General features: G+C 41.3%; 2 protein-coding genes across 6 annotated transcripts; one reads left to right on the forward strand and one right to left on the reverse strand.

Moving 5' to 3' along the window:
* Window positions 1-422: 422 nt before the first annotated feature.
* On the reverse strand, window positions 423-53,549 carry SMIM14 (small integral membrane protein 14). Of its 4 annotated transcripts, none has more exons than XM_066995764.1 (6): window positions 52,783-52,835; window positions 52,586-52,666; window positions 24,859-24,969; window positions 10,846-10,894; window positions 4,033-4,181; window positions 423-3,581 (listed from the first exon to the last, which is right to left on the reverse strand). In XM_066995764.1, exons 3-6 carry the CDS (start codon window positions 24,931-24,933, stop codon window positions 3,549-3,551), a joined length of 306 nt encoding a protein of 101 aa, XP_066851865.1. In that variant the 5' UTR covers window positions 24,934-24,969; window positions 52,586-52,666; window positions 52,783-52,835; the 3' UTR covers window positions 423-3,548. The 4 variants fall into 4 exon arrangements, with proteins under 4 accessions (XP_066851865.1, XP_047928810.2, XP_047928809.2 ...); XM_048072853.2 differs by lacking the exons at window positions 52,586-52,666; window positions 52,783-52,835 and adding exons at window positions 38,437-38,667; window positions 38,952-39,115; XM_048072852.2 differs by lacking the exons at window positions 52,586-52,666; window positions 52,783-52,835 and adding an exon at window positions 38,952-39,083.
* UBE2K (ubiquitin conjugating enzyme E2 K) lies at window positions 53,453-91,448 on the forward strand. 2 transcript variants are annotated; one of them, XM_048072850.2, is made up of 8 exons: window positions 53,456-53,601; window positions 66,561-66,708; window positions 68,990-69,083; window positions 74,247-74,305; window positions 76,873-76,955; window positions 86,078-86,177; window positions 89,788-89,916; window positions 90,101-91,448. In XM_048072850.2, the coding sequence occupies exons 2-8, from the start codon at window positions 66,688-66,690 to the stop codon at window positions 90,173-90,175; spliced, it is 561 nt and encodes a 186-aa protein (XP_047928807.1). In that variant the 5' UTR covers window positions 53,456-53,601; window positions 66,561-66,687; the 3' UTR covers window positions 90,176-91,448. The 2 variants fall into 2 exon arrangements, with proteins under 2 accessions (XP_047928806.1, XP_047928807.1); XM_048072849.2 differs by lacking the exon at window positions 66,561-66,708 and having other exon boundaries at window positions 53,453-53,601.
* The last annotated feature ends 14,658 nt before the right edge of the window (window positions 91,449-106,106 follow it).

Consider the following 106,106-nt stretch of genomic DNA (forward strand, 5'->3'; position numbering starts at 1 on the left):
AAGTGTACCTAAAAATAAAATTGGAAATAGAAAGATTAGTTTCAGTTTTAGGGGTTATTCATATTTGTAAACTCACGTTCAATTAAAAGGGCAGACTTGGTGAGCAGACATTAACAATCCCTGACTGAGATCATACATGCCTAAAGCATGTTATCAAATTATTATTACTAAAGAAAAATCCAAATTTTGCTTCTGATTCTCTGGTATTTATAGTCACTATCTCTGGATAGTTGTATATTATTTTAAACCCTAATACTCCTCTGACCTGAGCTGCTGCTGGGGCAGTGCTCAGCAATTTGTGCTCTGGAGGGAGGAAGCAGCAGCATTTCTATTTTTACTGGTACTTGTTTCAAATCACCTTAGAAATTCATAGGTTGGTGCAGTCCTACATCTTATACAAAGTAACAGACCAAGACAAAAGGTTACTAATGATTGCTATTTATTTTGTTTAGTCAATAAAAAGTGCATAGTACAAGCCCTTTATCCCAATCCAAGTACTCAGTAAAAGATTACTAGGAAACCGCAAATGGCACAGATGATTTTTTGTTTGGCATAATTCAGACATTTTAAACCACTGATTTACATTAGATACATCACATCGTCACTCTTCCTTTTTCAATAATGAACATTACAAGGCTAAGTGATCGGCAGACAATACATGAATACATATGATTTCTCATTTCAGAGTATAGTAATTGTGTTAAGCAGACTCTAAAAATACTATTGTTTTAACAAAGTTCTAAGCTAAGGTATAATTGTAAACTTTCCTCCATATCTCCCAAGTCGCTACAACTCGTGTCTCTTACTATGTGAGCTTAACACCGTTATTAGAGAAATAATTATATCCCGAAGCTTCACATCCCACTAATCTCTTCCACGCTTCTTTTCAAAATTTACCATAAGCACCTGTAACCATGATACAGTTATGTCAGCAAACCACATCACTGAAGGCCAGATTTCTGCCACCCTTACCAAAGCTGCTACTAGTACATTATCTCAGAGTAGTCCCACCACAAGCTTCAGTGCAACTACTGGATGAGTAAGGCACTACTTAACATGAATAAGAGTGGCAAAATACAGTCCTATCATTAGTTACTTTTCATTAAGAGTGGTGACCTGGAGGTTGTGTCTTGGAAAGCGTATCTGAATTTAAAAGGCATACACTTTGATTTGGGATAGTGGCCTGGCTCTTTAGTAAAACATTTCACAATAAAATATTCCAATGATTTTCTTTTACATAGAAAATTTAAAATAGCAATTTACATGAGGAAAGCATACAGGTATAAAATCACTGGGACAATTACTTAGAGGAATTTCAAGCAAAGACAATTCATTTAAATGTAAAACACAACATTACTCTGAACAGAAAGTTTGTTTGCCAAGACCGCTAGAGCTGGGAGCACACAGTGAGTTTTACAAATACATCCAGAGACATTTACATAAAGCAAGAACAATCCTCATGAGTGAGGAGCATCTGCTGTAAATCTCACTAACTTCCAGCAGGATGAGGAGTGGCTCGCTCTGGCTGAAATGAAGCCTGTTTCATTTTTATTTATTTATTTATTTTTTAAATCAATTGGAAGCCTGTTTTATGCATCCAGTAGTAAAGGATTCTGGCCAAAAATCTTGGAGAAAAGGTCAGTGTAGTAGATTATGCATATTTCCTTGTTGGTTCAACAAAATGAAGCCCTATTACTTGCTTTGTTCCAAAAAGTATTCCAAACAGAAACATACAAGGCAAAAAGCAAGCACAGTCAGACCGCTTGTCCCAGTGATACCTTTACACAGTGTTTGTGGCCTGGACACCATTAGACACAATGGGACAAACTCAGCTTCTCTGCTGCAACTCCATTGCTTTACAGGGCAGCGCACGGATGTCACTGAGAGCACCTGGCCCAATCTTCTTCATTTGTTTGATTTTTAACTCATGCTCCTGTGCTTGGGAGCACGCTATTCCACAGAAATTCAAAGGGTGATTACATCAAACTAGAGAAGCCTTTCTTCAGGCCTACACTGTACCTTTGCAAGGAGGCTTAGCTGGCCCACTGTTTACCCTGAGGAGGAAAACCCTGTGCCTGTCAACCACGCGATTGATGTGAGATTTTTGTTAGAGCCCATTAATACAAACCTTTATGCACCTGAACAGTTAGCCCCTTCAGCTCCGTAACTAAAGTCCTCATGAAATAAAGGTTTCTAGAGTAAGGCCTTGAATTCCCATCCGCCTGTTCTACTGACCTTTATGGAAAGAAGCTTCGTGCTGGTAACATAAAAATGTTCTTTACATTATTCTCATCAGTTTTTCATATTGATCAAGAAAAATATACAGTGTTGCTTTTCTGTACATCTTTAAAATGTTCTTAAATTAATGTACATAAAAAAGTCATTCCCATTTGCTACAATGGGAGATGTGCACCAGTACGTGCACAGCCACACATACACACACGTAAACACACCACACATACACACAAGTATTAGAGGGAAGAGACATGCCATATGTAATCACCTGCAATTTTGTTATTCTACTACTACAACCAGTAGATAAGGATGAAATGTTAGGAATTGCTGATAACATACAAGTGAAAAAAACTGAACATCCAGGATGCGTTGCATACCAGAAGTTGGTAACCTCTTGGTACGATTTCATCCTGCCCAATATACATTACTTCATGGCTAAAAACTTAAAATAATGATTATTAAAAGACTATACCAGGACAGAAAATTCTGCCAAGTTCTTCTCACTAGATTTCTCTTCTCATAAAGTCTATAAGTAAATAAATCTGATTTTGGAATATATATTTTTGAAAATATATTGAATAAGATGCATCATTTATTAAAGAAGATTAAATTAATTTCATTTTTGGTGGTAACATCTTTTGTGTACAGTTCCCAATATATATGTCAAGACTTTGACAGTAGCAGTTATATCACATTCACTTCTTTGCACACACACACAAACATACAGTTTAATTCTAGTGGAAAATCCGTGCTTTTGCCAACAATCCTGAAAACTATATTAGTGGTCCGAAGACCAGGCTAAAAGCTGCTCTGAACCCAGGGCAAATAGAAAATAATTTCATTTTTTCACAGCACAACTAAACTAATAGTTGCAACCATAATATAACTCTCAAAAGTATACTGGAGAAAAAAATTGGATTAATCTGAAGAAAGATCAGTAATTTTTTTCCATTATTATAGATGCACAGGGATTTTCATTTTCTTTCAACGCATATCAGAAACCACTGCAAAGAAATTAAGATCACTGTAACAAGACCGAGTGGAATGTCCACACTTACGGTAACAACCAAAAGAACCCTGCAACGCCTTATCATTATTCAAATTATAACCTACCAGGAATTGTAGTAACATACAAAGCAAAAATTAACTTAAAATTGAAGTAGCTAAAAGCAGTTCATGTAGATAACTGCTGAATTCTGCTCTATATAAATGAGAAGAGAACAGTATTGAATGGGGTTTTGGAGTAATCTGGTCACTTCGTCCATTTGGTCGTGCAAGGTTTTAGCTGCTGAACTTTTCTGATCCTGAACGCTCTAGTCCACTGGTGGGGCTGGTGGTTCTTGTCCCTAGGGGAAGGAAGGAGAAAAAGAAAAAAAGCATACACAGGATTAAGAACATGGCCTCACAGAAGAGGATTTACCAATGAAAAAAAGAACTCAGGAGACTTTTTTCATATTTTCATGCTACAGTTTTGTTTACTTACCTAAAATCTATGATACATAAAAAGCAGGAGGCAGTTCCAGCCAGAGACAGTGTCCACAGAACGTCCTTACCCACCCTCAGTCACCTATGCATACGCACCTATGCACCTTAGCTCCATCTGATGGCAGACCTCAGAGCTGGCTTTTGTGATTCTGCATTCACTTTGGTTTGACTTATTTACATTATTAATAGAGTTCCAAGAAAACGTAGAAGAAAGTACAGGAAAAACAATTTAAGGAAAAAAAAATGACTTCAACGTGATCTGTATTAAAACCAAATACATTTAAACTATTATAGTCCCTCTAAGACACTTACATGACGTGGGGTGGTGGGCTTTCCGGCTGTATTGGAATCTCTCAGATTACTAGGTCTCAGTAAGAACAAGACAAATGCAATCACAACCCAGGCCATCACTATCATGGCGAAGCTGATGGCATTGTCACCGGAGAAATTTGGTCCTGGCACTACAGACAAGGAAAACTCAAGTTATAAAACAGAGTGACAGCAGAGTTCTTTCCTCAAAATGAAAACAAAAATGCAACATAAATATCAGAAAAAAGGTAAACATTTTTCAATCCAATTTTCTAGTTAGTCCTTCCTTTTGTGCTTAAGGCAAGTAATTCTTGGTTAGTGTCACTTTTTTAAAAAAATCACATTCATCTGGTAGACCCTGAAGTTTGACCACCACGCATGAAGTCTGTGGCACAGTACGGAATTCAGCTTGATTCTCAACATTAGCATCTTCATCTCTAAACTAGCTTCCCTTTCACGCTGCCAATAAAACAAGCCATGTTCTAGTCCATAAAATTACCAGAATCAGAGATTTGTTTAGTACTATATAAGGCTGTTTTTTTCTCACTTCCTGAAAATGCACTATCTGAAACAAGAAAATCTGTCATTGATTTTAAGTGTTAACTGTTTGTTTTCAAAGGCATTTAATACAAAGCTATAATGAATAACCTTCAAAACAAGAAGAACCATTCTATTTACTACTTCAGATGAAAACTTCAACACATGGGAAAATTCCATAGGAACACTTGTATCCATCAGATTTTTCAGTTGTCTCATTGACTCATTTCGATCATCTCATTATGGAGTCAAATCTGGATGCAATATGGGCTGGAAGCTGCTATGATTTAATGTTTTTTAGATAACTTATACCCAGTAAACTGCTGAAGTCAGTCATTTCTTTGAAGGCTGATGTTGATAGCAAAGAACCATCCTCATCACTGTCATACTGGGTAGCATTGCTATCAGAGACTCTTCCGTGAAAGTGGTGTCTTGGTAACACAGATAAGACACAGCAGCGGGCCACTGTGGGGAAGCTTACAGCTAGCTATTCCACGCACAACACTGCTGTTCTGTGAATAAGACTTACAAACCAGGGCTTTTGGACTGATGCCCCTTACCAACATCATATATACTCAAAAATGTCAAATAAGAAAAAAAAATGTATTATGGAAGTTCATACTTCTCACAGTTATCTACAGAATCATTAACGTGTTTGAGCAAATGACACTGCCATATAGTTCCTGCCTTTTGAATGTCCAAAATATAGACAATTCACATCTTAAGAAGTTGCCAATGTACAGGAACTTTATTAGAAATATATACAATGAAAAGTGAGAATTCGCTTGGAGATCTGAGTCCACAAAGGGTGCTATATATGAGGAGCAGTGCAAATTGAATAAATGAGAATCTTACAGCCTTTAACTCATTAAATTCTAAACACAAAACTGACTCAGAAAACATACGTAATATGATGTATCAGTATGTCAAATCTTGGATGACCTTTGTTATATATGCAGCCCAGCAAAGCAGCATGCAATTTGGCTTGAAAAGAACAACTGCTTCACCTGGGGGCTTCCAGGCAACGTTTACAGCCACCCTGAGATCACCTTCAGCAGCACATAGGACAGCCTTAGGTACCTGCTTTGGCACGTATGCTCAGGGAGCACTGAAAATTCAGATCACTTGTTAGCTGGATTCTACACACAATGCAGGGAAACTAGGACTAGTCAGGCTGCCTTCCTAGAAGTTCTTGGATTTGTTGGTGAACCATAGTGCACTTAGGGCTTGCGGTTAAACAGGATTTAGGGTAAGCAAATGGTGGTAGGTCGGCTCATGCTACAGGTCAAGGAAGGGAGTTAAAGGAACCACAGTGGGAAACCACAGGCATTCCTACAAGGCATAAATTCTACCCAGCATGCGTCGTAATACCATTTGGATGGAGCTAAATGTGCCAAAACGTGTTCTAGACTAAGTGAGACAACAGCTGATCTAACACGGCTTGGCCCTGCGCTACCTACTCAAAGCATGCCAGATACTAAAACAGCCACAACACTGTTTATACTATTCAAGTACCACTAAAGCCACTTCTTTTACAAATGGCCATGTGTTTTAATAAGGATGAGAGAGATTTCAGAATCTGCTACTTTAATCTCTTAACACAAGGAGATGAGAATAAGCAAAGTCTCACACAGCTGGGGTAAATAACACATTTCCAAGCTTGGCATCTCAAATCAAGAGAACAAACAAGAAGCTGTTACAGCTACTGGGAGAAATAGCATGTAGAAGTCGTGAATCTTACACTACAAAGAGCTCCAGCACAGAGATCGGAAGGTAATCAGATGAGGCCAGCCTATGGATAAAGAACAGCTGAGTGAAGCTGAAACCAAGTACGATGCAATTTATGCTGGTGGCCACAAGAAAACACTCTGAGAGTTCACAAAGCAGTTTCACCTATAATTGATATTCTGAGGTAATTTTGGGATGTTTTTTGATTTCTTGAAGATTAAAGGTTATCCTTTTAATCTATTAAAGGTTACCTGGGTGATATTTTCTAATTTCTCCAGATAACTAGGAGATTGTCCTGTCCTGACCTCACAAACAAATGCTCCTGCCACCATCCATTTTGATTACAGCAAGATCTAGTAATTAATCTTCAGTGCTTGGGAGACACCAACTACTACAGAACATTGCAGTGCGTTTCCCCTTTACAACCTGTCCCACTCAGTGAAATGAAGCTTATAGTCTCTAACCTGGCTTTCCACAGAACACCAAATCCAGCACAAGGTCTTTATTTTCAGAGCATCTGGTCCCTTGGGTGCAGCATACCTACATACCCACGCAACTCTGAACGAAGCCTGGGAGCAGCTCTGCCCACGGATGTTTTTACGCCATGGCTGAATTATCTCTGTGCAGGAGAAAGTTTTATGAGGGGCTGGTTTGAGACTGTGGGATGAACTCCCATGGAAGCTAATGACTATACTGAGTCACAGCTGTTGCTCCACATAAAAGATATATATTATTTGGCTTGCTTTCTCCTACAGAAACAGAGACTAGAACAGGTAACAACAACACTAGGCCACATCAACCAGTCTTCTCTCAGAGAGAGACTGGAAGGCAAAAAAAATCTTATTTGGCAGATGTTTGCCACTTCATTTAATGTTCTACTAGAAGGCAGTCAAAGATACTAAAATGATGAGTTTGATAAAAATAATTTCTAAAGATTGCAGCTCAACCACCAGATCATGCAACTGAAATCTCAAGAATTAAAATAAGTACCCTTGTTAAATACTCCTTACATGAGATTAGTTCTCCTCTTAAAGTGCTATTTTTCATTCAAAGTGAGGTTGTACTCTAGAGAAAAGGAGGAAAGACTGCATTTATTTTACAGTAAAAAGTATAATCCATGTGGTGCTTTTTGTCTGCCCTCTCATGGTAGAAATGTCTCCTTTTGGATCTTCAGCTTTTTACTGTATAACATCAGCACGTAGAAAGGCAAAAGTATGTTCTCTGACTTGTGCCATCTTCTTTCCACAGTGCTTTTAGCCTTTCCTGTTCTGTGAAAGAAACGCAGGAAACCATATGAAGAGAGGTATCTTACAGATGAATTATCAGGAAAGAAGAAGAGCCTGTGGGACCTTCAACAGACAAGCCCTGGAAGCTGACAGACTCAAAGGCAGGGACAAGGAAACTGAAGAGAGCCAAAATGGACTCCAGCGGAGGAAAGGAGAAACGAATTACCAGAACAGGGAGGGAAGAGCTGGCAGATGTTTCATGTCATTAGGCTAGGATGCTGTGACTCCCCCAGAGGAGTACAACTCAACATGAATCACTGATACACATTAATTTTCAAATACATAAAAATTTGGAAGTAGGGTAGACAACATTTCAGACAGTCGTCTCTTGACTGTTAACATTACAAACCAGTAGAGCACTGAAAAGAGTAGTGTTGAAAATATGAATGCGGAGAATCCAGGTTGCTACATCTGGGAATTGCTAGAACACAGAGAAGAAACTCAGGCGGTGGCCCCTGATTTTCTTCCATGGGGTAGGATGACTTTGAAGGGCCATGAGCCATCAGTGCAGCCCTGTGCCAGCTGGGGATCCTCCCTGGGCTGGACGAACCACTGATGTTACAACTGGAACACACTTCAGAGAAACACTCTCCACTCTGCTACCCTACATTTGCATTAAGCAGAATTCAGAAAAGAATTATCACTTCTATTCCTCATTTTATTGGAAACTGTAAGATCCTGTAAGGTCTTCTGATGTGCTGAGCATAAAGAATCCCATAGAACATTAATGTGTCGCAAAAAACTTGCATCCTTCTTTCTCCAAGGCACCCACTGAAACAGAGGGAACAGTCATCAGCCTGATGCATGCTTTCCCACCACAGCAGATATCCTGATGGCGAACAGCCATCGAGCAGAATGCCCAAATGCTCTCTGAAGTGGTGCTCATATCCTCCTGTGGCAGGCGCACAAATCCAAAAGCACTGGCCCCAGACCTGGCAGAAAACTTTCCACAAGGCAGTCACTGCAATATAATGGTGCGAACAACCGTAAAAAAGAATATAAAGCTAGTAACACAAAAATGTCACTGAGGGAGTCTTGTACTTCAGCTGGTGCTACTGTTTTGATCTGTGTCCAAAAATCTAAAAAAGATCTGAAATCAAGGGTTGAAGAAACGAAGTGTTTACTTGGGAAGAATCAATGTAGGGCGTTTCTGAAAACTTCCAGCTGGTATCAACAGCAAAACGCATGATGCTGCTGTGACACTGGCTGAGCCACAGCCCCGACGTTTCCCCAGACAAAACCACATACGTTTCATCAGTTATTCCACAACCCTGCAACTGAAGAATCTGTGTATGACAACACTCCCAGCTGTGCTTCCAAAAGGAAGATCAAATCCAGGGAATGAGCAAATGGGTGGGAGTAAAATGAGTTTCTTCACATTGAGGTCCTGAAATGAGGAATCAAAGGCAGCAAGTAGCACAAAATGGAGCTCTGGGACTTAGGGAAGAGGAGGTCCACCTCAAACATGAGCTCATTGTGATATAGCTCAAAAGAATGGGAATGAGGCAATGGGCAGAAGATTGGTCCAGAACTGTTTTAATCTGTCTCCGAAAATGTCTCTAGAAGCTTTTGCAGGCTCAATCTGTTTATTTTTGCCTTTGACTCCTGTGAGTCTCACATGTTGGTCCAAGTGCAGAACCACAGAAGCATCACAGAATAATCTGACAAATAGGCAGTCGCTGTCGTTGCATCAGCAGAAAAATACCTTCGCTAAATTTAAAGCAATATAATAACATAGGAGAGGATTTACTCTATCATTTTTGCTTTGGTTTTTGAAATAAACCACTGGTTTGGAACAATTGCTGCCAAACTGCTTGCATCTGCACAGACAGTTACTGCATGGATCCCTTTCAGGATGGAAAGCAATTTGCCACAAACCGCTCACATCTCCACTGTACTATGACTTGGTAGCACAAAAGCAATCCCACAAGCTTTGTGCTCATACATAACAGAACTTACTCATTTATACAGCCTTTAGCCTAAGGGACGTATAAATACTGATGATTTCCTCTCCTATATTCAAGAAAAAATAGACATAGAAGCCTAAGGTCTAGAAGACTAAAAAGGACAGGTGTGCTTAGGAGAGGAGGTTTGCTGGAGGTCTCAGATATATGGCTGGAAAGTCCATAAGGAAAAAGTAAAGCCAGCAGTGCCATTATGGCAGATGTGCTTCCCACTCTTTTAGAGCTCATAGGTTTTCCTCTTCAGCCCATCATGACAATGAATCTGGGAGCGTTTCACACCAGGAGGACACAGTGCAAATACAAGCTAGATGCCCGTCTCTAACCAGGATTTACTGGGGAGTGAAGAAGGAGGAACATGAGTGAATGAAGGCATGCACTCTCCCCAGCATCTGAGAAACCTTGACTGTGCTGCTCCCAGACCTGTAGAAGACACAAGCACCTTCTGCAGAAAGAGCATCGGCTGCTCCTACTTCCAGGAGCACTGCTCAGGTGCTCCCTGGGAGCCTTACAGTAGTCCTGATGCAGGCTAATTGAGCAAGTTTATACGCTCAATTGGTAAAGCAATATAGGAAAAACAGATCCACTTCATTTTTATTTATAAGCATTTGGCAACGTTCCCTTCAGACTATGAGCAGTGTAAACAGAGCACCTCTGGGCAAGCTCACATTACTGCATAACTTCTACACAGTCATACTTCCCTGCAGAAGCTGGTAATGTTTGATTATTCCAGTAATGCTCATTGTTTGGGAGGTTTTTTTTTGATGTGTTTCACAGCAAATTTCAAGGAAGTGTACACATCAGTACTCTGCTTCATTAACTATACAGCCACCGAGTCAAACAGAAAGACAGTCACGGTGTATGTTGGCTTACCAGCCAGAGCTGCCAGAGCTGAATAGCCAGGCTTTACTGGTAAGGCTGCCATGACAGTAAGGGGGAAAAATAACACCCCTCTCCAGATTCTCTCTTTAAGGTGAAAATTAAACTTGAAGCTTACTCGGAGGTCAGTGGTAAGATTCAATAGTGCTTGGTGCCTGTTCAATGCTTGTGCTGATGTACTGGTACCTCCAGCTCGCTCACCACCACCCCTCCCATACAATGCTTCAAATGTATAAACCTTAATCTGAATCACAGATTCTCAGAAATTACCTCCCCCACATGATTTCAGTACTGTAGTATTTGATTTCCTTTAATATGTTCCTATAACAGGAGACCAACTGCTGTATTTCAAGGACCAGTCAGACTGCATTTCAATTACGACTGTTTATTTCACTTCCATGCACTTGATCTCAATAGTTACTCACATTCCTGAAGGCATTCTGTGTCTGTGCAGTACGACTGTGATTGTCTCAGCTGGAACAGAAGAAAAGAAAGGCAATGAGTTAGCAATGACTTAGCAATGAGACTCAGGCAGCTTGTACTGAAATCATGATGCGGTATATTATCAGAGCACAAGTTCAAGGGAAGGGAAATTGTAACCCATCTTTTACTGCATCACGTGGCGTACAGTACATGAAGAATCCCAGGCATTGAGGTAGTTTCTGAACACTATTTACATAATAATTTAAAATCACCTGACTAAAGTGTTATTGCTTCCACATGGATTGCAGCCACTGAATGCCTTTTAAAATTCAAGTTAAAAATCTATAGCAATATAGATTCTGATATGCTCTCCACCCACACACACATTTGGGGTTTGAAATAGATACGTGTTACTACTATTATCTGAATCAAGCACCATTGAAATACTCTGTGATCACCTAACAATAAATGATCAGGCATGCATAGAGATGCAAAATTAAAGTTTCACATTTAAACATATCAATTACTAATTTTTCCACCTAAGATCTTTCAAAACAAGATTTTGATTTGTATTTTACTGTTTTTCCTGCTTACCGATGGGTAAAAATTAAAACACTTTTACCATGCACAGCTGTAATGATCATTTGCATTTACAGACTACGTAAGCTTGGTAACTGCAAGAAAAGTCAACACCGGACAACCTGTCTATGAGTATAACTATTTTACACATGACAGAGTCAATACAGACAAATATCCCATTCTTCATCAGGAGAGGATTTAATATGCTGTATTATGGAAATAGGTTCTACTCCCTCCTTAGGTAAACTACACTGATGAATAATAAAAGTTGTAAAATTATAGAATTGCTGTGATGCCTTGGTTAGAACTGAGATTTGCTTTATGACAGGTTTTATGTCACAGTAATGCCACAAAATCCCAATACTCTTTGTCACAACAGGCTAATCCATTTATTATCAGTGTAAATACACAAATGCAAAATAGAAAAGATGTTATTTATGAAAGAAACATGAGAATAATTTCTACAAACAAAAATTTCCCTGTTAATGACATGAATGATATGCTTATTTGTCATATGTAGTCATAATATTATACAAAGCACACCAAGGAAACAGCTGGGCAACTGCATGAGGAAGACACTTGGAAAACTTTAAACTCCTTTAATCATAATTAACTTCAATGACAGGCATATTTGAGAAAGAAAAAAATGAGATTAGAGATTAATCACATTCATTTTTTGATTAATATATTAAGATCTGCTAGTAAACTTACTGAGACTACCAAGAAGTTCCTTAGGAAGTACTGGGAAGGCTGGGTTTCATCTTTCGGTTATTTCTATAGTTAAAAACAACAGCAGGGAAAATTCAAGCAGAAGTCTTCAACTTACCTTATAAAAAAATGTTATCCAAGTACGCATACGTTTTAGCCTTCTTACATAAAAGTAAAATCTCATTTTATTTTCAACCTTTGGAAGTCTTTCTCAAAGGGGAGATTTTACAAAGCAGATAGTACCAATTTCTACTGTCTGACACTGAGGGATTCCTGAACTGAGAAGACTGGATGTTGCCATGCCCATGTTTTATGGAGATCAGCAACATAATCTTCTTCTGCTCTTATACGGGTTTAATCTTGAAAGGGGCTTAATTTATAATCCCTAATCTGTAAAATGCAGTTTGCAGGTATTCTTCAACACAGAATAATGCTCAGAATTAAAACAGGTAATAGCTATAGGATCAGAAACATAATACAAATCAACAATCGTACAACATCTACCTGTCCCTCCCCGGTCCCCAGGATGGCTAATACTCGGGTAGCCTTGTCTCACTTGCCCAGATAGGCAACACTGCCTTGGGGCTCTCCAGCCACAATGTTATTTACTCCCTTTCTAAGCGTTACACCCTGTCCAAACACAACCTCTTGAAACCATGCCATTAATGTTTCAAAAAAAGCCACCTCAAAAACGGTGCGTGTGCTTTTTAACGCTGTTAACAACCCCATTCCTTCAGCTGCCTACCCGACAGGCCCCCACTGCTACCACAGAAAAAGGACGGAGGGCCAGCTTTGACTGGCACGAGTACGTTAACCACCAGAGAAGCTTACTCCACGAGAGCGGGAAGACATTCTGCCTACAGCTACGCCTTTCTTCAGGAGTGGTCTCAGGGGCACTCGAAGCACGGTGTGGTCATGGCCACGTGGGCGTCTTGGCCACTTCTGCCTGAAAAGGCATAGGCTGCCTGGAAATGCCTGCTGATGTAGGAATAACATGATTAAGACACCAGAAGTATTAAAGCCCTGAGATTTTGTGTGCCCAGAGGGTGCTCATAGGCTCCTTGTCCATAAGGCACAGAGTTTTACCCCCTGGGCACCCTTGGTGACTTCTCAACAGATGGGACCCTAGGCTCCAAGACCCTAGAACAACGAGCGCTACTGGCAACACCAATGACATAAATATTTCAGTAACTGAACAGTCTTAAGAGAAATACCATTAGGAATTGCTCTACAGATCTCTGCTGAAAAAAAAGAATTGCTCTTATACTAAATAATATCCTGCCAATATGAAAAAAGTCTGCTTATGTATGGAGGAACAATGTACAGAGGAACCTTTACAAAGCAGTCATCTGCACTTTCCTAATGGGACTGGGCTTTCCAAAGGACTGGAGCAATATTCCATTTTTTCTATGGCAATTGAGAAACTAACTGCACAAGGTAGGTTTAGAAACCCCAATTTATTATGTGAAATAGTTACATGAGGAGATATGAAAAAAGTGCATTTTTTATAATTCATATAAAACTCCTCTAAATTGAAAACAATACATAGTCATATATCATGCAGATTTAAAAGTCCCAGCTAAAAAAATTACACTGCATTGCCTCTGCTCCTTCATATCCAGCAGTAAAATATTTCTTAGAAAGCTAACTCTTCCAGTTAATTCCAAAATTTCTTACAAAACCCACTTGTGCTGGAGAAGATAGCACAGGAACACTACCCATAGAGTAGGTAGTCAGGCTTTCAGAAGCCATAGATGACAAGGTAAAAACACACTCAAGCATCTCCTCATGCTCTCTTCCCCTCCTGAGTACAAGCACGTGTAAAACCTCACTGTCCTACTAGCACAAGCTGTAGGAGGGCTCCTTATACCAGCAAACACATTTGTCTTTTACATCTCAATGACTGGCCGTGTGTTGCTCTCCTGGGACGAAACACGACAGATGCCTGCAAAGGAGCAGCAGTAAAAAACAGGCTTTTCTCAATTCACTCAGGTGAAGTAGGTCATAACTCTGTAACCCAGTACAAATCTGATCCTTTACGGTCACTAAATTAGTCAAAAGATGAGAACAGATTCTGGCACGTGCATGAAAAGCTTACGTAAGGTGAATGGTTGGGAAAGGTAATACCTTTTGCTGAAACACGACTGCTCCTTTGCCTACCAATTAGCTCTCCTTCCTGTTAACTGCACCCTTAAGGGACAGAAAAAAACTCAAATGCAAGACAATTCAATTGTCAGATAATTGAAAAAAGAGCAATTATCAGGGACTAGAAATAAGCCATCTTTTGTACTCAGGTTTGCAATTCTGATGTGGAGGGGGAGTTTGGATGAAAGTTTGTGCAATAACAGTAAAAAGCAGAAGGAGACTTTCCTTCTTCCCAAGAAAACCCACAAAAAGACTTTTCAAATACGCCTCACTTTTACAGGTAAGCAGTTGCTCAGACAATTTTAATGGTGATACTTGATTGTAAGATGCTCACAGGACCGCTAGAGCTGGGAACACTTTGGAGTCAATAAGAACAACCTGAGCAGAGAAGTGGTTCTTAGGATATGTTAACTCTTATGTACTCAAAGGCATCAAGCATTACTGATGGTGGGTTTGGTCTTATTCACATTTCAGAGACCCTAGTGCTTTCAAAAATGTGAATTTAGTGAATGACAGATAGCTGATTGCCTGGCCTGATAGCCACTGAAGTCAGTAACAGCCTTTTCGTATTTTTCAGTATATTTGGGATCAGGCCCTTAATAAGAACACAGAAATCAGGTGAGTGAAACATCAGGGCTTACTCAACAAAAGAAGAAAGAGTGACAAATGTTACAAAACTAAACACTTATAGAAAATATTATTTTTTTCCATTTAAATGAATAGTTTTATATCTGAATTTTAAACATTCTCTGTGCAGTTTGTCATCCAAATACAGTAAATGTCTTGGTGCATGTGAGCCAAAAATGAACTAATTTATTGCTTATTATCCAAAATGAAGTAAGCACAAAGTGTAAACAGAATAAAAACTGAAAAGGCTCCATATTTTTTAGTTTCAGCGCAGTGCAGGCTTGCAGGCAATATAAGTAAAAATACTAATTACAAACGTATGCACATTATCTAAAATACAGCTGTGAACTTCAATTCCTTCAAAGTACATTTAAAGGGTTGAACAGTTTACAATAATTTAAATTAATAATCCACACACCACAAGAACTCTTGGTCAATATGAGTATCTGGTTTATACAAAGCCCCTCATAAGATAGGTCTTGGAACTAGGAGGCACCAGTGGCTGAATAACAGCAAATCAGTGTCCACTTACTGATAGATCTTGAATGTAAACCTGACAAAATGTCATGAAAAAAAAAAAGAAACTGAGATGCTTTCGTTGGTAAGAAAGAAAAGGGCCTTTCCTCATTCTTTCCCCTTGACACTCATATTTTGCATTGCAAAAATAAAACCAACCAAAAAAAACACATTCAAAATGGCTCCCCATTCAAATTTGAAATAGCTTTTCCCTTTTTTTTCTCCCAAAGACAGCTTGTAGCCTCAGATTACACTAACACAGCCATGTTTAGATACTGATCCTTTGACAATGTATATAAAGTATGGCTTCAACCTATTGTGGGTCAACAGCACCTACCCACCAAGCACACCCGAAACCCGACTGGCTCTTGCTGCTCCTCCTGCCATGCTCTGACAAGAGTCTACAATGGTTTTTTCAATGAGAGCCACCTCTTTTTGCAGTCCCCAGCTGCGACCAAATCATGCACAGTCACAGAAAAGGGGGCCAACTAACAGCTTCTGGAAATGTACGTGAAGTCAGTGTATGAAGCAGTCTCTGTTTTCCCATGCAGACCCAATACGTGAGCAGACAAACATGCCGCTGTGTGGTGCAATCAGGGCGTGAACTTCTCCTGCATGCTAGCTGCTCCACAAAATCCAAGTGAAATAGTGAGCCCAGTGAACCTCCTTCCTCGAGCCAAACAGAGAACTTGTTTTTCCCACACAGTGACCTCAGCTCCTGCGATCATTTCAGTCTTCCCATGAAAAATTTCAGCTACTTTGCATTTCCCACTCATCACAGACAGCTACTGTGGAGGACTCAAGACATCTGCCTACCTTCACAGTGACTTCTTGTGCCACACAACTCCCTTACTTCCTCTTCAGATGAGCTTTCAGAATTTGCTACCCCAGAGCCTCTGGGGACTGGTCTTGCAATCTCTGCTCAGACAAACTGTTTTTCATTAAAGTTGACAGCAAAAGATTATGAGTTCCTATCCAGCATGAATTGGAAGGGGAAAACTTTTTAAGGGTTAAGTATATAACTAGGGTTAAAAAAGGAGAAAAAAAAATACAGTGCTTGCCTAATATCAGGAAGATACCGAGGATCACACAGCTCACGAATGTGTCATTTTCCAGAAGAAACAATGACATAATCCCTGTCCAAAAGCACTTTCAAACTCTTGAAACAGTGTTATAAAGAGGAATGAGGCTAGTGGCAGGAACTCAAAGCCATAATCAATGAAGTCTAGTCATCTGTCAATGGCAGATGAGCTGAAAATGAATTGTTTATGTAGGGATCATTAAAAGAATCGCCTTTTAGAGTAACTTTTGAGACAGTTCAAATCAGAAAGAAGTCCCCAGAAAAGACATGACTGAAAAATTAGCAAGTTCACGAGCCAGGTCAGGAAAAGACTTCCATACGAAAGATTGTTGTGGAATAAAGCTCAGAGAAATGTGTGAAAGAAACAGGCAAATTAGGTACCAAGATAAGAGAGCAGAGACAGATAAGGGTGGCAAGGAAAAGAAAAGGATAGATAAGTATGGAAGCAAGGACAAATAACTAACTTCATATGGTCATTTATCCCCTGAATAAAAGTAAATTTAAAATGGAACCATAAGGACTGTTGATAGCAGATTTTGTGCGATAACAAGGGCAAAATATCCCTTGTGACAATACTTTTTTGCAATTCAGACTGGTTGTAAGCTCTGCCTTTTCTCCCCAGCTATGGCAGAAGATGACAGCCCTACGGCGTACTTCTGATTGCATTCGGATGCTTCTGGGTAATGAAATCACTGTTTAAACTTTGTTGGCAGCCACATCTGTTCTGTCCAAAGTATATAAATGATTTAGTAAACAACATGATAGATAAATTGCTGTGGTATGATAGGACAGTCCTGAATACAAGGCAGGTTGCAAATTGAATTGTAGCATTATCTGCAGAGTTCAGACTTAAAGATGCAAAAAAATGACACCTACACGCATTATTCTGCTACAAGCTAGCCAAGAGAAATAAGAGGGAAAAAAAAAGGAGAAAAGAAGGGCATACTGATAGTATTAAATTGTCTCCTAAACCACATTAGCTTCTCTTAGAGGAACAAGCAAGGAAAAAGTGAACACTGCCCTCCCCACTCCCACTCCCCATTTTCTATGAGCAAGTGCAGAATTAAGATAAAATAAATGCTTGCTCGTACCAGGGCAGAACATCAGTCTGCTACAGAAACATGGAGTTTGGTCCTGTGAGGTGACAAATAATTTTCTCTCCCACAGCAAAAGGGTGAGAAGGATGTCTGGTACCTTTCAGAACAGTATTCCCAGGTTACAAGCCAAGTCTCGAGACCCAGAACCACCAACCACTTATGACAGAGGGAGAACATTACACCAACTTTCATAGTGAAAAAATAAAATTTCACGGCGGAAGATGCAGCAGGTAAGTATGAGTGACCGCTGTACGACCAGGAGCACTGATTTGCCAAGAACTCATTCCTCTCTTCATTTTCTCTTTCTCCTTGGTGTCACACAGACCTGCCTTTTCAATTCTTCCCTTATTTTCCCTCAATTGTGTAACTTTTATTGGTACTGGCCTTGAGGACCTGGGATATGTTTGACATCCTACTCTAGGTGAATGTGAAGCAGAATGAATTAGCAGAGGGTCAGGCAAAAGAGGATGAAGCAATGTGAATGTCTGGATCAGCATAAGGAGGTCACAGTGCCTCTGACTACATGAAATACTAGACAACAAATGGATAAGGTAGAAATAACCGAACAATATCACTACAGAAACCTTTGAAAACATTCATGAACAACATAAACAGATCTCCCAAGAGGTTACTAACAAACTTGCATCTGAAATACAAACACAGAATACATGTTTGTTTTTTGACCAGCTGAGTATCTTCTGCTAAATGATGCATGCTAGCAGAAGAAAAGTGTGCTCCCATGTAGACAGCCTTGAGGACAAAGGCTTAGAACTAGGAGTTCTACCAGTGTGCGGTGTTGATTACATCCACATGTGGTCTGAGAGACAAAGCACCATTTTCTCCTTGTTCCTCAAACGAGATGGCTGTAACACAGCTCTGATCATCACAGCCATCCATAACGCAGGTTCTGTCTAGGAACTACCGCTGGATTATCAAGCGGCCAGAATTCTCAATGCCTATTCTTCCGCACTGCTCGCAATACTGTTAGACTACACAAGCTTCATTTTGAGACAGTCATGAGGGGTGACTAAGACATTATATTTTTATAAATACATATATATAAGTGTGATATACGTATATATAGATATATTTATATTTAAATATAACTTTTTAAATACAATGGTTATATATATATTTACTACTATATTGTTTTTATTTATTCCTTTTTTTATATGTATGCATGTATTTGTGTGTATACACACACACAAGTTAAAAAACTGCAGCTTCCATCATGCTACAAAACTCAGTAATGGGAAATGCAAAGAATGCCAGGCACCTTCAGCAGTTCTGAAACCTAACCCCTTATAGGCAAAAATGGTCTCCATGGGACTTAGACCTAGAGTGGACAACATTTTTCATGTTTGTTTTTTTTTTAAACACTCACCTGTCTAGAAAAATAGCCTTCATTTGTACTGCTTGATCTAGAATTAGTTTTTAGTTTACAGGCCATTAGCAGTGCATAATTTTTGTGATATAGTTTTGGGACCTTAAGTTGTGCAGAGCCAGCATCATGAGCACCCAGTGAAATCAGTGGAGCAAAGGGTGCTCAGGACCAGCTAGTATCCTGCCACTCTCCTCCTGTGTTTTATTCTTTTGGCACAGTGCCTTAGGAGGTACATCAGGTCTCTCCTGCATCTCAGAAGGATGGTAACTTCTTCTTCATCCTAATGAACAACCTAACGTTCAGCTCTTGGGAAGGGTCCTTTCTGAATCAGCCTGGACTCCAAGAAACTGGGAACAGAAGGCATGGGTCTGGAAGAAAAGGGGTCAGTGAGAACAAAATGTGACTTCCTTAGCCAAGCAGCCAGGGAGCAGAAGGGCTACAGACTAGCAGCAGTAGCAACTGCTATTAAAAAATAACTTAGAAGGCAAATGCCATGGAACATGGGTAACAAGTCTCCAGGGCAACCTCCATATTTAGGTCACCTTAAATCACCACATATTCATTCAGTGTAGTTCTGCTCTGCTTTCAGTAGAAAGCCACATCAGTAGGGTAACTCATTTTTGCTGGATGCCTGAAGGACTATTTAAGTCGGGCTTAGCTGTGCTGACATCCTGAGAACTTTTCAACCATTTGCAGCAAACAACGCAGATCTATTTTAGTCATGTGTTTATTCTGTGCTGTTTGCACTAGGTCTCGCTCAGCCAAGACTCATGGCTATGCTGGATACTATTTCAGACTATGCCCGTTTATAACAACAAGACTCTACAGTGACCTGGCCAAGAGAATTATGTGGAAATCTGGTTCACAGAAGAGTTTTGAACCATTTTTTTCTTTGGAAATAGCTTGAAAATTTGCATCTTTTTGCTATAAAAATCAAATGGCACCTCAAAATACAAGACAAATTAAAAAATGATTTGCTTTATATTCCCCAGAGTTTTTGAAACATTCAAGCCTTCTGGTATAGTAACATAACTAGACATGGGCCATTACTTTGCAATTAGCTACAGAAGAGCATAGCACAAGGTTGTAATTCCCAAAGAGGTCTGTAAGGCCATCAAATCTCCGCAGCAGAACTGTTGGCTGTTCATCAGAACGGGTCCTTTTATATTACAGAATTAGAAATGCTTTGGGGAAAGAACATATTGCTCGTTTTTGTAGAACCCAGTATGAAGGAAATCTAAAGTCACAGTTTCAGTAAAGCAAATAATGCTGTATCAGAGAAAAACTAAAGGACCTTTACACCATACAAAATTAGGTGCCGCTGGCTCACTTCGACATTTCTGGCCACTTTAAGTAGTCATATACAGGTGTCAGGCTTCATGAAAGATGTTCTCTGCATGATTATTCCTGCCACCTCGGGCTTTCACAGTCTAGTTTTCACACTTGGATCATGGATCACATGTTTACTCAAATAGCATGGAAGTCTAGAGGAACTATATAGTGTGATCAGATTTTTATTTTGCAAGAGAAACGAAGAAAAGGGAAATACAAAGATTTAAATATAACATCATTCTCATCCAGAGATTTGCTATCCTCTGCCACAACTAAGACAGGAATAATTTTCTCTGGATACCACAGAATATCCTTCACTGAAAATCTTTTAAACAACTGGTCCATTGTCTGTCAAGTGTCCTCCCCATTAAAGTCCTTGATTTTGTTTGTTGTTCTTCATTCTTGAACTTTGGCTCTTCTTGTCAAAATAGGTTTTGTAGGTGGAAGAGACTGAACAGGAGATAAAGTCATACGAACTAACAGGTCTGTCATTGTCTCCTAACAACGCTTGTGTATTTGCAGAGGATGGAAAATCTGATGATATTTTTCTTCTATGCTTACTTCCTTTTATGGAAGTTCCCAATTATCTGTTATATCCATAGTGTAAATAGTGAGCCCAATATACAATAGTCAAATTGTTATACAACAACTCCAAATCATAACAGATGGCGTCATGGGTATTACATACTGGAAATAATATTTATGAAGTCACAGCCAAGGATTTTTGATTTCTGCTGTTTGCTAGGAATACTTGGAAATCATAATATTTGCTTATTATTTATGGTGGCCATGCTACAGAAGTTTACTATGTGCAAAACACCAATGAGAAACCTGAAAAATCCACTTCAGGAAAAACGATAGAACATTTAACAAAAGGTAAATCAATGCCACTTATGCACATGTACGTAAGTTATAAGAACTGCGGGCATGAACAGCATCTTCCAGGCAGCCTAATAAGTAGCAAAAAAATCTTTTAAAATGTCACGTGCATTAGAGATATAAAATCCATTGTCTATAAAACCATCACGGTATTATGAATTAAGAAGAAAAGGAAACAAAACAGAACCTGGCTTAGTCAAGTAAAATGAGAGACAGAAAAATAATCAAGTCACGTAGCTTAGTAAAAGTTAGTCTTAAAAAAAGACAGCTTACTTGTTCATAATTTTCTGTGGTGTTGCTAATAGCAGAGAAGAAGAGTTTAAATGACAACAACAAAACCTTTTAATTTTATAAGCATTAATTGTAATGACAAGATGAACCGAACATTTCAAGTAGAGATTTAAACTATGTGCTATCTATACAAAAAAAATCCACAAGTTACTGTACTTGGAATACCAAATGCATTTTATAAGAATTTCAAGGTAAATACACCAATTAGCTTAGAAATTTAAAGTCACACTTTGGAAATTAAAATGAGAACTTCAGGTTGTAAACAGAGCTTTTGACCTCCTGCTGTCCTTGGCATAACATCATCACTGAAATTTTCCATACAGTTAACTGTAATGGAAATCCTGTGTATTTGAATACGTAGCTTTTAACTCTACATGTAACAGCCATACTTAATACATCACAACTTCTTCATCAGCAGAAACCTTAATTCTTATCAGTGTTGTTCTATACAGGTATAAACAGATCAGTATGTAAGAATGACTTTAACCTAAATGCAAGCTATTGAAGTCTTTACATCAATCATGTTAATATTTGCACAATGTCATTACTGAAGGATTCTAAAACTGTATTTCCACATTTGAGCACCTCTCATAACTACACTGCTATTCTGATAAATTTGATCTTAAAATTGAACTTCTAGGTTTACAGGGCTTGGTCTAGAGAAAATTACAACCCACTTGTTGAGTCCAGACAAGTACTCCTAACTATAATACTGTTCCAATGTGCTCTTGTTTGTTTTATATCTATCAAGAAGAATCAACAATTTATTATGTAGTTGTAGGGAATCATACTGCATATACAACATGTCTGGATTTCCTCTCCTCCGTTATGAAAAACTGCAGATTGCCTACCTTTCCTGTATCCCAATGATTTTGGAATACAGGTTTTGAGGAACCAACTTTCAGAAGTAATTGGCATCCAGTCTCCAGTGAGACTTGTGGAGTTCAGCAACCTTGGAAAATGTCCAAGGGTTCCTTTTAAAACAAATAGTAAAATTCCTGTTTGCTCATGCTGTGTACAATTGAATGACAAAACAGAAGTTAGAAAGCAAACTCTTCCCAAACAATAAAAGCTACCTACATAATAATGGAGAGTTAGCAAGTCTGCTAAATCATGCAACAGGTCACTTGAGGATGATTTTCTGGCCACTGACAGAGTTTTGAGACTTTGCCTTTCTAGATTCCACTGAACTATCCCAGCTCGTGATTTGCTCTTATAAATATTTAGCAACAGCTGGTTTCCCTTTTACAAGGGATGAAATCTGGCATTTCCCATTACTCCTCACAGTTTCAAATGTTGATTCATACCATCTTTTTGGAAGCTGAACATTGAGCAATAAACTCTATTCCTGCAGCTACACAGAACGCTATAAAATTGGCCTTGGTGACCACCCCACTGAGGATGACAGCTGTGATTTGCTCCATTCACATTCACAGCACAGGAACCAGTGTGCCTCCACATCATCCATTTGCACCCGTCTTATGGTGCTGCCCAGGAACAATGTCTCACACACCTTTGTGGCACGTGTAACTCTGGACACAACACACCTCTACCTAGACCCCTCCAGCCACAGCAAAAGAGCACTAGCAGACTTGTGCCATTGTTTATCGGTATCTTCCAGCAAAAAATGAAAAGGTGAGAAACGCAGAACCGGCATCAAAAGTCTGGACCATACTGCTTCAGGCTTGCATCTGACGAGCCTCAGAGGAAAAAGCAGCAAACATGCATCCTCCTTCCTCCCTCCCAACTTCATGAAGCTTGGTCCTGGGGCTTCCTCTGCCACCTTAGCATGTATCATGGCACGTATCCATAAGACAAAAATCCTTCTTGGGACAAACTGTTGCCTTTCAGTAATGAAATATGAAAGCAAGCCAGCCTCTAATGACTTGTGAGACTCAGGCAAGAACTGGCTGCACCGTACTTGGAAGCTACCAAAGGGAAATGATATCAGGCCCATACAGAACATGGAATTGGCTATACAGACGTGCTCTATTTGTCTGGTGCCATTTCGGGCTTTAGTGCAACTGGCCACTAGATTTGGATGGTTGGCAACCTCAGCTTTGATGCATAGCACAAGGGTTTCCACGAGCCAAATGCTTGTTGTTTCCTCTTGCCCTTGTGGGGGGATCGTTTTGCCTTCTGCTGCAGCTAGTGATGTAGCCCTCCCACTGACAGAGCCTGTTTTTTTGGTTGTTTTTGTTTGTTTGTTTTCAGCACTGCTTTGGCTCCCAATGTGGCCTATATTTGTTTTTAAGCCATTCTTGGTGTGTGGGCCAAGGGGCACAAGGTGAGAAGATGATGGCATGGATTCCACAGTGCTGCATTATGGAGATCCATGGTGAACACTGCTTGCTCTGAGCACAGTAATTCTGAAAAATGGGGTCACCTGGGCTCCTGAGAACACAGGTACAGCTTCTGCCTGGCTTTAGGTTCTTCCCCTGGCAGCCCAAATGAAACAGTACAGTGATGCACTCCAAGGTCAAGAGAACACGGACACTCAGGACTCTTGTCTTCAGGGTGAAGTGGAGCCGTATCAATGAAACCCATACATTTACAAGAACAAGCTATAAATACTTCTTGCAAAATACTGTTTAAAGCAAATTTGTCCTTCCTGGGATGTATGCAGGTGGAACTGGTTTTATTATCAGGTCAAGCACAGGAATTGATTCCCAGACATATATGGCTTGGGATTTGAACATTATCCCTCCTCTTATCATAGACTAGTTGGAGACCATGTTTTCCCGAGAACCTTCCTAAAACACTGATAAGAAACCCTTTGAAGAAGGGTCTGATCCTAGAGAGGCTGCTCTTCACACGTACTGCCTTAAGCAGTTGGTGTACTCAGTAACTTAAAAGGAAATTATTTTAAACCCTAAGAAAGAAAAATGGGATAAAAACAAATATATGAAAATCAACAAGGGGAAGCACATCAAACAGAACTCAGAAGTTAAAATCACTGGATTCTCAAATTCAGTATGTTTTTAAAGCTTAGTTAAAAAAATAAAATCTGTTAAAAAAAACATTAAAAAAATCAGCTTGCCACATGGGTAGGCAGAATTTCATGTGTGTGGTATCAAACCGAACTCAAAGAGCACACAGGGTAGTTTCTTTGGTTTTATGCAGATTAAAAAGAAGGTTACAGAGAAACATTTCAATAGAAACAATGCCAATGCTGTAAAAATGCAGCCCTGGAAAATGAGAGAAAGTTATCATCTTTATTAAGTATTCAAATGTTCATCAGAAGGTCAGATACAGAGATTCTGGCTGTACATGCAACTGAATAAGCAAAATCAATAGCATCAGTAACTGCAAGTGTGCAAGTGCTGAAGTAATGTCTGAATAACCACCCTTCCAAATACTCTCATATCATCCTTACCAGATTAATCAGTCTTCTCATTGCATGTTCATGTGAGCAAATGCATTCACAAGGATCAAATCCACCTTCTGCCATGGTTCTCTGGATAAACCTGAACTTGTCTGTGAACACCTAGGAAGAATAAGAATAAAGGTACAATGAACTCTTTTTTCAACTGACCTTATTTTACAGACTCCCACATCAAATTTCAGCTCATTTAATGCCAGAGTGAAAAGGCAAAACAAAGCAGAGTAATCCTATTATTCCTTTGGCAGCATGAATGAAGAAGTCTGGTATGTGCAGTTACCTTTTGATGTTGCTGAAAGCAGTGTCTCACACAGGCTTCCTTACAGAGCCAAATAATTTTTTGCAAGTATTTGTGAATCCCCCCTGAGTTTTCCTACATACCACTATGAAATGTATCCTGACAAACAAGAACTACACAAATTAAACTCCGGTTTCTCATCTGCATAGTGGGACTTTTAAGTGTATGAACACAATTTGAAAAGTCAGGGGAACTTGTGTTCTGAAACCCCTTACAAACTGTTGGCATTCTCCCCCTGGATCAATGTACAGGAAAATAATTTAAAATTCTGTAACTTCTTTGCTAGAGGGAGAAACAATCATCTTTATTGTATAATGAAAGCAAGCAGCAGGGGTGCAAAAGTGGATGTACTTGGAAACGCTTTAAAAATGGAGCTACTCATACTAATTTTAGATCAAAGAAGTAGGTCATTCAGTTAGCTACAAAGAAAACAAAAGTTCAGAGATGCTGTAATGGACACGGTAGGGAAGCCATTCTAGGTTATTCACCTGCTAAAACCACTTCCACACCAGACGCTCAGCAATAGCACGAGCACACCTTTACTGTTTACCAATAGTTTTCTCAGTGACTTAATTGATGGTCAAAAGGGGTAGCAAATTGAAAGGCGTTTCTACCCCTGTGGTCAAGTCAGGGATTGTCTCCTCTCTAACGAGGACTGTTACGATGCACTAGATCAGTTCTCCAGAATGATACTTTCAAAATAATACTGTCAAACTTGGTATTAATAAGGTGAGATTCAGATGGTGTTTGTGCTGCACACACTGGGGTCCTAATGTGAGATAACTAGAAGGCTTAATAAAGGCAGGAGCATAGAGCAGATACAACCTGTCCATTGCCTAAAGTAAGTAGCTTATGAAAGTGCCAGCCTTTTGATGAGGGTGTGCTCAATGAGCAGATGTGCTCTGCAACCTTCACCTTTAAAAACTTACAACCTTGATTACACAAACATCCTGATATTCTAATCTCATTAGGAGAAAGAGTAACAACCCTATATAGCTGTAAGAGATCTTCATACAACAGAACGTATCACCACGATAGTTCTTCCTTCCTGGGGTAAGAGGTGGAAAAAAGAAAATGCACTTCGGAAGTCCTTCCTCCATTCGCTCTGAATGCTTGCCACTTTTCCATATTACCCTCAGCCATGGTGCAGAAGGCCAGATAGTGAAAGAAGCTACGAGGTATCTGCATCTGCATTACAGAATATCAACTTCAGTGCAGTTATCTGCTTGGGTCTTCACTTTTTAAAAAAGAACACTAAATACTGAAGAAGAGCAAAAAATTATTGAAGAGATGGACAAAAGACTGTTGAGATAATAAGAAAGATTAATCAGACAATTTATTGAGAAGACTGAGATGACTTGATTATGAGACCTTTGCAAAGCAAAATAAACCTAAGTATTGATGAAAGTTCTTCGATTTTAGCATGAATTCTTCTATTTTAGCATGAGGAACAGGTAAAAGCACTGATTGCCAAATAGTGCAAAATGGTTTCTCTGGACATAAGCTGACACCCAGAACAAGGCACTTGAACCACTGAAGTTGCAAAACAGTATTTAATACTAACTTGAAGGAATTTAGGAATCAGTAACACATAATAATGGCAAAACAATTAAGAGAGCAGGGTTGTTAATCTGTATAAGACCAGGAGAAATCAAATCATCAAATAATCATCACCGATGAAACCATCCTTTGTTGAGCATGCAACTGAAAAAGACTAGACAATAACAAGGAAAAGAAATCTGTCATATAACATCATAAATATAAAGAGAGGTGTGCTAGAAGGGATTTACTCCAAGGCATCTGAATTGTACATGACAAATTACCTTAACAAGCTAAAATATAGCAGAACAAATGTTACCAGGTAAAATGCCTTCCAAGCTTTTCAATACAATCTTCCTTACCAGCTTTCTCACCTTCAAATGACACTTAAAGGAATCATCCCCCATCTTTTCCCCCTTCAAGCCTATAGCAAACTCTTAATGGCAAAGGAACGAAGATGGGCCATCTATTGTGAGAAGAACACTATTTTTTCTCCTGATAAAAAACTGGATGAAATAGATTTTATATGCATCTGTGCAGTTATAAGGAATAAAGAACCACTCCGTACTATATGATGATTTTCACTTGTAAAATGACACACTTTTGTGTCTGTATTCCTCATTATTGGCTTAATAACTGTATTATTTGTAACACACTGTGAATGTACAAAGTACTAAATATCAACTAAGCTCTGTAATTAGATCCCTACGTTTATTAACGTTTCACTCCCCTGTGAGATTTGGTAATAAGAGACCAGTATTTTTATCTACCACGGAGCAGGATTCCTTGGCTCCGCTGTGTGCTCTTAGGCAGCCCGTTCACAAAATCCTGTTCCAGAACTGCAGCGTGCTTCCTGCCTGCCTCCTGGTACTTGCAATCGCCTGACCTCACGTCAGCTGCTAGTTTGTTCTGCCCAGCTCTGACCTCTTCGCTGAGCCACACCAACTCCCCACCTTTTGCAAATACAGCTCTTCCACATACAAGCTATTGCAGAAAGAAAAAAAAAAAAAAAAAGGATATGCTCCCTTCTTTTCTTCATGACCCGGAGAAAGAAAAAACAAGCTGGTAGTTTTGTTTTACTCTGTTTTCTGTACATTCTGTTTATTGTAGCTTTGGTTTTCTTGGGATTTAGAGAGTAACTGGTGAGACCACAGCAATTGGTAAGGCCACGACACCAAATAAATGCAAGCACTCAGAGAGAGTTACTTTTAACCTAGTTAAAATGATTGCATTTTGCTTTGGCTACACTATTGGCAAGGCAGTATTTAATGCAGGGTTTACAAACAGCTGGAAGACTTGTTTGGCAAACATGCCAACGCTCTCAGTGCTAACAGCTGCGAGGGTATGTGTTATGGCCCCTAGACTGAGCAAACTGATAGAAAGCATAACGAAGGAGAGAGCCTGTAAACGTGGACGAATACGACATGCCATCAAAGAGTCAATATGACTTCTTCAGTGTAAAGAGGCCCGTGGAGGCAATCATGAACAGTACTTCTGAAATTAAAGTGCTGTAGTCAGAGCCAGGACTACTATAATTCAGGAGCAAAATGGAAGACGGTCTCTGATGATTTAAGGCAGAAATAAAAGCCCACCATTACCTCCCGACTTGAGCATCTATTTGCAGTTGTAGGCAATGAAGCCATATTGAAAAGCATTTCTATGCAATTTTTAAAATCATGAGTCTTCTCAGCTATGGTAATTATTGTAAATTGTTTTTTTCTTTTATTGTCTTTCCCAACCTGAGCCCTACAGCTGCATGGTGCATTTTATACATCCTACTATCAGAAAAACAATCTGAATGTTGTCTTTTTTTTTGGACCTGGAGACTCTTCTATACTTTAAAATTCTTGTAATGACTATACATTATTTCCCAATTCAGCGGCATCTCTCCTGAGTGAATAGCATGCAGCTGGTGAGCTCTGGGAGACAGAAATTATACTCTGCTTTTCTCCACCCTAATCATTACAAAACTGAATTCCTTTCTAGCATGAAGGCAAACGAGAAGTTTTGTCCATTTTCCACGGGCTGGATGCTCTCCAACGTGACTCCAATACAATGCTGTTTAACAAGATTGTCAAGGTACATGTGTTGGTGAACCCTACTCCTTAGTAAAAAGAAGTGTATAAAATTATTATTCTAGTTTTTGAAGAAACTCACTACACACAGCACATCGCCAGAGTTGCTGCAGATTTACCACAGCCCGAACGTGGCATCTTCAGCACTAAAACTTTACACCCATTAAGTCTCATCTTTCCTGGGTCCAAGCAGTCTTGAAAATCACACATAGTATACACGCAATAAAAGAGTCTTTTCTGCCAAGTACTATTTTTGCTGTGTTGCTATTTCCTTTAAGATTGAAGGTTAGAAGTGCTTGGGAGTAAAATACCTCACAACACAGCAAACAAGTAGCAGAACCTTTCCACCTTACTTTAAAGAGAAACAAAATCTCCCCTATTTAGCTCCCTGTTACTGTTTTTTAGACAACTGCAACATCTCAAAGCACAATTGTCAAATATCTCTAACAAGCCATAGAGTTAATTTTGCTTCTGAGTTCAATTTTAGAGAAGTATGGCAGAACAAATGAAAATTTGTACAAGAATTGAAATAAAAACGTAGAAAGAAAGCACATGACTTGTTGAAGGCTCTGCAGGCATTCTGAAAAACGATAAAGGGCTGAAATACCAAAAGCCCCACACGAAGCATGAACGATTCACTGCCTCAAAGATAAAATGCCCATTTTTATCTTACTGCCACAGGCAGAAACCCTCCCTCCTGTAATTTTCTGTGATCTCCTAAAGGATCTGTGTTTCCATCAAAAGGATTTGCTCTCTTGCCTTCTTGGGTGCACCTCGGCCATCCTGGTACCCGTGTTTCCTTAGAGCACCTTACACTTTGCTTTCTGCAATTATCTTCTTCGCAGCATGCTCCTGATCGCTGCTTTTCTAGCGCTCTCCATCGCTGCTTTTCTAGGGCTCCCCCTCCTCCGGGCCACTGCGTCCTACTGGGCACCATTAGCGCTCGGGGCGAGCAGCACCCCAGCTGGCTCATTACCAGGCACTTCAAAATATAAAGGTACAAGCGGTTACTCCAAAATCTGTTCCTAATCCTGCCTCTTCTAGAGACCGGGCACACTCAGCCCTGCCCGGTTACACAAAGTCCAGTTCAACATCACGTAGGTATACGGTGAAATTACGTGTAAAGGTATCTCCACTGGGGCAATGCTGAAATATTGCTTATTAGAAAGCAATCAATAAAGAGTCTAAACATTCTAATCCAGTGAATCCAAGCTGAATTCGTTATCTAGTGCATTTTCCTGCTGATTGCCATCTTCTCTAATACTTGTACTTCATGCACAGCCACAGAACCCTGAGTGGTTTTTTAGCCTTTTGATGAACCACCTACCTCCAGCTCACCAGCCCGTTATTTGGCTGCCCACTATTTCAGTTGTACAACCAAACTCTGTGAGTAAGAAAGGCCAGGGAATTTTACCCGCTGACTTCTGCATCGCGTTCCTCTTCACACTGGGTTAGAGCATAGAGTGGAAAAACAATAGACATGGATTTGGGGTTTCTCTCTTAAACAAACAAACCGGAGACATGTGCAGATGGGACTGGCTGATTTCACCTGCAAAGAACTTGGTGAAATTTCTCATTTCTCAATTACTGTCACCAGAAATGCAGCACGTTTCCCATCACCAGAGCAATATAAAGGAGGAACAAGGCAGAAATGATAACTGAGCCATTGAAAAAGCAAAGGAAGCAAATAACTAAACACAGGATAAAGCTACAGGACAGCGTAAGAAAACAAAAGCGTTCGTAGTTGACTAGGGAAGAAACATTACAAAAGCAGCTACAGAAATAGGCAGAAAATAAGGAGAAAATTTGCAGTGCTTTAAAATAAATGCATGCTACTCTGCCTGAAGTTAGTGGATGCATATTCCTCACAGGGACGAACCAAAATGAATCCAGAAGCCAAGGACCTGGCATAGGCATCCCGTGGAGGTGGCCATTTAGCCAAGAGCTTTCAGTTGCTGGGGTTATGGGACTGGCAGTAAGGAGCTTGGAGATTCCTACTTCCTTCACAAAGCAACTTCCGCAGTTCAAACAAAGCTAAAAATAGGTTCTGTAAAAAAGAATTTGTATACAAATTGATACTAATTAAAATATCCCAGCGACCTGTTCTCTATTACTGTAATTTAAATAGCTCAAGTAAATATTCCCTCTCAGAAGTTAGGTCTGAAACACCGCAACACTCCATTTGGCTATTTTTACAATGGTAATTTTTTAATCCCTTTCATTAACGATGCAAGGGAAGCTCTGTCCCATCATTTCTTCCACGCTTACAGCTCCATCCGACTGGTACTGAAGCAAATACTCCCACTGATGTTGGCAGACCAGGATCCAGTGGTCCTGGAAGGTCACAGATCCTCAGAGGACTACTAATGATCTTTCTCCACCAGGCCTACTCCTGGGCATTACATTGAGTTTTCGGGACAAAAGAAAACCAACTGGCTGACTGGGCACGAAAGCAGAACAGCAGGATGCAAATGTGGGCCCTGCCAGGAGCTGCGCCGCCACAGCGAAGTGTGGCTCCAATTACAGCTTCCTCCAGCTAATTGTCCCGGTTCAGATCATCCAGTTAGCTCTCCTCGTGAAAAGGGCTGCAGTGATTTTGATGGCTGATACAATACCCAAAGAGAGCTCCTAGGCACAGCAACACTTTCAAAGCATAAACCAATTCCCCTCGGTCCCTGCCCTTAAAACTCCAGGGGGGAGGAGGAAAGCAGCTGATTTTGTACTCGAAAGCATCAGCGGGTCTCCCTGGACTTCCAGCCGTAGCCTAATGAGTTGGCAAGTGTATTTTGCACCGCAACTTTTCTCAGGATAATTAACAAGATCCAAGATGAACTTTTCAATGCAGATTAAGCTCAGCCAGTTCCTTTCCCCACGGAAAGCAGTGCTTAGCCGCGCACACAGACGTACCGCACCGGCGCTGTTCTTGTTGGTTTCAACAGAGGCATCACGAGCAGTTGGAGCTCCAAACAGAACTGTTCACCCGGCACATCCTGCTCAGCGCACGCTGATGGGAAGCTTTCCTGCTGCCTCACAAATCATTTGGTATGTAAGTAAATTAGGAATTAATTTTCCAGTGTCATCCATCTGGTGCTTATTACAAATGCTAATTTACTATAAAACAGCTCCTTAAAAGTAGGAGCAGAACCAAAGAAACCAAGAAGCGCTGATCCAGGCACAAAAGGACGCTTCAGTGACATGTCCAAACCAGGGAAGGAGCTTCTGAGCAGGGACTGGCTCAGAACCGAGGAGAAAATGCCAAGGATCTTCCTCACCTTCTTCCCAGTGGTCTCCCAGGACCACAGCAGCATTGGCGCATCCCTTGTCCCCGCCACCCTGTGACTGTTGCAACACCACCAGCATCGCTCAGCCACCAGTGTTTTCACCCCGACGTGGCCACCTGGACGTGTCCCAAGGAGGTCAGCAGAAGACTTCTTCCTGGCAGCAACGAAGCAGAAGCCACACAAGAGAACTTGGAAGGGTTATGGGACAGACAAAGCCCTCTCACAGCCAAGCATCACGATTCTTCTCTCGCCGAGGTCTGTGCGAAGCTCACGCTGCTTCCAAGGGTGGCAGGAGCTGGTACAAAGCTGCCAGCAAACGCACTGCTTGTGGACACCACACGAGGCAAACGAGGTTAAGAGCATGCCGAGGTAAATCAGTTCAGGGCCAAATGGTTCATCAGGGAGCCACAAATGGCACAGATGCTTCTTTTAGTTTAATTAAAGCCAGGCAGTGTCAAGCACAAGCCTTAGAGGACAAGAGTCCACGCATTCAAACCCCACTGTTCCGGTACTGATCCCCACTTTCCTTTTCATGGCCAGTCCCCAGTATCTGAGGGGGGAAGAGATTTCAGACGTGAAGGCTACCAGCCTGCCGCCAGTGGTTTAGCTTCTTGGGGAATTCAGCATTAATAGGACCCACCAAGATTAAAAAAAGCTATTTACTTGTTCCCATGCAGGTGGCCTAACATTTCTTCTGGGCGAAACACTTGAAAAGGAGCTAATTATGCACATCCAGCCAGGGACCAAAAAAGCAGTCCAGCTATTTTAGAATTCATTTACTAATATTTGATGCAGAATGCTATTGCCAAACTCCAGCTGTCAGCATTTGGTCATCCTTTTGTTAAAATGATGACATTTTCCTGAAAGAAATCTCACCCCTTGCAACATGAAAGCTAATTAAGAGAAGATGTCAGCGGCACAGAACATTGTCCAAGAATAATACTCTCTTTTCTGCTAAGTAAATGCTTCAGCTTCACTTCAACATTTATATCTAAAGTAGAAACTGCGACAACGGTCTAGGACAACGGAATTATTTCTATTACACTGAATGCCTAATGGAAATTTAATCATTTTGCTTGACATACGTTAACGCAAAAGGCTGGGCTACCCTCTGTAAAATTACTAAGCTGCTGCATCTAACCAGTTTACAGAGCAAACCGGGAGCCCCCCCCCGTGGTCCTTAGTAAGGCAAGAACCCCCTTTGACTTTAATGGGATTTTACCCTTGAGCCGGAACTAGAAGAGCCAGCTCCAAGGCAAATTTGCTTACTTTCCTGCTTTTGGATAGCACCAGAGACTACCCACGGCTTCTGCTGACATTCCTCTTCCCATTCCCCAGTAACAATTTCCAGTCCCCTCAACTCAGCACCCCTGGAGCTGCACCAGCACCGTGCTGCTGCTGGAAGCCACGTGCGCTGAGCCCAAGAGCCCTGCGGAGAGCAATCCTGCATCGGTGCTGGGAGGACACCCGTGCTGTGCCACGGCCACCGGGGCTAAAGGTTTGTGTGGCCAAGGGCCTGTAGGACTGATCCAAAACGAGCAGTGACACAGGCAAGAGGAGCTGGAGCTCCCTCCTCACGGAAGGGAGCGGGGCTTTTATGGGGCAGCAAGGACAACAGGAAACTGCCTTCGGTCACCCAGCCGGAGAGGTGCTTTGCACTTAACTTTCCTTATTCAGACAAATTATTTCCTTTAAAAGATGAAGTGTTGACAAAGAATACGCTCCTATAACAAACTACGCAACCTATTCGCAAAGCATCTCTGCTCTCGTGTCAAGATTTCCAAGTTAAGATTACCAGTAACGAGTTCAAACGTACCAAAGCAACTTAGGAGCTCGAAGTGAACCTCAGGACTGCAGCTCATAAGCAAATTACCGCGGCGTAACAAAGCTACTGCACAGCTGCTGAGCTGGGACAACTGTCCCCCAGGCACGCTCTTAACCCATGGGACTTGTGAGCCGAGGGGACTTTTAGTCCACAAAAGAAAAAAGTTAAGGCAAGACACTTCACTCCGAACTGCTGGGGCACCCGGGCAAATACTGCAGCTCCGATCACCTGCAGTAACTCACTGGTTTGAAGCGACTTTATCTGGATGCTCAAGAACTAAGAATTTAGACATTTCATCTCTTTGCAAAAATAAATATTAAAACATTCTCTTACTCCTTTACAAAAGAAAGTACAGTTTGAAAACAAACAAAATGATAGTTTTTCCACTGCATTGAGACAGAATGCCTTGTAGCCCTGAGCAATGAAGTTTTCTGAGACTTGTTTATTAAGAGTACAATTATTTAGATTATAAAATACCTTACTAAATCCTTAAAACTGTAAAAATAGGCTATTCCTTAATGTTACTCCAACCCCACACAAACATAAAAATTATACTGAAATTCTTTGGAATATTTTCCTTATTTTTTTTTCTCCAGGGATGACATATGTTTCTAATAACTTGCCACTGAGAAAACAGATTTAGCAGGGTAGCAGCATGCTGAGAAAGATAGCAGGATTTTCAATTTTCAGATGAAAGCAGCTCTATTCCCTGGCAGCCCTACTCCTAACCCCTTTAGGCCAGATCAAATTTTATCTGAAGCCAGCGGATGCCTGCCTTTGCCTTCAGTAGAAGTTGAATCAGGTTTTCTACATACCTGCAGTAAACAACTTGAGCTTATCAATTAGGGTATTTTTAATCAGCACTTATACCAGAGGGAATCTGTTGCAATTAACAGGATTTCTGGGCTTGGTTATTTACATATGTTCAGCTAAAAGAAGACCCAGTTTTCACCACAGAATAACATCCACTCAGCAGACTCGCTGACTAGTTTAGATCATCAAAGGGAAAGTGTTATGCAAATCGTGCGAGTCTCCCCTGCACCTACGAGCAACAGATTTTTCAATCTACTCATTTGCATAAGGAAAATCCGTGGTACTGTTTCATGAGGTCAGGATTAGTTGCTTTGAAACACGTACCGCATCTTTGTCTCCAAAGTCCTCCTGCAGGAAAGAAGGTAGATTTCATCTTTAGACACTTTTCTTCTACATACGGACTTGAAACTGAAGCATCCAACAATCTCAGTGCCTCAGAAAAGTCTCTATTGCCATAAATCCAGGAATATTATACTGTAATATAATATACTGATATTATAATACAGGAATATTTCTGTATTTCGTGGAGCTCTCTGATAAAATCCTCATCCCCTGTATTTTCAAACAGGGGCACTGATGATAGGCGCCACCTAACCAGCCCCAGCCCGACACGAAAGCGGTGAGCCCCTAACGGTGCAGTAACCGCTTGCAGAGGCACTCTTGTTAAAGCAATGCTGCTCACACCAGGAAGCTTTGTTTCACACTTGATTTAGTCCGACTGTCTGAAGAGCTAACACCCGACTTTTCTTCACATCTGCATGTAATTTTATTTAGATGGTTTGTTTCCCGAAAATAAATTTTTTATATATGAAAATTGGCATATAATGTTTTATCAGATTCTCTAAAAATATTGCCTTGCTAAAAATAAAGCTTTTACGATTAACCAGCAAGACATACATGAACATGTATATATGACTACGTGAACAAAAGACAACCAAAACTCTGTTACTCCAGGTCTGCATTTGGCAAAGATTTGACGAATAAAGCATTGCAAATGCTTATATTGTATTAATGGCTGGAGCTGCATTTTTGTACAGCTTTTCTGTTCCTTTTGATAGAATCTTTTCTTCCCTAGCTCAGTGCTTTGGATCTGGCATTTGTCTATCAGTTTTATAAAGTAAAATGAAACTATATTTAGCCCCAGAAAGCCACGGGTCTTAATGCATGCAAAGCTGCTGAAGAATCAGAACTAATCTTAATGAGGAAAACTTTTATCAAGTGTAACTCTGTCTGTTCCCACCCAAATGGGACTAATTTGTTCTGTTATCTCTAAAAATACCAGCTAGACTCTTTGACTTAAGCCTCTGAAGCATATTTGCTCAATTAACAACCATGCAAATGTACAACCACTCAATCATGCCAGGGGCTGCTCCCTGCCCCCCTTCAGACCTTTCACGAAAAGCCCCATCGGTCACTGTCAGAGAGCTTCCTCCTGCCCCCACCAATACCACAGGAGAGGTACCACGATGGAAAGGGGAGGATAGGACCGTTGTCCTCCGTCGTACCGCTACTGAAGTCCAGCAGAAATAACGCTAACACAGACTGATCCTTCTCATACGCCTGGGTGCATTCCTACCTAATGAGGAGTTGAGGCTTTCTTCAAATCAGGGTTCCTTGGGAACCTGGGAAGCTCACTGTTGGTGAGTCAAGGCCTGCAAGCTGAAGGAGCTATTCTGGGAAAATCATATATATTTTTTTTCTTCCTTCTTTTCTTTCTTAACGTGATGAAGCGCTGCAAGATTTGGCTCTGTGGTATAACTTCACAAGATTTTCTCAGCTTCCACTGCACTGAGAGGGACTTGGGAGCACCTGGATCTCCCAAGTACTCAGCATCTTGCAGCACCAGGTGCCTCATTAGCAACTGGATAGCTCTTTATGTATTAATAAATTGAATCTAGGAAGTTAGAACTGAAAGCATGCTTAACATCAAGTGTGATAGTATATATGAGTATGCTCACGGGCTCTCTAATTTGCTTCCCAAGCAGAATATGGGCAGATGACATCAATTTTTCTATCTACAACTGCATCTGCCAAAATATTTCTACATCTGTTGTGAAAAGAAACCTGAATGTTCAAAGCACACAGCGTACGAAAGTGATACTTGGTATTGTCAGGGCACCATACACTTCCACTCATATGCACTTCTAAAGAATAGAAAGAAGATCTTGCTACTTCCATTGCGCTGGCTTGAATTTCTGCGTAGACTCTTGATATTAGGTCCCTTTCTGCTATAACGAACTTAGCAGAGACAAAATGTGGCCTTTAAGGGTATATGTCAAATACCTAAAATATCTAGGAGGGAAAATTCTGAAACACGAACACAGGGTTTGTTTTATTACACATCTGTTATGCAAATAATGTTCACGCATCACTAATTCTGAAGTATAAATATATAAAAGCAGAAAATGAGAAGTTCATAATGAAACAAGAAGTCAGTTAGAAACTATCTTTCCCTAAAACCAAATATCAAGCTTTTGAAAGCAGACAGGACAGTAACAAAACAATTAAAACTACAAAGCATTTTTAAATTGTTTGTATGTAGACTACTTCTTTAACAACAGGTGTATTTTTCTCATTTTTCCTTTAGGACAAAGGAAGAACACAGACTGCAGGATGCAGCCCAGGTAAGCAGGCTGTGCAGTTTGCACTTAATGGACCAGACTTGTGGTTTTGGTAAGGTACTGCAAAACCACCACCAGAAGCACGGCGTACGAAACCCCCCACAGAACCATGCTCATAATATTTATTTCTATAGCCAGCTAGGCTAAAATATAATCCGACCAGGACAACAGAGTGGCTCCCACTACAATCTCCGTTCGGAAGCGGACCCTCATGGCCCTGAGCGGGTCAGGGACTTCCCCGCTTGCCAGAGAGGCACGTGCCCCAGTGTCTTGTGCAATGACCAACAACATACACCCAGTAAGCCCTCCACCCTTCTTCAGCACCTTATACAAGATGATCTTAAACCACTTAAAACACAGAATTCCATGCTACTCTGGAGTTGGGCGAGAAAAGTACATCTCATTTTACAAAAAAAGTGGCAACAGAACCAAAAAGAGCTCGCACTCACCTACCTCAGCAGCAGGGGAAGGAACGGTGCTCAGGACTGAGCCAGCGACCGTGCTGCTAACCGTTACAATCACTTTTCTCTACCAATTGCTTCTACCGTTTCGAGCCACGCTGTCAGTGACAGGGTCACTTTTTAAAAGCAAAAATTAATAATCAACAACAACAGCTTGATTTCTTTTATCTGGACAAGTCATACGAATATGAAGAATGAGATGGAATTATCAGGGACCTTACTCTCTGTTGCTGCATGCAGAAAGAAATCAGAAGGAAGATTTTTTTTCTTGTTTTGTTGTAATTTTTTTTCAGCTGATGCCTGCTTTTGAAAGTAACATAAATGAGTAAAGGTCAACAGCACTCGAAGAGCTAAACATGAAAGACTTCTTAGAAGCAACCTGCTAAAGCTCACTGCGGCCATGCACCTTCCCCACTGGGCACAACAATAACATTAACATAATATGCTATAAAAAAAATAAAATGTCCTTATGTTTAAACGCTGGAGATGAGTTTTCAAGACTTATCTACGCGTGTACACAAGGATGTTTACCAGCACGTAACAGACACACTCCCTGTAGCAATAAATCTATAACCCAAAGACGATCCCAGAGATGGAGCGGAGAAACAGGTGTCTGCCGGGACGAAAAGTTTCCGAGGTAGGTCACGCACGGGGCTCACCTCAGCGAGGAGCTCGGCTGGGGCCTCGAGCTGCCAGGGCTGGGTGCCTGGGGACCCAGAGCTGGTGGCACCTACGGAGGGATGGCTACGGCTTGTACTGGGGTCTCCGCAGCCAGCAGCCCCCTGCCCGGCACACCTGGGGGCACACAGGTGAGGAATTCCCGTCTGGGATCCTATTTGTAAGGTGTCAGCGGTAGCGTGACGCCGTCCCTTTCCTGGAGGCTCTGTGCCCTACAAGACAAGTCCAATTCCCCCTCCAGCCTGCGCGCACAGCCCAGCTGTCAGCGTGTCACTTCTTCGCGGAGCGCAAACCAAAACCCTTCCGCGCGCCGAGACCCTCTACCGAAAGGCACTAAAACCCCAAAGAGGACCGGGGACGATCCCCGGCCACCCCCAAACCCAGAGGCGGCGCGGCCCCGGCCTCCCTGCGGGCACTGCCCCGGGCCGCCGGGGGAGCAGCGGGGCCGCGGCCCGGGCGGCTCGGCACAGCGGGGGGACGCGGGGGGCGGGCTCACCGTGCTCCGGCCGCCGTGTGAGGAGGAGGAGGAGGAGGAGGAAGAGGAGGCTGACGAGGGCTGGGGCGGCCGGGCTCGGCCCCGCTGCTCCGGGCCGGCTCCCACGTCAGCCCGCACCACGAGACCCGGATCTGCCGGCTCCCGGCGGCGGCGGCGGCGGGGCCGGGGCCGGGGCGGTGCCGCGCCGCTCCCGCCCCTCGCTCCCGCCCCGCAGCGGGCCCGGCCGGGCCCAGCCGTCTCGGGTGGGAGGGGGGAGTTCCCGGGAACGGCCCTAAAACGAAGGAACGGCCCCAAAATGAAGCCCCCGGGGGGAGCGGGCAGGGGGACGAGCCCCGCCGGTGTGTGGGATACGGCCGGTCCCCTGGCTGCTCCCCGCGCCTCGAGCTGAGGCGTGAGGGGCTGGGTGGTGCGGTTCGTCGGCCAGCGCTCCGCCAGGAGCTCCTGGCCCCGAATCCCCTCAGCAATAAAAGCCTCCCTTGAAACAACGCGTTTAGAAGGCGTGGAATGAAGTTAGGATGGAAAACTTCAGGTGGTGGCTTCTCAGGTCAGCCAGGTGCCGTGCAGGAGGATGGGGCCAAGTCCTGTCCTGGGCACAGTGACACCATGCCATGAGGCACTGAGGATTACGCAGGAAAGAAAATCTGGTCCTCCAGTTTTTTCAAGGCTGGATTACATCCTTCAAGCCAGAAAACATGGATGCTGCTGAATTGCAGCGAGAAAGGCAGGCGGGATGGGAGTTGCGGGCTCCCACAAGTCAATACCTCATAGCACGAGTGCCTCCTACGGTCTGATACGGCCCACACGGGGACAACCCTGGCTGTTCTCATCCCTCTTTTCCGCCATCACTGGGCTTTCAGACCTTCTTTCATGGCTATAGGGTTGCCATTTGTTTTCATCTGAGTGTTTTTTTCAACGCTTTGCGTGTCAAGCCTTCATTACTCTGCCAAGTCTCAGGCGCATTGCCAGTTGGCAGTCTTGCCCCTCCAGTAGCTTTTGGTGTGCAAAGCCATGTTGTCCCTACAACGTGGTTAGCCTAACTGCCCACTCCCATTGCAGGGCTGGCCCTGGGCATAACGGCCTACTTCCTGGGAGGCAGCTAGCCATGTCCCACAGTCCTGACTTGTCGTGGATCTTTCCCTACCCATGTGTCAGCCCTTTCTCTCATCTCAGTGCCAGACTAAACAGTGGCAATACTGAAAAGTGAACAGAAGCACAGACACAATGCCAGGCCATCACACAGAAAATCTCAAGTGCAGAGAGCCTATGTTGTCTTCTCTTCCTCGTTCCAGGGAACTGAACCTCTGGTAAGGCACCAAGGATGCTAAAATAGATCTCTAATTTGGGAATACAAAATGACATCCCTACAATATTTCCTGGAAGAACAGGTTTCTTGACAGCCAGTCCCAGGAAATTAGAGTGCAACAGAAACCATGAACACCAGCTGCATCGAGGTACACTTGGCTGGGCTTTCTCTGGCTTGAAGTGTATTTTGGTTGTCCTGGCCCAACACAGGACAGTGTTAAGTTATCTGTGTTAATGGTTTCCTGCACAGTGTCAGAGGGTGGTCATAAGCAGAATGATCAACTGTAGCTGCATCTTTGCTCGCACCTCTCCCTCAGCTGTCATCCTAAGCCTTTACCAGGGAACGAGCCATCCCAGAAGCAAGCAGAGATGGTTTCCCAACACCATTAAGCAGCCTTGCCTATCTGTCTACCCCTCCATACCAAGTACCTAGGGCTAGTCACTGTTCTAGAAAATGGAGGTAAGATCCTGAAATCCACAAACCAGAAACAACTTACCATACTAGTCCTGGCTCAAATAAGAGAGGAGAGCAATGGCAACTCATCAGTAGTGGAGAGGAAGGTTCCTCCAGTCAAGCTAAGGCATGAACACTGAACACTTCTATTTTCTTGCCTGTGGGTAAAGCCAAGCAGTCTGTTGTTGCTAAACGGCTGACAAGCACACTTGGGGAAACTGCTGGAATTGGGAAGAGAGTCTCATAGTGACTGATTCTTGGCAAACAATTTGTACAATCCTAAAATTGGAAGGGATAGACTAAATGAGCTAGACAGGCTCAGATGCCTCGTCTGAAAAAACATGAACTTGCAAAGGGTCTGCAAAGGAGAGGCAGGAGCTGATGGGGATGAAGACTGAGCAATCTACAAGAAAGCAGCATGTAACGATGGCACTTACAGCTACAGCTGTGATGACTTTCTCTCTTACTTTGACTCAAATGCAGCCTCCTCGAAACTCATTGTATCACATCTTTCTCACTCATTTCTCACATCACCCCATCCAGGAACTCACATCACAGTGTAATCTCTTGAAGTTGTCCCTAGATAAGATATGCATGCAGCAGTGTCTGGCCAGTTGGGCAGCATGCTGGGTGACATGCCAGCACGCAACAAACAGCTCCTCTCTCCTTAATCTTGTTTCTTCCCCTCATGTTGTCACTGCAAAGTTCTACATATCTGTGAACAATTTTACTTTACTGGGCTCAGGAAAAAGGTGACCTTTTCAGTATTGCATTCTGCATTATTTGCACTGCCTCTTTGACAGCAAAATCTCATTATTTTTCTCTGTTCAACATGTATGTTTCCTTTGGCATGCTTGGAGAGCTAGAAACCTGATGACCCCAATGAAGCATGGATTGTTGAAAGAGTGATCCTTGTGGAAAGAAACTTCAGAATATGAACTGCCAGGGGAGAGGGACAGGCGATAGGAGCTACAGATAGTAGAGGGCAGGAGCAAGGAAAACTTCAGCTTATTGCTTTCAAATCAGCAAGTACATATATAGGCAGAAAGCAGCTAGGTATTTTGCATAAAGCACTCTGCCAGAGCATCCCTCAGAATTTGGCCCTCCTGGTTCCCACGGGCAAATGAACAAGCCATAGCAGGCACTGATTCTATCTCAGCTTCCCACTCCCAAGCTTCAGCCATCTGCTCCCCTTACACTCACAAATTTAGTGCACGACACAGCAATAAAACGAGATCCTGATATGGAGGCTGTGTTCAGACTCACTCCATGAATTCTCCCTTCTGGCAGGCAAACTAGGATGAAAACAGTGATGACTTGGGCTACTGGTAATGACTTTACGAACAAAGGCATGAGATGCATGCAAGATCAGCTAGCAACAAGGACAGAATAGTAAATCCATTGATTTTGGCACACTAGAAAGGATTGTACTGCCCACTGCCAAGCTAGAATATGAAAACTCTGCTTGAAGGGCAGAAGATGGTAATGTTCCTTCCACCCATAACCCTGTACAACAGAGGAGGGTGGGAGCTGAGCAAAACTTACTGTGACATTCTCTACAACTGTCACATGAAAGTCGTGTGGATTGGGCACTCTGTAAAGCAGCAGGCAGATGTCACATTCCAACTCCTGGTGCTAGCTTTCAACTTTTTTACCCTAACAGGCAATGGAAAAGCAGGAGTCATGCTGGTGAGCTAACCTGCCAAATAATGCATGACCTTGCTACAGATATCCAAAACCTTATTACTTTTGCCATTCTGAAGTTCTCCTTCTGCTGATGTCCTTCTCATCTTTGCTGCCTGACTTGTGCCACTAGGCATTGTATCGCTCCCATCGAGACACTTTGTGGAACAGAAATTCTTCAGCTGCAATTCATGCATGATCTGACCTAGAAATGGGGCAAGTCCTCTTAACGAAACTCCTTTTCTGTCTGCTCCCTCTTTCCCTGTATGCAGTCCATAATGACTAGATAATGCTATTCCCAGAAGGAATCTGAAAAAAAAAAATGTACTGCAAATTTTGATACTGAAAAGCCACTTGGAAGATGTCTGAAGCATGGTCTGAAAACGGCATCCAAGAAGTGGAAGAAAAAAAGACTATAACGTACCCTTGCAGTAGTAGCAAGGTATGAGTTGCCTTTTGGCAGTGACATGTCTTTTTAGCAACACTTTCAATTAGAAGGAGGCATCTAATTTTGGAAAAAGAATCCAAGTCCTTAGAAAAGTTGCTCACAGACATTCCTAGAATTCAGCTGGGATGGCATCGCACAAAGCACTGGAGAATTGCAAAGCACCCCGGGATACCAGGCAGCAAGACTGCGAATTAGCTGGCACAAAGACCGTATTGTGTGCTTAGGTTAATGTAACTGAAATTTAGTCATGTAATCCCAACTGAAACAAATTTATACTGCTGGATTTTCTCAATGTACAGATACAAGCTTAATGAACATCCGACCATAAACCTAAGCTGTCAAGACTCACAGAAGAAAATATGGCTGGGTGGAAGGAAGAAACCCCACTGAAGCTTTCAGAGGAGGGCTTTTGTATGGAGGGCTTTTGTGCTCTAGAAGCATCAACACACCAACACAGACTTTGAGATGTCAGCCATCAATCAGGGGAAACGATCACAAAGGACTGCTATAATGCTGCCAGATTACAGCTGGCCAGTGACGTTTTCCAAGCCAGGAAATGGAGGAAGGAACTCTGAGACTGAGGAGACAAGGATTATTTTACAGTTAACTAGAAGGTTAGTTACAAGATCAGGCTGGCAAAAAAATATTTAAGAACGAAAGATTAGGATCTGATCCACTGAATTGTTAATGACAACACTCATCTGAACTAGGCTGAAACTTGGATCTGGAAAATAAGAACAGTACTCACTAACAATGCAAGTTAATGAGACAAAGGTCCACTGAATTTCATTGTGATTGATAATTATGCAATCAGTGTCAGGAACATATTTTGCAAATACTTTGGGAAATCCCCTCTAAAAATGCGGTCTAAGTGAACCAACACTAGCATAACCTTAACAAATTGTTTTTCCTCTGGGGCAGAAACCATAATAGCAACTGCACAGTCGTGGTAGCTTTCTTGCAAAGAAAAGATGAGAAGCAGTGTGAACTGCTTCTTGAGCCACTGTAGTTCACAGCCATAAATTATCTGCAGCCATAAACTTACCAGCAGCTAACGTCGCTATATTTGTCTGAAAACTGCTGCCACTCGGGAAAAACACATATCATGTCACTCTCTCTCTATGTTCAGAGCCATTTCGCCATTCTGTCTGAATCTGCCTCTGAATATGAGTCAGAGCCCTCAACTGTTACAGTTCTTACAGACTTGAAATAAAAATGAATCCCTGCTCATTTTCCAGGTGAACGTCTAATAGAAGAAGCCGTATCCGATAGATGAGCCACAGGCACAAAACGCAACCCAGTAGGTTTTTGATGAATGTTAGTGCAGAAGAAAACGTGAGAAAAGGAAAGGAAAACAGGGCCCCAAAGGATTTTTTGGAACACTTGACTACATCTGACTAAGAAGCAGCAAGGAGTCAAACCTTTCTGGTCAGGATTTGGGAATTATTCTGATCTGAAATGGATATGTGTAGTTTTGCAATTGGTAATAAGCACTCAGTATACAATTGAAATTTAAGAGTAACCATCCATTAAAAAAGGTATTATCTCCCAAGAACAAAGAGGGACGACATTTCATACATCACTGAGGAAGTGTATCAAAAGGCATAACTCTGCCTGTCAGTATTTTGTCACACAGAGATGGCTGCACCTCTGTATGGACTCCAGAAGGAATAAATCAAATTGTTGGAAGAGAACCCGATCTATTATCGTGGTAAGTGATACTTTGGTTTCTACAGCACATTCAACCACGCTTTTCATCTTGGATCTTAGTAGGTGAGTATTGACAAAAACGAGGAATAACTCCTTTCTCAGCTTGCCAAGATCTGTGTGAACTTAATGCGATGGTTTTAGCTGGTGCACTTTTGCTCTTTGAGGACGTGGTTATGGCACAGCTGGATGTTTGCTGCAGTAAGTTATGTCAAACCTATTGAACAGGAGCTGTAAACCCTAAAAGTGGTTTAGCATATAAAAGATAATTAGAATTTACAGAATTGATAACGCTATCGGGTCAGGAACAAAAAAAAAATCTGTAGTATTCAGCTCATACTTCACACTTAGCAAATTTTGCAAAAATGTTGCATAAATTAAGGGAAAACATTTCAATGTTAACAGCGTGAATTTACATTTCCAATGTTGAAATGGGTTCTCGTGGTTACCTTTGTGTTAAGCTACTGAGGTCTAAATTGGACACAGATGTTGCCTCTAAAACTGGAGGTAATTACTGAAAAAAAGATGAAAAGGATTTGAAGCTGGTGCCAGAAACAACTGAGGGAGCTAGACTCTTAGCAGCACACAGTGTCAGGGCAAGAGCAACGGGCACAAACTGAAACGCATGAAATTCCAGCTGAACGTAAGAAAACACTGCTTTACTCTGATTCTGGTTGAACATTACAACAGGTTGCCTGGAAAGGTTATGGCATCTCTGTCCTTAGAGATATTCAAAATCCAACCAAACGTGTTCCTGGGCAACGTGCTCTAGCTGGTCCTGCTTCAGCAAGGGAGTTGAACTAGATGATCTCATGAGAGCACTTCCACCATAATTTCAGTGGGAATAAAATTCTTTAAGATGGATGACACAAAAATACAGGGATACCAAGACACCCAGAAATAGCTGTGCAGGAAGACAGTGCATACACAGACTATTTGGGGTTCACACGTTTTATGCCTGCTGTATGATTAGGGAAGGGACCAACGGCGTAACACCAACCACAACATTCTTAGGACTAGGAGCTGGGAGCTGCAAAATCCTGAAAGACAATCATCCAGCATGACTGAATTTCTCCCAGCATGACTAACCTCTAATTGGGGAAAGAAAAATACAGTCTAGAATACTGCCTTTTAAAAGGTGCCAATTTCCAATTTACCATGCAATCTTTTTGCACTCTGTCAGGAAGATGGGAAAGCTGTAATGGAATTTTATGAGATGGGTTACACCTCACTGAAACTGCTATAATTGCTACCCCTCATTTGAGAAAATGCACAAGACAAGCTCCTCATACCCAAACTGGATCTTCCAGAAACAAAGGCAAGCACTACTGCTGAAAACAAAGGCACACAGAGCAGCAGGGATCTTCTCGATGCTGTCCTGTGAAACATTATGTACCTGACAGAGATCCAAAGACCAGAAAAATTGCCTGCTTCTGCTCTGTTCAGGGACATTGCACATGAGCTGATACACTAACCATACACCATTTGAATCTTGTTTGTTTAACCTGACTTTATCCTCCATTTCTTCCTCTAATAACTTGCCAGATCCCATTTCCTTGCTAGCCCCGTAGCCAGACTGGAGACAATTAGATTAGGAAAACAACAAAATCAGTTTGTCTTAATTTGTATTCTTGAATTGGTAGTTACTGGTTTATATGACTACAAATGCCGTTCAATTAACTTTTCTCATGACTGTGGTCTAAACAGTGAGTAGTGATTTAGACTTAATGATTTAGCTAAATTAGTATTCTACTGTAGTGAGATCAATAGAAAAGTTTCTTTTCCTAATACAAAATTGTTCTAGCAGATACTTTAGGATGGTATCAACAGCAATACAACATGATAAATTACCCATCTGTCATGGATGAGCTCTTTTGGGATGATCTCTGACAAACTTCACTAGCTTGTAAATTTTTATTCTAGACAGTTCCAAAAGACTTCCATCAGTTGTGGATTTGGTGACCATCATGACAGATCATACTGTAGTTTAGCAAGATGGCTCTCATTAGAAATACGTTCAAATTCTAGTTAGAATCTTCAAAAAGCCTCAGAATCCCAAAATTGCTAGATCAAGCAATAACAGCTGAATACAAGAGCTCTAGATTTCTTTTTTATTAAAAGGAATGATATTTTCCTCTTTTCAGGATGCCTAAGAAATCTTGTGCGCTACAAAACAGATTGAAAGGATTCATAACAACTGATGATGCAAAATGCTCTGGAAAATATCTTCTCTGTGGTTCTCACTTCCTCTAGAAGATTTCTTATTTTATTGCATATATGTTTCACATACTGTGGTTGTTCATACGTCGTTAATCTATAATCTCTTATAACTGGAAAGCTTTTTGGAGTAGGGACCAGGTGTAATGTGTAGCTATTGCCTGCAGGAGCTTGATCCCTATTTGCACATCCCTTATTGCCTGCATTGATGGCTCTGTGTCTCAGATCACATAGATTTTTGTGAAGAGCAAGAGGTGTCCAGTCACATCCCATTCTCCCAAGCAGACACAGTGGTGATGTAGCAGAACAGTTTCTAACATAAAATACCCGAGTAAGTGTTGCCTGTCTCCTCAAAAGAAAAGGGAGGAAGCCAGTCGGAAGCACCCTGTGGACCCCAATCTGATCTACACGTGGTCAGTTGGAGCAATTTGAGCACAAAAACCTTTCCAGCAGATAGCTTTTCTACACTTTCAGGAACATGAAAATATTTTGGCAGTTAATGACCATAGTCTACTACCAGTGCTGTGCAATTAGGCTGTTACTGCATTCACTTTCACTCTAACAGAAAGCGTTTTTATTTTTTATTTATTCTGGATTCCCATATTCATTCAATTAATGCTTCACAATAAATGCTGCTCCAGTTCTAACTCTAAATTAATTTGTCCTAATGAGATACCCTAACTCCACCCCCAAGCAATCACTCCACAATATCAGTGCCATTTTAATCTTCTCTCTCACTTTCTCACTGCATTTAGCTACTTATCTTGCTACTACTGCGCTGAACAACAAATTTAAGCTTCTAGCTTCAAGGTTGTATATGCTTCAGCCCTGATGACATTTATGAAATTGAGGTTTTCTGTGCATCAGTCTCAATCCGATTTGAGTCCCTATGGTCATTAAAATAGCAGGGATTGTTATTCAGTCAGAAATACTAAGGACAGAGGAGAAGATGATGTCCAGTTGTCCAGGAAAAGCTGTCCAGCTGCCCTTTTAAGGCAGCTCTTCAGTCCCTTTTGTATCTATCTATGAAAAGAAGACTGCCATATTCTATTAAATAAAGTTACACAGATTTGATAATGTACTGTAAGTTATTACATTATTAGATGGTAATGCAAAATGCTTAAACTAGTACAAATACTTCAGTCAGAGTAGAAAATGTTTCTAAGTGGAAAAAAATATACCAGCAAAGCAGTGTGGTAACTATATCATTTATATTATTTGCCAAATCCTCTCTTCCCTTATAACTCTGATACTCATAAAACTAATAATAATAGGTTGTGAAATCTATTTTTGTACTCCCAACTTGCTTTCATTTTGAAAGGATCCTCAAAAGGATTGCTAGCTTATTTTTTGTAATAGGAAGAAAAGAATACAGCTTCACAATTTTTTCCTTATAAGAAATGCTTTTAGTTCCCTCTGATAGATTTGTCAGTCTTCTGAGGCCAAATTTTTCAAGGCAGATGTCCACTCATCAAGAACATTAAGAAAACTGGGTCCTCCCACAGAATTACAAGAAGTCTGTCATAGCCAAACCTGTTTTTTTTTTTACTTTTTTTTTGGTTGGTTGGTTGTTTTGTTTGGTTTTTTTGTTTGTTTGCTTTTTTTTTTTTTTTTTTTTTGCCTTTCATGAACCCACAAGAAACAGCTTCTGGGACCCAAGGTGTATATATTACCAGTTGAAAATCACTCCTCCACAAAGCGTAAGTTTAAAAAAAAAATAAAAATGCTGACAGACTTAAAAGGGGGCTGTTTGTATCTCAGTTTTCCTACCAAAAATATCAGGTTCAGATAAAATATTAATTTGGAAGATATTGCTTTGCCACCAAATTAATGAAAAGTCCAGGGCATAACATCAATTTCTAATGAAAACCCTTAACAAGTGAAGAAAAACTGGGTATTACTATTAAACTACCAAAACGTTCTGGGCAGGCATCATTTCATGGAAATTTTGCTAAGTGTTGTTTAGCCATAGATTGATGTAAAATCAATAGCTGTATTAATTTCTGAATCTAACTCCACTAAGTCAGGCAAATGGCATCATATGTTTTCAAACCAAGTGACTTCAGATAAATCTGATCTTTAGCTAGCGCACTTACTGGATTTTAAGAAGATATATTCAAGCTGCTAATGACATGAAAACCACAACTTTAGAGAGAGCGAATCGTGACTGAATGCAGCATCTCTCCACTGGGAACACCAATTTCTGTCCTACCGTTTCAGGCATTCCCGACTGCAGAACTCCTCCAAGTCCTTCCAGAACACCTTTACAGGAAAGATTAGACGACCATTTTTATACAGCAGCAGTGCCATGAGCTCTCTGCAAGGCAAAGAGCTCCCCAACAGCGGGATCTGTCTCAGGCGAGCAAGAAAATCCGCCCAGTTCCACCCAGGAGAGGGCACTGTTACACCTGGCCACAAAACCGGACGTGGACACGGATAGGAGGAACAGGAAAGTTGAGATGACGACTGAAGAACTCGGTCAACTCGCACAACCAGTTGGTTATTTTTATGATAAAGCTCATCTTCGGAATGAGCTGAGTCACCCGGACGCTGCCACAACAGGAACACAACGTGACAGACAATAAATGCGCGGGATAAATCTGTTTTCATAGTCTCTGTAATGAGCAAGATGCCATGCAGGTAAATAAAACGGCTTCTGGCATGCAGACCTCTATGCAAGCTGGAATAACCGAGAGTGTAAATTTGTGGGTGTAAATTTGGTGTAAAACAAGAGCTAAATTTTAAACTGGCTTATTTTTATCAATATTCCGTGCTTCAATTTGTTGCTGATTTCTTAATAAAGCATATTATAAATGAGCTTATGAGCATTTAAATGCAAAGTGAATACCATCTAATACTAACACAACCTGTAAGGTTAATCCTTTCATAGATGCCTCTTGAAGATAAGTGAAATAAGAATACAAAATATGTTACAGTGAAGTAAGAATACAAAATATGTTACAATTTCAGTCCCTCTTCCTAAAGTGTTTGAAATCACCACACAAATCTCTTGAGACAGCTCTCTCCTCTGGTAAGAAATCCTCCAGCAACAATGAGAGAAGACCAAACTTGACATTTCTGATTTTTCTAAACTAAAGAGGCCAAGATGGGGGTGCAAGGACTGAAGTCTTGTTATGCAAGACGGAAAAGAGCAAGAGAAGTAAAAATATGTTGCATGCTGAAAAGTTACAGATTCAGAAATTGTATTTTCTTCTTCTTATCACGGGGAACAACCACAATAATTCCAAATTCTCTTGAGTAATTCTAACAGAAAAACATACTACTGACATGAACTGAATAAAATATGCAAAATATGGAAATGAGAAAGAGATCACCAAGAACTGTAACTTGAAGAGAAGCAATTTAATCACCCAGTGCTGACATAAGCATCTTGGAGTCCTCAGGCAGTATGCTGGGGTTGAGGGGAATCCATAGTCTCAGACAGATGAGCCATGCACATGCTGGTTGTTCTGTATTTGCAGCAAGTCCAGCATGCCCACACAATCTGTGCGTGAGAAAGAGCCACTTTTCCATGAAAACGTGGGGAACTGTTTCTGGCATATAGGTTGTGGGATGGATAACATCTCCCATGTTAAGTGGGAAATGATATATTGTTTAGCACGTTTGGTTATCCCAGCATTGGCAACAGCAGCCTTTTCCTGCTGAGACTGGGCTGATGTCTTAAATCGCTGACCTCAGTTTATAGGCACTGATCCTATAAACTTTCCTCCCGCAATAATATTGTATAGTTACAACTTCATTTAATGCACCATATTTCCCCCTACTTCCAGAACTATTTCAAAGCAATATGCCGAACACACTAAACGCGTGGATACTCAGAACCGTACCTCCCAGTCTTATTATTTATGACCAAGACCACAGGCAAAAGTATAGACCACTGCAGCTAGTTTGTGAAAGCTGCTATTGAAAGAACTGTTTGCTATAAGGCTAAATTGACGATGGGATTAATGAAAGAACAATCTTCTGAACTGAGATATACTACAAAATTTCACATTGCAAAAAGTGAGCTATGTTCAAAGGACTGCAGTCTTTTGTATGTGGGTTTTTCTAAGGGTAAAAGACTAATGAGAACTTATTTCAGAGGATACACGTAGATTTGTATTGTCGACATACTATAAAATGTATAATGAAGTCAGACATGGAAGTCACTGAAATTATGCAAAGAAGCTGAGTATGCTCTCATTTTTTCTAAGCATTGTTTTCTTTCCAAGCATTTAAAAAAACAAATAAAAAATACTGTTTGAAGACTTCTAGTCTACAGTCCTGTTGTGGCCTAAAACCCTGTAGACTCTTCTGCAAATTAGTAAACTGCAGTATTCTACATAGAATATAGTATTCTATGGTATTCTACATTCATACCTAAAGGGGGTATATGACAATAACCCCAGTATGCTGACTACAGAGTATTGATTTTATGCAATATTTTAATGCTGGGAGACCTTGCCACTACTCCTTTCTACACCACCACCACCCCTAAAAAAAAAAAAAAAAAAAAAAAAGCCTTTTATATTCTCTATTTTTTACCAAAAAAAATTAAAAGAAAAAGGACAACTGAAAAGGGGAGCTGGAAAAGTATATGGTGAATATGAAACAGTTGCAAGATAAGAAAAAATGCCTATTTAAGGACAAAGTAAAGGAGTGGGTTATAGTAAGGAAAAGAGATATGGTAATTCATATTAATTTGATTTGCTTTTTGCAGTAACAGACTCTGACATTTGTAATCCAAATGAGCACATGGGAATGAACCTAGATACAAACCAGGCAAAATCACTGCCCTTTACCGTGGCCATTACTGGATGTCTACTACCTATAACATACAAACACACTCATAGGAACACAAAGGATTCTGACACTTGATACAGGTCATGTTTTCCACTCCATTCTGAGCAAAATCTGAATATTAAAAGCTCAGCTTTTTTACTACTATGAGCTGTCTGAAAAGACACGAGGCATTTAACCTGCAGATTTTATGTACTGCCCTTTTATTTTTTGTCCATAGGAGCTCAGCACACCATAAACCAAACTTTCATCCAAAAGCTCTGCGTAGCTTATTACCCTTACCTTACAGGTGAGAACCTAAGGCACAGAGAAATCATGGCCTACCTCCTCAAAAGGAACTTAAGCACATCATCAGGACCTGTATGTCTAAATTACTCTGAAGATGAAGGCCCAAGATCACACTGGAAGTCATTAAAAAGAAATAAGGCCTACTGCAAAATTGTCCTTTTCAGAAAGATTCTGAAAAACCTCAGCTGAGAGACTGCATTGTATATTGCGTTAAAAACAAGCTTTGATCTGAAGAAGAGCTAATTTGGTGAACAGATGCACATGGTACGACATTGTAGCAGGAAAATGGGCTTTTTCCAGTCAAATCACTAGGGAAAAGTAAATACACATAGAAAAATAACAATATACATCTGTATTATAGCTGCCAGATTATTTTTTTTAATCTGTTCAGCCCATACTTTCTTTAATGTGTATGTAATGGTCAAAATGCTACATATACTGATGGAGATAAACAGATAGCACTTAAAGATGACAGCCAGACTAGAGGCAGACAATCCCAATTGGAAGCCACTACAATCTGTTCTAAGAGAATGGAAATGGACTTTGTTGAGACAAATGTCTATGCTGTATATTGTCCTGCACTGTATAGAAAGAGCAGGCACTACAGAATCTTTCTATAGACCTCAGTGTCTTGAAAGGCCTCTAGCTCCTGAATAAACAAGCTGTAAATGCAATCTCACGTTCCCTTCTGAAAATCTATCTACGCTGCTCGGTACCATACCATATTTTGCGCACCTTAGACCGGCAGGGATGGTTACTGGTATCCTGCTCCTGTTTTCCAGACAGAGTAACATCTGTGGCTTGCAGCGTTTGGTTCTGCAATAAAATATAACAGTCCATTAGACAGGACCGACATGTTCACCTTTTAATCTGCTTTTAAAATCTTGTAGCAGAATCCATAAAAAGAGTTACTTGTGCTGCCTCCCCGTTACCTGCTCCAGGGCCTGCTGTGGCCCATGGGTTCCCCGTGTGCTGTGTGAGGAGACATCAGCGCACCCAAGGCGAGGAGCTGGGCTGGGAGAGAGAGACGATGGGTACTGTGGCTTTTTCAAGCGAGAATTTTTTTCAATTTTTATATATTTATTTATTTATTTGGGGGAAAAAATAGATGGGACCTGCTGTATGGACAGGTCAAACAGATTCTCAGGGCATGGGATGAGCCCTCTCTGCTGGGTTTTGCTCGGGGACTGGACCAGGAGGCTTGGCAGCCAGGGGTTTGCTCGGGGACACCTCAGGCCGCTCCCTGCCACCTTGTGCCCCCGGGGGCCGCTGCTTTTCGCCTCAGGGCCCCCCTTCCCCGCACCGCCGGGGAGGCCCCGATGCCTGCGGCGGGCGGGCTCCTCGCTGCCCAGCCCGCTCCGTGACAGGGCGAGCGGCAGGCAGCCGCCTACCCGGGGCGCACCCTCAGGCCTTGCGGGGAGGGAAGCGACAGCAGCCTCCGCTCGGCGGAGGAACCCCCCGGGAGGCGGCCGGGGCCTCGACGCCCCCCGGTGCGGGCTGGGCTCGGCTCCGCTCACCCGGCGGCCCCTCCTGAGCGGCGGCGGCGGCGGAGCCGGGCTCCGCAGCGCGCATGCTCGGCGCCGCCGCCATTTTGGTGGGGCCGGGAGTTATCCAGCGGGAGCGGCGGCGGCGGCGGAGCTCGCTGGGCCCGGCTCGGTGGCGGCGGTGGAGGGGTGCCCGCTGCGGAGATGGCCAACATCGCGGTGCAGAGGATCAAGCGGGAGTTCAAGGAGGTGCTGAAGAGCGAGGAGGTCAGAGCCTCTCCCCGTTGTCCCCCCCCCCCCCCCCCCCCCTTACGGACCGCCGCCGCCACCCTCCTCCTCCTCCCCCGGCTGCGGGGGGGAGGCGGCGGCGGCGGCGGCGGCCCCGCCGGTCCCCCCCGGCCCCACCTCCTCCTCCCCGCCGCCGGGGGTGGGCCCGGCCCGCGGCCCCGGGGAGGGGAAGGGCGAGGCCCGGGGAGACGGCACCCGCCGGGCCCTTCCTCCCGGGGGCGGAGGGGGGGGGAACGGGAAGGTGTGGGGAAAGCCCCCGGAGAGGGGCGGCCGCTGCTGGGCCTGCCCCGCCGCCCCCGGCCCTCGCCCCCGCAGCCGAGGCCCTGCCCGCCGGGGAGAGGCGGCTCGGGGTGGGCCGGGGGGTGCTGGGGCTGGGGCAGGGGGAGGTAACACCTCACAGCTCCCTCCAGCTCGCCCCGCAGGGCTGAGGCCGGGCAGCGTGTCTTTTACATTATCCTTTTGCGTTTCTTGCAGGTAAATCCCCCTTTACGTAGGGTGCTTCAATGCAGAACTTCCATTACCCCAGTGTAGGTTCTCACCTTCAGGTGGATGGATTTTAAAACCTCACTCGTTTCTGTCTTGCTACCTAGCCTTCCTGTCTTGCTCAGCAGAATGTTTCTGGAATGGTGTGTACCTGAGGGGCGTGCGGTGGTCGGTAAGACAAGCTGGCTGCTTTCAGGGGGCATCAGAGAAGTTTTGGAGCTGTTTGGGGCCATACACGGCAGCTCTAGCAGTGTTGCATCAGTACAGCTTCTGCTGTGTCTGGGGCTGAGTTGGTGGACGTCAGCCAGATAGGATTTAATAGTTGTGTCGTCATTGTCGTCCTACTTGGGATGATGTTGCAGGTTAGATGCTTGTGAAATGTTAATGTGAGCCTGTAACTCCTGCTGCTGGTGTTTTAGAAATCTGGACACATTCACAGAGCACAAGCTGAGAGGATATGTTTCTGAAGATAGTGATGGTTTAAGGAAATAGCGTTTAGGGTAGCAGTAGGTGATGTGCTTTAAAATCTAGAGTGCTAACAGTATTGTTGCTATGCAGCTTGAACTAGCCCCTAGAAAAACGTAAGGGCCTTGTTTTACAGCTGCCTTTAGAGCCCAGGCTGTTGTCACCAAGTTCTTGCACACTGACTACAGGATTGCCTGTAAGCTAAGAGAAATTTCTAGGTGGGTATCTTCATACCAAAGCTACAAAGACTAGACCTGGTACCACATATAACAGCTCATATTGTGGGAACAAAGAAGACTTTATTTGAAAGTGCTGTACAACAGCTTTAAGATGCCTTCCCTTTGCTTGATGCAGGGAAAACAAACAAAAAAAACGTTCTCCAGTTCAGGGGGGGAAGGGGAATCCATGCCAAATTTTCTTACTCGAGAGGTTGGATCCAGTGAAGCACGTTTTTTCTCTATTCCTGTTTCAGTCTATGCAGTGACGAACTCAGCATAGAAGGCTGGAAATAAAGACCATTTCATAGTATTATTTAAACTGAGCAAAACTTCCCACAAATAAGACCCCAATAATAAGTTATGAAATAAATTACGAAGTTTTAAAATTAAAACATGAGAGTTTGGTATTTCCCTGCCACTAGCAAGCTGCATATGAGTGTTATGTTGGTATAGTAGTGGATATATAGAATTGCTGATTACAGGATATATACTGCCTGTATCTTGAATATGGAATTTGGGCATTCATCGATGCTTAAAAGTTTAGACAACAGAATTTTATTGTGAATGTTTGTACGTTCAAAGACAATCAAACTGTGGTGTCAGTAGTACCACTAAGCATGAAAATACCTGGAATGAGATAATGAATAGGGAGATATAACTAAGTATACAAATCAAAGAGGAAAATGTTTTCTTCTGCATAATTTGTGTATTAAGAGGAGTCTTAAACCTTGCTCCTTTAAAAAAAAATCACAAATGGTGGTGCTAAATTCGTTACTTAGAAGTTTAAGCTTCTCTATGAAGGCAAAGTGGCTCACATTATCTACTCTCAAATTATTCTTGATTTGATGCTTTGAGCTACACCTGAACATGAAGAGCAGCCCCTCTGTTTCTTTGCAGATGCAGTAAGAGCACAAATGCCCAGGGGAGGGGGTGGGCACACTTGGAAAGAATACAGAGGGAGTTTGCTCTCTGTCTTCCAACACTCATCTGGGGACTGAAATAGGGTGGTAGAACCAGAAATCTTTAAAAAGGAGAAGTTGGATGGTAATTATTTCTTCTGCAATTGAAGTGTGTATTGGGAGCACCAAATTTCACTTCTAAATATCGGTGCAGAAGGAGTTCTGAAAAGCGTGTTTATCCTTGCTGTAGATAAAGTGTGTTATTTATATGAATAAATACACTTAGTGCTCGCTGTTTTTGTGATATAAATGGTATTTCTGGGAAATCATTAAAACAATTTTTAGACTTGTCTTAGTCTGGTGTACAGGTAAGAGAAGGGAAATTTTGGGGAGGGGTGACAGCATTTAACATCTTTACACACTAGAGCAGCAGAAGCATTTTTTTCTGCTTGCTTTGTTTTTTTTTCTAATTTTATTATAAGTTCTCAGGCCTTAAGTTAAGGAATGGGATATTGTGCATTTAGCAGAGATCCTCGTAGCTTTGCATCTTTTCAAATATTTGAATTAAGTAGGTAAAGCTAACAATTTCTTTGTCAGGAGTGCTCCATACCCTTTTGCGTGTAGAAAAAGTTTTAAAATTCTAAGGTAGGTGAGGTGCTGAATTTTTAACAAAGATGAAGCTGTTAGTCTAGGTAGTAACTTGACAAGTTAAATGTGATAATTTACTGTACTACGCTTATATTAAAACTTAAAATAAGTAAGCAGTACGTTAATTCACGCAATACTTCAAATCCTGGCCTAGGCAAGGCATCAGTTGCTCAACTTTCTCTTTTCTTGTTCTGACATTTCATTAATTTATCTCGTTGGTTTCATGGGTTAGGCTAAATGAAACTAAAGTAGCAAAACATAAAAGTATGAGGCTGCAGCATGATGGAGAAACCAAAAATTGCTGGAGGGAGAGTAGCCCAGTTTTTTTTCATCTTCCTTTTTGATAAGCAGATGATGGCTTTGGTGGAGGTCATTATTATTTCAGAATAAAGTTACTGGAATGCTGCAGTGGGTAGCCAAACTCTTACCTTCTTTCAGTTTATAAGCAGCTGTCTTAAGAGAGGAAGAACCTGGCACTTAATTACTAGAAACACTGAAAAATCTTGTGGTCATTTAAAGACTGACGCTGAGAAGTGGTAGTAGTTCATCGGGCATGTTAATGTGAATTTTTTTCATATTTTAATAAGCATCACGTGCAGCGCTTTAAAGGAATGGTGTTATGCTAACAATGAAGGGTTCAAACTTATTTTTCGTGTAGAAATGTAAGGAGTTCTCTGGTCACCTGTAAGTCAAAGGCTACTCTAGGTAACAAAACCACTACTCTGGTACCGAAGGTAGCACGCTGGTAAACACAGCTTCCTTCTAGCAAGGAGAGAGTTGTTGGTGTCTCTACCACAAAATGTTCCTCTCGTGTGTATCAGAAGGCAGGAGCTTATCTGTATGGGAGGTAAGCCCAGATAGGGCTGAGAATAAATTAAACTCAACAGCAGTTACGGAATATGAATATCTGCACGAGCAGATACGTGAAGGAGCAGTTAAAATTTGTAACTAACTGGAATCCAAAAGAGCTTTCACGTGGGAACAGTGGCTCGATGGCAAAAATTTAGTGACCCACTTCCTTCTTGGGGATGCAGTGTCTGTTCTGGAGTCTGCTACCTGTTTGTGCCCTACAGGAGAGAGGGAGAAGGGAAAGGTAGCAATAGCATGCCAGGCCGTGCCCCTTCCTCGGCCTGGAGGGAGAGCTCTAGCGAGTAGCTCTGGTGTTTGCTCTTAGCTGGTGATCCTGTCAAATCATGAGGTGCTAAATGGCATCGGTGAAACTTTCTTGCTATTTGGAAAAGCCATGAGCTGGGGCTTGAAAAAACTTCATTACTTTGTTCGTATATAAGCAGTTTTAGGCGCTAGAAAGCGACTTCACTAAAATGGAGGCTTTCACTAGTAAATGTGCTTTTTACTAGTAAGTGTGCTTCGGTGTCATTAGAAAGGCCTGGTGGAAAGAGTGGATTTTTTTCCCTTCCTATTTGTTATGTAGAACCAACGCAGATATAAAGGAATGAAATGCCTTCTGTTATGGCTTTGAATCAACAACAATGTTTAAACAATGTCAATTTTCTGCTCATCTACGTGTCTAAGCTTTGATTCATAAGAATGGTCTGTGGAGGTCAGTCGAGGTTTAGTGAACGCAGCTGGTCTGTCTGTGAGTAGAGCTAGAGCAGGCCTAGTTAATTTAAAAAATGTTTAAAAATGAGAACTTTTAAACCAAAGTCAGTGTGTTGGTACCAACGTCTGTTCAGCATCTCAGAAAACTTGTGTGTTACCAAATAGGGCAGGAGGGAGGCATCAACGCACTGGAGCACGGTCTGCTGTGCACAGGAACCCATGAGCTGAACCATGTGGAGTCAAACAGTTAAGTACCAAGCCCCGCATCTGGGAGGAGATGGCACCATGCATCAGTAGGTACAGACTGGGGACTGATGAGGCAAAGCAGGTTAGCAGAAAAAAGACCTCTGTGCCCTAGTGGGCATCAAGTTGAACACGTTTCAGCTGTGCCCTTACGGCAAAGAAGGCCAACTGCATACTGGGTTGTGTTAGTGAGAGGGTTGAGGGAGGTGGTTCCTTGCTTTTAACCTGTATTTCTGAGACTATATGTGGAGTACTGTGTCCAATTCCAGGTTTTCCTGTATAGGAAAGACATTGATTTATTGGAGTGCACCCAGCAGAACACCATAAGGAGGATTAGAGGGCTGGAACACGTGAGGAGAGTTTGAGAGAAGTGGTTAAAAGGATGTCTTCCTGCCCTCCACAAGTACCTGCCTCTGGAGAAGAATCAGACTAATTTCAGGAGTGCACAGGGACAGGATGAGAAGCAACAGACAAAAAAAGCTGGAGCATGATGAATTCTGACTGGACACTGAAAAAAAATTACCATGACAGTAGCCAAACATTGAACCAGACTGGCCAGAGAGGCTGTGAAATCTCTATCCTTGGAGATACTCAAAACTCAAGTAGTCAAATTCTCTATCTCATGCTGCTCTTGTTGGACCCACTTTGAGCAGGAGGCGTGGGACTAGATACCCTCCAAATACCTCTTCCTACATGCTTCTATGTCGCTAGTATGATGTATACAGTCTTCTTTAATTATTGGTGGTTTTTTTCCTGTTTGTGGAAGAAAGTAACACGGAGGCTACAACTGTGTCACCACACCTGGCAAAACATTTTCCCTGTAAACAAACTGAAGAACTCTTAAGTAGAGTTTTTGTCTACAGAAGCTTCCACTATTGTAAGGCAATAATGAATCTTCTTTGTCTTCAAGTTAGAAGTTGTTTTTTTTTCTGGTGGATGCAAAGCTGTCATGGTTTTTGGGTTGAATGAGTCTTGGGTTGGAATCATGAAGGCGGAAGGGATATGAGATTCATAATGCCTCTTTAAGCTGCGTTTCTCTGAAATGTGAGGATCTTAACTTTAAAATAGCTGTTGTGGTGTCCTTTGTACGTTGCTGGAAGGAACTGTCTACTCTGTATTTCAAACTCTGCCTGTGATCATAGGCAAGACAAGATTTAGAGCTGTTTCTTATAATCAGAGGTTACCTAAAAGGATACTGAAATGCCATTACTGTGCACCTTTTGGTTTTCTTATTCCGCTGTGGTGTGTTTGGTTAGGTCTTCCAGTTTGTACTAGAAAATCGTAGAATCATCTAGTTTGGAAAGGACCTGCAAGATCAAGTCCGACCATCAGACTGACCTGTCAAGTCGTCTCAGTAAACCATGTCCTTTAGACAAAGTAACTCGGAACGGATCTGTGCATCTCTGCCTCTGAAGGAGCCGGTCCATAAGTCACCTGTTCTTGGTAGCTAAGGAGTAGTTTGCTGAAAACAAAATGCATTTACTAGGGTGTTTTAAGGAAAGTGCTTACTATTCTCACTTCTAAGGTGATCTTTCTGAACTATTGGTTTACATATATTTTTATACCTGTGCTTTTAAAATAAGTATGATGTAGTTACTAATTAATGCTAGCATTATGAAAAACACTATGTAAATTTATGATTCAGAATACTTAATGCATACTAGTGATCATTTGACCAGACCAGTGAGTTGGCCAAGCATTGGTAATGGGAATATTTGTGCAGGGAAGGCAAGATCTACTGCTTGTTCCTGTGTTCAGTTAATGGCATTTTTCTTGTTAATATGTATCCAGCTGAGTCCAGGTTTCTAGTGAACGGTCTATATTGGTTGGCAGAATCCCAAAGATACTGGGAGTTAATGGAAAGCAGGAAAAACTTGGTTTCCATTGAAGTCAGGTTCATTTGGTTGCCTCTTTTAATCTCTTAAAAACCTGAGGAAAGACAGCGGGTCATTGGTTACAGGACTGGGTTAGTCAGTTTAGGATTAGGGGTTAGGCTGCAGCTGCCAGATGGTTCCTTCCGAGCACAACTCTGTGTGGGCCTAAGGACAGCAGAAACTAGCCCGTCCTTTAACCTTCCCAGTCTCCCATTCATTCTTCTGTGCTTGTTTTCAGGCGTTTGGCTTTAATAGGAAAGAAGTGTACGAGTTCGAAGGTTAGTTCACTTTACTCAGTCTGAAACTTAAAGAAATTTAATATTTTATCATAGTAAGTTTGTATAACTACAAAACTGCAAGAAAATAACGGTTTACAGTCCAATCTCGAGTTGCCTAATAGTCTTTCACTTGCATTAAACTTGTTGAATTAGTGCAATACTCAGTGTAGTTCTTAAGTTACTTACCTGTTAAGTGGTTTCTAGCTTGTTTTCATGATCTAACAAGGATTGTTGTCACTGCTTCATTTTTACACTAGTAAAAATGAATTACACTATTACAATTACACTATCGATGGTATTAAATTGAGAAAATGCTTTCGGTTAAACTTTATAGTTAATACACAGGCCGTCTGTATCTGACAGACTAGGTAAAACCTTGCAATTTAGATGAAGAAAATAAGCAATTTAGTTCTTTTATCACAAAGACTGAATTTAGAGAAATGGTATTCTCTAGGGACGTAGTCCACCTTTGCACTACTAACTTAAGCTTTTCCCCTTCATATGATATCCATATGATATTCATGTGATACCCATATCATATGAAGAACTATGAGTGTTAATACTTGTAACATTTGAATTGGGAGCACCTCAATCTGCTTGTCGGAAGTATATCAAAAAGTGGTTATCCAGATAATAAACAAAGTACCTCTGTGAGCAGCAAAAGTAACCTTGTTTGAGGACTAGATCTGTGTCTGTTACCGTGTTTTAACAGAATTGTATTAAGCCTGTGGATTGTTCCTCTAGTCATCAGTGTCCACACAGGAGAGAGATGTGAATATCTTTGGCTACAGAAGAAGCTTCATTCAGTCCTACTTCTGACACCAGAAAACTCAGTCAGTCGTGCTGCATAACTCCAGTTTGGCTATGCTCATGTCTGAGACGGCTGAGCTCACACTGTACATCGTTCTTCTGTTGGAAGGGTGATAGGGACTATCATGCCTACTTCTGTCTGTTGTCACGAGACACATAGGAAACTAATTTCTATCTGTTATTTCATCATCTCTCTTCATTACTAGCCAGTAGGACCAATAGTTCATTAGGGAAAAAAATGACTAATGATTGTGTAATTCTAGTTGCTTTGGAAAATTGAGGTTTAAGGTAACATGCCTTCAGATTCTGAAATGGGTTTGTGCAATGATTTATGGGGAGAAAACAAACAAATGGATTTTACTTAGGTAAGCATTGTAGTTCAAGTCAAATCAAGACCCAGAACGAGAGATACAAATGTATTATTTTTAGCTGGAAATGAACTGAGAAAGTACTTTTAAACACATCTCAATACAGCAAAAACTTAAGTAGTGGAGGCTATTATGAAATAAAGTAGCGTATACAAGTGGAAATCACAGTAGCTGTGTTATATTTGCTTCCTTTCTGGAAACTCTTGGAGCCTTCATGGCATTTGAGTAAGCCCTTTCACTTTGGAATAAGGGTGTCCATATGGGAAGCTAGCATGGAAAAACTGTTCAGAGCTATTTCCACGTCTTCAGGCTCTGGGACTGAGTGCATTAGCATAATCGATTTAAAATGAGCTGAATCCTGTGATTCCTTTGTATGTAGAATTACTAGCAACCTAAGCAGGGCAGACTTAGAGAACTGACTGCAGAATCTGCCTCAAATGGTGTTGTGTGTTTATAGAGTGACTAATTCAGAGTGTGATTCAAACTGTTTATTAAAGCATACTTTTAACTGTAGGGTTTTTCAGTTGTTTTGCATCAAAACCAGAACTGTGCGTGAAAAATGAAGGACATGCATCTTGCCTTCCTACAAAATGGCTTGTTCCTTTAGGCTTTCCTGAACTGGTGGTCAGTATCTCAGGGGCACTCACATTAGGTTCAGGTTCCACTGCTGCAACTCCTGCCATGATTAATGCTTCGAGGTACTGTAAACATCATGCGTAGTTAAACATAGACATAGCCTATGTCTGTGTGAGGGTCCTCACACCAGTACAAGAGTGCAAGTATGCTGCTGTATACACAGCTTGCGTGGTGTGGTTAAGCTGGTGAAGCTGTGCCATCCCCCAGAGTGAGACAAGCGATGGTTGTGTAACTGCTCCTGGAGCTTATGCTGGCATAGCTGTGTCAGTTACACCTCTGCATGCCCGTGACTGACACAGCTATTTTGTCAGAAATAGTTTAGACAGACACTAGAGCTGAAGTTTCAGAATTCTTTTTAAGCTGTCCTAAGGCAGTGCCAAGAAGCGGTGTCACGTTCCTCTTGCAGCCTGGTCTCCTCTTCCTGCTTTAATGCTCCTTCTCGTTGCAGTTCGTGGTGAATGAAATAAAGGGGTTGGGTTATAACGAAGGAACCTTCTTAATGAGATAGCTGTAACCAGGTGACTGCTGTGCAGTTGTGCGAACGCCTGCACAAAATCTTACCCCCTTCTTTATGCTGTTTCCAGCAGGACCTTGGCAGCTGGTTGACGCTGTCCTGATTTTGGTAGGGTGATGTTTTAACAGCTGAACATTATCAAGAATGGCATTTAGATACCTTAAAGTTTTGCTAAAATTTGGTGTTATGCTAGGTCTAGCTCTTGCAAAATGAAGATGTTTAATACTGATGTTTTGTGTCCTTACAGAAAAAAATCCCCCAAGTACTGTTCTTGTATGTAAATACTGGTAATAACACAATTTTAAAGTTGATACAGGTTTAGTCTCCTGTTAAAACGCTTCATTAAAGAAAAATTTTAGAGATGCATTTAACTTGAAACCGTGATAAATATGAAAACTTTAGTATGAGTCTATTGCCAATACTACAGAAATATTCCACAGTATTCATATTTGTATCTCCTTAGAGATATTTGTATGAGTTACATATTAGTATATTGATGAATAGACAGAATTCTTCGCTATTAGTATACAAAACTAACTTAATTTTTCTAAAACATGCATAACAAGAAAACACATGTGAAACACAGTGAGGTGGGATAGAATGTGAAATGTGAAGGAACTTCGAGACACCAGAGTTTTGTAAGAAAATGCATTTCTTTTTGTTGACATTTTCTTGTCTAGGAAAATTGCTCTTTATTGTGCTTTAGACAGACTTGCTTCCTTTCTTTTTCCTTGCCCCGATTCTATGAGCATTGCTCCATGCCTTTAAGGTCAGCAGGAGCTCTTCCTGAGAATGCAAATATGATCTACAGATCTCAACTGATTGTGCAGTGCAGATAACTCATAGCCATGACTGTCACAATTATGTGACACTTCTGCTTCTCTTAACAATAACAAGCTTCAGGTGTTTTAGGGCTCTGGAGATGTACTTCATTCCAGCTTTTAAGCTGGAGTGAGTCTGAAGAAATACTTCCAAGGTATTGAACTGTTGCTTCTTGCTTTGGTAGTTCTTTAGAGTTGGTTACGGGTAAAAAAATGTTTTTGCATGAAGCTCAACATTTCTGAAGTAGGATTTACCATTTTGCTGCAGTGTAGTGCCTTGCACTTTGGTTTGCTTTCTAGTAAGGTGATGCATTCTGCCTTTCTGCTATTTTCCCGTTTCTCGCCTAAGGGTGAGCTAACTGGATGTGATGTGCTTACCCTGAGCTGCTCTGGGAGAGCAAAGGGTAAAGAAGATAAAGTCTTGGTTTGCAAAGAAGGAAAGCCGGGGAGTTGAAAAGGGAGGCTGATTAGTTGACTTCTTAGCAGCCTTAGAGGTGAGCATTTGAATTTTCAATTCAAAAAATCTGGCATATGGGAGAAGAGTCTCAGCTGAATCACTGGGCTCTAAGTTGAGAGAGCTAATGCTATTGTTTAAAAAAAAAAAGTGTAAGGAAATAACTTGGCAACTATGACAAAATTAATTTGAATACTTTACCGATGCCTTGTAAACTTGTGGATAACAGGATAAGAATGAACTCGTTTTCATTTTTGAAGTTTTTACCATTAATAATGATGCCTAGTGGAGAATTTGAATTGTTACATTTGTATAGAGCAAACTCTTTATGCAGGAATCAAAGGTCTAATGTTAAGGTAGTGTCATGGTGAGAGTAAGTAGAGCTGGTTGGTTCTAGTATAACCCCACACAAAATTTCTTAGCTGTATGCCTTTGTCCTCTGTTATTAAGCTTGTATTTTGTAGCTATGACTGACATGGAGATATTTGGGGGTGATTGTTTGCTTGTTTTTGTGGTGTGTTAAATAATATTTTATATGTGGGAAAGAAATGTTCAGAACAACAGTGCAGTTTTTATCATCTTGCATTAACGTGTTCCTGTGTTGCTGATATGTTACCGTTTTGTCTTGGCTCTTTTTTTTTTTTTGCTTTTAATCTTTTGTGAAGGAAACTTTCAGATTTTTGAGTGGAAGTGTTCAACTAACGAAGAGGATAGTTGGCCACGAATAACATACAAGTAAAGGATGGAAAAAAGGCAGATTGGAGAAGAGAGGAGATGGCAGAGCCCTCTGAGGGACTCCTTGTTAATGCCTGTAGATCTTGGTGAATACAAAGAACAGGGCTCTTCGCTGCCGAGAGGAATGTTAGAAGGTACAGAGCTGCTCATCAAAAGCAGTTGAATAGATTAGCGAAGACAGTACTGAGAAGTCTTCCCGTGGCAGAATTTACTCTTCAAGGTTTCTGCTGGAATGGATTGTGTGTCCTGTACAAGGAAGGTATTCGGATAATAAGACTCTACAGTGTAATTCTTCTGCATTTTTTTAAGAGCAGGCAGGCAAAGACATGTCAAAGTGTTAGAAATCAAATGCCGCTATGATAAGTGCGATTTAATGCCCAGTCTTTGGGAGATATTTGCAGAATGACTCCTCAGGAGTGATTGATTCCTTTGAGTTTCCTTTTAGAGAGAACGCTTTTGTAATGGCTAAAAGTTTACATGAATCTTCCCTGACTTTTCTCCCTCACTCCATCCTTGGGTTTAATCGCCACGCAGGCAGGATAGAATTGGGTAAACGTGACTATAACAATGCATACGGAAAGTCTCACCAGCTAGGGTGGTCTGAAAGGAGAAGCTTCTCAACTAGAGCACTAGCGTGAAGCAGGGGAAGCATTTAAAGAAGGAGGAAAAAAGAAGAGGCTATTCCTGATCTGACTGGAATATAAAGGAAAAAAATTGAGGAAATGGCACCATGCATTGCATACGTTGCTTTAACTCTTGTTTTTCTTATTTGTTGTCAGTCTAGATCAAAGTCACTTTCAAATGAGATGGAGGGAAGTTCTGCTGGTACAGCACTGGGCTTGTAGGTTCCTAGAAGAAGATTTTGGTGTGGATGGAGCATTTTCATCTTGGCAAGAAATACTAGTGGGAATTGGGTTGTTACAGAACTTAACTGCTCTGGACTACGGAAATAAATGCTGCTAGTGATGGCGTGGCTCAGATACTTCAGGAATTGTTAGCCCAGGGATTTAGTCACCAAATTGCTACTGAATCAACAGGAGGTGGTTTTGGACTTGGCATGGCAGAGCAATAAGGTCTTGGTAGGAGAATTGCTTCTGGAAAACCAGCTTGTGTGATCACAGGTTGGTTCATAAATTGAGCAGCTAAGGTGGTGGTGGTATCGGAGGCATGTTTTTGGAGCACTGAACAGAATGCTGCTGGTGGTAGTGTTCTGGAGACAGCTCTGATGATGGTGCTGGAGGCCAGGGATTTATTCTGTTAGAGCTGCTAAAATGAAGTAATTTTATCCTATGTGATCCTCATTAAGGGGAAATATTGTAGGAAAACACTCCAGATTTAATTGGCTGAATAATCATTTCAGTACAGTTTAATATTAGTTATTACTCGAGGGATGTACAAAACAGCAAGAATTGGCAAGGTCAAGCTGAGTTGCACCTTGAAAAGTCTCCTGGAATAGTAGAGAATTGCGTTTCTGTTTACATAGCTAAAGAAACATTGGTTATACGGAGGGCAAGGCAGAACCTAAGCACGATCCCCAAACTATGTTGCTCCGTACGCTGCGGTGGTGTAATGCAGCCCGCTGTTCTTCAAGGCTGTGCACCGGGGAGCAGCCACAGCTATCACAGTAAGCTCACCATCTCATGGGGGGGGGGTCCAGGCTCACCGACTGGGAAGAATGGATGACAGGGTTAGCGTTGGGTTGCTCTCTTCTACCACGTGCCTCAATCAAGAGGGGCTGGTTGTGGGAAAGCGGCTGGTGTGGTGCTAACTGGGATGGAAGATGAAGGTGGGTAGCCAAGCTGCTATGTCAGTGTGCAGGGTCTTAAAGAAAACGCTGAAAAAAAGTGAAAATACTAAGTAGAAAATTAAGTAGTAGCATGGGTTGACTGTAGACTGCGTCACTGACATTCACCCCTTTTGCTCTTGCTTCAGTCCTCAAGATGCATAATTGTGGGTTTACTTGCAAAGAACAAGAAGTCCTGCTGTAAACTTGGAGCTTACCAGTTGCAGCTGACAACAGCTTAGCAGTTGACAGCCGGAGAAACCAGCGAACGTTAGAATGATTGCAGGACCTGAGCAGGTAGCTTTAGTGACCTGTTAACTAACTAGTGGTTATCTAAACCAACGTGCTTTCCTGGGAAGTAGGGACAGCACCTCTGATGGCACAGTGCAGGCACTGAAGAGGAGGTAACTGTTTCAGGAAGGCTTACTAGGACTCGCACGCTTGATCTGAGCCTTGTGCCATGCTGCCATGGAAGGAGGCAAATGGGCTTCCAGGGTGTACTGGCTGTGATGTGTTTTCAGGGAGCGCAGCAAAGAGCGCACGGCACTGGTTCTGAAACTTCGTCTGAATTCCTCTACACAGGGCTAGTTAGGTGCTAGGGGACATAAAATGGAGGAATTGAAAGAAAACAATTGTTGTGGAGAAATTAATTTCAGCTTGCTTACAGCAAAATGAAGGCTGAAAAAGGAAATCGGTATAAATATAACAAGAGAGGAGTAAATATTAGAGGTAACGAAACTTGTTTCAGTTGGGAAAGAATGCTGTCACAGGAACGGGTGGGTGTTAATAGATTGTAATTTTGCCTAAATCTGTTTTTGAGGAAGCTTTTAGCAGTTGTGAGTTTGTGCAGTGACCTGCCAATTAAAATAGTGATGGAGTTAAAAAATAAAGGGGGGGGAAGCTTGGAAAGCTTGCAAGAGGTATGGGTTACCTGCGGTTGATTTGGGGTTCAGAGTCTGTGGCAGTGCCTGGCTTTCTGGGGGCAGTTTGCCAATCTGCTGCTCAGTATTATGGAGACAAAGCTTGGAAAGGGTCCTTGAAAGAAAACTGTTTTGGTTGATCTCTGGTCAGGCGATTTCTGTGAAAAGTAGCAGAAAAGAGAGCCAATCTGAAAACTTAAAAATGAAGGACTGTGTTTCATCAGTTCTATTAATAGCATCCTTCACTTCTCTGGTGTCTTAGCTAAGGTCATGCAAGATGACACAAGAACTGATGCTGAGTTTAAAATTTAAAAAAAAATAAGTTTAAACAAGTAATTTAAAATTAAAAAAAACTATATAAGTTTAAACAAGTAAAACACCCATTGGTAAATACTGCCTTTTAATTTTGGAGGTGCATGATGCGTTCTTGATTTGTATTGTGGTTGACTCTCTTGTTTTTTGAAGTGTGCTTTTGCTTGTCCTCAACTATGCAATTGCAGGTGCTTCCTCCTTCATGTGGGTTAAGGGGTTTTCACCCAAGTTTAAAAGCAAATGTGTGTCACTAGGGATGTAAAAGCTCTCAAATCATTGTTGCATTAACTTGTTGGAACTTGCATTTGGTATCCTTTACGTGGTGAAACTGTTACTTAGGTTGATTTTAAAAAATAATCTTTTATAACTGTGAGCAACTGTGGTCTGAAAGGCACACTTTTTTGGTGGGGGAGACTGGATCTCTAGCATGTTTATGGAAAGGAAATACATTAGAGATAATGCCCTAGCTGTTCCTCAGTGAATTCTGTACCCGTAACAGCTCACATCACTGGCAGGTCTAAGAACCAGCTGATGGCAACCATCAGCTTCATGGTGTAAGGGCCTGGGAAGATGGTACAAAGGCTTTGAAGAAAATAACGTTCAATTCAGGAAATCCCTGATGTATTCAGTGAGCATGGTATATAGGATTATACAGAACAAACCTTCAAGAACAAACCTCTAAAAATAAAAAACTTCATAGTGTCTCTTTCTAAAAAGAAATTTTGCTTCACAGTGTCCAAAAAAAAAAAAGTTACTGCCTGAAGGATCTGTATGAATTTCATTAATGCTGCTCTCTGGATTTGGAAGGCAAATTCAATGGAATGTATAGCTCTGGCTACACACTTCTGAAAAAACATATGTTTTCCAGAAACTACTTTTCAGTATCAAAATCCAGTGTTTTTATTTTGTAGGCAAGCTGGTATGGGGTGTGAAAATGCTGAGGAGGTGACAATGAAATTCAAGTGTATAAATAAAACAGTACCTTACTTCTGACTATTAAAGACAAACATGATCTTAAACAAGGCTACAATATTCTGTTTAGTTCATGATATTGTTCAAAAATAGTGAGCACTCCATTTGGGGAAGTCTTCCTGTATCCCAGTGAAAGTGACAGATACGTCTATTATTAATTTCATAGCTCTAAATGAGAAAAGAGGCAGTATGTGATTAAGTCAATGTAGTTTTAGAATAATTTAGAATTCACAGCTAATTTGACAGATTGCAATGCTTCTGGTTACTGAATTAAAAAATAAAAATGATTCTGAAATTTAAAGTATCTTATTTTGGGGGAAATCTGTATGTCAAATGCTTACTTATGATTCTTTGTTTCTCTGTTTATTTTTAAGACGAGCAAAAATCAAATTAAAGTAGACCTTGTAGATGAGAATTTTACAGAATTAAGAGGAGAAATAGCAGGACCTCCGGACACACCATATGAAGGCAAGTAATGTTTTTGTGTATGCAGTCATTGTGCACTTCATGTGTCGTGAGATGCTTTGTTTGTAAATTAATTTACAGCATTAAAATGTAGAGCTATGTGTTTTAAAATCTGTTTAGTTTTTTAAATATGAACTGAAACATTTTTTCAAGCTTAAAGTTTAACTTCTCTGTTGCCTGAAGATGCATCTGTTCTACAGCAGGACAGACTGTCCAATATCCAAGGTTAGTTTACAGATACAAGCTGTGCAGTATGACTGGTGCAATGCTGACTTTGTTTACAGTTTTAGATGTCTTAGCATCAAGAAACTAAGTTTCACAGTCTAATGTAACTATACATTTGTTTCTGTGGTGGTCATTCAAAAGTCTGTTGTGTTACCCTGTCTGAGAGAGAGACGCCATCGCAAGTTAAATCTGGGATTAATCTCAGGCATCTGTGGGTCCCAGTACTTAATTTATACTGGAGCAGGAGACTCTCTTGTAGAACTTCATCTACAGCTGTCCTCAAAACTTACCTTACGAACTTTCTAGTTTGTTAAAAACTGATATCAGCAGTCATGCATCTCTATCTCTTCAGTCTAAAAAAAGTAAGGTGATTTAATACGTATTTAAAAACAAAAAACTTAAACTGATTAGGTATGTGCTCTTAGCTTTTGAGATAGCAATTTACTCAATAGTGCTTATAAATGCGGATGTTATGTTTGTGTGTAATACCTATGGAGTTGGCAGATACCTTTCATTAAAGTTCCTTGATGATAAATGATGGTGGCTTTTAAAAGATTTACTTACTTTTAAATGGTATTTTATCCAATTTTCCCCTGCCCATCTACTTCAATTTGAATTTTTAGCTAAACTTTCCTTGAGATATTTTTGTTTACTGAATGTTGGAGACATTGTTTTGATGAAGATTAAAACCATTTTCCAAGTTTTCAGTTACTCTAGTTGCTTTGTGCCTCGAAGCTAAGATTGAGATTTGAATATTGCCTAGGGATCAGACACAGGCTGTTTGTCACTGGTCTAAAAGATAAATTGTAATCAGTTGGGGAAAGTATCCGAAAATTGTTGTCGGTATAGGTGTACATGCACTCAAAAGCCTTAGTGGCTGCTGATGAAAATCCTCTTGTCACAGCTTCACTGAGAAGGACTCCCCTTGGGATCGCATCCACAGCAGCACGGGACTGAGAGTAGGGTCTCCCAACACTTCTGGTTGCTGGGACCCAGCAAAGGACAAGGAAACAACCTAATAAAGGTTGAAGCTGGAGAATATTGGGCGGGGTAGAAGGCGTTGGAAATGAGTCTGGGAGGAGAGAGTAGAAAAGTGGAGGTGTCTGTAATGTAGGGGTGCTCCCCTCCAGAACTTGAGTCCCCTCTGCTGTCAGGAAAGTAATGATGCTTCCCTTCTCCTATATCTCCATAGCCTCAGCCCATCAGTCACTAGGGTTTAGTTGACAGAAGATAATGTCTGGAAAGAAGATAATTTATTCTGATTATAACATGTGCTTTCAATTTAGAAGGAGAATTACGCTGTGGACCTAAAATATGTGGTCCTTCTGGTAAACCCACTTGGAAGTGAATCCTTCTGCTTTGTGGAGTAGTTCTCTTGAAAATAAAGTTGGTCTTGTAAAACCAAATCTTATTTACAGATGTTAAGATTACAAAACGAAGTAATTGGGTACTATGACTAGGATACATCTGAATTGTAGGGTTTCTTTGGTTTTGTTTTCCTCATAGTTCATACCCCTTGGGTGAATAGGTATATGATGGCTTGCCATTTTTTTCCCCTCCAGGCCAGCATTACCTTGGTTTATAAAATGGGCCTTTTTTGGAAAATGTATTGAGGGTTATTGGAATGAAAGATATATTCATGTGTCACAAAATTAAAAAAACTAGCGGCTCATGAAGAGAGTAAAAAAGGTTTTAATGCCTGTCTGCAGAACTGGATTCTTAGCCCAGAATGCAGCTAGACCAAAATCTCAAAAACTGAGCACTGTGTTCATGTGTTCAGCGTATCCTAACGAAAACCAGCAATACATGTTTAGTGATGAATTTGTTGATGTGAAATGCACGCAGGCATACTCGCATGCATACATACATACTCTTATGTTTAATGATGAGGATGAAAGGATATAGTAGACACCCCTTTCTGTGGGGAGCGGGAGAGAATTGTTAAATATACTGGTTGTGGCAGGGGTGCCATGGAAAACAATGTGACCCTGTACTTCAATCTGCAAGGCATATGCCCCAAAGGGCAACATTAGTTTCTGTCAACCCAAATCCCGGTGTTTCCTGACATTTGTGTACTTTACTTTGGAATGTTAATATTTCTGTAACGTTGTAATTACATAAGGGAATAAATGCATAAAACCAAAGGCTTGCCAGTGTGTGTAGTTTACATTTTATGACTAAAGCAGTAATGCATGCTGCATAATTACTAGATGATTTCCTGTCGTCTGTGGTCTGAACAACACAAGTACTTTATGGAAAAAAGCTAGCACAGCCGTTCATGTCAGACAATTCCCTGATACAGGAGGGAGTTCTAGGGCTGTTGTGAAGTGAAAGAACAATAATATTTATCACTGACCACCACTGATGGGGTATCTGAAAACAAACTGCAGCTACAGAATTCTTTTACAGGCCATGCAGGGGCATTGGCCTAAGTATGACTGAGAGGCCGAGTGCAATCTATTTTTGACAAATTTACAGCTTTTATTTTTCTGTAAGTGTTGTCAACTGATACTGATCAATTTTCAGAGTGTTGCAATACAAATATAATTCAAATGCTGTTGCATTCCACGTTAAAACACCTGTTTGGAGAGAGAACCTTTAAAAGTCTACGGTAATAGCTCCTGAAAGTCTATGTTAATAGCTGCTGTGTTTTACTGGAATTCAAGAGCTTTTTGATAATCAAATTTTTAAACGCTCTGTAACCAAGGTATTAATTTCAAACCGAGTTTGCATGTGAACCGCAGTAATTGTGGAATTTGTAGTAGGATGTTTCTTCAAGGAAAATTATTAAAACTCACTCTAATTCTATTGTGAGATGTCCTTTCCAGTAGGAGTACAGAAGGAATGGTCTTCATTAGTGGCTAATTTGATCTCAAGTATTAAATTTTAGAAAAAGTTATACAAATGCATGCTCACTTTTTCTTTAAAAATAAAAAATCAGAAATACCAGGATACGGGAGTTAGTATGCTGTTCACTTACATATTAAAATTAGTATTGAGGAAATTAAATTGATTGTCCAGATTTGTTCAGTTTGTTTGGTCTTCAAGCCCATATATTTAACTGTAAACTTCAGTGCACAGCAACACTTCATAAATAATATTGCCAACTCATTGCTCCTTGCAGTTTTAAAATCTTCTGGAGTTGTATGTTCCAGCTGGAAAATTTTGGCAGCCAAATAGTCTATTATGGAGAAGGGTGTAATAGACTGTCTTTTACAGGCAAATTTTAACAGCAAGCAAAAGAAATGATAATATCCAAGGCTAGGCATTATATTGCATTACAAAATGGCATGGCAGTAAAATCGTAACAGGGATTGATGAATTTCTGTAATCCAGCAGCAGTGTAATTGGTCTGTTTCTTGGGGAAAAATTGCTGCTGAATGGTACTTCGATTCAAACAAAAGAAAAAGCAAACTTAAGGTTTGTTGTTGTAAATATTAAGTGTCTACAAAAGTCTTTTGCCTGTGCTGTGTTGTAAGTGAAGACAAGCAATCAACGTAGAAATTAACTATGATAATTTTGAACTTATTGGCCTTTATTCTGTTGCATGCTTTTCTAAATCTTTTGGAGTTACCCTCAAATCAAGTGAGGAAGAAACACTTTTGTAGTAGGAAGTGTAAAATATCAGACTCACTAAGCAGTTTCAAGTGTACTGCATTTAGACTTAATTAAATTTTAAAAGTGAGAGATGTTAGTACCTTTCAATATATGTTTTGGCAGAGATTAAAAAGGTGCCATAGGCTTTACCTGTTCAGAGTGGTTTTTTTCCTGCATGTGGACCTCACTACCTCTATTAAGACTACTTGAACTGTTTTTGTGTAGTGGTGTTGCAGAGTAAATCACTCCTGAAATCCTAAAGGAAAACAATTGTAAATACTTTAATTCACCAAAACTTATGAATTGTAACAAACTATATTTAAGAATAGAAGGAGTTTCTTTCAGAACAAGCAGAGGTAGAATGGGGGAAAAAATAGCAAGTGAGAAGCAATGCTTTCAGTTTCTATAAAAACTAAACCAATGTCTAAATTGGTGTATCTGTTTTGTTATAGTCTGCGCTTTTCATCGTTAAACTGCTGCCTGGCAAATATTCTTTAGTGAGTAGGCAGAGAGAGTTTGAGATTGATCCAGAAGACAGAAGTATTGATAGAAAGCTTGAATGTTAACAAGACTGTAATTGAAATAGACTTAGGTAATGATATAGTAACAGGGAGAGGAAAAAAAAATGTTTAGAGAAGGGCAGTAGAAGATTCCATCCTCAAAGCTCATGCTATTCTTTATTACATGCTCTTAATTCTACAAACTATGTTAATAGTGCTAGTATGTAAAAGTGCAGAATTGGAACGTAGTTACCATCTTCAAATAGTAACATTAGAACACACTGTAAGTAGCATCGGAAGTTCCTTTCTTCCAAAGTATGGTAACTTTTCTTAGATGGCATCCTTGAACTTTCTGAGGTCTGGAAAGCTTAAAATGAATTTCAACTGTGTAATTTGGAGGGGGAAAAATCAACCTTGTTAGTAGGTATGAGGCATCAGGAAAGAGTCAAAATGATGTTTCATATTTACCCTGTCCACTTCTGTGGCTTTTCATTTCATTTGGTATTTGTCTTGGGAATATTGTTTTGTATTTTGGTATATTTTACTGAAATAGAATGTGCAAATTATAATTTTGGAAATAAGTAACTATAGGTGAATGTACACATTCAGTATACCTAAGAAATATATATTCTGATTTGCATAAGCCAATATGACTTTATTAGATTTTGTTTATATTCATTTATTTATAAAGTATGTGAAATCTGGAAGTATCTTCTAAGTAATACTTCCGAGTAAATTTAATTACTTAAAAACCTCTGCATTTAGAAACATGGGCTTTGCCGACATAAGACTAAGCTTGATTAATACTCTGGTTTAATTTCTGATTTGTTTTTGTCTTTTGAAGGTGGAAGATATCAACTAGAGATAAAAATTCCAGAAACATATCCATTTAATCCTCCTAAGGTAATATAAACATATTTTGGTAAAATAGTTTGTCTAAGTTGTTTTTGAGTATTCTTATTTATTTGCTTGTGTATCTTTGTAGTGCTTACCTTCTGTTCCTCTACCCTGGGGGCTGTCTTTTCTAGGTAGAAATCATGCAGGCTGTATAACTGTTCAGTCAGATGCATAACTATTCAGTCAGAAATACACTCTGATTATTCTTCAGAGTGCAAGCTGGTAAATTCTGGGCAGCAGTTTACTGAGCCTCCTGTAATTTCTTTTTGGCAAGATACAGCTTTCAGATAGTTTTACTTGATGTAGAGAGTATTGGTTTCTGCCAGCCACACCTCAGAGGCACTGACGAAATGCTGTATTAGATAGATGTTTGTTCTTTTAATTCCTCGGACTTCATAAGCTATATTTGGTAAAGTCTTGGGTTTAACCTGCCAAATTTCTAGAAATAATTAAATGCAGCTAGACATACAGTTGTTACATGACCTGAAGGACCAATAGAAATAGTATGATCTTATTGCAGCCCTCTGGAAGGAATACGTAAAATAAGTGCACGAGGATGAGAGATGTGAAAAATGTTTAAATTTACTTGTATGTTTCTGGAACTTAGTGCCCTTCCAATTCTACCACATCTTTCTTGTGTCTTTCTGGCATTTTCAGTTTGTCTTTGCTTCCATCTTGACTAGATCAGAATAGTGTTCTTCCCCAGCTGTGTGCAGCTGCGGTTTTATATTCCTGTATCGTTGTTTAGTCCCTTCTTCAGGGGCTTATGATGAGTCAGCAGACTCCTGAGTTATCTGACAGCTGTCTTATAGCTTCTTGATTGGCTTTCTGGTTAAGTCTGAAAGATTTCTTTGATTTAAGAATGTGCCCTACGTCCTGATTTTTTTCACTCTAGTGTAACACTGAGAAGGAACTAGGGAAAAGGAGGAGGGGAGCGGTGTCAGTAGCTCTTAGCTCTTGTCCTTTGAGTGACTTCCTTGAGTCAGGAGTGAAAGACACAGTTCTTCTTACTGAAATGTCTGTTGGTTTCAGTTCTCTCATCTGCATGTGTTCTGGTGGGGAGCTAAAATAAGTAGGGCTGAAACTGGCCATAGACCCTGAAAGATGGGTCTGTGAACCGTGGTTTAATTGCTGCTTTAGGGCTTGGTGCTCATTGCCAAGGCTTATGGATAGCTGGTAGAAACTCAGTGCACTGTAGCATAGTACTGCTTTTTCTGGAGTAGGAATTTTGTGAATTGGAGGCCTTTTTGCTTGTGTCTAGCCCTGCCTTTCATCTGAGAGATTTCTTTATCTTGTTCAGAATGTGGTTTGACAGCCATTGTTAACCTGCATTCACTGTGAGAAAATATCCAGAATTTACATGGTGGGTTTTTTGTTTTGTTTTGTTTTTTTTTGTTTTTTATTTACACAGTTGAGGTAGTCAATAAGAGGCTCAGCAGACATGATCTCGCAGTTTCTGTCCTGGAAAGCAGAACTGTATCGCCTCACCTATTTATACTCCATTTTGTGTATTTGATTTTATCGTAGCCCTATATGTACAGTATTTTGCAGTAGTACTTGACAAACGATGTGTTCTCCGTGCTTCACTTGCTTGCAGATCAGGGACAAAAGATGAAGGAAAATCTGTGCCATTCATAAAACGTTTGACGAGGGTTAGGGATTAGGAGATAGAGATGGGAAATGTAGACACAGGTGAAAGTCAGTAGAAAGCAGTTAAAATGCAACTTAGAATTTTCTTCAAATCTCTTATTTTATATGTAATCACAGGCTTGTATACGTTCCTTTCAGAGGACAGCTTTGCCTTATGAGAATTCTAAAAAAAAAAAAATAAAAATGCTACTTCTAACTTTCTCAGTGTCCTTAAAATAAAAAAGGATTTTTAATACATGCTTTATAAGCATGAATACACTTTTTAGTGTTTTAAAATGTGGACATGATCAATGAGTGAGTGCTGAGTCAAGATTATCCTAATAGCAAAGAAAAATAATCTAGTTAGGGTTTGGTTTGTGGAAGAGCATTCTGCATAGGGATAACAGGACTGGATAGTTGTAAAAGTAGTAGTGTCAACCAAGGACATTCTTCTAACTCCTGTAGCTATCAGCAATTTAGCTGAACGCCGAGATCCAATGGCTACATCTTGCGTTCAGAGACCTGTTTCACAGCATTAATTGAGCAGACTTTCCAGCGTTTAAGCTAATTTGACAATGTTGGAAGATCTATGTCTGTATTTAACTGTCTGTTGTTGAAACATCGGTAGTGCTGGAAGGTATTTCAAAATGACTTTGTGGTGTGAGGATGTGCCCATGTGACAGTATCTAGGAATACAGCTGGGGATGATTTTGGTGTACTCAAACGGGCAGTCGTCCATTTCTGAGTAAAGCAAGGCTGTGTTGGACTTGCAAACCTCCTGAAATATGTCATATCTTATGTCTTTGTTCTGTTTTTAGCTTGATCTTTCCTAAATCAGTATTTCTTCATAATATGATTAGAAATGATGCATTTTAAATGTTTACTTAATATACTGCATGTAATAACCATTTTATTTTATTTTTTTTAATTTTCTTGTGTTTTAGGTGCGGTTTATCACCAAAATATGGCATCCTAATATTAGCTCAGTTACTGGGGCCATTTGTTTGGATATACTGAAAGATCAATGGTAAGATTCCCTACAGGCTTAAATATGCAAAATCAAGTACGCCAGTGTCCTGGATGGGAGGCAGCAGCTCATGTTTGCATCTGTAATTTCATGTGTCCTTAAAGTACTGCAGTATAGTATTTTGAGTTGAAAAGAGGATCCTAATGAAATAGCTGGGTAGTAATTTTGGGAAGTACTGAGTACATATTAACTGAGTAGAGAGCTTTTTCAAATTTTTTTTGCATTAGGATTAGGGTGAGCATTTCTTTGTTAATGATTTTTATTTAATTCTCTAGTAACAAATGCTACCTGTTGCCTCCTGAATTTTGTCCTTTCAGCCTCCTGAGGCGTAAGCAGAAAAACCAAGTGCTTATCTTCATTGTGATTCTTGGCTTGTGCTTCCAAATAAAATCAGTTCCCAAAGAGCTAAAGCAACATATGGAGTATATCTGGGAATCTAAGAGTGTAAAAGATAAAAGGTAGACAACAGGAAAGAGAAGGAGACCACCATACTAATTCTGTCTCGGTTATAGTTGATAATACTTATGATATGAACCTCTAAGCCATTTGCAGTTAAATTGCTTGTCAATTGCTGACTTTGATTATTTGTTACTGTAACATTATTGAAAAGGTTGTAATGACTAAAATCCTTGGAACGAATCTGTAAGTGTCCAAACCGTAACAGCCGAACTCATTGTACGCTTGTTTTTCCAAGTGGCGCAATATGAAGTGCGTTCACCAGTTGTACTGTAGTTCTGATACCCTGCATAAGAGTGGAGCTCATCTCTGTTACTTTCCTCCGTGTCTGCCCCAAAAGAATAGGAGTGTAATTCCCAGCTAGATGGATGCTCCTGACTTCCACAGCTTTATCAAGACCAGTGTTGTCCAAGCATCAGCTGGGTTTGGAAGAGAAACTCTGGAGCAGAAAGCTTGAGTTCAGGTCTTACAGTTGACACATTGAGAGTATACTTCTGTGTGGTGATAAGATTACGTGAAACGTGGCAGGGTATGGTGCATAACTCAAATGAAATCATAAGAAGCCGTAAGTTGTCATTACTTGTCTTCATTATTGGAAGTGCTTATTTTTTCTTACAATCTTGCAGCACTTGACTATATTTCAAGCAGTATAATCTTTCAACATACGTGCTATGGTACATTGTATAACTTTTCTGTCACTAAAGCCGGTACTTCTCTAATCTACACCTAGTTATTCATCCCACACTACAATCGTACTGGAGATAAATGCTGCTTCAACTGTGCAAGTGCAGTTTCCTCAGATTATAGCCAGGTTAGCAAAAGGGCAGAAGGAAGGCTGGCTGGTTGATTTCTGTGCTGGATTTTTTTTGGTTAGCTGTTTTGGGGTTGTTTTTAGTCAAAATAACAAATCTGGGGGGATGTTTTTAAGAGATTGTTTCGCTGATCTGATCTAGAGCACGTGAGCCTACCTGGCAGAGCAGGTTTCACTTGGGTAAGGCTTAGATAGTGAGCGTATGGGAAGGCATTCTTTATTTCTAGCAACAAAGATAGTTAACGGGGAACTGCATCCCAGTGTCATTAATACTCTCCTGCAAGGAATTTTTCCAAAGCTTATAAGTTCAGGGTTGTCTTTTTTCTTCCATCTTTTGCTACTCCTTTATGCGCTGTCGGGTTGCTTTATTCACAGTATCAAGGTCTGTGACTTTAACAAGTATCGTCAAGGCTAATCTTTCCATAGTGAAGCTCCTAAACATCTGTGTTTTTTGTGTTTTTTTCAAAAATGACATTTATCTATCACTTTCTACTGAAAACTTGGAGGAAAGAGTTCCTAGCAGAAGCCTTCCTTATTTATCATATTTTGAAATAAAAGTGAAGTCATTTAACAGATCTTTTAAAAACATTTTCGTGTCATCTTCATGTTAATACATTCCCAAATTATTGTTTCCTGTGAAGAAGGATGGATATTCTTGCCTCTGTAGCAGTGGACTAGGATTCAGGAGGCCACACTTTGGTTTCCAGTCCTGGAACAGGTCATCTTTTTGTCTTTGAGCAGTGCCAGACATTGACTTAACAAGTCTCACAAAACTCAGTCTTACCCCACACAGTTGCTGCTGCTTTAGGAGTTAGGCAGTTAATGGCTTTCAGATGAAAGCTCCTGGCCTTTTCAGTTGCTGATCAAGCTAAAAAACATAAAATATCAAAAGGCAACAGACAAACATTTAAGACCCGAAGAAAGAATGAGCTTTCTCTTCTTTTTTTTTCCTAATTGAAATTTGGCAAGGAAGACCAGGAGAGGAGATTTGACTTGCGTTCTTGTGATCTTTGAAAGTTAGGTCTTGCACAGATCGCTTAATCTGTGTCTTAGTTCTGCCAATAAAGAAAACATCTTACCTTCCATCATCAAGATGTACACAAAATAGGGGTATTTGAACAAGAACTTGCCTTCTGTGTATTTAAACTGTCTGGTACAGGGAGCACCAATATCACACAGTTTGTGTATCACTGAACTCTTCCTTTGTAATGCTGTCCTCAGTTAGAAGCACTGAGGAAAGAATTTCGCAGAACTTGGTGGTGGCAGAGGGGTAAGGCTGCTTATGTGCTATATTCCCTTTTCAAAATGATCCTTAACGTAGTGATCCCTTACTTTTCTAATGTGTTGCCCTTGGTATTTTTTTATGTGTGGTCATCTTTGTTTTGTTGTTTTTTTTTTTTAAATCACAGCACGTTAAGTGAAAATTGCTAGGGTGGTGTTGAAGTGCTTTTCAAAGCCCCAGGTCCTTTGGGACAAAAGGACATGGTTGTGGCTACATCCATCCTTTCTTGTTTGAACAATTTCAGTGTTGTGATAGTTATTGATACCTGAGATATTCAGATACCTTTGTTCTAGAAGGTAGATTTAGTCTCATAATCTCTCATGTCAAATCTTTCAGTAACAAGCCTGGCTTCTGAAGTACCGTTGACTTGTAATGGTCTTAACTGAATAATGCTCTTGTTGCTGTGTTTTAAATGTAACTTTTAAATTCCAGTGTGTATCTGTGATTTTCATTGAGGTCAGTGGGAGTTGAAGGACAGAATTCAGGCCTATGAGAATTTGGGCCTAATATTGCTTTTTTAAGAGTTAGTAAAATGATATACACGACAAATACAAACACAACAGCGTTCATGTATTTCTGTAGTTAAAACATGTCTCTTCCCTACTTAACCATCCCATGATAATGATTTTCTAGCCTAATGAGCATGGCTGAGATATTGTTATGCATATTGGCAGAAGCTTTTGTCAGATTGTGAAGTAATGCCTTTAAATGTTTTTGTAATGAGTTTAATGAATTTCTTTCTCCACAGTATATGGTGGTTGCTGAAATTCTCTGCAGCTGTGGATTTTCATGTTTAGATTTGTAAATACCTGTTGTGCCACTTTGTTTGCAAAACAACTATTGTTTGCTGGTAGAATTAAAATTGGTATATGATTTTATAGAAAGAATATCTTTTTATGCTGATCTGATCTGACTCCTGTTATGTGGTTTCGCTTAATGTAGCCTGTATTTATCTTCCAGGCTAGTATTCTATCCCTTAATTTTATTCTTAAATATAAAATGTATCCAATACTTTTTATTGAAATCTGAGAGCCAAACTGTTTGAAAGCTGTTTTGCATGCATCCCTTGAGCAGTGAATATCAAACGGGCGTGTTGTGGCTGTGTGTGTTGCTACAAAAAACTATTGGCTGTTGTGGTTTTGACAAGCAAAATAATTATAAGAGCGTGGCTGTACTGGAGCATTCAACCTTCAGTTTTAGTTGAGATGCAAAATCGTTTTTATAAGTGATAATGCAATTTTAATACATAAGCAACAACCAGTTAGTAGTAATCATCCTGGGCATCTGTACCTGCTGGGTTTTGTTCAGGCTGTTTGAGGAACACAGCCTCTTCAAAGCTGTGAGAGGAATGTCGAGAACATTAATGCTGTTTGAGGTAACTCACTGGCACCCTGCCATTCCCCCCAGCCCTGATGTCAAATCCCCCCCGTCCAGTCTTGTATTTCTCCTGTTATTTAGTGACTCTACAGCAGGCTCCTGCTTAAAGGCCTGATTCATCTCCTCCCTCCACAAACCCTTGGTACAAATTCCCAGGGCTTTCTCTTGGATTAACAAGTTTAGTTTTACCACAAATTGAATAAATATTGCAGATTATTTAATTAAAATAAAAAAAAGCAGTTTCCAGCAGCCATACTTGGTTGACAGAGCAGAGCAGCAGTCTGCTGGCTGCAGCTGCTCTGCTGGGTTACCTTTTAAAGGTGAAGTACCAGAAAGACTGTTTTCCGAGAGGAATGTATAGAGCATAAATAGAAAATTACTTAGCCTTTAAAAATGATGGAAGAGGGAGAGAAACTGGCAGTGTTTTGTAATCCTCGTAGGGCTCTTTCAGCTTATCAAAAGGTAAGAGATTCCTTACCTCAGGCATGCTGGGCACAACTGGGTTGCCATGCTTTTTAATGTTAGCATTGTATTCACCCCCAACTAAGGCTGCTTATTTTTAATGGAAAAGCCCCAAGATAAAAAAAAAAAGGCAAGCATGTCTGCATATAATGTATATACATCAGATCCATCAGCTTTCTGATTCACTCCAGGTTTCCCTTAGTGGAGTACTTTATTGCACTTCACCTATAAATTTAACAAATGCCATGCCAATAGAAAGCCTGTATTGGGGATAGGGGGTGCAGGGTGGGGGTTTTGGCTTGAAGCTCTCTTTTCCCGTTTCCCACCCATTTTGTGTATGTCAAGATAGCAACCCTGCTTAGTGGCTAAGCAGTATTTTTGGGGCAGGGTCAGGAGTTACTAAGTTTAAAAGAACCAGAAGCCAGTAGTGTTACGGGACTTGTTGCAGGGCAAATAGGATGCTGGGATGTAAAAGGTTTACCTTCAAAACTCATGATATAAGCTGCCTGCTTTTTATTTATAATTTATAAGGTTTCACGTGAATTGCTGTACCCTCTTTGAGCATTGTGTTCCAGGAAAGATAGGAACCATTGGAAAAATCCAGACTAAAGTAGTAAGAATGATGGCCTAAGCAAATGTGACCTTAGAAAACCATTTCAGCATGCTGAATAGCGATCACAGTGAAGCACTGAAACAGATTTTCAAGAAACTTGTGAGGCTCCAGTTAAGAACAGATCAGACAAAAATCTGTCAAGAGTAATACAAAACCATGCCTTTAGCAAAGAGGAGAAGGGGAAAAATAATTTAAACCCAAACATGCAGCTAGCTTGCATTAGTAAAGGGAATTGCTTGAACTTGATGATAGTATGTTGGTGCATAAATCCACACCTAGAAGTGAGCTTCAAGTATAAGGAGAGTTGGAAGTCTTTTTTTTTTTTTTCAGAATTGTATTCCTGAAAAATAAGCCTTTGAGCAACACTGGAAAATGCACAGCAGAAGACGTGTCTTTCCATTAGAAGTTAGTCTTAAGGAAAATCCTCACGATTTTTTTGCAGCACATTCTTTGTAGCTTGTGGGCCAGGGATTTTGTGTGTGCCTGTGTGTTTTCTTGTTTTTTTTTTGTGCCACTGTCAGCCTAGATTTTACTCCAGAACTGATGATGACAATTGTTCCTGCTCTTTGCTAATGAGGAACAGGTTCTGCTTTTCCAGTGTTTCTGAATGTATTCTGCAGTCATCTCTATTCGCTTTATTCTCCCCAGAGAAGGTGATGGGAAGAAAGAAGAGGTCTTTTTTAAGGAAATGGGGGAATAAAAATCTATTTTTAGCTGTCCCTCCAGTTTCTTCTCAGAATCTTAATTTGTTTCTGAAAAATTAAGTCTAAACTATCTAAGTACGAAGTCTTTTTTTAACTTTGATAAGGAAAGCCAATGGATGTCCTCAAGGTAGAAAATGTTAGATGAGTATATGATAGCTACGCTAAATATGTTAGATTTTCTTTACCGTTAATCACAAACCTTAATTTCCATTTTTAATAGGACCTGCTACACTGCTACAGTTTCAACTTTTTTCTTTTATAACTTAAGGATGTTTCTTTAATTGTGTCCAATGAAGACTTTTATTATGCATGAGATGAGGAAGCCATTCTGAGAAATGAGACTTGCAAAGTTGTAAACTACATTTTTAAACCTTTTTACATATGTAGCTAAACTAGTCATGTCTATAAGCTTATTTTTCAGAGTTTGAGTTAGCATATAGCCATCTGTATATCCAAATGGATGAGGTATTTATTTTTATTACTCATTTTGAAATTGGAATGTCAGAACAGAAGTTCAAGTCCCAGTATGCTTTATATAAAAATCCACAAACAACAGATGAGCGAGGACTGAAAGGGCCTACCAGTCTTGAAAACCAGAGACTGCTGGAGCCACCACAGGACGTGCGTTCTAGCTCTTCGTGGCACTTTTTGTGTCCTCAGTAATGCTCCTGCCCCCCGATCTATCATTTTTACTCCTAGAAGATACAGTGCAAATGGAAGTAAATCGCTTGTAAAAGTTGCACATGCAGCTGAAACCCCTTTCCTGAGATTTACTGCAGTTCTAATAATGGTAGTATTTCCAGACACCTCTGAAGTAGGATTTGTGTAAAGGAAAGTTCAGAACAGCTTTTATTTGGTGAAAGTAATTACAGTATCGGTTACAGTTGATAGATACTTAACGTTAAGTCTTTCCTGAAAATGACACTAAGCAGCATAATGAAATAACTGGGCAAAAAAGAGCTTTGGGCTTATAGCACATGTGGCGGCTGTGGTAGTTTCTGAAACTCCCTGCATAGAAATAAAAATTATGTCCCTTTAAGTTTAAAGGCCTGAAAGACTAGTGGTCTGTGACACCTAGGTGCCAGACGAGTAAACACATTGCATTAGGATTTGGTCAATATTAGCAGATACTGCTATGAGTTGTGCCAGCAATACATACGTTAAGCAGATGAATTTCAAATGGCATCAGGCAGTAGAAATGACAGCATAGAAAATCATAAGAGCAAAATAGCACAGGTGCATGTGAGGCAAGAATATTTTATTGTTCTGTCACCCTGTTTTTTGTGTGTGAGAAATTTGGGTATGGAAGAACAAGATTTGTAACTTTGAGTTTCCTGAGTTAGCTAGGATCTCATCATGCAACTGAGGTTATGTTTCAATAACTAGGTGTTCTTTATCTGATTAACTATCTTACTTAGTTAATCCCCAGCTTTCTTTGTAATTTAAAGAAGTATTCTTTGGCTTGGGGGAAGCATTTAACTGGAAGAGTCTGAAATCCTGGGGAAAAAATCTTTAGTTACCTAAAGAATAGGTTTGGATTGTTTGTGATGGATTTGTGATCTGTCAGAATACAGATCTTAAAGCATTAAGGTTTTTTCTTTTTTGAAGAGTTAAGTCTACAAAGCTAAGCTTGAGGGACTTGAAGCTGATGTTGCGGTTGAATTAAGACAATATGTGCTAATTAAAATCTCTATCACTTGGGATGTTTCTCACTTGCATTTTGATGTGGAACATTGCACTGTGAAAGCTCAGTGTGATTGTCAAGTGTTGGTATTTTTTTTAAAAAGCTAAGTTTCTAGGAAAAACATGTAAGAATTAGAAATGATTAGGGAAAAATGCCTTATTTGACTGTGAGTGACACAGCAGGAAAGCTGTGCATACATGTGTCTAGGAATATAATATTCAGGCGTCACAAATGTACTTCTCACATCTTAACAGCATCTGTTCATCAATATGCTTTGCCAGAGTACCTCAGTACAGTGCTTATGTACTGGAAAACATTGAAGCTTCTGGAATCTGACACTGGAAATAGACTTGCAGACTGTTTATTTTTGTATCTGGACCATCAGGTGAAACTCCACCCACTCCGTCAAACTCAGGGCATTTACTTTCAGCCTTCTTGGGGAAAAAAGCTATTTTCTGTCGATTGTGCCTGTGTTTCACAACTTTCCTTTAGCGCTTCATGTGCCATAACTACCTTGCTCAAATGTAAGATGTCACATTTTCCCACTTAACCTTCTACCAGTACTTAAGCAGGTAAACAGTGTTAGCTTGTTAACAAACAAGTTGTTAGCTTGTTCTGTGTTAGCTTGAACATCCGTCCCTGCTGGCACCACAACAACCGAGTCTGCTTAGCTGCTCAACTCAGTGGGGTCCTTATTTGATCGCCAGTATGTGCCAACCGAAATGGTAGATCACAGAGATGGTATCCATTATCAAAGTGGAATTAAATTATGTATTTGAAATATTACAACTTTACAGATTAGTGTGTAACTAAAAATTTCATGCCTCTTTTTTGAACAGTTGACCTTTATGCACATGCCTGGTTTTCCCTTTTAAAAAATCTTGACGTCTCTTATTCGAAGTAGACCTTGAGATCAAGATAAATGGTGAGATCTTAGAGTCTAAGCCGTTCAGCTTCTAGAACTACAACTGGCTTCTTTCGCAGAGGCGTACAAATGCCTTTACAGCACCATCATTTCTACAGAAATGTTTTCCTGCGCTATCTGGAACTCTTATCTATCTGGAACTCTTATCGCAGCTGAAACAAGGACAACTGGTTAAAACTGTCAGTAGTATCAGGTTGAAATGAGAGGAAGTTGAATGTTTTCACTTGCATGCTTCTGTAATGGTCAAACCTTTATATTATTGTATTAGTAACTTACTACATAAATCATTAAATTTTATTGGGAAAAATGTCATATTTAAAATGGTGCAATGCAAAAGATGTCAAATGTGTAAAATTTCGTATCTGTAATGAGAATTGAAAATATAGGTCACTGTTTCTGTATATGGTATTTTGCTATCAAGAGTGCCAGCAGAGGGAGCACACGTGGTTCTGTACTTAGAGTTTATGCAAGGTACTGTTACTGGAAGTAAGGAAGGACAACGCAAACTTCAGGCTAAATTTTTTTGTGCAAGTGAAATTGATTTTGTTAAGTGTATAAGGTCAATTGTGTAGGTGACTGTTCTCCAAACACTTTGGAAAGCATTGTTAATGACAAAGTCCACATTTAAAACTTCATTTTAGTATACATTGAATGTTATTCTAGTTCCTCTAAGCTGCAGCAGTTTGAAATTGTGACATTTAGCTTTAAAAACTCTCTGTATTTTTATATCTTCTGTTACATGAATATAACAGCACAGATGACTAAAGACATGGGATTTGGTAAAGTCACTTTCAAATTTTAATTCTAGGGCAGCAGCAATGACTCTAAGAACAGTGTTGTTATCACTGCAAGCATTGTTGGCAGCTGCAGAACCAGATGATCCACAGGACGCAGTAGTGGCAAACCAGGTAAGGTGCTCGCTTGACTATGAACTTCTAATACATTTGTAACCTTTGTTAACTCGGACCAAGTCCCAAACCTTGGGAGAGATAAAGGTTTTAAATAATGTATTGGAAAATTGCTTTACAGTAAGCATGAGTTACTACAGTGTTTTATGGGTTTTACTCTCTAGGTTCCAAAGTAGCAGTTATTTTTACAGTGTCAGGAGATTTAATTTCAGTTTTCTTCCTGATTTGGCTTGTCAGAAATGTCAGAAGATAACGTAGTAAAGCAAATTCCAGTGTAAGTTGCCTTTTAAAATCTAAGGCTTCTAGTATTTAAAAAAGTGTTAGTTTAAGGCAAGTTTTAACTTGGTGTTCATTGGATTTGGTTTGGCTTGTAGCTCCTCTTCTAGATTATTATGAATATTGTAGAGCATTGTACTTGTTAAATGTCAAAATTTTGAGTAATTACTTGTAGCATTCAATCTTGAGATGCGTTTTATCTGAATGAAGCATCCTTTGTATTTAACCTTTACAAGTACTTGGGGTAACTAATTTAGTCACTAGTTAAGTAGGTATCAGTAGAATTCTAATGCAATCAGCAAGGTTTGTTACTCTTGAGACAGTAGCAAGAATTTATAAAAAAAAAAAGTGTTAATTGGGTCTTGTTCCGTACCAATGCTATTTAAAATGTTGATTAAAGATAGGAATGATCATTCCATGGCTTAATAGCTTGACAATTTTCAGCAAAATCTCAAGTATGTATGTGTTGTCTCTCCTTTTTTCTCAGGGGAGAAGGGGGAAGGGAGAGAGAAGGCTTTACTTTGCAATTGACTGATAATAAGGGTACATTTCAGTAACAAAAAACCCGAGCAAGTAAAAAGTTCTTCCAGCATTTCTTCCAGCATCGATCTCATCTCTATCTCCTCTAAGTCAGCGCACTCTGGGGAAGAGAAAGAAGTGTGCGCTCCTTTCCCCTGAAAAGTCTGTGTAGGATGATAGTTTATCAAACCTGTCAGGTTTTAGAGGGAAACATGGAGCTCAGGGTAGCCCATTATGTCACTGGGTGGAACAGCTGTTCTAAAGCTACACAAATTTGTATATTCAGTTGTAAGTGTAGAACATTTGCTTCTGTCGGACTGAACTGCTGTAGGCAGGGAGAGTACTTGCAAAGCCACCAGGCGTTCCATGCAGATGATGCCCCTGCACAGGTTTTTCTTGCCAGATGCTCGTCCTCGCTGTCGCATCCTCTTTTAATGCAATCAAAAATCAGTTTTTCCTTTTCACAAAGAAGAAAAACGGTGTTTCCCATTCTGGCTGCTTCTATTAGAATTTTGTGTGGGAATGCTAACAATTTCATAGAAACATTTCAGCTGGAAATGCCTTTCTCTCAGACAAAAGACTGAATCCAGGAATCTTCCTGGACTCTGAAGAGCAATTTTCCAGGCTGCATTTTAGGTTCCTGTAGGGATGTGTGCAGTGGGACTGTGGTGCGGCTGGTGCGGGGAGGATTCAGTTTTCTTGTTCCCTGCAAATATCTGCATGAAAGCTGCATTAGCAGATTGGCCTTCAGTTATGTGCTTGTGAACGTAAGTAGAAAGTGATAATAGTCCCTTTGAGAGATGTGATGGTAAGCATCCAGTTCCTCCATGTGGGGTGTATGGTTTCTTGTTTCTTTCGTGTCCCCTGTCCTGTCCCTCCAAAAAAAAACTTTTCAAAGACAAAAATTGACAAGGAATTCTTTATCTTCTATGCTTTTACTTGGTGAATTTACTTAACTATTTGTTAGACTACTAAACTGTCCAGGTAAATGGTAGTGTCCTAGAAGAATTAAGCTCAATCTCAGGGAGAGCACAGTGGTGTTCTACTCCTGCTTAAATAATGGCAGTATTTTCAGACTCCTGCCACCTTTCGGACACTGTCTGTCCAGTGTCAAAACTACCTCAACATACTTGACTAGTTGCAGGTGTTTTTTTTGTTGTGTTTTAAGTACAGCAACATAACTGACTGTGATTCCTGATACAGAGACATCAGTAAAAGGTGCCTGTAGGCTTCTCAGTACAGTGAGAAGCTGGATTATTTACAGATACCTAACTAAAGTAGTTTTATTTATAGAACAGTGAAAGCTAGTTCTGAATAAAGTGCAGTTACGCAAACACAACTTCAGTCCTTTGCACTTCATCTGGTTGTTTATTAGGCTTATGGTGTTTTCAAATATATTAAAACCAGAAAAAAAAATAAAATAAAATCATTATAACTTGGGAGGAAGATATGTTAAGAGCAGAAAAATACAGTACCCCAGGATGCTGCTGATGCTACACTTACTGCTTCCTCGTTTCTTTGGTTGTAATAAGAGATTTATTATAGATCACTGTGTGTATATATAATACTGAGTTATTCCCAACAGTAGGTTCTCTCATGTTTGTTTTAATGCCATTAATAATTGGATAGTAACTACACAGATTACTTAATGTGGGGCAGAATTAGTGTGAGGTGTACAAAGCACACAATGCAGTGGAGTTGGTGTGTGTGCTGTTGGAAATGTAAAATGAAATGAGTAGTATTCTCTTTGAATGTGTTTTACAGATCTAATGATCGTTTACATGCATGGGTAAAATATGTAGAATTATAATAATCAGTTGTATTTCCGTCCTTAAAATGTGTCTAAATAATTGAATAGTGTATTTCCCAGTATCGTCTTATTTAGTGCTAAAATTACGTAGTTAAGGATGGGAAAACAGTTTTTCAACTGTAATGATTAAGGGGGAAGAAGTTGTCTTTTAATAAAACAATATATGGTTATGTTGATTTAAAAAAAAAATCTATTTCATAGATGAAAGTTGCTAAAATAGGAAACTTCTCTTGCTTTGTTGTGTACCACTTATGACAGATGACCCACTTTCTTGTCTTGGAGTTCCTGGCACTGGCTGAAAACTCCGCTCTGGTCCATTCCGTTATTTACTGGCAAACTTGTTACTGACAAAAACTGGTGCCAAATAATATTTACGTACCCTGTGTGATTTCTGTTTTCTGATGATCAGTAGCTTGCATAGAGTTGCAATGTCCTGTTTTCTCACACATGTTCACCTGTTTTTTCAGCCCTTTTTTGGTCACACATACTACCCTTATCCTCATTTTCCGGAGGAAGCCCTGCAGTAAAATGTCAAGCCTCCCTAAAAAACTGCAGACCTACTTGCAGTGTGCAAAACCAGGCATATTTTCTAGTGATTAGAGAAATACTTCGGTGTGCAGTGCATACATTCAGCAGATGTTAACACGGGTAGCTTGTGCTTTGCTGCACTGAATGTAAAATCTCAGTAGCTGTGCTAAATACAGCTACTTAGCTCCTGATCAATGCAGCTGAGAGCAGTTATCTGACTGTACTCATAAAATACCTATAGTGCATAATTTAATCTAAAGGCAAACACGTGAAGTTAAATGCTTGCATAAGCTTTCTCTACCAGAAATCCTCGCCTCCAAGTTTCATTTCAAAAATATGAGTATGAGCGGTGTGAAACAGTGTTGAAGATGTTACAGAAAGAATTACGGATAGGAATCTGCTGTATCATCGTACTTTTTGGTTGGATTGCTGAGCTGGCTTAACTTTCCCATTCTCCCCTCTCTCTCTTTTGTGCAGTACAAACAAAATCCAGAAATGTTTAAACAGACAGCTCGACTTTGGGCACATGTGTATGCTGGAGCACCAGTTTCTAGTCCAGAATACACCAGAAAAATAGAAAACCTTTGTGCTATGGGCTTTGATAGGGTAAGTATCTATAACTTAAATGTTCTTCCGCCTCCACCTTTTTTGAAATAATCGTCTTATAAATGATTAGTTATTTCTTAGCAAGTGGTAAACATGTTCTGATGAATCTGCAAACTTCTCATTCTGTTTCTCAGCTGCAGGCTCACGCACTGAAAATGTTTTGCTTTTTGTTTTCTAATTGCAGAATGCAGTAATAGTGGCCTTGTCTTCAAAATCATGGGATGTAGAGACTGCAACAGAATTACTCCTGAGTAACTGAGCCATGTAGAGAGAGCTGCTTCGGTAGTCCAGCTTGCCCCTTCTGGAGGAGCATCACCATCTGTTATTTTTAGGATTCTATATAGATTCTCTTTTAAAACTGGCACTCTTGCCTGATGATGCTATCTAGGCACTATTGGAGACTGAAAAACCGCTCTGTAAATAAAGCTAATTAAACGTCTGTGTAAATTTAAAAAGGGGAAATACTTTAATTTTTTTCTTACTAAATATTGTAAAAATTCTTTGAGCTCAGCTAAAATAATGGGGGAAAACATGCCTACTTTAGTGTTTAGCAGTGTGACGAAGACTAGCAGGAACTTGCTTCAGGATTTTGATTTAGTAATTCAGAAAGCAACATTTTTGAGTGTTAGTCATCAAAATTGTTGGTGCCACTCATCACAGCTATCTTACTGTTTTTAACATGGATCCTGTGTGCCTGTGGATTGACCTATATTTGCATGCTTGTACTTAATAGACGTATTAGGTAGGGTCGCTGAAGAGAGCACCATTTAAATACTCGAGTGTTCTTGTACCTATTTTCCTGAAAGACTTAAAAGATTTACCCAAAGTTCCAAATGGTGACCTATTCAGAACCTTTTTCTTCCTAGCTTATAAATTGGGAAACCTCAGTGTCCTCTCCCTTACATCATACAGCTAAAAACCCTCACTGGATTATTTTTCATTATCTGTTGGTATTGTGTGCCATTTACAGTAGTAGCCTAGGCTCCCCTTTAAAGAATATATTTTGAATTATCAGTGATGATTTTCATCCATCGTATTTTCTACACATCTCATAAGGGTTTATTATGCCTCAATATAGCACAAAAAGATGGAGCTGGTTTTCTTTACTTTTTTTTGTCTTAAATGGATGTAAAATGCTCAGTATATCCTGGATAATATGATTTCACTGGATTTGAAGGAGGAAAAAGCTAATTCTCTAGCATACTGAGAATTTTTTTTTCTTTTGAGTACTTGATATGATGCAATCAGCTGTTTTTGCAGCAGTTTTCTAGCTTTATTTTGGGCTTCAATTTAAGGATTGCTTACCAGGTACTTTAAAATTCATCCTTGCTTGCATTTTTCTCTAGTTGACACATGGAGGCTGTGTTGGTGTTTTTTCTGTACATACTTCAAATGCACATAGACGTAGAAGTGTGTTCTCAATTTAGCTTTCTTTTGGATTGATGTTTCTGATAAACGAGAACTGAACTCTTATCTTGGCTTGTACATACAGTCAGTCGTTTTATTCGTATTAAAATGACATTTCATCCTGAGTGCAAAAGCTTGAAAATTATTAGTTTTGCAACTTCAAACACTAGTACATCTATTTAAAGAGAGCGGTAATGTCTTTATGAATATGATGCTAACTCTTGAGAATATATCTGACAAGGAAGTTCAGAGAAATCCTGAGAATAGAGCGGGGATTGTTGATCATAAAGTACTGTACAAGTCTTCTTTTCCGTGACTTTCTTCTCCTGAGCAGTAGGATTCATGGGGTCAGGGTGGGGAAATACATGTCTGTTTGGGATTTTTCTTGAACTATGAAGTACAAGTTGAAGTAGTTTCACACTTCATAGACAGGCTGTTTATAAATTGTATGAGAGGTAATCAGAAACATTATTGTATTTGTTAAATATCTGGAGCATAGTCATAGTGGAACAGAACCAGAAAATAGAGCTGTAGAGACCTAACTAGTTCAGGGATGTTCCCTGGGCTGTTCTGTCTGATGTGTCCAAGCTTAAAATATTTCAGGGCACAGACAGTAAATACTTGTAACTCATATCAGTGCAATACTAAATGCATCTGCTTAGTCTTTACGGCTTTTTAAGGTGTAGTCAGTGATATTTTTTTTCTTGAGTTAGTGTAAATCATTCTCGAAGATGCCAAAGGAAATTGTTTTGTCTTATATTTATTTATATTTTTTTTACAAAAAAACTGCTACTGTTCAGCTGGTTTGCTAGGTGAAAACCAGGGACGGTAGGAAACTATGGCGGATGCCACTTGTGTTAACCTCACGTTGCTGTCTTTTCTGTTGTACAGGCTAAGAACTTCTTGGTTACATCAACGCTTTTTTTTATACCCTGGTGGTAATTATAAATTGCTGACTACTTTCCCTTGTTCTTCGCTGCTATTTATCAAAAGAAGGAACTTGGAAATCACTGTCAGGGGACGTAAAACTTCTCAGTTACGGGCTGCTGAATGTCTTGATAAGACCGGTCTCCTCCGAACACCACTGGGAGCATGTGCCCAGTGATAACCAGAGCAGGCTTCCCGAACTGTGACTGAAGGGGTGAAGGAAGAGAGGGGAAGGGAGACGGGGAGAACAGAGGAAATGGTTATGAGGTGGTCAGGGCCACCACCAAAACAATGCCCTGTTGTGTTTTATTTCTCTCATGAAGTTACCTCATTTTCGTCTCTACAGAAAAACACTCGCCTTCCCCTTTCCCCTTGTGTATAGACGTTGGACACTGCTTTTTGCCCTCCATCCATGTGCTTTATAGCAAAGGTACCTTGATGCTAGCACAGATGCTGGCAGAGGGAAGCTTCTCAAGACCTGAGCTGGGAAGGAAAATGACCCAGCATTTGAGGAGACATCTGCGGTCTGAAGTTCCTATGAGTTTTGACATGTGAGTCCTTTATAAGGAATGTTTTTGTATTCTTGGCAATTATCAGAGTCGAATTTAGGGGTAATGTTGTACAAGGTTAGTCGAACTGCAGCTGGGGCTGAGCCCTAGGAAGTTTACTGTCAGTGTTCAGTTTATCATTGTGAGTTTGTTCGTGTAAAATCCGAGTTCTGTTTTCTGTGTGAGCATCTCTACATCCAGGGCCCTGTGCGTTCGCAGGCGCGGCTGCTGCACATTCTCCGCTTACTTAAAACAGGAATGTGAAACACGGGGACAGTTGAGTTGCTTTCTACGTACAAATAAACCCTGCGTTGTCTTCCACCGTTGCTTAAGAAAACAGCTTGGAGCAGTGCTTTTGAAATCCAGATGGCCCAGTTTTTCTGAGCAAGGTGTTGGTACTGGAGCTCACTGCTTGCCAGAGCATCAGGCTTCGCTGCGGAACGCTGTGATGTGCATCTAGCCAAGTGGTTTCTCTCTTGTTTTGTTGGTGGGGAACAAGCAACTCCTGTCTCATCCAGTTCCTCAGGCTCCAGTATATTTTTGCTTAGAGGTAAAGAAATGTCTTTCTGTGTTGCCAAAAGCCTCAGATTTCCTATGAGTGCCAAAAGTCCTCCCCATATCTCACCCCCACTTGCCGAACTCGCAGCTTTCTCCTGTGAACAAGCTGTGTCCTCAGTGCGACGGACTGGTACATCTCAGAGACAAAAATTTAGTAACATATCCTTCCAGCAAGATGTGGCGCTTAGTGCTGCTCATTCTGCCTAGCCCAAACTTCCCATCTAAAGAAAAGAGCTTGCCACAGCTTTCAAGTTCATAGCGGCAGAATTTCATGCGAGTGAGCGGCTTTCTAACAAGGCTCACGTCAGCCTGCCAGAGCACCTGGCGCCTTGACTCTAACTGGTTCAGGAGCATTTGTTTGAGGAGTTAGGTACCAATGGTGTAGGAATGTCCTTTTTTTTAATTGCCATTGTATTTAACTCTTCCAAGTAAATTAGCATTGGAACACTGACATAAGGAATATAGGCTTTTTTTCACGTGTGTGTGTTTGAAAAAGAGGAATTAAATAGCCAGAAAGAAGCTTACCTTGTAATGCCAAATCTGTGTTAGATGGTGTGGGTAACAAACATTTAAACTATGCAAATCTAGGCTTAGCAGCTGTGAATCAGACTAGGCACTTCAGAGCATATGGATTACTTGTTTAATGGGGAAAGGGGAGGGGGAAAAGCAAACCTGAACCAGAGTTTCAAGCAAGAGTTCTTGTTTACTGTATCGGTCATACACTGTTAATGTGAAATGTTCCATTTTCAGAGCAAGGGGAAGCTTAGCTGTGTGCATGGCCCTTGTTTCCTTCCTAAATACCAACAAAAGCTAGCTTAGACTTGGAGGCTTGCCCAAAGGGGAAAATGATAAATAATTTAGCAGTGAAGGCTAGTTTTATTTAATGTCTGCTTATGAGCAGGCACAAGAAGACGACGAGAGGTCCCCTCCTGCTCTGCTTTGTTGGCTGTGGAAGCTGATCAGGAGCATCTTGATGAGCGTAGCTGCTGGTCTGTGATCCAGCTATTTGCTCTGTAGGGCTTGATGAGCACTTGGCTAAGAAATAGCTCGCGAGAACGCGTTTCATCATGCCCTCTACTGCACCACAGAACCAAAGCGTGAAAGTGAAGATGCTCATTGAGTGCCTAGGGCTCTTTCTGAGAAGACCACCTAGGTGGTTTCACTGCTACCGTCCTCATTTCCCTGGCACAGCTTTCTCCTATGGTTAGGTAAAGGGGCAGGTGCTTCTTTCCTCTTGTTAGCTGTCTGATCTACTCCAACACCATCGGTAAAAACACATAGCTTGCTCTTCCTGTTGGTGCTGTTAGCGTCATCGGCCGATTCATCCTTAGCCTCACAAGGCCAACCGTCCTTAACCCATTTTGCTTCTTGCTCGGTTATTCCAGCTGCAGCACTCTGTAGTCAGCAACTTGAGTTTTCAGCTTTGTTCTCATTCGACAAACTCTTGCAAGTCATTTGCACTGTACTGTGATGTGATGTTCCTTCTCTGCTGTTACCTGCTTTGTAGGCATCAAAATAGCTAGCCAATTGCTTACGGTGCTGAGCCATTCATTGAAAATGTAAGTTGAGAGACTCAACAGCTGAGGAAATGTACTGTGAAAATGCTGTACTTGTCCATTTCTGGTTTCCGACAACTGCTGGTGCTCTGTGGTGTCTGAAGGAGGCTGCCATCATAAGAATGCTGATGTCAACTGTTGAAGAACCCTGCTTTACACTTACCTTTTCCATCCGAGATTCTGACTTTTCTTAAAAAAATTTAAAAAATAAAAACAAAAAAATACAGAAATATATATATATATTGCAGGAGGTTGGTTCTTGAGCATCAGGCTTCCTGTAAAGGATGAGTGGGTGGGCTGGAATGCAGCATCAGTGTTTTTTGTCTTGAAAATAAAAACTACACAAACACTTTTGTACACAAATGATTTTTTAAATAAACACACATTTTAAAAGATGTTGATTTTCACTGGGAATGCTTAACAATAAATGCATGTTTCCCTGAAAGTAGTTTTCATTTTATTTCTGGGAATTCAAATTGTTCTGCTGTTACATGGTATACTGTTTCCATGTCAATAACGAGAGAGGAAGGATGAGAGCTGTCCTAATGCACATTAAAAATTTTGAGGAAGAAATTGTGTAAATATAATGTGTGATGGAAGAGTGTGTTGTTTCACCTAAGACAGTAGGAAATATATTTACATAAAGAAATATATGCATACATGCATAGTGTTTCCTTTAAAAAAAAGTCTAAGGCTGTGTCTGAGGAAACAAAAAATGTTTTGTTTTCGCTACCACTCATGCTCATTTTGTCTCTGTACTTTCTATAAGCTCCAGCTGCTTCCTACAGGAGTAGGTGACAGCCTCGTGCCTGGTTGGGCAGCCGTAGGAGGATGGGGGGAGAGAGATGTGCCTGTGCAGTGCTGGGGTGCCGCTACCTGCCACCAGCGCTTTGGCGTGTTTTGGTCAGTGCTTGCGGCACGGAGCAAGGCACTTTGAAAGCTGTCCTCTGCACACCCAGAGCTTGGAGCAGTGAGCAGGGTGGGAGGCTCCTTGTCACACGAGTTTTGTTTCTGCTTCGTCTCTGCAGGCTGGTGTTTGGCCCTGGGCAGGTTTCGCAGGCTCCCAGGGAGGCTGTACCGAATTTATTAGTGTCACTGCACAGGGATGGCGTGAGAATTAGAGGAGGGTCTTCTATTTACCATCGTCATAAGCTGTGTGATACCTCATTCATTCACAGGGAGAGGGACCGCGCCCCTCTTGGTTGGGGGCTTGTCTCTCTTAGCCTGTCTGGTACTTTAGAAAAAAACAAAACCTATTCCCTCATCCGTGTAGTTAGACTGCTGTGCCATGAGTAACTGAGCTGCTGTATACAGAAATCCTTGTGAACTTGTCCTACAGCCTTGTAATTTCTTCCAGCACCCCAAAGCTGGAAGCACGTTTACAGTTGAACTGGACGAACAGTATCTCGATGCCTCCTGTGTTTAATTTTGTATTTCCATAGCTGTAATGCTGACACCTTTTAGCTCTCAGCCAGGTAACTTTGATAATGCCTATGCAGCAAATCCAGGATTTAAAATTGTTTTAAGGTCAAGTCTGGGTCTGGAGCTGGAGCACCCATGTCTGGTATAATGTCAAATAAATTGCATTGCTTCACTTAGTGGCTGCTTTGTGTTGAAATACATAAACTTTGTAGGTGGGTTTGTCCCAGCCCAAGGGGAAGTTAAGAGTAATCAGCTGGCATTGTGAGGAAAAAAGGAGGCTGGTGTTGCTGGATGGGGAAAAGTGGCTAAAAACAGCCCCCTTTTCTTACAGAGGGGCAGGAGAAGGGAACGGGGATATAGCAAGCACCTTGTTTTCCCTGCCCAGGTCTCTGCCTGGCTCCCCAAATTATGATGCTCACTGCGGGCAGGTTAAGAGAGAAGCTATTGCTGAAAATAAGCGAGGCAGTGAGTAGTCAACTCCTGCCCATCCTGTTGGAGAGGTTTGGGAGGCTCCTGCAGCCCTGCTGTGTTACCTGGCTGTGGGGGCAGCCCTTACGTGGCTTGGGGCAAAGCAGCTGCCCACGGGTGTGCTGCAGGAGCGGGTGTGGGACAGCCCTGAAAAGAAGTGCCAGCCGGGCTCTGGGATGAATTTTGGTTCAATGAGCAGGCCTAGAACTGACTGGGCCCATTTCACCCAGGAGGTGTGAGAGCTCACTGCACGTAAACCTGTTTGTTACCAAAGAAATAGCACCAGAAATTGTAGCGCTGCTGTACCTTCAGCTTGCCCTAACTATAAGGCTGAAGAACAAGCCCCAGTGACAGAGCAGGACACGGCTGCTCCTGGCGCTGGTGGTGGCCAACGCGGCTGCAAGGTGGTGAATGCAACGTGGCTTACTGTGTAGAAAGTGATTTAAGTGGGATAAAGTTGTCAGTTTAAATGCGATGAAAAAGACTCACATCTATGGCTTTTGCCATTAAAAGGACGAAATCTGGAAAATGAAGCGTGTATTAACTATCCAGAGGCGCATTACCAACCGGACGGGGCATGGGGGAGGGATGCTCGCCCTCTTTGCTTTGTGTGCACATTCCCTTTAGAGCAATCTCCAGTCACGTCCTTAACTGGTCTGAACCACATCAAAAATGCCAGGAGTGAAGTGTCTCTAGGCCATACGTGTCAGAAGGGAGAGCTATTTAGAAGTAGACGTGTATGAACAAAGCAAGCACCAAAAAGTCACCGAGGTGGATGATGCAGATGAGGAAAAAGCCAAAAGGTTTGTAGGAACAAACAAGGACAGCATTGTTCCTCGTATTGTTCATTTGCCATTGTTCTCACCTGGGACTGGGCCTTACCTGTGGCTAGTCGCAGGAGCTCATCAGTGTCTGTGAACGCCCAAAGGGAGGGTGTAAAGAAGATGGAGCCAGGCTCTTCTCAGTGGTGCCCAGTGCCAGGACACAAGGCAGTGGACACAAACTGGAGCACAGGAGGTTCTCTGTGAGCACCAGGCAGCACTGCTGTGCTGGGCAGGTGAGGGAGCCCTGGCACAAGTTGCCCACAGAAGCTGGGGGGGGGGGGGGGGGGGGGGGGGGGGGGGGGGGCGGGTCTCCTCCTTGGAGAGCTTCAGAAGCTGCCTGGACATGGTGCTGGGCACCCTGCTGTGGGTGTCCCTGCTGTAGCAGGGGCTGGGGCAGGGGCCTCCAGAGGGCCCTGCCAGCCTCACCATCCTGTGGTTCTGTCCCAAACCTTGAATTTGCAGCTGTATCACAGTTAGGTGTGCTATAGCAACTGGTAAGTTCACTTTCACAAGGCTGTGCTGACTCTTTGCTTTCAACTGCTTTGAGATCACTGAATCTTTTCTGCAGCAAACCGCTGTGGTTTGGGCTGCTGCATAAATCACGGCTGCTACGTCTGTAGAGGCCTCTTTGAAACCACATCCAGTTGACAACAAAACAGTACATAATGGGAGAAAAAAAGCAATATAGTTATAAATAAAACTGTGGTCTTTGCTGTGTGTGCATGCCAACATCGCTCATGGCCAGGGTACCAGTGACCCCCTTCCTGTGAGGGCAAAGTGGGGGCCTTGTGTGTGGCAGTTCCCTGGGAACTGCTGTTTTACACCGATTCGTTAGTCAGTGACAGGTTTTAGGCTGTTTTCTGTTAGCAAATTGCTTCTTTCCCCCCTCTTCCAGCTGGGCACGTGTGTGAGGGTGACCGTGCACAACAGTGCTGGGTCCCACAGCCCTGGGTGCTCCTGAGGAGGGGACGGACAGATGGATGGACAGACGGTACCACCAGGAGGTGGGGCAGGGGGATGGCCTGAATGCTGAGTCAAATCAAACGCTGGTATAAGCATAGGCACCTGCTTGAGGCCGAGTCCAAACCATCCTTAGGGACAGCGCTGTGAGGCAGGAGAAGCCATCCTCCCCCCAGCAGCAGCAGGGGGTGGCCTCAGCCTGTGGTGCGGGACGGAGAGGTCAAGAAGACAAGTGGTCTTTTGGAGGGAGCAAGTATTACCAGGGCTTCTAATGCTGAAGAGCAACCACATAATGAGCAGATGAGAACAAAATGGCAGGCCCAGCTTGGTAAACGTAGTAGGCCCTTGTGGTACTCTGGGGCCTCTCCAGGCTCCAGCTGTGAAGTAGGTGGGCTCCTCTGGGGCCCAGGTCTGATTTGCCTCTTCTCAGCATGTAAACTCCACGGAGAGAAAGCACCACTTAAAATAAGCTGAGAAGGAACTTCAGGGACTTGTAACAGACCCGGAAAGGGCCAGGGGCAGCCAGGACCCGTACCTGAGGCCCCTCCCAGCCCTCTACTCTCAGCCCCTGCCCTCACAGAGGGGGCAGCAGTGGCTCCACACGTGGCTCAGCCACCCGCACAAAACCCTCGCAGGCCAGGCCTCCCTGCTGCCCCTGGCCTGAGCCCTAGTAAAATAAATATATTGTTTTCGTACATATATATGAAAACAGAGCTACCTCCATTATCCTGTTTAGAAGGGTTTGGGTAACAGCTGCTGTGTCAGTGCATCCAAAGGGTTGGTGCCTGGAGGGTGTAAGAGATTACATAAAAGAAGCCCCTGACTTGTTGCCGCAGTGGCACACTGGATTTGAGCACCAGTGAACTGATGGGCTTTGTGTTCTGAGCAATGGTTGTGTGAGAAAAAAACAACAACACAAAACAGGAGCAGCAGGAAGAGAAAATCAGTGGGAAAGGAGCTGCTTGGAGCTGAAGCTGTTGGCACAACTTTGCCTATTGAATACGAGGAGAACAGCAAGTAATGCTGTATGTAAGAACTGTTGTCATGTTAAAGAGCCCAATACTGAAATCAAAGGATGGTGAGGCCGTCAGGGCCCTGTGGAGGCACCTGCTCCAACCCCTGCTCCAGCAGGCACACCCACAGCAGGGTGCCCAGCACCACGTCCAGGCAGATTCTGGAGATCCCCAAGGAGGAGACCCCACAGCCTCTCTGGGCAACCCATGCCTATCTGTCATCGGCACAATAAAAATTATTTTTTTTTTTTTTTTTTACTATTTTTAACAATTAAATGAAATTTCTTGTATTTCAGTTTGTGCTGATTGCCTCTTGTGTGTTCACCAAGAAGAGCCTGGCACCACTTCTTTACCTTCTCCTATCAGGTGCTTATCAGGTGCATTAGGCCCTGTGGCCAGAACGTTTCCCTACAGCATTTGGAAGTTTGGCCATCCAGTGCCTGGCAGGTCCTGAGGCGGCTGCTTGGGGCCAATAGCCGGGGAGACATCAAGGTAACGTGCAGCTGACCAGCACAGAGGGGTACGCTGTGAGAAACAACTCCCTACTTGAAGAAGGGAGAAAATAACAGAAGAAACCTGTGCTAAAATAGGGAGGAAATCTACCCTGAAGAGTCCTTGTGGGAAAAGTAGAGTTTTAAATCCTGTTATCCTGAATCGTGCCCTGGTGCAGGGGCGAGGGGAAGGCTGAGCCCGGGGAGCACAGGAGCAGGTGGTGCCACCACAGCCCGCCCTGCCACGCTCCACCCTCTGGTGACACAGCCAAAATTGAGCATGGCCGTACTTCCCTTGGGCTTTGGGAGACGGACGCTGCCATTTTTTTTGGCTTCAGCAGCTGAATGCAGTATGGTTCCTGTCAGAGAAACCTGCTGTCCAGCCTATCTTGTGGGCCTTGCAATGTTCTTGAGCAATTTGAAAGATAAATGGGACTTTACGGAAGAGATTGCTTCTGTTTTACTTCCCTAGCCACCTGAAGGCTGCAGAAACCCCCAAAGCAATGAAGTGATCCCTGATCCCTGTTTCCAAAGACCAGCCAGTACCTATCTACTCGAGCTGGGATAGTTTCGTGCTCCGAATGACAGCAAGGAACAAGTGTGGCTCTGTCACAGCCGGGAGGAACGTGTCCAGTTTGGGGACGGCCTCCAGCTGAGGCCTACCCGGTGTTTCCAGTCTAACTCACACAAACACCACCTCACCTCTGGTTTCTGGAAAACCACCACAGAAATTAAAAGCGAATGCTGTCGTACTGAGAGCAAACGTCACCATTAGCTTAGGATAACTCGCAATGACCTTAAAAGCAGGGACTCCAAACCTTAACTCAGAGCAGGGATATTAAGTTAAGCACATCTCTCCAACATCCAGCTGAGCACGTGCAAAACACTGGTGTGAGAAAGTGAACTTTTAGGCAAAAAAAAAAAAGTGTGTTTGGATTGAAATGACTAAAGGCTGTACTGCAGTTTAAAAGTACAAGTTAGTAAAGACAGATTTTCAGGGGTACATAGGAAAAATCATCTTTTTAAGTGACAGAAGCCCCACAGAATTTGCTCCTAATAGTGCTACTTGTAGGCACAGAAGAGAAGGGAATGCTTGAAAGACCTGGATTAAATAAAATGTTTTCTAAGGAAAGCATTTTCATTATTTGTAAAGTATCAGCTAGTTTGGAGCATCACACTGCAAACCCTTCTGGGTGGATTGAGGCCTTGCCCAGTGCTTTCGGTGCCTGTGGTGCAAGGCAAGATGGAGCTGTCACTGCAGCTTGCAGGCGCAGCACAGCGGGATCAAGTCCAGGCCTGTGTGTCACAGGCCCCCATAATGTCAAATTCAGAGGCTTATATAAATCCATCTTAAATCTACTCCTCTTTTAGAAGGTTCTTCCAAATTTCTGTTGTTTAGATGGCTAGAAACCATCTCTTGATTTCTACTTTACCCATATCACGTTTCTGTGGTCTTTTACTGCTCTGCGTCACCAACCCCAACCAGCCCCGCGAACCCCAGCCTTTAACTTGACCACTTGTGGGTCTGACTGAGATCACACTCGAGGCTAGAAAGGCTTTCAGTAATGAAGCAAAGAGATCTGTCAAAGCACAAGAATCAGCTTTATGCGGCAGCTATGTGCGAGTGTACCAGACAGAAACCTCCCCCAACCAGACAGGATGGGAAGACACAGAAATCAGCTTCCCCGGAGATGCCAGTGTTACCCCAAAACATCCCAAACATCCCAGCTTTCTGTGGGGAAGGGTGCCAGGCTGCGAGCCAGCTGCCCGGCCAGACAATACCTCCACAACTATGCTGCACCAAGGAAAGAAATCAGATTATTGCCGACAAAATTTCTAGAGCAGTGATACCTACCTGCTGTGGAGCACTCAGACCCAGCACCAAAACAACTCAACGTCTGGGACTGCCGTGATCTTAGTCCAGCTTTTGCTTCACAAGCTTTGGTGCATCAGGGTCAGCAAACATCAGTCTCGGCTTCCTGGGCAATGAGAGAAGAATTAAATGCCTGAACTTAAGGAGCAAAACGTGTCTTTCTTGTTCTGGAGCCCGCCTGCCTTGCAGCATTATGAACACACAGCTGGGCTCTTGTGGCTGTTGAAATAACAGTCTTGTCGTGGGTGGAGGACGCGCAGGGTATGCGAAGTTGTTCGGTCATGCTTCGTACCGCAGCTGCCTTGCTGCTGAGACTGCCCTGCTGCCAGCATGACTTCTCAACAAGTTACAGACCAGCCCAGATAACTCCCTGCTCCCACCGAAGAACAGACCGGTCTCCTGATGGCTGTCCCTCCTCCACAAGGACCCGACTGCGCTGTCTGGGCTGCCCACAGATGTCTCAGCTCTGCTGGCCGTGGATCGAGCTGCGCAGTGATAAATCCACCGGGTTGAAAGTGGAGTGGCTTCTTGTAGAAGCTAGCGGGGTCACAGCAGGTCCTGACTCTGCCTCCTGTCGGCTGACAGCACCCAGCCTCTGTGCAGCTGAGTGGTTCAGAAGTTTGTCGTGTCCTTTGCCAAGCAGAAACGGAGCGAAGTCATGCTGCTACGGGTGAGCAGGACCTTTCCATCAGGTCAAGCAGGAAGGCTTCTCCCAGAGCAACACTAAAATGACTTTACACTGCCTGGCACAGGCAACAGCTCCCTAAATTATGTAGCGTAAGTATGGTTTGCATCAAACACCTGTGAGCGACACCACAGCTCTGAGGAACACGGCCACACTGTCTTCAGGCAAATGTGACTCCAGCTGAGTTCAGGTGCAGCTGCTTCTCCCAATTAATGGGGTGAGTGTGCCTGCTGCTTTGGCTTCGTGACCCAAGTGAAGGAGGTTATTTGAACAGGAACAGCTAGCCTCTTGCTGGGGTCCCCCCAGATCAGTTATTTCTTTATAAGCAGCTACAGTTGCCTAAAACTTCACCATTTCCTTCAGAACCATATAAAATAAGGGACTCAGAGAAGAGTGGGAGATGTTTCTGCTAAGTATTTAAAGTCAGATTTGTGAAAGTAGGCACTTTGTGGGTTCAAACAGTGACTTGGTGCTGAAACATGACTAATGGAACTGTGGGACTGGCCATCTTCAGTCAGGAACAGAAGATGCTCTGTACTCAGATTAAAGCAAGAAACGGGGTAACTCACCCCCTTTGTCTCTCATGTGGTAACAGCTAGAGGAATATGAAATTTTGCTCTTGAACAAAAGCCCTTGCTCCATCATGAGGAATTTGTATCAGTGGGAAAGTAAGCACAGTACTGTAAAACCAGCTCTGAAAAGAAAGGTAGCTGGAAAGCTAGAGAGATGCTAATGCAATTTCTGGAATGGCTTTGGCTGAAATAAAGTCGCACCATGCTTAAAACACGAGAGGCAGACGTCTGGGTGTGTGGCTTAAGGAGAAAGGCCAGCATGAGGTTGTAAACTTGAGCAGTTTTGCCAGGCTTTTAGTGCTGTACCCATGGATCCACTCGCCTGACCCAGGCCGTGCAGCAGGGGAGGGGAGGCTGTTATCTCTGCTTCTGTAGTAGGACTTCCAAGTTCTCCTGCAGAAGTCTGATCTTGTTTGCTTCCTTCCAGGAACCAAGACAAATGGATCCAGGGAATGCCAGGCTTTAAAACTCTTTCGAAAATGAAAGAGTCACTAGTCTTTGAAGTTTAGGAGTATTTTCCTCCAAGAGAATGTTCTTTTCGTTTGAATTTCCCTCTTACCCCTTGAGCACCCCAGGCAGCGGGGCAGGACGATTCTCTTTGTCAGAAACGTGAGGAGGAGCAGGCTTCCAGGGACATACCACGTGCTGCTGTATGGAACAACTTTTTAAGTTGCTGTGCGACACCTTGCTGTTGGCTACGCATACCTGCCGCTGCACCGTGACACAATTCCTCTGGCTGAGACCAGCTGGTCTGTGAACAATTTTGGTTATCAGCCATGCACGCCTGGCTGGCGAGCAGGCTTTATAGTCCGACTGCTTTCAGCTATTTCCTTGAGCGCTGATTTGCGACTTGACTTCTGCACACAAACAAATCAATCTATTACTGCTGATAACGTAACCATGGAGCACACGTGCAGGTGAACTAGGATCATCACGGTCCATTTCTTTAAGCAGCAAGTGTCCCGTGCATTGCAAACGTTTGGTGATCCCAAATCTTCCTGGATCTTTAGACGAGACAGTTCTGCTACGAGAGCCCCATGAGTCAACACAAAACTCCACAGCCAGTCTGACGTTGAACGCGGCCCGATGATGTGTGCTAAGCAGCTATTGTCTCGAAGTCCATTTTAGATAAGGATTTGTTTTGTTGTTATATAGCAATTCTAAAGCTTAAAGGCTTGACACAGCACATGCCGAGAAGATTCATAATGCATATTATTCTTCCTGTGTAAGAAATACAGCAGGTTGCTCTAGAAATATTATACCAACTGTTCAGATTCGGTTCTGTTGAGTGGTACAGGTTTAATTTGCTCCATTTACAGAGGATGGTCCCAGAGCAGCCTTACTCTCATTGTTACGAGAGCCATACAGTCCAGGAATCAGAGGAAACAAAGCAACAGAAATAAATGTATGCCCGCCAAGAAACAAAGCCACACTTTTATGAAGATGGGAACTTAAAGATGATAACTTAGCTCTGGCTATGGAACTGAATGTGAAACCTCAACACCTCAGTCCTACCCTGGATAAAAGCCATATGCACTACATTTTAATCGGGCTTCCTTTTATTCCTTATCACACATTAAAAGTGAAAAACCTCGGAGCATCAGCGCTCTTATTACAACGAGACAATCCCCATTCTTATGTAAAATATTTTAAAGCTCATGTGTGATCAACTACAAAATAAACATCTTCTTTGCAATAATTTGCCTTCAATTCCACAGCTCTACACTAACAGATTTTTATGTTTTAACTGCAGGAAGAGTATGAGCAATGCATACATTTTGTGTGTATAAAATTATGCCTGTACTTCCCTGTAACTGTTATAAAGGCTGAGGTTCACCCCTGAGATAACTCTGAATTTTACCATGTGTACGCTCAGGAGTTTGGTGAGGAGCAGCAGGGGGCAGGCAGAGAAATTCCGCACGTAGCCTTGCCTGTGGCAAGGTCCCGTGACAAACCAGTGCACCATTAGGAGACCTTTTCCTACAGCCTGTATGCGTTTTTGCTCAGCCAATTATGCCCAGCCTGATTTGCGGCATGAATGTAATAATTTTCTTCGACTATACTGGCAAGTCACCATACAAAAGTAAGTCTCATGTCCCTTAAAGAAAACAGAAGAAACAAACTAACTCTAAAAAGACACCTGAAAAACCTTGCTCTGAGCATGGCACTGAACCATCTAACCTCCACAAACACCTTCGGAGTTATTCTGATGATGGTTCATTGACATCATCTGGATTCATCTACTTGACATTTAAACAGACTAAAAACTGACCCCCCCCCCCCCCCCAAAAATGCACTTCACAAAAAGCATAGCTTTTTGAAACAATTCTGAATATTTGCAAGATTTGTCAAGTCCAGATTTCAAATCACTGTTAGATGCACATCACCAGGTACCAGAGCTCATTTCTAAAATAAACAAAAAAGTTTTAAAATAGTTTTAAATCAACACAGCACATCGTCTCCATGAAGGAAGTATTTGACCAGAGCACCAAAAACTGTGTTATGATCAGTAAAACTGAATTGTAAAAATATTTCAGCTTTAGATATCAAAACCCTGATGGACCAATGTGTAATTAAATGCTTTTCAAATCTCCCAGTCCCTCCCCAGTATTTAAAATAAAAAAGTAATTAATAATAAGAAAGTATTTAAAAAATAAGGAAGTATTTAAAATCCTTCAAGTCAAAGCATCTGCTTGCTTTAGGCACATTTCCACGCAAAGAGTTTATTTTCTCTGGTACAGATTAAAAAATAACTAACACCAATGAAATGCTGGATAAGGCAGCCTCAGTCACTGCTTCACAGCACACAGCCGCACCCTATCCATTTCAGGACAGCAAGTAATCCTCAGCTTACGTCCAAAATATCCAGCTCCTCTACAGTGCACC

This window comes from Anser cygnoides, chromosome 4 (genome assembly GCF_040182565.1).
Source record: "Anser cygnoides isolate HZ-2024a breed goose chromosome 4, Taihu_goose_T2T_genome, whole genome shotgun sequence".
Taxonomy (NCBI): Eukaryota; Metazoa; Chordata; class Aves; order Anseriformes; family Anatidae; genus Anser; species Anser cygnoides.

What these genes read in the sequence shown, in the direction of transcription:
- UBE2K (XM_048072849.2), top strand. Translation starts at nt 53,539, where the DNA reads ATGGCCAACATCGCGGTGCAGAGGATCAAGCGGGAGTTCAAGGAGGTG. An exon ending in AGGTGCTGAAGAGCGAGGAG is followed by an intron (nt 53,602 to 68,989) that starts GTCAGAGCCTCT and finishes TTTATTTTTAAG; the next exon opens with ACGAGCAAAAATCAAATTAA. An exon ending in GATATACTGAAAGATCAATG is followed by an intron (nt 76,956 to 86,077) that starts GTAAGATTCCCT and finishes TTTTAATTCTAG; the next exon opens with GGCAGCAGCAATGACTCTAA.
- SMIM14 (XM_066995765.1), bottom strand. Translation starts at nt 53,549, where the DNA reads ATGTTGGCCATCTCCGCAGCGGGCACCCCTCCACCGCCGCCACCGAGC. An exon ending in CACAGCAGGCCCTGGAGCAG is followed by an intron (nt 52,667 to 52,782) that starts GTAACGGGGAGG and finishes ATTTTATTGCAG; the next exon opens with AACCAAACGCTGCAAGCCAC. An exon ending in ACCATCCCTGCCGGTCTAAG is followed by an intron (nt 50,268 to 52,585) that starts GTGCGCAAAATA and finishes TCTCACGCACAG; the next exon opens with ATTGTGTGGGCATGCTGGAC.